Below are 144,179 nucleotides of genomic sequence, written 5' to 3'. Positions count from 1 at the left end.
GCCTTCCATATAATAACTTGAATGGTGACATTTCAAGGGGAGTTTGAATGTTGTGCGGTGGGCCCACAGTGCCTCACGAGCTTCGGTGACTAATCTTTGCACTCAGGTTGACCACATTCTCAAAAATCTATTTGATCTCACGATTGGAGGCCTCATCTTGCCCATCAGTCAATAGTAATATGCCGTGGCAATTCTATGGCGTACCATGTATCTCTTCAATGCCTTGGCAATTATTTATTGTCGAAGTGAGTAACTTCATCACTCATAATTGCTCATGGAGCTCCAATGAATATGTTTTGTACAAGAATTTCAACATGATCTTGGAGTCATTGCTAGTGTGGCCAAAACTTCAACCCATTTGGAAACATAGTCTACTGCCAAGAGTATGTACAGATCACCAAAGGATGATGGGAGGGTTCCACAAAGTCGATCCCCACACATCGAAGAGTTCAACTTCCAAAATGTTTTTCCATGGCATCTTTTTTCTCTTCAATATATTCCCAATGTGCTGGCAATGATCACATGACTTGTAGAAGTTGTGTGCATCTTTGAATAAGGTGGGCCAGTAGAAGCCGGATTGAAGGACCTTTCAACAGTCCTCATCCCACCAAAGTGCCATCCACACTGGGATGTAAAATGGCATGCCTTTCCATATAATAACTTGAATGGTAACATTTCAAGGGGAGTTTTGAATGTTGTGCGGTGGGCCCACAGTGCCTCATCGAGCTTCGGTGACTAATCTTTGCACCTCGGGTTAACCACATTCTCAAAAATCTATTTGATCTCATGATTGGAGGCCTCATCTTGCCCATCAGTCAATTGATAATATGCCGTGGCAATTCTATGGCGTACCATGTATCTCATCAACGCCTTGGCAATTAATTTATTGTCGAAGTGAGTAACTTCATCACTCATAATTGCTCGTGGAGCTCCAATGAATATGTTTTTGTACAAGAATTTCAACATGATCTTGGAGTCATTGCTAGGTGTTGCCACAACTTCAACCCATTTGGAAACATAGTCTACTGCCAAGAGTATGTACAGATCACCAAAGGATGATGGGAAGGGTTCCACAAAGTCGATCCCCCACACATCGAAGAGTTCAACTTCCAAAATGTTTTTCCATGGCATCTCTTTTCTCTTCAATATATTCCCAATGTGCTGGCAATGATCACATGACTTGTAGAAGTTGTGTGCATCTTTGAATAAGGTGGGCCAGTAGAAGCCGGATTGAAGGACCTTTACAACAGTCCTCATCCCACCAAAGTGCCATCCACACTGGGATGTATGGCAATGAAATATGATCTTCTTGTGTTCTTCTTCGGGGACACACCGTCGATAATTTGGTCTCCACACTGCTTGAATAGCAATAGTTCATCCCAGGAATAGTGACGTACACCATGTCTAAATTTTATGCTCTGCCTAGATAAATCTGAAGGCATAATACCACTAACAAGAAAACTAACTATGTCAGCATACCACGCACTACCGACAAATAAATTTTATGGTCAGGGAAATCCTCTTAAATATCCTTCATGTCATGACAAATATTTTTTTCTCTAGCCTAGACAAGTGATCCGCTACTTGGTTTTCAGTACCCTTCATATCCTTCTAAATTGAATTCTTATAGCAATAATATCCATTTAATAAGCCTAGGATTTGTATCTTTTTTATTAACTAAGTACTTAATAGCAGAGTGATCAGTATGTACTATGACCTTAGTCCCTATAAGATATGGCCCAAACTTATCAAAAGTGAACACCACGACAAGCAATTCTTTTTCAGTAGTGGTATAATTGAGTTGAGCATCATTAAGGGTACGACTAGCATAATAGATGACATGAAGATTTTACCTTTTGTTTGCCCTAGCACTACCCCTACCATATAGTCACTGCATCACACATCAACTTATAAGGGGCATACCAGTCAGGTGGAACTACAATTGGTGTCGAGGTAAGCCTTTTCTTTTGATCATTGAATGTACTAAGGCAATCTTCATTGAACACGAACGGTTGATTTTGTTGAAGCAAAAGGCGCAAAGGCTTTGAAATATTTGGAAAATCTTTATTGAACTGTCTGTAGAATATTGAATGCCATAGGAAACTTTTTATGCCTTTCATAGTGGTAGGTGGGGAGCATTTCTTAATCACGTCCACCTTGGCTTTCAACCTCGATGCCTTGGCGAGAAATTTTGTGTCCCGACATAATTCCTTCTGTCACCATAAACTAATATTTCTCCATTTAACACAAGGTTGGACTCCCTACATCGCTTTAATACTTTAGATAAATTGTCGAGACATCGGTGAAAGTCATCGTCCAAGACGAAAAAGTCATCCATAAATATTTCTATGAAGTCCTCCACCATATATGAGAAAATGGCCATCATACACCTCTAAAAAGTTTTCGGAGCATTACATTGTCCGAACGACATTCTTTTAAAGGCATAGGTGTCATATGGGAATGTGAAGGTGGTATTCTCTTGATATTATAGTGCTATGGTGATCTGATTATACCTAGAATATTCGTCAAGGAAGCAGTAAAATGCCTTGTCTGCTAACCGATCAAGCATTTGATCGATGAAAGGAAGGGGGAAGTGGTATTTCTTTGTTGTCTTGTTGAGCTTTCTGTAATCCACGCAAATTCGCCAGCCCGTGACTATTCTTGCAGGCAAAAGCTCATCATTTTCATTTTTTACAATTGCTGCTTCACCTTTCCTCGGTACGCATTGAACTGGACTGACCTAAGAGCTATCAGATATTGGATAGACCACCCCATCATCGAGCCATTTGATGATTTCCTTCATCACCACTTTTTTTATTATTAGATTAAGTCTCATTTGTGGTTCTATTGAGTTGCTATGGAAATTGACTAGATGGATCTTGTTCATGCATATTGCAGTGTTGATTCCCTTTAAGTATGCCATAGTCCAACCTAAAGCTTTTTTGTGTTTGATAAAACATTCAACAAGCTACCTTCTTGTTTGGGGGTTAGACTAGTAGAAATTATAACTGCTAAAGCATTATCACTACCTAGATATGTATATTTCAAATGTGATTACAACAGTTTAAGTTCTAAAGTAGGTACATGCTGTAGCGAAGGTTTTGGAGGAACAAATTCATTGAAATCAAGGGGTTCAATCTCATACCTGGTCTAGCTTGAAGTAAACTAGACTGATCCTCCTCCAATGAATTCTCCTCATATTCCACATTTGCTCTATCTTCAGTATGTCTTTCATCTGCTTCAGTCAAAAACTTTGTCGGGTAAATATCTTTGTATGCCTTGTTCAGATAAGTTTCGCCTGGGCAAAAATTATTGTGGCAAAACTTTTTACACTATTTCTTCTGAAAAATTTTGTCTTGGCACAGATTGTCATACTCATCAATATGTAAAAATTCACCTTGGCCAGACTTTTCCATTCCAACTTCCTCCATTAAATCAACGTCTTCAATGTAATGGCATTCTGCAGAATCATCAACAAATTTGAGAGTGTTGAAGACATTGATCGTGACCCTTTGATCAGACACCCTCATCGTGAACTCTCCCTTCTCACAATCTATTAGAATACACTCAGTAGCTAAGAAGGGGAGTCCAAGAATAATTGGTGCATTCTCATCGGCCTCACGATATAAAATGAGGAAATATGTTGGAAAGACAAGCTTGTCCACTTTAACAATCATATCTTTAATCATGTCATCGAGATGAACGTGTGATCGATCAGCTAATTGTAAAATCACGGTGGTTGGTCGAGCGTTACCCATTCCAAGCTTAAAAAATATGGACTTGGGCATCAGATTTACACTTGACCCCAAGTTATGGAGAGCTCTTCCCACACATTTATCACCGATGGAACATGGTATAACAATGCTGCCAGAATCATTTTGCTTCGGCAGAAGTTTACTCATTGCCGAACAATATTTTGTCACTGTGGCAATAATTTCTACTCTTTCTACCTTTCTCTTTTTTGTGACAATTTCCTTCAACAATTTGGCATAGGAATGCGTTTTCTCAATTGCTTCATTTAATGGAACATTGATATGCAACTGGTCAAGGACATCAACAAACTTTTGAACTGGATCTCCTCATTATGTTTCTTCAACTACTGAGGGAAGGGTGGTGGAGGTCTAGCTTCATCTCCTGCATGTGGTGATGAACCTTTTGCCTTGGTAAATAACTTCTCACCATCAATGTGATGACTTTTTAAAGTCGCGTCCTTTTTCTTCTCCTTAGGCAGTTCTTCTTGTTCAAGAATTTCTCCTTGACCTTCAGATTCTTGATATATAGTGTCTTGGTGAGAAATTTATTGCTTCTCTCCCCCAAACTTATCATCAAAATTACTTAGGGTACCACTCCTAAGTGTAAGCGCACTACATTGCTCCTTCCGATGAGGCTTAGTGACCTGAGTATCACTAGGAAGGGTTCCTTGCGACCGAGAATGTACTGCTATGGCTATTTAGCCCACTTGATTCTCTAACGCTCTTAATGATGAACTATGGCTTTGTAATAGAGTTGTTTTGCTTTGTAATAAAGCACATTGATTCTTGATTGTCAATGAGTATTGGTGTATCAAGTTTTTTCTTAAATCCATTAAATCTTTTGTCGAGGTCATAAATTCCTACAGTGAAGCTTTAAGGGAGTTAGAATTTGATGAAGATGTATTACTTTTATTGTTACCTTGTCTGGGCATCTGTTGATGTTGCGAACTTGAGTGTTCAGAAATATATTTTAATGTGGCCTGTTAAAATTGCATGCATAATTGTTATTGTTGCTCCCTTGATTACCCCACAAAAAATTTGGATGTTGTCACCATCCAGGATTGTATGTATTAGAGTAGGGGTTGTTGTAGCTTCTGTTGAAGTTGCCCACGAAACTTATGCACTCATGGTTTTCTGGGTATTCACTCTCATGATGGTTTCCATGGCAGAAAATGGATGCTAAGTTAGTTGCCTTGACTTCTTTTGCCTCACTGGAACGCTGTAAATTTTTTAGCATGTTAGTTATGGCAGAAAAGGTTGGACATAAACTGAATCCTTACCATCAAGTTCATACGCCCCAGATATTTTCCTGTCAGTTCTAAGCCTTGTATACAGGAATTTATAGTCTATTGGCTATCCAATCGAGGATATCAAAGGCTTCATCGTGCGATTTATTGGGTAAAGTGTCATTTACCGACGCATCCAACATCATGTGAGTAGGTGTAAGTACACCATTATAAAACATGACGACTTGAGTCCAGTCGCGGAATCCATGGTTAGTGAACTTGCGAAACAAACTTTTGTATTTGTCTCATCACTCATAAATAGATTCATCATCGATTTGGCAAAAACTTGCAATGTCATTACGGAGCTGGGTGTTCATATTAGGCGAGTTGTATTTAAGTAGGAAATTTTTGCATAAGTCAGCCTAAGATTCCATTGAGCCGGATTGGACTCCACTCAACCACGCTCTTGCTCGGTCACGTAAAGAGTATGGGAATAATTTTAGTTTCAATACGTCCTCATGCACACCTTGTTGTCTAAACGAGTCACACACTTCAAGGAAAATATGCACATGATGTCTAGCATCTTCATTAGGCAAGCCACCAAACTAACTGATAGAATTGAGCATGTTGAACATCACCAACTTGAGTTCGAGATAATATGTATGTATTTCTGGTACCACGATTCTGGGGTTGAGATCATCGAGAATAGGATTTAAGTGATATCGTATAGCTCGTGGTCTTACAGCATTTTGGGGAATATTATTTATTGCGACATCGGGATCTGCCTAGTATTCCATATTATTATCAGCTTGATATTTCAGTTGATTCATATAGTCTATGGCACACTAAGTACATTGCCTTTTTCTGAATGACTATTCGATCTTAGGGTCGAATGGTATTAATGGTTTGTCAACAGATCTCCTGGTCATGCAACGACAAAAACCTTCAAAAGAAAATAAGAAAAAAAAAACGAGTTAAACTAAATAAAGAAAATGTGACAAGAAAATAAAAAAATTGTTATGGTAGAAATTATCAAAATTCCTCCAGTTGTCAATCCCCGATAACGGCATCAAAAACTTGATTGCTTGTAAATGTATATGCTAAGGCAAGCAATTATGTGCAAGTGTACACAATCGATGCAAGTAATAAAGTAGTAAGTTAAGTATCGTCTTCACAGGGATTGGTGGGAATTTTTTATGTTTTTCTATAGCTAGAACTAGGTGTCACAAGCTAGTCCTACAGTTCTTGTCAAAAAGGAAAGTAAACGGGAACAAATGGTATAAACAGATGGAAAAGTATTGTCGAGGCAAGGAATATTGTAAAGTATGGTGTGCAGAAAAGTTTGGTCGAGACAAGAAAATTATGCAAAAGTAAACAAATAAAAGTTGTCGAAGAAAATAAAAATGTTGAGTTCAATATATTCAAAAAAACCTCACACGATTAGACTTCTTACGAAGCACTTAGGTTGGTTTTGTTATGGCGAGAAGTTATTCCACACTAAGAAAGATTTAGTGTGCTATGATTAGGTTGCTCGACAAGATTACTAGAGTATTCAAGGACGGTTACTACAACAATACTACTCAGAGTGAGTTGTAACCCTTGGTTTGTCAAACTGTTGCTATGGAAATACCCCTCAGCGTAAACTATAGTCTTTGCCTATCTTACTCAAGTATTTACCCCTTTAGTCGAATAAACCCTTTACTTATCTCTAAGGCATATCAGAACCTCACCATCCTATATTAGTTTCTTTGTTCGTAGATATACCCTAACTCTCTCGATATTAGACATCTATTCCTAGAAAATGGCAATCTCTCGAAACCTTTTACAAAGTCTAGGAAAGTTTTTTCAAGGCACCATACAATCTCTCAAAAGCTCTTATAGTTTCAAAGAAAAATATTTAAATAGTAAACAAAACAACACTTAGCATAAACAAATTGCATAATCATTAACAAGCAGATAATGTTCTACAAAGCAATAACCAATACCAAGTAAAATAGTTCATGGTGCGATGAATATCATCCAAAAATTATTCTTTTAAGTATAACCCTTAACAAGTTATGAAGATGAAGAACAAAGGAAGAAACACTCCCAAAATAATAGCTCTGCCGTGACATTCTGACCACTACCACGCCTGTTCCAGCGACCGGCCTCTCTCGAGGGCCTAACCGCTGCTCCGATAAAGCCCGACTATGGATGGTACCAAGGATAGTCGAGTGGGAATGGTGGAAAGTATGGTGTTGCATCCGATTACTCCAAGCCTAGGGTATATTTTCTCTTTGATTGCACCGCCTTTTGAAAAACTATGATGAGGTATTTATAATGGGAATTTCTAGGGTTTAGTGCCCTTAAAAATTCCCTAAATACCCTCGTTGACATACCCATTTTATAAATGACATAGCAGTTTGTAGTTGTTAATTTCCTTAATGAGGGCAAGATTGCACGTGAGGATAAGCTGGGCAAGTGACTTTAGCAGTTTGTTGAGCCACGTCAGACTTGCAAGATAAATCTTTCCTTGACAAGAAAATATGTTCCTCACTGACTTCTTATTGTGTTCCTCTAGCCCTGGAGAATTGCTCTGTCTCGGCAAATAAATTCCGCCTTCTTCATTTCCTGTATCAACACAACCTGCCAACAACCTTCCTCTAAAGCAGCATCAGTTGAACCAAATAAAGTTTGCCTCGACAAAACTTATCCACCACATACAAATGTATACTACATGTAACTTTTTGAGTTAATCGATTGTATGAATCGACCAAGAGGGGGCGAATTGGCAATTAAAATTTCGGTGGAAGCTTTTGCAGAAAATTGAAAATATTTGCACAACGATTCAGAGTTGTTCGACTTTCTCAACCAAAGTCTACGTCTACTACCTTAGCTATCCACACTAAGGGTTTTCCATAAATTCACTAATTTGTCTTTCTTTTGAGGAAAAAGAGTAACCTTACAACTCCCTCAAGAATTATACCCCAAATTTTTTAGAACACTCTCTCCCAAAGAGAAACGTAAAAATTTTGCAAACTTACAGAAAAACTCACAAGGTAGAATGTTTGCACAATTCTAGAACGAAGAAAGAATACTCAAGAATAAATATAATTGAGCACAAAAGTGTGTTCTTGAAAGCAAAATGAATATTGAAAGGAATTTGGCTTGAATTATACAAACTTGATGTTTGATGCTTTCTCTATTGTTTCTTTTTCAATTCTTAATGATCAAAGGATTTAGAACTTGTTTAAATACACCTTGGATCAATTATGAACATTGGGGATCATTGGTGAAGTCAATAGAGTTGTTGTAGTGTGAATTCTACTTCAAAAAGTTGTTGGGAGCGTAGGGGTATCGGTACACCTTCAAAGGATATCAATACATCCTGTGTAAAATTTAAATATTTCAACCGTTATAAGACCAAGGGTATCGGTACCTCTCAGGGGTATCGGTACCCATATGCTATTTTGTTTTTCTCGGAGCCAAAATTAACATAAGGGGTATCGGTATCTTTGGGATACGTATCGGTACCTCTTTGCATAGAGGTATCGGTACCCTATGGGGTATTCGTACCCTTTTTGCATTCGAAGTATGAGGGGTATCGATACCTCTTAAGAGGGTATCAGTACCTCCCTATTTAAAACTCATTTTTGGCTCGATTTTGGTTCGAAATACTTTGTAAAAATTATTTCAAAAATGTTTTAAGATTGAAACACAATTTTTCACTTAAGTAAGGAGTAAAATTGATATTTGAAAACTTGGAGTAATATATGTGATATTCGATTAATTGGATCGAACATTATTTTTGAAATTGAATATAAAATCTTAAAATTCATTAACACTTTACTTGTTATATCGAAACATCAAAATGTTTTCAATAATCTTCCCCTTTTTTATATAACAAGAAATTTTAAGATTTTCTTTTGAAAAAAAAAACATTTTTGAAAAATTTACCCCCACTCCCCTTACTATATTCTCCCCCTTTTTGTTAAATCTAAAAGACTCTATTAAAACATTTAAACAAGTTTTTAAAGAAAATAGCCAATTTATATAGATATAGCTACTAAGATCAAAGTCAAGAAAATATTTGCCATTAGTCCATAATCAATATTCATAAACAATGTGTAATGGTAATTGGTCATAATTGATCTAAGATGTAGATGATGCATAAGCTAACATAAAAAAATCAATTTAAGTTCAAAACTAATAATCATTCAAACAAACCAAACACACAAATATCCAAAATCCAAACAAATATTTAAACAACCATCCAAATCATTCAAAATGTTTTAACAATTAAGAGTTCAAGTTTCAACCTAAGAAAACTAGCAAGTCGAGGTTAATCATCCATCGGAGAATCAATCGTCCATAGCATTAAATCGATTATCCATTTCTTCGCGGTTAGCTCAAATTTCTCGTTGATTCTCCAACTATTGAGTCCCCATAGCAGTAAAGTAGGACTCTAATGATGTAAACCTCAAATCCAATGTCTCCATGAATAAGCTAAAGTATGGAGGCATCAAACTCTCTTGTTGTGCTGGCTCATTGTCGGCTAGGCTGACGGGATCGTCGACATCTCGTAGATGATCGTCAAGCTCTGGATCATCAGCCGGAGCCGGAGCAGCTAGTGAAGAGCTAGCACCCGGAGTTTTCTGAGTTGAACGAACCCATTGATTCTTGTCACCACTCCATCCCAATTTTTACAAAGTTTTGAGATTGATTTGGGTGGTAAGAGGGATGGCTACATCAAGCTTTACCTTAAGTTTGGATTTGATAAACATGTTACTCAGAATACATCCGTAAACTAAAGTTTCTACGCTTTTAGAAAGGACATTGTTTACGGTTTCAACTAGTTCGGCAAAGATAATTTGTGGTAGGTTTATTTTCTTATCTTTCTGGATATAATGTATCCAATATAGGTCGAATGCTCTAAGAGTAGAGTATTTGCCTCCAGATGGTCTATACCACCAAGAGAATATCAGATGAAGAAAACGTTCGTGATGATCTAGAACACTCGCACTCAACTTGGCTATATAAGGAGTGCCCACTATTTCTCGCTCATTATTTAAGCCGCTATTATCTAGACCAAATGCGTTAGTGATGGAGTCTGAGTCAATTTGAATGTATTGGCCTAAGAGATAAGACCTAATACATACAGTGGCGATTTGGGACTCGTTTTGGATGTATACTGCATTGGAGTAGAAAATGTGAACAAGTTGGTGGTAAACAACTAGTTCAAGTTGAAATAATTTATCAAATTTTCATGATTAGAGGGTAGGAAGATATTTAAATTTCATATCTATCATGGCTTGAAGAGATGGGATATGTTCTTTCCGAATTTTATAAGACTCGAAGAGGCGAACAAACCTAGTGTAAAGATTTTCCCGACGACCAGGTTCGTTAAAACACGAGTTTCGAATTATCATCTAGGGTTCATTTGGATTAGGATTAGTAGGTGGGTTTGGAGGTGGGTTTAGAGGTAAGTTTAGAATATGTCCTAGGTCGTTTGGAATGAGACACGGTTTACGAAATCGGAATAAGAGTACATGCAATTTTAAAACACATGTATGCAACAATTATTCCCAAAACTCAATATGAGTCTTCAATATTTCAAGGTTCTCTAAAAATAACCTAATGGGCAATTTTGAAAACTATTTGAAAAACTAAGTTTGAAAAATCATTATATATATATAGTTTTCATTGAAAACAACATAATTAAATCAAAAACAACAATTTAAATTAAAAATAACAAAACCTTTTTTTATTTCGAAAATTTAAAAAAAATGAAAAAATCTTGTGTTTTTTATGAAATTTGTTGTAGATTCTAGTGTAAAATCATAATATAAGCAATGCCCGATCACTAATTCAAACTAGAACTAACTAAAACTAGTCATATGTTCAAAAATCAATAAAATAGTGGTTTCACTACAACAAAACTGGCTTTTTGCGGCGTTTTTTAGCTATAGTGGCGTTTTTAAGCGCCACAAAAAACACATGCGGCGATATGAAAAATGTCGTAAAAAGCGCAGCTGAAAATAGCACCGCTAAAGTTCGTGGCATTTGGTAACAAAAAATGCCGTAATAGGTAACAATATATAACAGCGTTTGTTGAACAAATGTCGTAATAGGTGTTGAGGTTTAGCGGCGTTTATCTTTGAAAACGCCGCGATTGACTCTGTATTTAGCGACGTTTGTCTTTGAAAACTCCGCTATTGACTTTGTATTTGGCGGCATTTATCTTTGAAAATGCCGCTATTAACTATGTATTTAGCGGCGTTTGTCTTTGAAAACGCCGCTATTTACTGTGTATTTAGCGGTGTTTATAAAGATAAATGTCGTTATTAACTGTGTATTTAGTGGCATTTGTTATTAAAAACGTTGTAAATAAGCCCATTATTAGTGGCATTTTCATCTAAAAACGCCGCAAATAACACTATTAGGAGTAGCTGCATGAGTTGCATAAAACACCATTAAAGACATTCTTTACACCAACAGTAATAATCAATTTTATAAATCAAAGAATATATTGCATAAATTAAATAAAAACAAGTAACTTGAAATTAAAAGGGTGGAAAACATTAATATAACAAAAATACATACATATGTGTTGCATATACTAGAAACATAAATAATGGAATTTATTGAGCAGACATTCTACTTATAGTTCTACAAAGTAAAGGAAACTTCTATCAAACTAAACTTTCATAGCTTTAAAGAATATCTTTGCACTCCTTCGAGCCCCCAAAGCTTTAAGCATCCTGAAGTAAGAAATCATCTTACCATTCTGCTTCTCTTAGATTCTTCATCACTGTCATTGGCATCATCTCCGACAGCTTTTCTAGTATAATGATATGGGAAAATATCATTAGTAGCAGCGGCGTTTATCTTTGAAAACGCCGCGATTGACTCTGTATTTAGCGACATTTGTCTTTGAAAACGCCGCTATTGACTTTGTATTTGGCGGCATTTATCTTTGAAAACGCCGCTATTAACTGTGTATTGCGGCATTTGTCTTTGAAAACACCGCTATTGACTGTGTATTTAGCGGTGTTTATAAAGATAAATGTTGTTATTAACTGTGTATTTAGTGGAATTTGTTATTAAAAACGTTGTAAATAAGCCCATTATTAGTGGCATTTTCATCTAAAAACGCCGCAAATGACACTATTAGGAGTAGCTGCATGAGTTGCATAAAACACCATTAAAGACATTCTTTACACCAACAGTAATAATCAATTTTATAAATCAAAGAATATATTGCAGAAATTAAATAAAAACAAGTAACTTGAAATTAAAAGGGTGGAAAACATTAATATAACAAAAATACATACAAATGTATACATATGTGTTGCATATACTAGAAACATAAATAATGGAATTTATTGAGCAGACATTCTACTTATAGTTCTACCAAGTAAAGGAAACTTCTATCAAACTAAACTTTCATAGCTTTAAAGAATATCTTTGCACTCCTTCGAGCCCCCAAAGCTTTAAGCATCCTGAAGTAAGAAATCATCTTACCATTCTGCTTCTATTAGATTCTTCATCACTTTCATTGGCATCATCTCCGATAGCTTTTCTGGCAGAATGATATGGGAAAATATCATTAGTAGCAGCAGCCTCAGAATGGCCATGACCATAATCAGGAACCCGACTAACATTGTCCCACAGAAATTCAAATACATTGTAGATCTATACACAATGTTTTCTGTAATTTGATTGGATGCTTTTGTTAGAACAATACACAATACATAGAAAATACACAACAATAAAGGTAACAAAAAACAAGATCCAAAGACACATAATATGATACTATGATATTCACAAGGCTTGTTAATTTAAAAATGTAGCATGATCCAAGGTTGAAAAGATAGAGCGACACTATAAATTTGAATAACCATCTAAACAGTACTTAAGAAGGCATATATATATATATATATATATGCAGGAAATCTAGGGTTGAAACAATAGTGTGGCAATATAAATTCGTATGACCATCAGACCAAGAGACTAGGCAAACGCTGGCAAGGCAGCAAGGATTGCAAAGTTGATTTCATTTGCTCTGAGAATCTAATCCAATTCAAGCATTGCCCTAGTTCAATGAGCATCATAAGAAATAAAAGGTGGCAATTGCATGATAAAAATAACGTGTATTACCTGGATGAGCAGAGCACAAGCGAGCTCTCTATGGAGAAGATTCTGGATAGGGTTGATAAGTTCCTTTTCATATCTATATTATTAATCCCAATGAATTAGAGTTCCATTCGAAGAATAAATTTTCCACACTAAGAAATAAAAACCACAGCATGGGAGTTCAGTTGAAGCAATATATCATATTAGCAATCAAAGGAACATATTTATTCGGGAATTATGTTGAAGTATGAACTTGAAAAAAAGGAACATATTATTCTGGAATCATGTCAAAGTATGAACAGGCCAACATGAAAATTGAGAATGCAAGACTATTTCAGATGTATTGGCATTTATAAAATTTACTAGTATTACTTCTCATTTAGGTCTAGAGCAATTTTTGAACCTAAAGCTTTTATACATGTAAAATACCAAACAAAAGAACAAGTTCAAATTTCACCCATAAGATGTGCATCATAAGTCATTAAGTGCAAACATGATTAGAATTACATTAATATTAGAAAGAAAGTTGCACTTTGACATAACAATCTCAAGATTTCCTGATCTGATGCATTCTTTGGGAATTTTTTACCTTTTGTTTGCTCACTGAAAGTCAATAACATTCTGCAAACCAGAAAGCAGCTATGTTCAGAAAAAATCATTTTGCAAGGCTTTCAATAATATAGTAAATTAGCATTTGCCTTTGAATGAAAAAACCTTCATTACATCCGATTACCATAAAATAAGAAAATATCAAATGGTAGTGGAAAATAAATTAAAGCCAAACAAAACAAATATCAAGCAACTTAGAATCTAATGTCCTTTGTTTTTATATCTCAAGCAAAGATTAGAGCGGTGAATATAAATCTTTTTTGTACATATGGGAGCCGATTGGAAATTTAAAAATGTAGCATGGTCCATCCATCTATCTACACTATCTTTTCCCCTTCTCACATTTACTTCTTTATATTTTTTTAATTTCCAAATTCATGCCAAATCTATTAATGGGTAACTTTTTATTAAAGCCAAAGAAAGTAAAAGAAATATTGTATTAGAATTTAAACATATTGATGAAATGAATAGAGGGGAAATATATATACTTGGTATGGAATTTAGCTGCCAATTTCTCCAACTTTGGCTTCAAATAGATGCATTTTCGGCACCAAGCAGCTATCCTATCAACAATTAAACAAAACCCATCCTTTTCACTTTGGAAAAAACCAGTCAAGGAAAGAGTTAGAAGAAGATAAAACAAACCAGACAATGAGAACAGGTTGGGAAAGCTGTTAAGCATCTGCCAGGATCTGATCAAGCTGATCACTGTCGTGGATGGGTTTCATTTCAATAGTACTGGGTTTTGACAAATCAAACCATCATGAGATTTTCATAGAATATCGAAAAACAAAGAATCCTCCCTAAAAGAACTTTGAAAAGCACAAATCCAACATCACAGTCCACGAAATTCCATATAATTGAAGCAATCATAAACTAAATAACCAAAAATCCTAAACATTGAACAAATAGTCGACTAATACATAAAAAAATTAACGATGACCCATGTCAGGAAAACTACTTTATAAATTGGAATCACAGCAACAAAAACAAGCACATAATCAAAAACCCAGATTTCATTTTCCATCAAATCAACCAAAAATCAAACACCCAATTCAAACTAACATCTGATTAAAAAGGGGGAAACAAATTCAGAGAAAATTAAAAGGAAAAAAAAGAAAAAGATAGAAGCTTACAGCTGGGAAACGGGTATCGAAGCAAGATCACCTTTGAAGATTTTGAAGCAAACTCATAAAATTTTAAATTTAAAGAGAAATAAAACAAATAAGTGAACATCCAAGACAATGATCTTAAAATTTTAAAATTTTAAGTAGAGAGATTTAAGTAGGGAGATCAGTTCGAAAAAGGGCATTCGGTTCTGGAAATGAATCAGAGAGAAAATAGAGAGAACCTAAAAATGACCTACATTTCGTCGAAGCCACTATCGTTCCTCTTGGACCGAAGCCAAAGCATTGAGATTTGAAGGTATTTTCTTTTTAAAAAAAAAAACCCTTTAGAAGTAAATGTTGCATATGAGCTTCTAGGTTTAGGGGTTATTTTGTGTTAAAATGGGAGAGCTTTGGAGGTTACCTCGTCATCGACGCCGATTTACGGTGGTCGTGGGGTTGCTTAAATCTCCTTTTCGGGCAGAAGAGGAAATAAAAAGAAATGGGATGGTAGGGAATGCACTCTGGTAACATATATGCGACAAGGGAAATAAAAAGAAATGGGAAGGGAATGCACGCTTATGCTTAAATCTCCTTTTCGGGCTGAAGAGGAAATAAAACTTTTAAATTTTACGGCGTTTTAAAACCTAAACGCTACAAACATACCAAACTATTGTTGCATTTGTATAAAAACGTCGTTAAAGTACTATTTTGTTGCTGCGTTTATTGAAAAAAAAATGCCACTATATATGAACTCTATTACGGCGTTTGTATAAAAACACCGCTAAAGATGGAATCTATTACGGCATTTTTATAAAAACGCCGCTAAAGTAATATTCTATTGCGACATTTGTTGAAAAATGCCACTATAGATGAACCCTATTATGACATTTATGTAAAAACCCCGCTAAAGTACTACTCTATTGTGGCGTTTGTTGGAAAAATACCACTATATATTAACCCTATTACGACGTTTATATAAAAACGCTGCTAAAGTTACCATTTTGTGGCGTTTAGAATGTAAACGTCGCTATATGTTCAAAGTTAGTGGTGTTTACTCTCAAAATGCCGCTATATAACAGTGGATTTTGTTGTTGTTTGCACTAATTTGATGATTGTAGCAGGATTAGGAGTTGAAAAATGAGTGAAATCTGACTTGAAAAAGGAAGCAAGGTATTGAATATGTAGAGATGAGAGGTAAACGACGAGCAAGAGATAATTTTGGGGATTTTCGGCCAAATGAAGATTTTAGGGATTTAAAGCCTAAACCCGACAGAGGGTATCGGTACCCATCGAGGGGTATCGATACACATTGAAAGAGGGAATTGATACACGTTGAAGCAGTATCGATACCTAGCAATGGGGTATCAGTACCTGGGTGACAGGTATCGATACTTTGTGCACAAAAATGTCAAAAATATGCTTTTAAACACTTATAATGCTAAATTAATTAGCTATAGTGGTATTGGCAACTCATATTTCAAAAATTAACTATGTTCAATCAATCAAATATATCCTTAAATTTTATTTGAACATATTATTAATTTTCACTAAAGATCATAAACTCACCCTAAGGATTAGCATAGAAGGCACTTAAAAATGTTAATTCTATAAGCATTTTTCATTTTCTAATTAAAAGTGCTAAAATCATTTTAAACACTAAGTCAAGATAAGTCGGTTAAACCTAATTCTCTCCTAAGTGTCCAAAATATTTCTTTATTTAAAGGTTTTGTAAAAATATCAGTTATTTGATGCAAAGTATCAACAAATTCTAGAACTACATCTAACTTTGTGACATGATCTCTAATGAAATGATGTCTAATTTCAATGTGCGTAGTTCTAGAGTGTTGGATGGGATTTTTAGTGAGACAAATAGCACTAGTATTGTCACACTAGATAGGAATGGTACCTACTTCAATTCCATAATCAAAAAGTTGTTGTTTCATCTATAAAACTTGTACGCAACAACTACCGGTTGAAATGTATTCTGCTTCAGTGGTAGATAATGCAACACTATTTTTTTTCTTTGAAAACCAAGAAATCAACATATTTCCTAGGAATTGTCAAGTACAGGGGGTGTTTTTCCTATCTATTTTGCATCCTCCATAATCCGCATATGAAAAGGCATGCAAGCTAAAGCTAGAGTCTCTAGGATACCAAAATCCTAAACTAGGAGTGTCCTTAAAGTATCTAAAGATTCGCTTGTAGATGTGATTCCTTAGGGCATGATTTAAATCTAGCACATAAGCAAACACTAAACATAATGTCCGATCTACTTACAGTTAGATAAAGAAAAGAGCCAATCATAGACCTATAAAGTTTAACATCTACACATTTACCTCCTTCATCTTTGTCAAACTTTGTAGATGAGCTTATTGTAGTGGCTTGGGGTTTGATATTTTCCAATCCAAACTTCTTGACGTATTTTGCGTGATTGATGAAGATGCCATCTTTTCTTTGCTAGATTTGGAGCCCCAAGAAAAATGAAAGCTCCCCCATCATGCTCATCTCAAATTCACTCTACATTAGCTTAGAAAATTCTTGGTAAAGAGCATCATTAGTAAGACCAAATATTTATATCATCAACATAAATTTGAACTACTAATAAATCTTTACCTTTTCACTTTAAAAACAATGTAGTGTCAACCTTCCCTTTTGAAAAACCTTTTTCTATTAAAAAGTTTGACAATATTTCATACCAAACTCTAGGAGCTTGTTTTAAACCATATAATGCTTTTGTCAATTTAAAGACATGATTTGGAAATTTTGAATCTTCAAAACCAGGAGGTTGTTTTATATACACTTCTTCGTTTATAAAACCATTTAAAAATGCACTTTTAACATCCATTTGATACAGTTTAAATTCATTGAAACATGCAAATGCTACCACTAAAGTTCTTTTATTAAATACCTGATAAGCTTTAGAATTTAATGAATAACCCAGAAAAATTCCTTCATCACTTTTAGCATCAAATTTGCCAAGGTTATCTTTACCTTTGTTTGAAACAAAACATTTACATCCAAATGGATGAAAATATCTAATGTTAGGCTTTTTATTTTTGAAAATTTCATATGGAGTTTTCTTCAAAAATAGGCCTAATCATTACTCGATTTATAACATAACAAGCGGTATTTGTGGCTTCCGCCCAAAAATATTTTGGCAAATTATTTTCACAAAGCATGGTTCTAGTCATTTCTACTAAAGTTCGATTTTTCCTCTCAACAACTCCATTTTGTTAAGGGGTTCTAGGTGCTGAAAAATTATGGCTAATTCCATTAGAATTACAAAACTCATAAAATCCAAGATTTTCAAATTCAGTACCATGATCACTCCTAACACTTGAAATTGAGTAACCTTTTTTTCATTTTGGATTACTTTTGAAAAAGTGATAAAATGTTCTAATGCTTCATCTTTAGTACTTAAAAATATAACCCAGGTATATCTAGAATAGTCATCAACTATTACAAAACAATATTGTTTTCCACCCAAGCTAATAGTCCAAATAGGCCCAAAAAGATCTATATGGATCAATTGTAATACTCTACTAGTTGATACATCATTAATGGATTTAAAGAAAACTTTCTTTTGTTTTTCTTTTGAGCATGCATCACAAATTTTATCTTTATCAAATTTTAGCTTTGGCAACCCTCTTACTAAATCACCTTGAATTAGTTTTTGTAATACACTCATGTTTGTGTGACCTAGTTTCCTATGTCATAACCAACTATCATGTTCATCCTTAGTAACTAGGCATAAATTAGTCATATTTATTGAATCTAAATGCACCATGTAAATTTTTCATATTATATGACCAATGAGCATAATCTTATTAGAAGCAATGTCAATAACTTTATAACCATTGGTTTCAAACATGACATTGTATCCCTTATCATACAATTGACTAATACTTAGTAGATTATGCTTTAACCCATTCACATATAATACTTTTTCTATTTGTATGGAAGAGGTATTACCTATAGTACCTATACCTTCAATATAACCTTTTGAGTTATCACCAAAGGTTACCACTCCTCCATTTTTGTCGTTAAGCTCTATAAACTAGCTTTTGTCTCCGGTCATGTTTCTTGAGCATCCACTATCAAGGAACCATGAGTTTGAACTTGTACTTCGTGTCTTGTAGCAATGCTCCTTTTCCTACAAACATAGATTAATTTTTTATTTTTAGTACCCAAATTCTTTTGGGTCCATATTCATTAGTCTCTAAAATCCTAGTCCCCTTTGGTATCCATTTATTTAGGATATCTTTATCTTTAGTAGTATTGAGTCCTTTAGGAACCCATATAATACTAACGATTTTATCATTAAAGGTTCTTTGGGGACATCTATAATTGTAAGATTTAAAATTCTTTCTAATATAGTTGGATTTTGAATTATCTCCTTGTTCAAAACTTTTTGTTCCAACTTTATTGAAATAAGCTTTAAGATCATCAATTTCCTTTTGATGATCATTATAAACTCTAGAAAGTAAGTTTTGCAAATCTAAATTTTTCTTTTCAAAATCATCGATTTTGATTTGCAAATCTTTAAACTTACTTTCAAGTTCAATGTCGGTCTTGGATATGAGATTGTTTCGTTTTTCAATTTTGAAATATCTTTCTTGTATTTTGAAAACAATTTCTTATAATCTGAAGCCAACTCATTATATTCCTCTAATAACTCATCAAAAGAATAATCTTCTAAATCAAATGAGTTAAAGGTTACCTGAGAATCTTCCCCGGTGGCCATCAAGCACAAATTAACTACTTCTTGTTCCTCTGCATTGGATGATTCATCATCGCTCCATGTAGCCACGTGTGTTTTCTGTTTTTTTTTAATGACCCTTCTTCTTTAATTGTGGGCAATCATATTTGACATACCCGGGCTTTTTGCATTCATAGTAAATGATAGGGTTCTTCTCCTTTGGTTCATTTTTGAAGCCTTCATTTCGTTTGAATTTTTTTCCTCTGTTGGGCTTCATTAATTTTCTGAATCGTTTGGCAAATAATGTCATTTCTTCATCATCGTCATCATCATCAGAATCACTCTCATCTTTTGTGTATTTGAGAACAACTCCAACATTCTTCTTTTTCTCCGTCTCCTTCTTTGTCTCGTTCTTCTTCTCGAGGTCTACCTCATCTTGAATCATCATTCCACGCATGAGGATAGAACCAATGAGCTCATCGAGAGTTAAAGACTTTAGGTCTTTAGCTTCAATAATCATTGTATTCTTCGATTGTCAAGCTTTTGGAAGAGAATAAATTATCTTCCTAACAAGCTTCTCATTTAGAATGATTTCTCCATATGCCTTGAGGTCATTGACAATCACAGAAAATATATCTGTCTATCTTTGATGTCTTCATATAGTTTCATCCTGAAATTTTCATAGCTATGAGTAAGAAGACTAATTTTAAATTCTTTTACCTTGTTGGTTCCTTCATGAGTGACTTGAAGTTTGTCCTATATCTCTTTGGCGATTGTACAAGATAATACTCTCTCATATGGTCCAAGTGCACAAAAAATAATATGGAAAGCCTTTGAGTTGAGTTGGAATAATCACGTCTCTTCTTCACTTCATAAATTCATATTTGTGGATGGTTCAGAGTATCCATTCATCATGATTTTTCATGCTCACATGTCACTTGCTTGAATGAAGTACCTCATCCAATTCTTTCAATAAGCATAGTTAGCTCCATTGAAGAAATGAGGCTTGTTGATGGGCTGAGAATCAATAATGAAGTCGAAGTTTGATGTAGAGGTCATTGATGACTTGAATATCGATTGAACTCTTTTCGAATCTACTCAAGTGGTGGTAAAACCTTCAAATGAGTGTAGCTCTGATACCAATTGTTGAGTTAATCAATCAGATGAATCGGCCAAGAGGGGGTGTATTTGCAATTAAAATTTCGGTGGAAGCTTTTGAAGAAAATTGAAAATATTTGCAGAAAATTGAAAATATTTGCACAACGATTTAAAGTGGTTCAACTTTCTCAACCAAAGTCTACGTCCACTACCTTAATTACCCACACTAAGGATTTTCCATAACTTCACTAATTTGTCTTTCTTTTGAGGACAAAGAGTAACCTTACAACTCCCTCAAGAATTATACCCCAAATTCTTGAGAACACTCTCTCCCAAAGAGAAACGTACAAATTTTGCAAACTTATATAAAAACCTCACAAGGTAGAATGTTTGCACAATTCTAGAACGAAGAAAGAACACTCAAGAATAAATACAATTGAGCACAAAGTGTGTTCTTGAAAGCAAAATGAATATTGAAAGGAATTGGGCTTGAATTACACAAACTTGATGTTTGATGCTTTCTCTCTTGTTTCTTTTTCAATTCTTAATGATCAAAGGCTTCAGAACTTGTTTAAATAAAACTTGGATCAATTTTGAACATTGGGGATCATTAGTGAAGTCAAAAGATTCGTTGTAGTGTGAATTCTACTTTAAAAAGTTATTGGGAGTGTAGGGGTATCGGTACACCTTCAAATGGTATCGATACATCCTGTGTAAAATTCAAATATTTCGACTGTTATGAGACCAAGGGTATCGATACCTCTTAGGGGTATTGGTACCCATATGGCAATATGTTTTTCTCAGAGCCAAAATTAACATAAGGGGTATCGGTACCTTTGGGATAGGTATCGATACCTCTTTGTATAGGGGTATCAGTACCCTATGGGGTATTCGTACCCTTTTTGCATTCGAAGTATGAGGGGTATCGATACCTCTTAAGAGGGTATCGGTACCTCCCTATTTAAAACTCATTTTTGGCTCGATTTTGGTTCGAAATACTTTGTAAAATTATTTCAAAAATATTTTAAGTTTGAAACATAATTTTTCACTTAAGTAAGGAGTAAAATTGACATTTGAAAACTTTGAGTAATATATGTGATATTTGATTAATTGGATCGAATATTATTTTTGGAATTGAATATAAAATCTTAAAATTCATTAACATTTTATTTGTTATATTGAAACATCAAAATGTTTTCAACACAACTATATGCAACTAAAATGCTATGACAAATGGCTTCTAGGCAAACAATAACCTAAGTAAAAAGGCCCATAACATGGTCTTTTACGAAGTTATCATAAGGATGCCCAGTAGCTTAGGGAAATAAGGGAGACAAGGGTAAGTGGTTATGATATCACTTGGGGGCCCACAACCCATCACCAAGACTTTCTCATCTAGGGGCTTTGTGGTTAATATGTTAAAGTACCCGGTGGTTGATGGAGATGCAGCTAAAGTCGAGGTTATGATGGAAAAATTGAGCATCAATTCCATCACAAATGAGTCAACTGCAGAATGCTTATGAGCTTCGATTCGTCTTTGTCCTCCTGGAAATACTTTGGACAAATATACTATTAAAGAAATGTCTATATTCTACAAGTTCGCTTCAAAGTAATGCATAATAACAATCATGTTACCTTTTGACCTGAATATAGTAGGATTCCTTTTTGTAAAGACAAAATTGTTATTTGTCATTACTTTAATGAAATGATGTATTCCCCACATTCTCTCCATGGAAAACATTTTATTTATTTCTTTATTACGTTATTATAGCTATTCTTTTGGTAAATAAAATATAATTCTTGTCCATAGTCCAAACATATTCTTTTTCATATACAAGTCTCAAGATATCAATTTCTCGAATAATTATATTTCTGAACCAAATGTTGATTTTGAAAATGATATGTCTAGAGAAATCTGAGGGCTATAAGGATGATGATGAATGTGAAATAAACCCTGAACTAGTCATATTGATTGAAAAAGAAAATAAGCAGATTTTGTATCATCAAGATATGATTGAGATAAGGAATATGAGGACAGAGAGAGATAAAAAAGAGGTCAAGATCAACACCACATAAACCTGGTACATGAGTTAAAAGATGTGTTTGCTTGGTCATATCAGGATATGTCGGGTTTAGATACATATATAATTGTACATAAACTACAAATAAAGCCAAAATGCAAGCCATTACAGAAGAAACTTTAAAGAATGAGGTCATACATGTTAAAAATAAAGGAAAATGTGAACAAGCATTTTGACGCTAGATTCCTATAAGTGTTTAAGTATCCCAAATGGGTAACTAATAGTGTGCTCGTTCCAAAGAAATTTGGGAAGGTCTGAATGTGTGTTGACTACCGAGATCTCAATCGTACGAGTCCTAAAGATAACTTCCCACTTTCTCGTACTGACGCCCTGATTGATAACACAACTAAGCATGCTCTTTTGTCCTTCATGGATGGCTTTTCAAGGTATAATCAAATCAATACGGACCCCAAAGTTATGGAGAAGATGATATTTATGACAATGTGGGGAACATTTAGTTATAAGGTGATGCCCTTCAAATTAAAGAACGCAGGGGAAACATATCAATGAACCATAGTCACATTATTCCATGATATGATGCATAAAAAATAGAAGTATATATGGATGATATGATTGCCAAATCACAAACTAATGAAGAGCATGTTGGAGTTCTGAGAAAGTTATTTTTAAGGTTAAGGAAATACCAATTGAAGCTTAACCTGGCCAAGTGTACCTTTGGAGCCACTTTAGGGAAATTGCTAGGGTTCGTAGTCAGTGAAAATATGATAAAGATAGATCCAGAAAATGTTAAAGCAATCCAAGAATTGTCACCACCAAAAACTCCAGAAGAAGTCTGAGAATTCCTAGGGAGGCTAAATTATATTGCTTGGTTTATCTCTTAATTAACAGAGAAGTGTGATTCAATCTTCCGCTTGTTGATAAGGCAAAACCCAGGGATTTGGGATGACCGTTTTCAGGAAGGTTTTGATAAAGTCAAGAACTACTTGCCAAATGCACCGATTCTAGTACCCTCACTTCCAAAAAACCATTGCTTTTGTACATAACAGTCTTTAAAAATTCAATGGGGTGTTTACTAGCACAACATGATAAAACTGGAAAGAAAAAGCAGGCCATCTATTATTATAGTAAGAAATTCACTAACTGTGAGACTCGATATTCCCCAATTGATAAGTTATGTTGTGCCTTGGTATAGACTACAAAAAGACTGAGGTAATACTTTTTGTATCAAACTAATTGGTTAATATTGAAGTTGGATTCATTAAAATACACGATGGAGCCCTCAAGTTTAATTAGGAGGATGCCCAGGTGGCAGATGTTGTAGTCTAAATTTGACATAGTTTATGTGAGCCAAAAGGAAATAGAAGGTAGTTCCATTGCAAACTTCTTGGCAAGTAGTGCATAAGAGGATTATGAACCAGTGAAATTTGATTTCCTTAATGAGTACTTAATGTGCATCTCCAATGTGGTAGAAGAAGAAGCCCCAAGAGATTAAGTATGGGAAATGAACTTTGATGGTCCCTTAAATATTATGGGGCATGAAATTGGGGCATTGCTGGTTTCACCAGAATAAGATCATTATCCTTTTACTAGTCGATTTGTTTTCAAATGTACGAACAACAATGATGAGTATGAGGCGAGTATAATGGGAATCTGAGCTATAATTGAGCATAAAATTAAGATCCTAGAAGTATTTAGGGACTCAACCTTAGTCATTTATCAGCTTCATAGAGAATGAATTATTAGATATTCCAAGCTGATAGAATGCAAGAATCTGATCATGGATTTGATAAAAGAATTTGAAGAAATCACCTTCACTTATCTCCCACGTAAAGAAAATAAAATGGCAGATGCTCTGGCTACATTAGCCTCAATGTTTAAAGTTAACGATCATGCTCAAATGATGCCCATCCGAATGAGCATAAGAGAAACTCCAACTCACTGATGCAATATTGAGGAAGATGAAGAAGATGGTTTCTCGTGGTATTATGACATCCTTCAATATGTAAAATATTGAGCTTACCCGGCTAAAGCTATAGAGAATGATAAAATAACATTGAGGAGATTAGCTATGGGATAAGTACTCGATGGGGAAGTCCTTTACAAGAAAGGAAAAAAACCAGATACTATTGAGATCTTGGACATAGCTGAGGCCAAAAAGATACTTGAGGAAGTCCAAACAATAATATATGGAATGCCAACAGGTTCACAATGGCTAAAAAATCATGAGGCTTGGGTATCATTGGTCTACAATGGAATAGGATTGTATCAATTATGCTCGCAAATGCCATAAATGTCATATCTATGGTGACAAAATGCATGTTCCTCCTTTACCCTTACATGTGATGACTGCACCTTGGTCGTTTTTAATGTGGGCATGGATGTTATTGGACCTATCACACCAAAGGCTTCTAACGGCCATTTTTCATCTTTTTGGCCATCTATTACTTCACCAAAACGGTTGAAGTTGCATCATATGCTAATGTAACTAAAGGGGTAGTATGTCGATTCTTGAAGAAAGAAATCATTTGCAAATATGGAACACGAGAGATAATTATCTCAAATAATGCCTTAAATTTGAATAATGAATTGATAAGGGAAATCTACACGAAGTTCAAAATCAAGCATCATAACTCGGCTCTTTATCGCCCAAATATGAATGGGGCAATAGAGGTAACAAACAAGAACATCAAAAGGATTATCACAAAGACAACCGAGACATATAAAGATTGACATGAAAAGCTTCCTTTTTTCTTGCTAGTCTATCGTACTTCTATTCGCACCTCAACTGGGGTAACACATTTCTCATTGGTCTATGGGATGGAGGTGGTTTTACTAATTGAAGTGGAAATACTTCGTTAAGGGTACTAATAGAGCTAAAATTATAAGAAGCATATTGGTATAAAATAGGTTCGACCAGTTGAACTTAATTGAGGAAAAGAAGTTGAGAGATATTTTTCATGTCCATATGTATCAGAAGAGAATGATGTAAGCTTATAACAAGAATGTAAGACAGTGAGAATTTCATGAGGGAGACTTGGTGTTGAAAAAGATTCTCCCTATACAAAAAGACTTTCGAGAGAAGTGGATGCCAAATTAGAAGGCCCCTTGCGTCGTTAAAAATGTCTTTTTTGGAGGAGCTCTAATTTTAACTAAAATGGATAGAGATGAGTTGCCTAATCCTATGAATTCTAATTCAGTCAAGCGATATTACACATGAAGAAAAGAAAAGAAATGGAAAAATTAAAAAATGAAAAAGAGAAAAAGAGAAAAGAGAAGAGAATAAAATAAAATAGAGGTTCAAGATGAAATTTCAAAAATAGACGTCTTAATACCAAAAGAGGATTTGAGTTGAAAATCCACATAGGAAAGCTCGAATATTTAGAATTTGGCTAATGAATGGCATATTCCCTTGGAAGCTTGAAAATTAAGGAAGATATTCTCATATTTAGATATCCTTAGTACAATCTAAATCCTCTAGACACGTGTTGATCTTTAAAAAAGATTACTGGTGAGAAAATGAAAGGATTCATTCACTTGATATCAAGAGTACATGGTTTTCGTTCTTGTTGTAATGTTTGACTTCTCCTTGAAAGAGAATTAACTTAAAAGGATTGCATCTTCCTTATTTTGGCTATTAATAAGAATAATTGATTATATTTTATTGCTTCTTTTCATAAGCATCATGCATATAAAATATTGATTAATAATAATTTTTCTATATAAAAGGATTATTACGCTTTACTTTGAGGAAAGTTCAGGGGTATAGGGATTTTAAAATAGGTGTTTGCCATGAAGCATAAATGAGCCCACCCCTCAGTAGTTCATTGTGATTGATCAGGACATGAACCAAAGTAATTTCAATTAATTCATCAAAATGAAAACAGTCAGGATATGAACTCACATTCAAAGTAATTTCCAATTAGGGATATACTTGGTTAGACTTCAATCAATCAAATCATTTCAATAAAAGTTTATTTTTGTAAGGGACCTGGTTCTCCAATCAAATCAGAGAAAACGAATTTAAGATAGCGATAGGTAGAGCGATCACAAATAGTACAGGGACTTAACCGCTGGATTGTACATGGACTAATGTTACTAGAGCACAAGCAATAGAGAAAATTCCACCTACTACGAAAAAACATCTTTCACTTAAAGCGATGAAGTCATAGTTACCAGATTGAATCATGCAAAAGTGTATTAAACATTCATCATTTCAAATTGCATTCGATCATCTTTAGGACATGTTGCATATGACATGTATGGAATCATGGCATGTTACTTGTTTTTAATAGGATCCGAGAAATCCATCTCAGTAATAGATCAATCATCTTTTAATTACAACCAGATCTTCTCAACATGAATGAGCAATATCATCATCAGATTTTAACATCAAGCAAATTACTCAAAGTGACCAGATATCCTCATCATGCAAGAGCATTGTCGTTTCCAAAATCAAGTTATCTCTAGAAAATCAGACTTCCTCAACGTGAAGGAATATTGTTGTCTCCGTATGCTCAATTATCAAAATACGACTAGACATCCTTAACACGAAAGAACCATGTCATTTGTTGACTAAACCTCCTCAACATGAAGGAGCAAGGTCGTCATCAAAGGCAAATTATCTAAAGGCAATTAGACTTCCTCAACATAAATAAACCATGTTGTCTTCATATACACAGTAAGGCAAATACGACTAGACGTATTCATCACAAAGGAACAATGCCGTCAACAAACCTAGAGTCTTCAAATAAAGTAATGTATCATCGAAATGTGACCCGAAATCCTCAAAAAGAATGAACAAATTTGTTTTTTGATTATTTAATTCAGAACGAGAGACTTTAAATTCATAGTGAACATTGAGGTCATACAAAATAGTGTCTTTGGTTTTTGCCCAATTCTCGTCACCCAATAATAGGTGAAGAAGGGCAGTTGTAAACACTATATGTTTTCCGAATTTATTTATTTATTTACTCATTGTTATTATTATTGGATTAAATATATCTAGTTGTCATTATTAGTTAATAATGATCATTAGTTATTGTTAATTAGTGTTAATAGTATAGTTTAAGGCTAATTAATGAAACATGTGTTGCTTATGTTTATATATTACATGTGTGAGTACATTTTATATACTATTAATAATATCAATATATATATATATATATAACATGCTTAAGTTTGAAATGCATTAACATTAGTAATTATGGATTACATGTTCAATTAATTACAAGACCCAATCAAGCCAACATTATAAGAGTCAGCCACTGGCCCAAACAACAAGCCAATCAAATTCAAGTTACAACTCCAACATTTGGAAACCTTAAGCCCACATATGGTAACCCAGTGCAGTTAGGATTTTCACCCTTTCCCCAACCGTCATTTGCTCCCAAGCATTGGATATGTGCTTGATCCAACGACCCAGATAAGAGGAGACTATGGTTTCTAGAACCCTAAACCTATTACATCATCACTGCCATTATCTGCTCTTGCCACCACCTAGGACAAATCACTTTGACGTCGTCGTTTCAACGGACAATCAACATGTGAGTCAAACAAAAAGCCAAAATCAATCAAAAATATATATATCAAAATCTATTCACATAAAATCAGGAAAATCCGAAGAAAAATCTGAGACTATCAAGTGTTGAAAATATGATAATCATGTCATATGATATAGCTTCTCGGTACTACCAAAAACTCCACCAGTGATATAAAGGACGTGTAAGACGAGATGAAGGAGAGAAGTCCATTTTCAAAAAGAAAAGAGAAAAAAAAGTAAAGAACCTGAAGAAAAAAAAGGAGAAACAAAGAGGAAGAACAAGATTTTACCTCAATATTATTATGTCACTGGAGCCAAGAACATTGGAGAGCAACAAAGGTAGTCTATTTTATTTCGGGTTTAGTTTTATTTGTAAATATATGAATGATTGAGTTAGGTTTAGGTGTTAGGTTGTCTAAAGATTCAAAAATGAGTGGTTTTAGGCATAGTCTCGCCGCCATGACCACCGGTTTACGGTGGCCGGAGTGAAGGTCACTTTCTCTCTCAGTTGAGAAAAGCAAAGGAGATGGAGAGAGTAAAAAACGATGTCGGGGGAGAATAAGAATGAAACTAGGATTCTGAAAATGTTATAAAGGGTATATATAACATACCTAAAACGATGTCGTTTTGGGGAGCTAGGGTTTCCTGAAATCAACTAATGGGTTAATCATGTAAGTGGTCATCCACATTTTCTAAAGTTTTGATTTAGTCATTAAATACAAGTTTGCCTTGTTTATGTTACAAGCTTTAAACTTTGCTGCCTTTTCATCTTAGTCATCACTTGTTTAACTAATATTATTTGGGTATATTATTTATTGTGAATGTTAATTTATAACTAATTGTGTGTTAGTCCTCTGTATTTATTACATGTTAGAAGGTTTTATTTATACTTTTGGTCACTGTAACTTCACCATGTATTCATTTCAGACTTAATTTTGGTTGAATCTTCATGAACTAATGTGGATTATTACGTAAACACCCTCCTTTTTGTGTAGTTTCAATTTAGTCCTCACATTATTTTGTTTGTCTTTATTTCATTTTATTTTTATTTTTAATAAATAGAATATAGTAAATATATAGATATATATATAATGTTTTTGCGGTATATTAAATATTTATAAATATAGTATTAAATATGTGACATATTTATATATGTATTTATGTGAGACAATTATGCATATTTTTTTATTAATAAAAAATGGATATTTTAAGCATTGTACAGGGAACTTATATTTAATATAATTTGTTCTTATCAAATGTTAAAAAATTATATAATATTTTTTTAATTATTCGATTAATCTATGGAAGATCTATAAACATCCGGGGTGCCCTTCTGATGATTATTCGAATAAAAATAATATTCATATCAATATTGGTTTGTTTATGTATATTTATGTTATATTAATTCAATTAGATATATTTTATTCACTTTAAATGAATGTACATTTTTTACACTTTCATATTTTTCTAATAATGAAATTATTTTAATAAATAAATATTTATTGCCTATTTTATTTATTTAGTATCTTGTTATTTTTCGTTTTATTTAGTTACTTGTTATATTTAATTCATTTTATGTATGCCATTTATTATTGTTGCATTCGTATGACATGCATTTGTTTTCCCATTTTCTAGAATAATCAAAAGCAATGTTGTCGTGTGTTGTGAGTTAATGAAATTACAGCCAACATAACTGAATTTCAATTTTCGTTAATTCACGTAGTAAGAGGACATCCTTCTTGTTGAAAACATTTTGATATTTCGATATAAAAAATTAAGTTAAATGAATTTTAAGATTTTCCAAAAGATTTTCTAAGTATATTCGATATAATTATTCGAATATCAAAATATTACTCCAAATCTTTCAAATGTCATTTTTAATCCTTACTCAAGTGTAAAATTAAGTTTTAATCTTAAAATAATTTCAAAACAATTTTACAAAATATTGCGAACCATTTGAAAGCCAAAAATTCCAGATTGCTCAGAGGGAACCGATTCCCCCCCAAGGGGGTACCGATTCCCCTGAATGGTTTGGCTCCGAGAAAAACAGAATGCTCGGAGGGAACTGATTCCCCCTAAGGGAGTACCGATTCCCCCTGTTTAACGGTCGAAATATTTAAATTTTACACTTAGGGAACTGATTCCCCATGAGGGGGTACTGATTCCCCCCACGCTCCAAGCTGTTTTATTAATTGATTTCACACTAAAATGGCTTTATTAACTCCACTAATCATCCCCAACATTCAGAATCATTTGAAGGTGTATTTAAACAAGCTTAGAAGCCACTGATCAACAACAAGAAACAACAAGCAACTAGAATCAAGAGAGAATTAAAGAAAAAGTATCAAACTCATTGTTTGAGCAATTCAAGCCTATTTTTCATTCAATATTCATTTTGCTTTCAAGAACACTTCTTGTACTCAATTGTATTCATTTTTTAGTGTTATTTTCTTTGTTCTAGAATTGTGCAAACATATTGCCTTGTGAGGTTTTCCTTGTAAGTTTGCAAATTTGTAATCTTCTCTTTGAGAAAAAGTGTTCTCAAGAATTGGGGTATATTCTTGAGGGAGTTGTAAGGTTATCTCTTTGGCTTCAAAAGAAAGAACAAGTTAGTGAATTTGTTGGAAAATCCTTAGAGTGGATAGCTAAGGTAGTGGACGTAGACTTTGGTTGAGAAAGTCGAACCACTCTAAATCGCTGTGCAAATCTTTTCAATTTTCTACAAAAGCTTCCACCAAAATTTTATTTTCCAATTCACCCCCTCTTGGTCTATTCCATCGATCAATTAACTCAATAATTGGTATCAAAGCCTCACTCATTTGAAGGTTTAATCGACTCTTGAGTCGATCCAGGAAGAGTTACATCGATTTTCAAAGTCATCAATGGTTGGCACTTCAAATTCCTACTTCGGTCTTGATTCATTGCCCGTTAACAAGCCTCCTTTCTTCAATGGAGCTAATTATGCTTATTGGAAGAATAGGATGATGTATTTCATTCAACCAAGTGACATGGGAGCATGGAATATCATAGAAGACGGATACATCAAACCTTCCACTCATCCAAGGTTGTGGAGTGAAGGAGAGACAAGAATGTTCCAGCTCAACTCCAAAGCCATTCATATCATTTTTTGTGCTCTTGGACTAGATGAATACGGGAGAGTTTCATCTTGTACAACCGCCAAGGAGATATGGGACAAACTACAAGTCACTCATGAAGGCACAAACGAGGTAAAAGAATCTAAAATTAGTCTTCTAACTCATAGCTATGAAAATTTCATGATGAAACCGGATGAAGATGTCAAAGCTATGAAAGATAGATTCTCTACAATTATCAATAGTCTCAAATCATATGGAGAAATCATTCCAAATGACAAGCTTGTAAGGAAGTTGGTTTACTCTCTTCCAAGAGCTTGGCAATCAAAGAAGACGGCGATCATCGAGGCTAAGAACTTAAAATCTTTGACCCTCTCCCTCCTCACACACGAAATGTTGCTTAAAGAAGAGGAAGACCTTGAGAAAAGAGACGAGCCAAAGAAGGAGACAGAGAAAAAGAAGAACATGGGAGTTGCTCTTAAATCAACAAGAGATGAGAGTGATTCGGATGAAGATGACGAGTATATGGCATTGTTTGTCAAACGGTTCAGAAAAATGATGAAGCCTAACCGAGGAAGAAAATTCAAATGAAATGAAGGCTTCAAAAATGAACCAAAAGAGAATGACCCGATCATTTTCTATGAATGCAAAAAATCGGGGCATTCAAATATAATTGCCCACAATTGAAGAAGAAGGGTCAATCAAAAATTAAGCACAAGGCTCACGTGGCTACATGGAGCGATGAAGAAGGTTATGAGAAGAGGAACAAGAAGTAGTAAACTTGTGCTTGATGACATTCGGGGAAGGTTGACACTACATTATTTTTAAAGCATAAAGGTAAATATTTATTAGTAGTTCAAATTTATATGGATGATATAATATTTGGTTCTACTAACGATGTTCTTTGCCAAGAATTTTCTAAGCTAACGCAAAGTGAATTCGAAATGAGCATGATGGGGGAGCTCTCATTTTTCTTGGGACTCCAAATCAAGCAAAGAAAATATTGCATCTTCATCAATCAAGCTAAGTACGTCAAAGATATGCTCAAGAAGTTTGGACTGGAAAATAGGAAACCTTATGACACTCCAATGAGCTCATCAACAAAGCTTGACTTAGATGAAGGAGGTAAATATATGGATGTTAAATTATATAGATCAATGATTGGATCTCTACTTTATCTAACTGCAAGTAGATCGGACATTATGTTTAGTGTTTGTTTATGTGCTATATTTCAATCATGCCCTAAGGAATCACATTTACTAACTGTTAAGAGAATCTTTAGATACCTTAAGGACACTCCTAGTTTAAGACTTTGGTATCCTAGAGACTCTAGCTTTAGCTTGCATGCCTTTTCTGATGCGGATTATGGAGGATGCAAATTAGATAGGAAAAGCACCTCTGGTACTTGCCAATTCCTTGGAAATATGCTGATTTCTTTGTTTTCAAAGAAACAAAATTGTGTTGCATTATCTACCACTGAAGTCGAATACATTTCGGCTGGTAGTTGTTGTGCACAAGTTTTATGGATGAAATAACAACTTTTTGATTATGGAATTGAAGTAGGTACCATTCCTATCAAGTGTGACAATACTAGTGCTATTTGTCTCACTAAAAATCCCATCCAATACTCTAGAACTAAGCACATTGAAATAAGACATCACTTTATTAGAGACCATGTCACTAAGGAAGATGTAGTTCTAAAATTTGTTGATACTTTGCATCAATTAGTGGATAACTTTACAAAGCCTTTAGACAAAGAACATTTTTGGACACTTAGGAGAGAATTAGGTTTAACTAACCTATCTTCACTTAATGCTTAAAATAATTTTTAGCACTTTTAAGAATAAATGAAAAATGCTTATAATAGTAATTTTTATTGTATTCATTGCTTTTAGTTAGGGGGAGTTTATGATTCTTGGTGAAAATTAACTTTATGTTCAAATGTAATTTAAAGATTAATTTGATGGATTGAACATGATTCATTTTCAATATATGAGTTGCCAATACCACTAGAGAAAATTAATTTAGCATTTTGAGTGTTTAAAATCAGATTTTATCAATTTTGGTGCAGAGGGAACTGATTCCCCCTTTGAAGGGGAACCGATTTCCCCCTGTAGGGGAATCGATACCCCTTGGAGGTTCTGTTTTTAACATGGGCAGAACCCCTATTTGCTCAAACCCTCTATTCTTCTCTCTTTGCCATTTTCCTCTCTACTCTCACCCTATCTCCATACTTCATCAAAAACAACGTTTTTAATCAGAATTCTCTTCAAATATCATCTCCTAAACCTATTGAAATCATCAAAAACGTGCAAACTTCATCTAATCTCACTCAAATCCGAAATTCTTCAAGGTATTTTTCTAAAACTTCTATTTCATCAATTTTTGAACATAGAACTAGTTTTAATTAGTTCTAGGTTTAACTTTAGATCGGGCATTGATTGTTTAGTGATTAGAAACTAGATTCTACAACTAATTTCATCAAAAACACAAGAATCTTTAAAAATTTTGAAAATTTTTCAAAAAATATATATATATATATATATATATATATATATATATATATATATATATATATATATATATATATATATATATATATATTCAAATTGTTGTGTTTTGATTATGTTGTTATTATGAAAACTATATGTATATTGATTCTCAAAACCTTATTTTTCAATAGTTTTTAAAAACTTTGCCCATTAGGATTGGTATAGAAAACCTTGAAATATTGAGGACTCAATTGAGTTTTGGGATTGATTATTTTGCATACATGTGTTTTAAAATTGCAGGTTATTCTTTCCATTCCGATTATCTTAAATCATATCTCATAAACATTCTAGACCTTTCTCTAGTCGTTATAGCCAACCTCCAAACTCACCTCCAAATCCTCGACCTATCCAATAAATTTCTATTCCAAATTTCGATGATCCAAACATGACTATTCGCAATTCTTGTTTCAATGAACCTGGTCGTAAACAAAATCTCTATTTTATGTTTTGTCAATACTTTGAGTCCTACAAAATCCGGAAAGAGCATATCCCATCTCTTCAAGCCATGTTAGACATCAATTTTCGTCTTCTTCCTACTCTTCAAGAGTGAAAATTTGACAAACTCTTCGAGCTTGAACCAATTGTATACCATCAACTTGTTCGTATCTTCTACTCTAATGTCGTTTGCATTAAAAACCGAGAGAAAACCATAACCATAGGGATCCGATCATATCTTCTAGGATGATTCTTTCATCTTAACTCGGAATGTATTGCCAAAGCATTAGGATTAGATAATGAGGGGTTAGACAATGAAAACCTTACTGTAGGATCTCAGTATAAACGAAGGGATAGTGCAAGTCTTCTAGATCTTCATGATCGTTTTCTTCATCTCATGATCTCTTGGTGGTTTCGACCATCCGGATGCCGTTACTCTACTCTTCGAGCCTTAGATCTATTTTGGCTACATTGTGTCCAAAATAATTTCAAAATCAACCTTCCACAGATTATCTTTGCTGAACTTTTCAAAACCGTAAATCTTGTTCCCAATAAGAAATTATGTTCTTCTCTAGTTTACGGTTGTATTCTTAGTAATCTGTTTAAAAAGGTTGGGCTTAGAGTTGGTTTTGATGCTTCATTTCCCCTCAAAAACCAAATCAATCTATTCTCTTTAACTAAAACGGGATGGGAGATCAATGAAGAAAATGGTATTTGGATTCGTACCGGTAAACAACCTTCGGAAGAAAACAACTCCGACGATGAACCGGAGCAGCACGAGGAACAAGTACAGCAAGAAGATCAAGTGCCTCCATACTTCCGATCAGTTATGGAGAACATTAATTTGAGGCTTGCATCCATCGATTCAAATCTGACCGCTACCACTGAAACGATGAATCGTTGTTTCAATTCGTTGGACGAAATGGTCGATGCACTTTCACGTGATGTGACCAATATTTGGACACATTTATCTCCTCCTGATGCGCCGATGGACGATTAGGTCCTGTTCTTGCTTAGCTTTATTGGATCATAACTTCAAACTTATTGTTTTCAACATTTTGAATGACTTTGGATTGTTTTACTTTAATTGTTGGATGTTTGAATTTGTTTCTGGATGGTTTGAACTTATATTTCTATATATTTGGTGTGGTTAAAATTATTCATTATTGCATCATCTACATCAATTAGATATATGACCAATTTTATCATGTCACAATGTTTATGAATATTTATTATGAAACTAATGGCTAACGTTTCTCTTGAATGTGATCTTAGCAGCTTACGCTATATTTATTTATAATCAATTCGCTAAATGTTTTTCAAACACTTGTTTAAAATCTTTTAATAGTCTTTTTGATTTAACAAAAAGGGGGAGAAATATTAAAGTATTTTTAAGGGGAGAAGTGTTAGAATAAGGGGGAGTAATTTCAAAACTTGATTTCAAAATCTTAAAATTACTAAAATGTTTTGTTATTTCAAAAAGGGGGAGATTGTTGAAAACATTTTGATATTTCGATCTAACAAATTAAGTTAAATGAATTTTAAGATTTTCCAAAAGATTTTCTAAGTATATTTGATATAATTATTCGAATATCAAAATATTACTCCAAATCTTTCAAATGTCATTTTTAATCCTTACACAAGTGTAAAATTAAGTTTTAATCTTAAAATAATTTCAAAACAATTTTACAAAATATTTCGAACCATTTCAAAGCCAAAAATTCCATATTGCTCAGAGGGAACTGATTCCCCCCCAAGGGGGTACCAATTCCCCCTGAATGGTTTGGCTTCGAGAAAAACAGAATGCTCGGAGGGAACTGATTCCCCCCAAGGGGGTACCGATTCCCCCTGTTTAACGATCGAAATATTTGAATTTTACACTTAGGGAACTGATTCCCCATGAGGGGGTACTGATTCCCCCCACGCTCCAAGCTGTTTTATTAATTGATTTCACACTAAAACGGCTTTATTGACTCCACTAATCATCCCCAACGTTCAGAATCATTTGAAGGTGTATTTAAACAAGCTTAGAAGCCATTGATCAACAACAAGAAACAACAAGCAACTAGAATCAAGAAAGAATCAAAGAGAAAGCATCAAACTCATTGTTTGAGCAATTCAAGCCTATTTTTCATCCAATATTCATTTTTCTTTCAAGAACACTCCTTGTACTCAATTGTATTCATTTTTTAGTGTTCTTTTCTTTGTTATAGAATTGTACAAACATATTGCCTTGTGAGGTTTTCCTTATAAGTTTGCAAATTTGTAATCTTCTCTTTGAGAAAGAGTGTTCTCAAGAATTTAGGTATATTCTTGAGGGAGTTGTAAGGTTATCTCTTTGGCCTCAAAAGAAAGAACAAATTAGTGAATTTGTTGGAAAATCCTTAGTGTAGATAGCTAAGGTAGTGGACGTAGACGTTGGTTGAGAAAGTCGAACCACTCTAAATCGTTGTGCAAATCTTTTCAATTTTTTGCAAAAGCTTCCACCAAAATTTTATTTGCCAATTCACCCCCTCTTGGCCTATTTCATCGATCGATTAACTCAACACTTCTTAAATAAAATCGAGATAATTAAATCATTTTCATTGAGTTAAATTTTTAAAAGAGATTCACTCATTTGTTCTAAACTCGTAGAAATAGAATGATCGTAACTTAAATTTTGAGCTCAAATATGTAAAAATTCTATCGTTTTAGACAACTTATAATTAAGAGTAACAATTTTAGGGTGTTATATGGGCGCTCACCCTTTTACATACGTAACCAATTCTCGAATTCTTAAAATTGAATTTATGATAATACGTAGATCGATTGTCTTTTTAATAAGCTTAAATTTTTTAAAATAAAGTCGTAATTGTTTTAAAATTAATTAATTTAATTAAAAAATAATTATGACATAGTATAGTGCTCTAAATTCGCACGCTTTATACGTCAAATTTAAATTCAAAAAGCTCATAAAAAAAATTCAAATTATGGATGTGTTTAGTATTAGTATACAAATCCTTTTTGATAATGGGTACTAAACCATCTACTTCAACACGCGAAAGCCGTGGGCATCCATCGAAACACACACTGCTCCCGTTGTTTTTCTCGTCCTTCCCTTCTAGAGACATGGTAAAGCTCAAATCTCACGGCTCTTTTACATTTTCCTCAGTATCAACGGCTCTCATTGATTTACTCTCCTCTTTATTAACACTTCACTTCCCTGATAAACTCTTTCGTAAATATCAAAGCTTCCAGACTCTCTTTCTCTATTTTCAGATCTCAAAGAAAGCATGGCTGCTACTATAGTCTCCGTCAAAGCTAGGCAGATCTTCGACAGCCGTGGAAATCCAACGGTCGAGGTACGACATCTCGTCGGATCTTCTCCCTTCATTTTCCGTTCCTCTTTTCCATGCTTTGTTATGTTTTCGATCTGTGTATATAGCATCTTCGTCACTTAATTCCTGTTTAATTCTTTATCGTTTTGACTCGTCAATCGAATCGGTTGAGTGGCTTTCTTTTTCTTCTATTCATTTTCCTATCATTTTGTAGAATAAACGCTATTCCGGTAGTTATTCAGTTTTTTTAGTATTCTTATATTTGAAACATTTTAACTCGATTTTAATGAAATTATTTGACTCAAATATGATAGGTTGATGTGGTAACATCGAACGGTATAAAGGCTAGAGCCGCAGTTCCTAGCGGTGCATCCACTGGTAAGTTTGATTTATCCGCTAATAATATCTAAATAATTAAATTTCTATATTTTTAATAATTGTTTTGTTTTAGGAATTTACGAGGCTCTTGAGTTGAGAGATGGAGGCTCTGATTACCTTGGTAAAGGTGTATCAAAGGTCAGTTATCTGATTATCTCTTCTCCTTACTGGCGTTAATTTATTTATTAACAATTTGTTCTTCTTTGTAATATATAGGCTGTTGCTAATGTTAACACAATCATCGGCCCTGCATTGGTTGGAAAGGTGTGTCCCTAACTGTTTTCACCTTTGATTTCATGTTCTTTGAGGTTCATGAACTGATGATATTATTTTAATTAACTTTCAAGTTGTAACTTCCAAGTTTAGATATGTAGATTTTGTTGCATATACAAGTAGATTCATGCATTAGTTAAATGTATTGGGATTTTATTGTGGTTAACATAAGGAAATTATTCATGCTATAGTTTGTTCTGAAGTGATCTTCTTAATTGATTTCTTTAGGACCCAACTGAGCAGACTGATATTGACAATTTCATGGTTCAACAACTAGACGGAACACAAAATGAGTGGGGTTGGTGCAAACAGAAGGTAGTCTATCCGTATGGTTCTTTAATGTCTTTCAAATGATTTTTTTCTTCTGAAGCTCATTATCATTTTCATTTGATGGAATTTTGTTTTGTGTGTGTTTCTCTTTAGCTCGGTGCAAATGCCGTTCTTGCTGTGTCTCTTGCCGTTTGCAAAGCTGGAGCTGAAGTCAAGAACATTCCCCTTTACAAGGTACATTTAGTCATTTTTATTGTGTCTCATTATCTTTTTTCGAGTCATGTAAGTATTTGAATATTGCTATGTAAATGTTAGAATGATTTCTATTGTGGTATTGAAACCACTTAATCCTTTATGGGTGATTTATGTTAATGTTACCTGAACCCACTTTTTGATGCAGCACATTGCAAACCTTGCCGGCAACAAGAAGTTAGTTCTTCCGGTCCCTGCTTTCAATGTCATCAATGGTGGTTCACATGCAGGAAACAAACTTGCCATGCAGGTATGGGTCTTTAGATTCCATTTTGATTTACTTAGTTCATCACTTGATATTGATGGTATCCTCCATCCATGTCTGCAGGAGTTCATGATTCTCCCTGTAGGAGCATCATCCTTTAAGGAGGCCATGAAAATGGGCGTTGAAGTCTATCACCGCTTGAAAGCTGTGATAAAGAAGAAGTATGGTCAAGATGCAACCAATGTCGGTGATGAAGGTGGTTTCGCTCCAAATATCCAGGTCAAATCCTCAGTAGTGAAATTATTGGTTACTTCATTTATACCTATTAAGTGTTAATTTTCTGTTAATCGTCAGTTATTGATATATTTTTTATTGAGCTTGTTCAGGAGAACAAGGAAGGACTTGAGTTGTTAAAGACTGCCATTGGTAAAGCTGGTTACACAGGCAAAGTTAGTGCCCCTTACTAACCCTCGTCGCCTTTTTTCCCCTTTTTGTAATGCTAGGAAATGGCTAATTAAATTTGAATGTTAGGTTGTTATTGGAATGGATGTTGCTGCATCTGAATTTTATGGAACAGATAAAACCTATGACCTGAACTTCAAGGAAGAGGTAGGTGACCTATTCACAAGATGTTCTCAATTATTTTGTCATTATATGTATTACACTAACTTTGTTTTCTCTTTACTTGTATCTGTTGTTTGGTGCATGCAGAACAATGACGGCAAACAAATGATCTCTGGAGATGCTCTGAAAGACTTGTACAAGTCATTCGTATCTGAGTATCCCGTTGTGTCAATCGAAGATCCATTTGACCAAGATGATTGGGAGCACTACTTCAAACTAACCAATGAAATTGGAGAACAGGTTCAGATTGTGGGAGATGATCTCTTGGTCACTAACCCAAAGGTTGGAATTGGCATTTTCTTGTGTTTTTCCTAGTTATAGTGTAAACACATCTCTCAAGTATTTCTTTGAAGAAACATGACATTTACATTCCTTTTAACATGTGCAGAGGGTTGCAAAGGCTATTGCGGAAAAAACTTGCAATGCCCTTCTTCTCAAGGTACCATGCATTCTCTGTTTTAGGTCATCTGTTACTATTATTATTAGTTTGGGGACTGTTCCTTGGTATTGATCTGGGTTCTTTCTGGGGACGGCTGGGAAACAAACAGGTCAATCAAATTGGATCTGTTACCGAAAGTATTGAAGCTGTCAAAATGTCCAAGAAAGCTGGATGGGGTGTGATGGCCAGCCACCGCAGGTTCAAATGTCACCTTTAAATGCTATGCTTTTTGATATGATCTGCAAAAATCTAGACTCGAGTTATTCACGAAATGTTTTAATTATTTCCTTTGCAGTGGGGAGACTGAGGATACTTTTATTGCTGATCTTTCGGTCGGTTTGGCCACGGTAATAATTATGCTTTGAAATCTGAAATTCTTCATTGTTACAAATGTCTTGACATTTTTGTACTTTTTTTTCTTTAAAAAAAAACAGGGCCAAATTAAGACCGGAGCTCCCTGCAGGTCCGAGCGTTTAGCCAAGTACAATCAGCTTTTGCGTATCGAGGAGGAGCTTGGCGCAGAAGCCATCTATGCTGGAGCAAGCTTCCGTGCTCCTGTTGAACCCTATTAAGAGTTTTAGATGATAGGCTTGACGAGGCAGGCTTCGATAGGCAGGCTTCGATGCGAGTGGCGGAGCTTTACTTGAATTTGAATTAATTTATAGCCAACGTTAATCCCAAAACAATATTCAATAATTTTGCTAGTAATTTTGTTCTGCTCATGTTATTTTTCCTTTCTTCTCTGCGTACTGTTTGCTTGTTTTCAGAAAACATGGTGATCCTTTTTCTAATATGAACCGTTTTCCAGCGTATTTCGTAACTCTCATAAATATATGACATAAATATTAAAAAGAAATGACCAAATGAATTGGTGTTTAGTATTTAAATTGTCAATTTTAGTTCATTTTAATATTTAAATTTTTAATATTTTTTTAAAATTATACATAATGTTTAGTTTTTATTTTGTTTTAGTATCTTGTCATTAATTTGAACGGGTGATTTGAATGTGATATTTTTTAATGGGTAAATTATATCATTCATTACTCAATTATTTTTTCACTTTTATTTTGGTTATTAAAATTTATTTTTTTAATTTAATTATTTAACTTTCAAATTATTTCTAATTTAATTACTCTAAATTTTATATTTATTTTATTTTATTTTTAATTATATATTAATAAAATAATGATAAAAATTATCATGTCATAAAAATTATTAAAAAAAATTTAGAGTAATTAAAATAAGAGTAATTAGAAAGTTAAATAGTTAAATTGAAATTTTCTAAACTTTAGTACCAAAGGAGGGAGAAAATAATTGAGTGAAAAGTAGGAGTGAGAAGATAGTTGAGTGATGTATGATTATTTTATCTATAAAAATAAAATGTCATTAAATTTTTAACGACGAGATACTAAAATAAAACAAAAATTAAATATTAAGTATGATTTTGAAAAAATTAAAAGTTTAGGTACTAAAATAAATTAACTTTGATAGTTTAGATACTAAACACGTAATTTATCCAATGATCAATTGCAATAAAAGGAGTAAAAGTTTACCTAAAACTCCATTGAAAGTGGGAGAGAAATGAAGTTAGGGTTTTTCTAAGTATTTTTAAAAGAAAATTTTTAAATGAATAATTACTTTAAAAATGTTTTATGAAAAATAATTTATGTAAAATGAATTATTTGAAAATTATTTTACGTAAAATGAATTATATAAAAATTGTTTTATGTAAAATGAATTATATTTTTTTAAAATAAAAAATTTGAAACTATTTTACGATGTTTTGATGATATTGTGTAAATCATTTTCACTAAATTGTTTGATACACTGTAATTAATTTTATGGGAAATGATTTAAGTAAAATGAACAAAGTTCGGTTTGGTTAATATATTTTTTAAAAAGTTTAGTTTGATTAATGGTTAAAGAAAAAAAATTGATTAATTTGGTTAATGATAATTCAATTCTATCGATGGTCAAATTAATCGTTTAAACATCCCTAATTTTAATAATTAATATTTTATTAACATAATACTAAAATATTATATTAATATTAAATATATAGATTAATATTAATCATTATTAATAATTTAATAATATTATTTTTATAAAAATAATAGATAATATTAATTATTTTAGTAATTTATTATATTTTATTAAATTAAAAATATAACATGATATATTATTATTAATATAACTGAGTATGTATTAATATAATATTAAAAATATAATATTATTAAATTATATTATACATTTAATAATTAATATTTATGATATTAAAATATTATATTAAAATTAAATAAATAAAATAATATTATATTAAATGCTTATATTTTGAAGTGAAAAGTTAGAAAGCTTTTATGGAAAATCAGATAATAAAATATTTTATATAAAATAAAAACAACTAGAAAAATGAAATACAATTAAGAAAATCAATTACAGCTATCAAAAACTGAAAAATGTTTTTTATAAAAATAATTACAACTATCAAATACTGAAAAATATTTATTAAATATATTTTCTAACTACTCGATATAGTAAAATAAAATAATATTTTTCAAAAAATATTTTTCAATTATTAAACACACCCTAAGTTTGATTAAATGACTAGCCCTAAGTTTGATTAAATGACTAACAACGGAGAGAGGTAGAGACTAAGTTTGATTAAACGACTAGCGACGGAGAGAGGTAGAGAATCGGGGATTGGCTGCGTTAAAGATTGGATAAACTACAAAGTTGGTCACTTTTGTTTTAATTTTATCAAGTATGATCACTCGATTCAAAAAGCTTAATTTGTAGTCATTTTCATTTTGTTTTAATTAAGATATGATCATTTTTATTTTGTTTTAATTAAGATATAATCATTGAAACGTTAACCTCCGTTAGTTTGATGATGTAACACGTTAGTAAAAAAGTTTAATTTTTACTTTAACTCCTGAACTTTAGATAAAATAATAATTATGGACCATTTTATAAATTCAAAGTAATTTAGGAAAAATATTCTAATTTACCTTTTTTAATATATTTTTCTTCTTCCCCTAGCTTCCCCACTTACACCGCCGTCGCAGGAAATCGGATCGAATGGGTAACCTTCATATTACCATAATAAAAAACCTTCATGTAACCATCTAAACCAACACTAGAGTCCTATCTTCCTTCGATTCATCCCACAATTTTCCTTCCTAAATCTTCCTACACAAATTGATGTAATAATTTTATTATGACTTTCTATCGAATAAAATCCTCCCGCCACCAACCAAATCTCATATCTTCACAAAATTCCCACCAGCAGTTGCAATTAACCCACCCAAAGGCAAATAAATTTTGAGTTCCACTGGTTCACTTACAAAATCGACTTCGAATGCTCGACTCTAACAATTCAAACCTTAACAGTATAATCATAAGAACTAGTAACATACAAATCGGAACTTACTGAACTACAATCACCGCACCGAATATAATCCTTATAGCCCATCAAATCCAAAATCACGCTTTCCCCAGCAACATCCCAGAATTTAACAACATCATTGCCACATTTAGAGAGCAAATGAAGCTTATCGAGAATCGAATACTTAACGAACCGAACCGGGCGGGTATGAGACCAGAATCTACGAAGTGAGGTCTAGGTTTTGATATTGAAAACTTGGATGAGACCGGAGAGATCAGAAACGGCTAAGAGCAGGTCGTCAGAACGAAAGGAAAGAGCATAAACTACGTTGGAGAATGACGAGATGGTGGATGAAGGTCAAACGTCATCATCTGAGAGGGAGAGAGGAGAAAAGGAAACGGATGCGGAGATGGTGGCAGCGAAACGGTGGGCGGAGAAGGGGAGAAGGAAATGAAAGAGATATAAGAGACAAGGTAGGTTAGGGATTTGAGTGGACTTTAAAGAAGAAAAATATATTTAAAAAAAAGGGTAAATTAGAAAACTTTCCCTAAATTTATGTAATGGTCTTTAATTAGTATTTTATCTAAAGTTTAAGAGTTAAAATAAAAATTAAACCCCTTTCACTAAAGTGTCACATCAACAAACTAATGGAGGTTAATGTTTTAGTTATCATACCTTAATTAAAACAAAATAAATAAAACTAAAGTGATTACAAATTAAGTTTTTTGAATCGCGTAATCATATATTTATAAAACTAAAATAAAATTAATCAACTCTGTAGTTTACCCTTAAAGATTCTACTATGGGCTTGATTAAATTATAATGAAATTTGTTCAATTTGAAATAAAAAGTTACGGGCTAATCAAAGGGGTTATTAAATAAAAGAACCCTAGATTATTATTGTTTTGAATAGTAACACCTCCCTAGATTTTTTTAGAAAAATGACCTTAAACTGCCCATGTAGGACTAACATGTGTCCTAAGAAACGTGTGGTAATGTCTCGCGTTGTACAGAACACAAGGTACATCCGAGGTGGATGCACTTTTTGTAGAATGATATTTAATATTGGTATTAATGACCTCACATTATGCAGAACACGAGGTTTACGAGATATCGAACCGTCGCGACGGAATTTATCACGAGTGGTATTCAACCTACCTCTCATACTGGAAAATGTGAGGTATGTTGTTCGCCAGCCCAAATCGCAAGCTCTTATAGGCATATTTGAGTGGTATTTTCGGGTATTTAATCTCAAAATTTTCGTAATTTATAAGATTAGATGCGTAGTATTGGAATTTATTTTTCAGTTGAGGTCAATATCGAAACATACGAGATATTATAAGGGTTAAAAATTGCGTTGAAAATGGTTCCAAAGTTTGTTTTGTGCATGAAGAAAATGCTAAAATCGTTTGATAGACATATTTAAGGGGGGTTTTTGGATGTTTTATATGAAAATTTTCATAATTTATAAGATTACAAGCTTAGTATCGTAACTTATCTTTCAATTGAGAGTAATATTGGCATATACGAGACATCGTAAGCGGGGTAAAAATCACATTAAAAATGGTTCTAAAGCTTGGTTTTCTACATGAAGAAGAAGCTAACATGGCTTCATAAGCATGTTTGGGGCAAAGTAAAAATCATATTGTTGTAGGATAACTTAAATAAATTAATAATTACAACATAATTAATAATTTAAACAAATTTTAACATTATATTCGATTTGATGATATATAAATTTCATGCACAAGGGAAACCATGGGTTCTTCAATGGAGCACGCCACCAGAAGAGGATGCCCCTTTAGAAACAATAAGTTTCTCGAGAATTTTAGGTTACTTGTGTTGAAGAAGGTTCATGTGAAAGGTGGGTTTGATAGAGAGTGAATTAGGCGTAAAAATGGAATTCAGAAATCATACCTACGATTGCAACATCATCTTTGTCCTTCCAATAACTTGTTGTTTGGATCTACAGCCGGTTTGATAGAAGAAGAGGATGCTTGTTTAGAAACATTAAGTTTCTCAAAAAAGTAGGTTACTCGTGTTGAAGAAGGTTGAAGAGATCGGCTAACATGTTTGATGGATAGAGAGTGAATGAGACACCCTCTAACAATTTTGTTTGTTTAGATTAACGGTCGGTTGAGGATTCCGCCAAAAGAGAATGCATTTTGAGAAATGATAAGTTTCTCGAGAACTGATGACCACGTATGTTGTAGGAGTTCGTGTAACACCCTAATTTAGGGGCTAAATTTTAGAAATTATTAAATATTAGATTTAATTGGTATTTTGGAAGAAAATGAGGATTAAATTGTAAAATTTTAAAGTTAGCAGACCATTTTAGAAAGTGCAGGAAATTCAGTGGCTAAACTCATGATTTAACCATTTTCCTTTTTGAGATAATTATAAGTTCTATCCCCCGTTAGTTTCCAGAGGATTTTTTTTCCAGTTTTTCCTTCCCCTCAACCCTCCTTTGATCTCTGATTTACTCATCGTCCGACGTCTGTTTGACGAACCGAAACCATCATCGTGTTAGATATCGACCGATGAACAAAACCCCTCAAACCTTTCGTCGTGAATCGTCGTCATTCGTCATTAATTTCAGTTCGAAGTATCGTCGGTTTTTAACTCAATTTTCGTTGGTTTTCCGTCGATTCACATCGATCCGGCCATCCGTTTTCGATACCTCCCACACCATCATGTTCCTTGCATCGTTCCGAGTACGCCGATATCCTCCGTTTCTTCATCGTCACCGGCGCATGGATGGGTGAAAAAGTCAAAGTTTTCGATGTTTCGGAATCGAGCTCTCTGCCGTTCAAAATTGTGAACCGAGTTTGGGTGATATTTGTGTAAAACTGTTGACCGTTGACCAGCGTTGACCGACGTTGATTTTTTTCGGGTACGCCTATCCTGATATTTTTTGACGTCCTGAGTTTGATTCCGCAGTCCGTTTTTCAAAATTCAGACCCGAAAGCCTCGAAATTGTCAGTCAAACTCGTTGACTTTGACTGAAAAGTCAAAATTTTTGAAAAAGTCATATTTTATGTTTTTGACGTCCCGAATATGTTTTTGGGGTCCGTTTCTCCAAATTTGAACCCGGTAAGCTGTTTTTGACTGATTTATCACCCGATTCGATCCCTTTTTTGGAATTAAGCTCTATTTTTTTATGTAATTTCTGTTGATATGCATCTGAGGAATTATTGGAAGTTGATTTCAAGATCAAGAGCGTTCAAATGGAATTTACTGGTCAATTAGTATGACACAGAAATCGAGATAATACATTACTATCTCTTTATGCTTTATAGAACATGTTGGAAATGGAAAAATGTATGGATGTATATGATTGGACTATTATGCCTGTTTGTTTATGGATGGAATCGAATCGAATACGGTTAAAGCGATAAATTATGAGAACACTTCAATTAGGTAAAATTACGAAAAGACCCTTATATTGTAAAAAGACAAGAATTGACTCTGGGAGGTGAATAAGAAAACTTTGGTTTTATCTGTATGATTAGGTAATTTTTATATTTTGGTCCAAATACGGTATAAAGTCAGTAATTGAAAGTAATTATGATGGTTTGTACCATAAATTAGAAGTGGTTAAGGAAAAGTTTAAGTTTCAGAGATTATTTGGAAAAGCATTTAACTCTAGGATCTCTAAATTCTATTTATCCTTGTTAAGAGTTTTTATACCGAAGTTACCTGGTTAAGGAATTACAGAAATGCCCTTGAGAGGTAAAAATAATCTGAGTTGACTATGAATGAGAAAGAACCCTGAGAATTCGTTCTTAAATTGATAAATTACTGATTTAATTGTTGAGATCCTATTTTTGTATGGAAAATTCCTGATAATGCGTTAGTAATTTCTGAGGAGGCAATTGACTTGGATATCTCCGAGTTAAGAATAAATTATTGATGGTGCTCTTTTGACAGAATTGTACGAAATGACTGAAATAAATGATAAGTTTGAATTTAATAATAAGATAAGATGGAATGAAATTATTGTAATACAATGGATCTATGAAATGACCAAACTACCCCTGGTATGGAAATGACCAAGAATATCACCAAACTCAGGAATGATTGGATATCCCCAAGCTCTGAAATTAATGGAATAAAACTGAGCACCAGAATAACCAAAATACCCTTATGACCTAGACTAAGTAGAGGTATATGACTAATTAAGAAATTCAAATAAACATAGGTGTTGTACTACCCTTAAAAGTAGTGGAACACAATTTAAGTGAGTAGATCAACCCTAAACTTATATCAATACATGAATGACATAGATATTACTTGAATGCGTGTTTGTCTTCTCAAGTTTGGCTCGATGATAATTTTGAATGTATTCAACTCGGATCAACTCTAGATCGCATTCAGTACTAAGAATTGGATATTTGTTCGACAAATCAACCACGAAGATCGAACTGGATTAAACAGAAGTACAATATGTATCCGAAATTCAGAAACGTCTGAATTACTCTAGAAAACTCCGAAGTAACTAAATTGTGCTTGACTATTAAATGAACTAAGTAATCTCAATGACTGAGGATTAAGTAAGTGATTTGGATAAGTCTGGAAACTCTGATGAGTTTACATAGTGTACCATTACTATGGGTAATGAACCAAAAATCAAGTACGTCAGCATTTCCTGATATCTTTGAAGTGACGAAATGAAATAAAGACCATTGGAAGATTCATTCAGTGATGACTCAAAGATGATTTATGAACAATAATTATTGGTATTAAAGAGTGGATATCAGGAAAGAAAACGAATGGACCGGTCAACATGCATTGGTTATGGGAGTTGTTCAGCTTGAATGATTTCAATAATACGATAGATCGACACAGACTATTAAGGTTCTGAATCTTCGTTTCTCCCTTATCAGCTCAAATCACTCCAGTTATATCTGAACATGTAAGTAACTCAAATGCAAAGGATTCTGAATACCTCTGATTATTGACTAATGTAATCACTCTCCGTAAATCTGAATCTAGAATTTATTTCGTATAAAGGTTCCTGAACACTTTTTTGATACACATGAATCATGATATGATTTTAAAATATCAACATTAAATGTCGGATTAGATCAGTTAGCAATCGATTTCCTTCAATAGGACCTCGTTCATGGAGTCCGATCAAATTTAATTAGGTCATGTTATCCAATCTGATAACTATCAAGTGTCTCTGAGAAAAACTTAGATATCCTAGTGTGTTCCACATGTATTACCTGACGATTTTATATGTTTTTAAATAAGTTTCACCGAAATTATTGATTTACTGGTTTATGAACCACGACAACATGTTATATGTTTTCTGTTTACGGTTTACACCGAAAAATATGAATTATTCATGATTTATGACATCATGGAAACTACTGATTTTATGAACGATAATTACTTGAAATATGTTATCGGGTTTCCTGTTTTCACTGGAAAATATGATCTTAATAAATCACATATTGAATATTTTTATGAGACAATATCCGATGTTCTGAATACAATTTATTTTGATATCTGATTTACCACATATTTCTGATATGGTTTCTGGTTATAGTATTTTTGTACCTGATTTCTAAATATGAAACATTTTCATATTTTAATGGATTCATTACTGTTACAACAGGTTCCTTTACTGTGTGCAAGGGTAAGCCTTACAGTTTCCCCAGGTCCCTTTGCTGTTTGCAATGGTAAGCCTTACAGTTTCCCCAAGTTCCTTTGTTGTGTGCAAGGGTAAGCCTTACAGTTTCCCCAGGTCCCTTTGTTGTGTGCAAGGGTAAGCCTTACAGTTTCCCCAGGTTCTTTTGCTGTGTGCAAGGGTAAGCCTTACAGTTTCCCCAGGTCCCTTTGCTGTGTACAAGGGTAAGCCTTACAGTTTGAAAAGTTGTTTTATTTATGCATACTGATAAATCATTTTATAAGTTACATGTTTTAATAAAAGTTTTAAATTTTTTGAGATTTTTACAATGGGTCGCTTCGGTGGCCCTAATGTGATACTCCAGATCAGATCAGGTTACCCACATCGGTCTGAGGGGGTTACAGTTCACGTTTTGTACAACGCGAGATGCTGACGTGGTGAAAACCTCATGTTTCTTAGAACACAAGTTCACCAGAGATTCCTGACATGGCAGCACCCCTAGCGTACAAATTTGTTTTTACATGTTAATCCCCTCGCGTTCGGGAAGGTGCGTGATTTTATAATAAAAACATCTATAAATATGAACCATAACCATATTGGATATATAGTTTCGTAAAAATATTAATGGCAAGATTTTCTGCAATTGTGTTCCATTCGAGAACTTATTTCTACACTTTATTCAATGTCAAGATCAAGAAAAATGAGTTATATGATTTGATTTCAATAGAGCTTAAAAAATTTACAACGTGATATATGTCTTCGTTGCAAGTGAAACTTCCCGTTATTAAGCCCAACCCTGAAGCACATTACATGTTAACCATATCAAATACAAGCGACCTTCAGAAGATGTTTAGGGATTACACACCTGTTGGTGGTATGAACATCGAGTTGGCTGTAAAATTTGAGGAAGAAACGGCTTCATCAAGTAACGTAGAAGCAATTATGTTGTCACAAGACCAAGAAGACGATGAGGCAATTTTGTAATGTTATGCCCGTAAACGTCGGGAGAAAGAACAAATAATTGAGGAACTTAACTTAACATCAGACATTTCTACATACTACGAAGACACGAAATCAGAATCATCTTCTATTTATTTCAACTAATAGGAACATTGTGTAATTTTTTTTATATTTATAAATTAGTATTTAAATATTTGAGTATTTCAACTAATAAGAACAAAGTATTTATGCATCGAACCAAAAAAAACTAATTAGTATTTAAAAAATAATTGAGTATTAATAATTTAAACTTAATTGATATAATAATACTAGGAGTCAGATTTCTGACATGACAGGGACCTCATGTTGTACAAAAAGCGAGTACCATAGAGATTCCCGATGTGGCAGAGATTCCTGACATGTTAACACCTTTAGCGTACACATCTGATTTGAAAATAGGCCTCACATTTGACAGGACACAAGGTTAATGAAATTTATTTTCCTATAAAACCAATTTGAAAATCATGTTGGACATATATCTTCGTAAAACATATTTAATGGCAAGATTTTAAACTGAAACTGTGTTCCACTCCGGAACTTATTTCTACACTGCCTTCAACACAAAGAACGAGAAAGATGAATTATATGATCTGATTTCAACGAAGCTTAAAAAATCTACAACACGACAAATGTTTTTTTGCAAGTGAAAGTTCATGTTGATGAACCTGGTCTTGAAGCACATTACATGTTAACCTTATCAAATGAAAAGGACCTTCGGAAGATATTTAGGGCTTATAAACGTGTCAGTGATATGAACATTGAGTTGATTGTAAAATTTGAGGGAGAAACATCTTCATCAAGTAACGCATAAGCATCTCGATTGTCACAAGACCAAGAAGACGAAGAGCCAATTCTACTACATTACACCCGTAGACCTTGGGACCAAGAAAGAAAAGCATATTCATCATCATCTTCATCGGACATTTCTACAGAATACGCAAAAGCATCTTCTGACTCCATGTAGTTCTTTTTTTATTATGTTTATCAATTACTATTTAAATAAGTATCATGTTGTTCAAGGATAATTTGATTGATATTTTGAAAATTTGATCTATCAAAACTTAATTAATAATTTAAAAAATTAGAACATTATATTCAAATACTATTTAAAAAAAAGAAACTGGAGTTTGATTAACTAAAAAATTTACAATAAGGTTTTTCAAACATTAAATATTTTTTCATTTTAAGAAAAAAACTAATGATGCTTATGTCCACCTGTGTCGCACCGTAGTAGACGACAAGTCTGACGAGGATTCCTATGAATCAATCTATCACCACCACCATCGTTTTCGTCATTATCGTCATCGCCATCTAAATGTTCAGTACCACCACTGCCAGTAGGACCAAGACCGGTACAAAAAATGCTCTACAGTGGCGTGTGCTCAACACTACCGGAGTCAAAGTCTGTTGTCAATGATTGAACAAATACAGATGGAGGTGACGGATAATACAGTCCAAATGGTGCAGGAAGGCAATGGGAAGGGAGAACGACCATCAGAAATGAATGAAATGCATCGAAGAAATAACCTTCCATTGAAGGCGTCATATGTTGAAATGCTCAATAAATCAAGTGAGTGAATGTATGTGGTGTTAGCAGTATCTGATGCTCTACAGGTTCCTATGTCATTCTTGATGATGAGGTTGGAGTGTGTTTTCTTCTACTCTAACTTGATTCCCCTCTAGCACCACATTGCGTTGGGGGACATTGCATCGGCAGATGGTTTTGGGGAGGCACATAAATTTCTCGTGCTTGTTCCTCCTCTGTCAGTATATACGGCTTCTTATTTTGTTCATACCACAACATATAATCAATTGAAACATTGTAGTTGAAGATGGGTTCAGAAACAAGAACCCTATATAATCTCATCATCCACTACATCACTCAGTCCCCATGATGCATCTCCCAATCAACCTTCGTCTTACCCTGTCACGTTACACAATACAATGCATCCAAGTCTGATGGTGTTAGCGGAATCGTTTGGAAACAATTAAATTGACGTAACACACGATCGATAGGATGCCACTCGACTATCTCATAGACTATCAACAAGACCTTCGACATCCAAACGTTTGAACTGAGACCTATTTCAGCCAGAGTACATGATCTAATCGCATCATCATTTTACAAAACAAATATTTTTAAACTAAGTTAGATAAACTCGAATTAAAAATTAATATTTAAATTACAATAAATTTTATAAAATAATTTACCTTGTTTGTTATCTTATCGATCAACAATCTAAAATCAGCCAGAGTTCTTGTTAGGTGGGCGTGAGTTAGTGTAACAGTCTACCTATCATTCATATAATAAAATATAATTATTTATAAAACACACAAAAACATATAATAATTTAAATATATAAACATAGTTTATTATTAATTACCTCTAAAGTAGTGGAAATTCAAATAGGGTCGAATGTGTAGGAATCGGTTGTAAAAATGACATTCAAAACTGTGCCCACGTTGGGCGTACCTTGCTTTCTGTATAACGCGAGACATTACCATGTGTTTCTTAGAATGCGAGTTAGTCCTACGTTAGAAGTTTGAGGTCATTTTTCTAAAAACTCTGAGGAGGGGTTATTGTTAAAAAATAATTTATGGGGGGGTTTTATTTAATAACCCCCTAATCAAAGCACAAAAATAAAAGATCATGAGTAAAATTGATAGAAGTTATAGGGATTGGAGGTCAATTTTTTTGTTATTTTTTAATGAATTAACAAAAAAATGTTACCAAAGGGGTTGAAAATGAACAATTCAAAAAATATAGTGACCGGTTATAAGCTAATAAAAATAAATGGACTAAGTTCACATAAATTGATAGGTTAGGGACTATCTTTAAATGTAACCAATATAAAATAACATGGGTTAAATTGAAAAACGCTACAAACTATAGGGCTAAATTCATGATTTCACATTTTAAAACAGGTTTAACAGAAAAATTAACCAAAGGACTGAAAATGAGCCATTAAAAAATTGACCAATTATAAGCAAATAAAAATAAAAGAAAATAAATGACACAACAATATAATAGGGAACGAAAGTTGAATTTGGATGGATTGGGAAGATAGGTCATCATTAATTGATTAATTAATTTTAGCCCTCATTTCTACGGCAAGAAGCTTAAACGATAATCAGTTCAAGAATCTAAACGATTAAAGGCCACTTACTATCTTAACTGCCACGATCTCAAAACGCATGGATATAATTAGATTGGGTAAAACTCGACTCAATTTTTTTTATTTTTTTAATTTTGAGTTATTTGAGTCGGATTATTCGAGTCAACTCGAATTATCAATTCAGTTTTCGAGTTCCAGTCGAGTTAAAATTTTAAAATTTTGAGATACTTAAAAACTGAAAATTTGACTAAGTATTTTGACAGTTTTATGATTTAATTCATGATTTCATTATTCTTTCAATTTCTCCTCCATTTTAATTCAATTTTTTTTTATCAAATTTGAACCACATGCTCCTAAACCATCTTAGAATACGCATGTAATTTCAATCCCTTTTTTATAACAAAATTTATTTTTCAATTTAGTTCCTCAATTTTTCATAATTTTCTTATTTCTTCAATTCATCATTTATTTAAGTTTATTTTTTATCAAATATAAACCACATTCTCATATACCACAATGGAATACCTATGTAATTTTAAATCTTATTTTTTTTATTAAAAATGTACTCTCTCTTTTTTACTTAATACCTTAACTTTACATTTTACTCAATTTGATCTTTTAAATACAATTGTTTTCAACTTCTTTATTCTTATCAATTTTTTGACTAATTTATATTATCATCAATATTGCACCCTCAAAATATTTTCTTTAAAATATAATATTATGAATATATTTTTTTAATCTTAAATTGTATTTGATATATTAAATAACATTATAATGTGAAATATATATATATATCTTATATGGTTAGAGAAAGTAAAAAATTATATATAATTATAAAAAACTAGTATAAAAACTTGAATAACTCGACTCAAAAAAGTTTAAAGTTAAGTTCGTATTGTAAAATACGACTCATCAACTTGAATAACTCAAAAAAAAATTATTCGACTTGATCGAATGATCATCTCTAAATATGAGAAGAAATATATAATATAATGATATATTCTAGTTTATTAAAAAATTAAAATTATTACTTAAAAATAATAAATTAATCTTATCCTAACAAATAAGAAATCTAAAAAAATAAAAACAAAATTGACTCATAAATTAAAAATTAGGGTAAAGTTCACAAATAGTTCCCAACGGTACTATTTTGTTGAGTCATTCAATTATTAAAAGTTTTAAAAATAGTCCCCCAACTATAGGGTATTATTTTATTGAGTTCTATAACTATTAAAAGTTATAAAATGGTCATCCAACTATTCATATATTTCAAACTCGTCATTTTTTATTTAAAAATTGATGGCCTTCTAAGCTAGACATTAACATGCCGATTGATATATAATAAAATTATATATTTTAATGATGTTTAGTGATACCACTGTTACTCTCTAACAATGGTTCAACGACATAATATTTTAAGCATTGACTAGACATAATATAAACGAATAGTCGATTCATAAAATACAACTCAAACGGTCCTGAGATCATATTTTATTATCTCGATCAATAGGTTAACATCCAACTCAAATGACCGACCAATTTTTTGACGCAAAAGGACAAATTTAAAATATAAATAGTTAAATGATCATTTTATAATTTTTAATAACTGGAGGACTCAACAAAATAAAACTCTATAATAAAAAATATTTTATAACTTTTAATAATCGAGATACTCAACAAAATATAGTATATAATTAAAAACCATTTCTATACTTTATCCTAAAAATTAAATGATCAAACTATAGATTTAGTCGTAAATTACCAAAATATAAATAAAAAGTTAACTTCTCGAGGGTAAGTGAACTTTTCAACACTCTTTAAACAGAAGCGCAGCTTAGCAAGAGTAGAGAGAAAAAAACTTACAGCAGAGCTCAAAAGTTTTGTAAACCAGATTCAACACTCATCAACAGAAAAATGGATCTGGGTGTTCTTCTACAAGCCTTAATTCCCTCTTGGAACTCTGTAACCAACAATTTCCACCAAGTCTCCTTGTTTCAGTACAATTTAGTTTTTTTGAAAATTATATATAAAAAATTATTCTCTCTTTTTTTCTAGGTTCTTGTATTGGTAATATTCTTTGCTTACTTAGCTGTTGCTGGATCCATATTACCTGGAAAACTTGTTCCTGGAGTCACTTTACAAGATGGGTCTCGTCTCCATTACCGCTGCAATGGTCTGTTTATATGCTGATTACCTTTAGAACAGTTTAATTTTTGATTCAATATGATTTTTTTAATTGATATTTTTTCCCAATTGTTAATAGGATTGCTAGCACTTCTTTTGTTAGTTGGACTTCTTGGGGTTGGGTCTAAGATGAATTTCGTATCACCCACGGTATTTGTATACTTGTCTTTGGTTGAATGATATTTTATTAAGCTTCTATTTGTGTATATTGTTAATATTGGTATGCGGAAAAGTGCTTCAAGTATACTTTTCGGATTGCCCTTTCAGTGAATTTTGGTTTAGATTATAATGCAATATACTGGCCAATTGAGGCCAGAATTTAACTCCCATCACCTTGAATGTTGAAGATATGGACCTTTCTTTTTCCATTCCCCCAGATTTTTTTTATGGATTCACCATTTCTGTATATTTAGAGTGATTTGAAGGGCATGCACCAGAACTGAATGGCTTGGGATTTATATGTCTACGGTCATATATTGTTTCATTTCGCATTGTATATTATTGAACTGCTAACCTGGACATATTGCTTTTAAAGTCTGCAAGCAAGCGATTTGAGATATTCTATTTTTAATTTTAAATGATGCCTTTATTGAGATTTAAAACAGTTCAAAATTTTACATTGGGTGTTTTATGCACACTAATGCGACTGCATTTACGTGTGCTGTTATGAAACGATTGCAGGTAATATCAGACAGAGGACTTGAGCTGTTCTCAACAACTTTCATATTCAGTTTTCTTGTAAGTTGCTGTCAGTTTCCTGATAGGTTGTTCTAGGCATACAGTAATCCTTTATTTGCATGAAGTACTGCAAACTACTGATAGAACTTTAGGAGCATTCATATATGTAAATTGATCAAACATGCGGAGATCATCTCCATGTGTAAATGGATTGTTTATGTTTTTAAATCTTGAGACTTCTCAACCTCTTGGGTTGCTGAGATCCTCCCCATACAGCGACATTATCAAACATGCGGAGATCATCTCCATGTGTAAATGGATCACTTCAAGACTTTGGCACAGTTTATTGTTGCATAGGATGTAAAGTAGCCTCTGAATTGTAACTATAGGCTATTGTTTATACTTTAGACTTCTGTGTTTCCATTTTTTTCCTTGGTTCGGAATTACTATTTTTTCTTCTTCTTTTCTTTAATTTGTCTTTCCACTTACCATTCTGTCCCTGTTTTTCAGACAATGGTAGTACTCTATGCTGCTGGTTGCAGGTCATGCAGTAAAGGTTCTTCATTAGAGCCTCACATCACCGGAAACCTGATACATGACTGGTACACTAGTTAGCAAGTAACATAAATGTTTTGTTGTCCGTTCTTTTAGCTGCTTTTACGACCTGCATGAAAAGAGTTTTTATTTTCCATCCTGCATAATTTCCTTCATTTATGATCTGAAGTCCCTTGAAAAATAAATTACTAGGCTTCTTATAATCATGAGATTTTGAAACCCTTCTTGTTTTGGTACTTGATAGGATAATTTGCATTTATCACCTTCATCTTATACTTATTTACCGTCGTTAAATTACTATGGATCTATGTTTCTGTAATAAATACAATAAATTGATCCTTTCTCATCATCTATCATATCACCCTTCATTTCGTATTTAAGTATTGTGTGACTTTGAAAATGATAGATTCAGGTTTTGTGTTCTTTGATCTATTTCAAGTCTTTCTACTTACTTTTCTTTGCTGCCTTCTGAGAAACAGAAAATGCCAATTGTAATCTTGATATTTATGCCTTTATATTATTTTATAGGTGGTATGGGATACAGCTTAATCCTCAGTTTATGGGTATTGATCTCAAGTATGTGATTTACTTTTCGATTTTGTCCACATGTTTTTTGCTTCATAAGACTAGAGCTGTCATTCCTTTGCAAAATTAGATTGATTATTTGGTATCTTGGCTGTTTGACCTCTTTATACTATCTGTATATCTATTCCATGATGAATATATTCCTTTTTACTGATGAGGTAATCATCTCCGTAGATTCTTCTTTGTTAGAGCTGGAATGATGGGATGGCTACTCATCAACCTATCGATTCTTGCAAAAAGTGTTCAAGACGGCTCTTTGAGTCAATCAATGATCCTCTACCAGTTATTCTGTGCGGTAATCTGGTTGTTCTAATGAAGTTGCTGAGAATATATCTGACATGTTTTATACCAAATCTAAGTAGCTTTTGTTTCATATGTCTTTGTTCCAGATATACATCCTTGATTATTTTGTTCACGAGGAGTACATGACCTCCACGTAAGTTCCATTACCCTTATGTTAAAGTTATTGTAAAATAATCATTCTTTCCTCGGACTCATGCAATAAGAGTTATACTTCTCTGTACATTAGTTCATTGTACAATCTGTTAAGAGTTAGGTGGATAATAGTTAGAAGTCTGTTAATCATCCTATATAGAGGGACATTCTTTGTATTCAAGAGTCAGGCTTTTGTTATAAAATAATAAAGTTCTGTTGATGTTTCTTATTCTTCTTTAAATCTTCTTTTAGTTTATTGTTAAGCAACTGTTACAATGCTTCACATGGCTTCTGGTGAAGATTCTAACACATGCAACTCATTATTCTGATTAAATGTCAGAGATGGAAATCTATTCTTGACCATGTCTCTCAGTAAGGTCATTGTTCTTCATATTAGTTTAGACCTGGCAATCCCTGTATTAATACCATTTTATGTATTTTAACATGTCAACAATTCTGTATTAATATCATTTTATGTATTTTGATAAGTTAACAATTCGTGTTACATAGATTTTGACACATTTTCTGTATTCTTGTTTTATTTGTGTCATTTCTTTGTGCATACTTGTCTCCTGTCCTTTGACCGATTTATTTAAGGTTGTTGATTTGGCCATTTCTATGTGAGAAACTCACTTAATTGACCCATCAATATTTGCTTCTGTTAACAGCTGGGACATAATTGCTGAGAGGTTAGGATTCATGCTGGTGTTCGGTGATCTCGTGTGGATTCCTTTCACTTTTAGCATCCAGGCATGTAATAATGACTTAGAAAAAAAATATCAGCAAGTTGCACTGGTCTCACTGATCTTCATAATGTCATGATCATGAACTATTTTAGAGAAATTTTGAGACCTGTGAAAAATAAATGGAATCACCGTATTCCTTCCAATTTGGGGCATGTGAGAAGCTAATTTGTAGCAGTTTCCCCGTTTATTATTATTGCTGGTGTACTGTGGATCAACAATTGATTTTTAATTTAGAAATGATTTGTGCAAAAGAAACCAGTACTTGCAGTGAAAAGCATGTTATCAATTCAGCTTGAGGATACACTAGGTGCTTTGTATCAAGAAAACGATAGAATTTATATTTAATCTCTCTCTAATTTTTCTACTGATGGTTTTTTCTTCATGGATAAATTTGTAATAAAATTACTTGCATTCTGTATCAAGAAAACATTATCAGTTTCAAGTTCTGGTAAATTTCGCATCTTCACCTTTGCTATAGGGTTGGTGGCTTTTGAATCAGAAAGTGGAGCTGACAATGGCTGCTGCAATAGCAAATTGTTTTGTTTTTCTAATTGGGTAACTTTCTTCCAGCATGTGGGATATATTTTCCCCAACTCGTGGGAATTTTTACCGCATCTTAATCAGTCTCTTTGAATTGGCAGGTATCTTGTATTTAGAGGAGCCAATAAGCAAAAGCATATTTTCAAACAGAATCCAAAAGCACTTATATGGGGTAAGCCTCCAAAGGTTATAGGGGGAAAGCTGCTTGCTTCGGGATATTGGTAAGATTCCAATCATTATTCCCTCTACTCATTTACATGATTGCATCTAAGAATTAGTCTAATTTTTCAAAAACCGGACATGTTTATGATCATTGTTGAATGTGTTGTCTAGTACATTTGTTTCTGCGAGTCTTTGTCAATGAATGTGTTATATATAACATTTGTTGCTGTGAGTCTTCGTTGGGGTATAACTGTATAAGCTTCAAAATACAACCTTTTCACTTACATTATTATACTAATGCTATCGACATTTCCGAACATAACCAAATATAACCCTCCAACTATCTTTTCTCAAGTGATGCTGATGCTTGTATTTCTTCAAAGGGGAATTGCAAGGCACTCCAATTACCTGGGGGATTTGTTGCTGGCTTTGTCCTTCAGTTTACCTTGTGGAATAAGGTAACTTTCCGAGCAACTTGCCTGATAAGCCGATGGAACGTTATGTTTTGTTTGACTGTTTTATAAACCCCTTTCCCATGTTGTTTTTGCAGTTCCCCGATTCCGTACTTTTACCCGATTTATCTGTTCATTCTATTGGTATGGAGGGAAAGGAGAGATGAAGCCCGATGCGCAGAGAAGTACAAAGACATATGGGCTGAATATCGTAGACTTGTTCCATGGAGAATATTTCCATATCTGTACTAGTCACAAATTGGTGCAATATTTGCCTTGCTGGATTTATCTTGTGTCATGAATGTAGCTTGAATATTGGATTAGTTGCCAAACTATGTTACATGTCGAATATCAACTGGTTTGTTTGATCTTTTAAGAAGTTTTTGCGTGCATTTGGAGGGTCAGGGATCTTTTCTGTATACTAGTGATATGAGTAAGATACAAATACTTCAAGATAAAAGATAAAAAAACTTCGACGAATAAGTGTTTAAATTATACTCAAATATTTTTTTTGAATAGTAAAAGAGGCTAGTGCCAATACATGAGGTCTTTATGCGACTTAAGGGGGTCTAGAAACATTTCTAACTAAAATTCCCAGCAAGCCAATAGGGGTGAATCGAAAATCAAGAGACATCTCATTAGGGTCGGTCAACTTTGCCATGAAATCAGTAGCCGCATTTGCCTTGTGACGAATCAGAATGAAATCAATATGATTCGTTCGAAATCACTAGACCATGCAAGCTTTAAACCTTCGTAGACAACCTAGAACTTAACATGAAGTATTGAGGATAAATCAAAATTCTTATTATAAGTCATGGTAAAATCACCTGAATGATCTCGTAATTCTCCACCAGCCGCCTCAATGTTTGATACAAGAGAGACCACCGTCAAGTTCAGACATCCAATTTGGAGGAGGTTTCCACTCAACAGATTCAAAGGGAGCAGACCTGGGGGTTATTTTATTACATTTTAACCGTTTACATTCGTAAAATAATCTGACTTGAATGTTAATTTCCGTAAAAAAAAAAGTCATTTGTTAACATTCATTAAGGATATAGTTTTTTTGAACTTGTGAACATTCAAATAGTAACGGATATAAACAGAACAGATTCAAACTTCAGATCTTTGAATAGTAAATGGACACCATAAATATCGAACAAAATTCTTTCTTTTCCTTGAAAAGTTAAGTTGTAACAATCCAACATTAAAACCTAGAACAAATTTAATAGATTATATAGTTGAAACACCATAGGGCAGCTTCCATTTGTATTCCCTTCAGAAGACTGCTAGTCCCAGCCACGTAAAGAGCATCCCATTTCCACAAGGCTATACCATACATTCACTCAGATTCTTCCTTCTGCTTTTTTGAGGCCCGTTCATTAGCCTCTTTCTTCTTAGCTTCACGTCGCTCTCTCTTCACACCTTTGGCTTTGTTCGGTAGAGCCACATCTCCGACCTATAACCAACAAGTATTGTTCAAATAATGGCCACTACTAGTGGGGAAAAACAAGTACATACAGGTTGACTTCTTATAAGTTTAAAGATCCATTATCGTCTTACCTTCTGATCAGGAATGTAGATCTTGCCAATTGTCCCTTCTATTGCATCCGAGCTAACATTTTTAATCTGAAACAACAAAAATAGGTTAATTAACCAGCAGACATTTTAAAGGATTGATTTATTGTTCAAACTCATCGAACCTTCTTCTTTGGTTGATCTTTAGCTGTTTTCATAGCTTCTTTCCTCAAGCCTTCATTTGGAAGACGATGACGTCGAACCACCAAATCCATGGAAGGGCCTACTTCTACGAGTTCCATCCTCGGAACAACAGAGCCAGACTTTTTCAACCGAAGGGCACAATGTGTAAGGTATACCTTATTTGAAGAAATTGCTGTACATACATAAGCTCGGTCCAACCCAGCAAGGTTTATATTCTCCACAACCTGAATTAATTACAAACATCTTTATAGACGATCTTTCAAAATAAAAAAAGGAAGTGCTAAAAGCCGTGCATACAAACCTCTCCTCGTAAAAGATCAAGCAAAACTTCCTTCAAATGTTTCAGCTCATCTACATTCTCAAATCCTTCTCCAACGAAAGCAACGAAAGGCTTCGATCCCACCCGTGGGGCCATCTTCTTGTCGTAAGTGAATGATTCAATGGATTTAAAATTTTCAACCCCGACCTCAACTAGATCATATACATGGTGATCATACATCCGCCCCAAAACAAGGTTGTTAGGTCGTTTCTTCGAGTGTGAACCATACTGCCAACATAAAAGCATACATCCACAAAAATTATTTAGAAAACAGCTAGCACAAAATGTAAGAACCTCTAGAAAATCCAGGTTTTTAAAACTAATTAAGCAATTTTCAATTAGAGTGCTGTCCTCAAACAGTTAAACCAACAAAAACAAGGGCAATCCTATAATATAATCTCAAATAGCTTAAGTCTTCAAATAGGGGGAATTAAAAGCATTAAACCTTCTTTACTAAACCAAAATTAGCATTCTAGAAGCCAAGACAACGCAATATAAGTTTATAACAATGATAGCCGAGAAAGAGCAAATAAATTTGAAAATCGAAGCTTTAGGGTTTGAACTACTCACGACAAAGATGCTGCAATCAGTTTTAAGAGAAAAGAACTCCAAAGAAGTTTCACCCCCACTTTCAAAAGGCCTTATATTGTCATTCTTCCTCGTAAACCTCACAGCTCCACCCTTTTTTAAATGGTAAATTTCACTCAAAACTTCATTCAATGTGCCGCTCGTCTTTGTACCTTGCAGTATCAGTGTTTTCTTCCCTGTTTCCACCTGCCAAACACAGTTTTAATTAAAAAAAACATTTTTATAGCATAAATCTCCATTAAAAGGATTTCTGAAGAAATTCTTAAATACTTACGAGCTTTGGAGCTCGTTTTTCTAGTGCCCTTCTGACTCTTCCACTCCTGGGGGTCTTAATTTTCATCATGATTGCCTATTAAAACACAAATAAAGATAAACAGATCAATTGGGTCAGAAACAAAATTCTAAACCAATAGAGAGAGGAAGAGCTCGTCACTTACAGAAGAGAAAAGGCGGAGGGTTTGCCGGTTATAGAGATGCTAGGGTTTTTTTCTTTCTTCTTACTACTTGTTGAAATAGGGCTTTATATTTTTAGTGATGAATATGGGTTTCATTGCTGGATATAGGCCCACACTCTAAACCGGGTGATGCCCTACTGAAGTTTTTTATTTTCATGTTTATTACACTTTGATATGTATATCTTCCAAACAATTATTTTTTATTTTTATATATATATATTTTTGGATAAATTGAAATTTCTATTATCTAAGAAGCAGTCAAAATCTGTTTTTTTAAAAAAACAGTTACATCAACAAACCCCCTCAACGTAAGGCAAGCTACAGCCCAAACATCACTTTAATCTCTAATTTATCTTTGACTTTTTTTTATTTTCAATAAATCTATTTATATGACATATTTTTTATTTATCTTTAAGATACGTTTTTATTTATCTTTATGACACATTTTCCTTTATCTTTTGGCATATTTTTCGGTCATTTGGTTTTTTTCTCATTTATCTTTTTTTTAAGAATTGATTTGACATCACAACGACTGATTGATCTCTTATTGATGTTTTATGCTTTGGACTATCGAAGTAGATTTGAATGTCCGTTTTGCTTTTCAAGATAACTTTTCACATCGCTCGAGTTTAATTTGCGATTTTGATATGATATTTCAATAGTTTGATCCTCTTTTGTAGTTCGTTTGCCGATACGATCAAATTTATTTGTATTATATTTGTTCAAGTTTCTTAGTTAGATTTTTAATCTTTTCTCGTATGATCTTTAGTTGCTAGTTTTGTTTGAATTATTATAGGAAAATATCCTAATTATGTACTTAATTTATGATTCTAATTGTATATATTTATTATAATTTGAGATATTATCTATTTTGAATAAAATTAATTTTTTCCGTTATAATTTATATTTTATATTTTTAATTATTCTAAAATACTATTTTTTAATAATTTATACTTAATTAATAATTAAACATAAAAAGTAAGTTAAAACTCTTCCATATTATAACAAATATTATTATTATTATTACTAAAAATTTATTTATCATGACAACTTAGTAAATGATTTGACGAATCAAAAATAATATCTGTTAATAAAAGGGTTTTAATGACTTATTTATTATAATATTACGAGTTTAATTAAACATAAATTAATTTAAAATATTTAATTATATTTTTACTTTTAACTCAAAATATCTTTTTACCCCTTAAACTTTTTAAAATTTATTTTTATGTAAAATTAATAAAAAATAAAACCCGGAAATATTTGTTTAAACTTTTTTGGGTTAATTTTCCTTAGTATTTTCATTGTTTTCATTTCATCTGTAACACTTTTTTATAAAATTTCCCATGATGTGACATTCTCAGAGAAGACTAATATATTATCAAAATATATGTTTTACCCTAGTAAAGTGTAAACAATTCCTCTTTCAGCTCATATTCCGAAATAAATAAATTATTTATTTAATCACTAATTTATTACTTGATTTCTATTTTGTTCATTTAATTATTATTTTCTAAAATCATATTTAATATTATATTTTGAATTCTATTTTGATCATCGTCTTTTAAAAATTAACTGTAATACTGATATGGTATCATAAGATATTGTCATATCAATATTAAAAATAAATAAATAAAATACCACATCCACATTATCGTTAATTAATAGATTTTGGACCAAATAGGTAGTTTAACAAAAAAATAGTATTTATTAGGGGTGAACATTCGATCGAGTCAAGTAAAAAAATTTTGAGTTATTCGAGTTCAGGAGTCGTATTTTACAATTCGAACTTAACTCAAATTTTTTTCGAGTCGAGTTATTCAAGTTTCCATGCTAATTTTATTATAATTATTTATAATATGATGGTAAGAATTGGTTCCAATTTTTTGAACTTCTCTAACCAAATAAGATATATATAAAATATCAAATACTATATTACAATGTTATTTAATATATCAAATACAATCTAAAATTATAAAATATATTCATAATATTATTTTTCTTTATTTTGAGGGTAAAATATTGATGAGAGTACAAAAAAAAGTCAAGGAATTGATGAGAAGAAAGATTTTGTGAATAATTTCAGTCAAAAGATCAAATTGAGTAAAATGCAAAGTTAAAGGTCTAAATAAAAAAGAGAGTATTTTTGGTAAAAAAAAGAATTGAAGTTACATATGTATTTTGTAGTGGTATATCAGCACGTGGTTCAAATTTAATAAAAACAAGCTTAAAATAAATGATGAATCGAAGAAATTAGGAAATTATGAAAAATTAAGGGATTAAATTGAAAAATAGAAAACTTGTTATTGAAAAGAGGAATTGAAAATATATATGTATTCACGATAATTTAGGATCATGTGGTTTAAATTTGGTGAAAAATAGACTTAAAATGAAATAGGAATTGAAGGAATAAATGAAATAGAGACTAAATTGTAAAACTGTTAAAATACATAGTCAAATTTTTTGTTTTTCAAATAACTCGAAAATTTTAAATTTCAAGCCGACTCAAACTTGAAAATCGAATTAATAATTCAAGTTGACTTGAATAACTTAAATAATTAAACTCAGCTCGACTAACTCAAAATGAAAAAAAATAATTTTTCAAGTTGAATCGAATTTTGGTCACCCTTACACTATTTATTGGGCCAGGCATAACCATTGGATCCATTTGGGTGAGGTGGGGAGCAGCCGACCAAATTAGGGCTCCAAAGTCCAATTCATTTTCTATTATTTTCCCTCCATTATTTAATAAATCTCCATACTCTCAAAATTTACAATTAACCCTTAACCTTGCTTCATTTTCTCCGTTCAACGTTCGCTGTTTCACTCTCATGTATATCACCCCTTTCACATCCAAATAAAGGCCTAATTCCCCATTTCTTTTTGTTACCTCTTTATATAGACAATTATTGGTTCTTTACTTTTAGAAAATTAGAGTTTAGTTTTTCTTTCCTCTTTGTTGCTGTATATAATTTAGTCTGAGGATTTTATGTTTTTCCCTCATTGTACATTCCGGCTCTTGAATTTTTGTAATTCTTGGACTTATATTTATTATTGTACTGGTTCAGTTTTTTTGTTTGCTGCTTTCATTGAGATGGAATAACGAGTCCTTATCGATTTAGGGTTTTTGATATATTTGTACTCTGTATGTTAATCATTCAATATGGAGAATCCGCGTAGGTCGTTTGATAGATCATGAGGACCCCGTTTGAAAAACCGCGTTTAACGGAAGACCTCGCTCTGAACTCTAACGCCCGAGCTTTTCCTCAACGGACCTTCCCGACTGGTTCGGCATCTTCTTTAAGATTCCAGCCCAATGGTTCCGACACGGATGGCATGAGTCCTGGCGGTGGAGCTTACGAGCCACAACCAGAGTCACATCACTAACAACAGCAGCAACATCAAGAGTTAGTTAGCCAGTCCAAGACGGCTTTACTGAGCTGACTTTTTAACTCGAAGCTAATTATAACTAACTTGACAATAATAGCCGGCGAGAATGTCCATGCTGTCAAGGCGATTACTGCTACCGTTTGCGCCAACATTCTTGAGGTGAACTCAGTTCTAGCTGTGCCTTACGTGTTAAGCTTTCCTTTTTGTTTGAAATTGAATTGTACAGCGAAATTAATCATATGTACCCTTCTATACCTTGGGAAGAAAACAAAAGAGCAAAATATAAGTTGGATTGTAAGTGTAAATTGGATTAATGGATGGTTATAGTTTCAGTTTTATCAATGCATGTCTCGATGTGGGTTTACTGAAATGCTTGGCAGAGCGCATTCAAGTTCAAAATTTATATTTTCACAACGGATGATTAGATCATTGACGTCTCCAAGGGTGTTCGTTATTAGTAGAGCGGGGTATATGGGATAAGGCCAGTGGGCTACCCGTATAACCCGCGGCCCGTGCAGGCTTCGGACATCAAAAAATAAAATTTGTTTAAATTGCGGGTTTATTAGCTCGTACTGTTAAACTCGCGGGTTTGGGTTTAATGGGTATACCCGCAGGTAGCCTGTTTAATTTAACTATTTTTTTCAATTTATTTTATGTTTTACGGAGGACATTTCACGTTTAGCCCAATTCACGTTTTATGTGCATTTTAGCCATAGCCTAATTCACGTTTTATGTGCACTGGAATCTGAAGCCCAATTCACGTTTTAATTTGATGAGTTCAAATTTTGAAGTTCGAACTTATTAATTATACCTATGGTAACGTAATATGATAACATAAGCAAAAATGTTTCCATCTTTTTATATATGTATTTACCATTTATAATTAATACCATCAATATATATATATAAATAAGCCATAAAACGTATATTATACTCCAATAATTAATCATAAGAAAAATTATATACACATACGTTAAAAACAGAAAAAAAATAAATCAAAGTATTAAACCATGTATAAATATAATAATTAAATTAAAAAGGTAAAGTAACAAAATATGCAAATATGCAAATAATATTATAAAACTTGAGGCAGTGATAAAAAACATACATAAAATTAAAATGCAAAACTAAAATAATAAACTATATTTGAGGAATATATTGCATTAAATCAAAAGTAGGTAAAGCCCTTACACGATTAACACATTAAAACTTGTTATGGTTGTCATAAATCCCTAAAATAAGTTATTTTGTGTGACTTATATTATATATACGCCGTTATAAAATTTTAGGAACCATAGCTTCATTTTTTTGTTTCCCTTCTCCGTCGTTTCTCTCTATCTCCCCAACTTCTCTCTTTTTTCACATAAACAGTAACAGTAAACGGGTAAGCCCGTTTAGCCCGCAGGTTAAATGGACGGGCCACGGGCCTTAGAATTCAAAACTGTTTATGATTGCGGGCTTTTTAAATCGTTCCGTTTAAGCTCGTACCGTCAAAACCCGCGGGCTAAACGGGCGGGTAGCCCGTATACCCATCTCTAGTTATTAGTGACAGGCGTATCATGTGAGATTATAATGATGTTTTTCCATTGCTAGGCTATTTAATTTAAACCTAAGGTTGTTACCTAAAAATTCTCATTTCCTTTATGTCCATGATAATTTCTCATGGATCTGATATTTTTCTAGTGACCCTATAAATGTAGACATTCGACTACTGGGTTTAGAGATGATAAACTTTACAGCCATTTGCTGGAATGGAATATGAAGGGAGCTCGTAGCTGACCAGGGTATGAAATAGTGTTCCGAAAACGTGATAGCATCTATGATATTGCAGTCGCACCACCGTTCGAAATCGATTTTTATGGTTTTTGTGGTGGGTCACGGATTCACACCAATCTCGGTCGATTGTGCCCACAATTTAACGAGAAATAGACGATTGCGCCAATAATGGGACACAACAACTATTATTCAACCGTGATTCCAAAACAAAAACCAACATTCCCTGCACAAACATTGGTGGTGTAGTTTTTTTTCTTTTCTTTTTTCAGAAAATGGTGGGGGGAAGGAGGAAGCAGGAGGTAGAAGGCTAGAACCAGAAAGGTTGGGGTAGGGGAGGCAGAAAGGTCGGGGAAGGGGATGGGGTGATTTATTTATTTTTAATAATTTTAAAATATAATTTTAAAGGATATATTAATTTGAGATCCCTACTCTTAGAATTTATAATTTAATCCCTAGTTTAAAATGTAAACTTTAATTTTTATTTAATTTAATCTTAATTTCAGTAATCTAAATTTATGCAATTTAAAATTTAAATTTTATTTTAATTATATTTAATTTAGTCATTTTAGGGTAAGTTGTGAGACATTTAAAAAATTCACGACCGCGATACTCGCAATGACAATAATGACATCTGTTATGTCCGCAACCGTGATAAACACGACGTGACCAAAAACTTGACCGCGAACGCTATTTAAAACCATGCTTTTGACTATTGATTTCGTGGAGAATAAATTGTATTGGATTTTGAATATGACAAAGCTATTTATAGCCTTGCAGTTGGGTATTTTTCACAGCAATATAGTTGTATGCTCTACTCTTTTTTCACCTCAACTTATTTTCCTTTGTAATCCGGTATACTATTTTACCAATTTACATGTATCATCTCTTAATAGCAATTTTTGTTATGTTACTAGAATGGCACTTGGATGTTGAGATGTGGGAATATAACTAGAAATGCTAAGGCATTGTAAGTGCTTGAGTTTGCTGTTACTTCCTGCCCATGACCGGCAGATGGTAAAGATCAGTTTTCCAAATCTACTTTAAACTGGTGCCTCAGATGTGATTACTTGAACTTCAATGGATTTATATTCTGTGATGGAGCTATTTTTCTGGAAGTTGCAATCAGATAGAAAGACAGAAACAGGGGAAAGAAAGTGAAGCATAAACTCAGATTTCATTGAAATGGAAGTGCACACTTGATGATGTTAAAAGGCCGACTACTTTTGGTAGCAGGGATTCAATTACTTTTGTTACTGTTGCAAAAAATCTTTATTGCTGAGAGTTCTCTCTCTCTCTCTCTCTTACTTTTCTTCGTTACTAGGAAAATGACGCATTTGGTTCATTTTTAGTTATTTATTTTTGCCGCTTGTACTCAATCCTCCCTCATCTCATTTTCTTTTTCATTAAAGCTTTTCTGGTATTATGGATGCGGTTAGTATTTTGATTAATAATTAGTTCAAAGCTTTTGTGGCTTGGAAGCTGATTAAAAATCACTTTGCAGGTTCCCAGTGAGCAAAAGCTGCCACCGCTCTATCTTTTGGACAGTATTGTAAAGAATATTGGGTGAGATTACATTAAACATTTTGCTGCCAGATTGCCAGAGGTTAGGTTTCATTATTTTTCTTTTGATTCCATCATTACTGAATGGGACATCTGTCAAAATTTCTTGTAGTATGCTTATGTATGATTGATTATTGCTTGAAAAACTGCAGAAGACTATGTTCTCAATGAAAACACTATACGCTTTGACAAATATATACATTCAGTTGCCACCTTTATGTGCTTAGGATCTTAAACTCTTCCAAATGCTGAAATCTTCTTTGTATGTTAATTTTGTGTTTGTATAGAATGAAGTTGATACTCATGTATCAAGTGTATGATCCATAACATTTTGACTGCTTGATTTAGGTGTTCTGCAAAGCAAATAGACAAGTTGATCCTCCTGTGCATCAAAGTATGCGATATCTTTTTGGAACATGGAAAGGGGTATTCCCTCCTCCGACCCTCCAGGTGATTGAAAAGGAACTTGGCTCTGCTCCCATGATAAATGGTTCATCTTCAGGAACGACAACATCAAGACCCGATCTACTTTCACAGCGTCCACCACATAGCATTCATGTAAATCCAAAGTATCTAGAAAGGCAGCGACTTCAACAGTCTAGCAGGGTAAATTCTACAATCATCTTGTCCTCTTTTTTGTTAAAGATTCATTCAAGTGCTTTTCAGTATATTTCTGAAGCATTTATTGAAGTTGGAGATTGCTTATATTTATAAAGCTAGCACTTTAAATACTTTTACTCCCGTATTTTCTTCATCTTGTTGGTTAAAGATTCATATCCGAAATTTTGAGATTCCCACTATCATTCCTTTCTAATCCTTTGTGGAATCATATCAATGCCACTGTTGCCAATTCTTTTGGTCCTTGTGACCTTGTCTTGATTTTAACTTCCTTAGTTTCTCTCAGCTCTATGTGATAGATTTAATGCCTTCAATATACGGGATTTTCTATTGATTTGCTTTAGTGTGATGAAGGCAAAAGGTATGGTAAATGATATGACTGGAACTTTGGCCAACTCAAAGGAGGATTATGAGAGGCCGGATAGAGCAGCCATTACAGCTGGATGGCCATATGGAGATCTTTCTGTTAAAATGAATGTATGTGAGGTGTTTTAAAGTTTGTTTTAATCTGTTATTACCTTTTCACTTTCTGCTTCTATTTTGAAGTTGTCAGAAAATCCGGTATTATCATAGAGATGCATTTAACTATGCTATTTGTGATAAGAACATTGGTGTTACATTTGGTACTTATGACTCTGATCTTTCACAGACTAAAGGTGTGGGTGTTGGTAGAACCAGTGTTACTGAGGTTATTTCCAGCCAGAGGAATGGTTTCAATATTAAACATGGATCTCAAAATTACCCGGCATCCAAGTCTGGGAATGCTGATCCTCGTTTATTGGCAAGACAGAACATTTCTGGTAGAAGCAGTAATGCGACGCACAGCAACTGGAAAAATTGTGAGGAAGAAGAATTTATGTGGGAGATGCACTCAAGATTGTCTCAACATGATGCTGTCAATATCTCTAATAACTCGAGGAAAGATCATTGGAATCTTGATCCTTCAGAAAAGTTGGTAAGATTTCAAGATTAGGGCTTTCAGTTGAATTACATAATTTTACTGGTTACATCCTAAGAAATATCTTTACTCAACCTGTAAAGATAAACTTTATGGAATTATCTCTGGTTTAATATTGCTGAAACATTTGCAATATGTATGTTTAACTCTTTTTTTGGGACCATATATACATTGATGCTGCTTATAGTTTGTGTAAGGTATAAGACATGAGATCTACTGCTGTTTTTAATATGCATATGAAGATGTTCATGATGCGTTGTTGAAAATCACAGTTGATAGGCTGTGGAACATTGTGACATATCTATACGTACAGTTATATACATGTCTACATATATATATAGTTTCCTTGCATTTCTTTCCTCTGGGAATTCAGTTTTTTGGAATATTTCTAATTTCCTGTGTTTCACTTTCAATGGTAGGATTTTGAAAGTCCGTTCCGCAAAGCACAAAGTATTCATGATGTTGGGTCCATGTTCGACAGAGAAACATCTTCTGATTCATTATTCGCCGAGCAGAAGGAAAAACTTCATATGGGCGCCAGATCTCATCTGCATGGCCATTGTTGGAGTCACATAAAACAGATGGATTGCCTGCTTTTAGTTCCAGCCATTATGAAAGCTATTCTGCCACTATTGGCGGGTTGCCTTCTGCTACAAGTTCTTCTCTGGCCAGGATTGAAAAGCGAACCCAAACAGGTTCATCTCATTTAGGACAGCTGCGTTTTCAGTCCTTGGGAACTACATCACCACCTGAACAGTCTCCTTTGTCCCAGCATTCCCCTTTACCTTCATTTTCTTCACGCCATACTCATCAACAGTTGCAGAATTTTGTTGAGCCACAAACTCATTCCCTACCTCCCTCTGATCCAAATATATCTAAGTTTTTTGAGGAAGTTGGGTGTTGGATCTCTTAAACACCCTCATCATGTTTCTTCTGCTTTGACCTCTCGATCTAGCTTCCCTTGTTCTCTTTCACAACCACCAAAACCAGACCATGTGCAGGTTTAATCTTCTGGTCAGACTCAGAAGCTGCATCTGTCGCAGACCTCCCAGGTAGGACCAGCCTCAATATTTGGTAATTATCAGAGACCAATCCACTTGCTATTAGAACTTTAGAATCGTCAAGTACAAGTAGTCTATTGGCTGTTGTAATGAAGAGTGGCATCCTCTCCAATATTCCCTTATTGGTAGCCTTCCAAATAAGATTCCTAAAGATTTGAAGCGTCATAACGGCCTTTTCTTCCAAGCGGGTCTCTGCCTGATATTTTCACTTCATCTGGTTTTGCATCCCACGATCTGATAGCAACTACTACAAATAGTTCGCAGGGAAAAGTAGAACAGCTACCACCGTCATCTGTTGTTAATAATGCCCCACTGCGAACTTCAGATCCTGAAAGCAAGGCTTCAATTCCTGTATCCAACCTTTTGAGCTCATTAATAGCAAAAGGTTTAATATCTGCATCAAGGGATGCCTTATTTGTCCCATCTCCTCAAATTCCTACTCAAATACAGAAGAGGCCAGAAAAGGAGAGACCATCTGAATCACTGAACAAGAGCTTGGAAATATATACCAATAGCCCTTCAGCAGCTTCTTCCATTCATTCTTCATCTGATGCTCCTCGCCCTTCCACCATGGACTTGATCTCATTTGTTGAACCTGCTATAAAAAGTTCAGTTGCCTCACATCAGTCTGCCTCAGTAGAAGTAGAAAACCTCACAAGACTGGAATTCAGACCTGATGTAATTAGAGAATTTCATTCATCTGTGATCAGTAGACTGTTGGTAACCTTCCTTATTATTGCAGCTGTTGAAACTATTAGCAGTCGGCTGCTATTATTAAGGGTTGCTAAGGGGGCTGCTAAATATTTTATTATTTTGTAATAGGGATAATTACAAAATTAAGTCATTGAAATTTAGGGTATTTACAAGATTAGTCCTTAAGCTTCAACTATAAATACCCTAATCCATTTAGCTTCAAAATCATCCAAAATCATTTCTTTCTCCCAATACTAGAGAGCTTTCTTGTGAGTGGTGAGTGTTTTGTAAACACCTGTAAATTTTATCTCTTAGTAAAAAATCTACAACAGTCTGGAGACGTAGGCATAATTGGTTGAACTTCGTTATCAATTTCGGGTATTATTTTTCCGTTTTTATTTCGCATTCTCACTAATATGGTTATAAAGAAATTACTTGTTACTCGTTTATTTCCCAACAATTGGTAATCAGAGCTTTTGGTTGTGAATTTTGTCAATTTTTTGTGAGGTTACTATTCATCACTATTCACGTGAATAGTGAATTTCATGAATAGTAAAAATTTTGTCGGCGTTACGAATTTATCGACAGAGGTGTTATAATACACGGTGATCTGCAAGAATTATCAGAAACGATCCAAACGAAGCCAGATTCGAGTGGGAGCGATGGCTGCAGACAAAATGAATGTGAAAATTGAAAAGTTCGATGGTGTAGACTTTGGCTTTTGGAAGATGCAGATCGAAGATTTTCTGTACTAGAAAAATCTATATCAACCCATCTCAGGAAAGCAACCAGAGGGCATGAAGAATGAAGACTGGGCTCTTCTCGACAGACAAGCCCTCGGAGTTATCCGACTGACGTTATCTCGTAATGTTGCTTTCAACATAGAAAAGGAAAAGACCACAACAAGTCTTATGGCGGCTCTCTCCAGTATGTATGAGAAGCCATCAGCCTCAAACAAAGTTCATTTGATGAGACGATTATTCAATTTGAGGATGACGGAAGGAGCATCGGTGGCACAACACCTAAATGAACTCAACACAATCACAACCTAGTTGAGTTAAGTGGAAATTGAATTCGATGATGAAGTTCGAGCTTTAATTCTCTTATCATCTGTACCAGACAGTTGGAATGCTACTGTTACAACAGTCAGCAGCTCGTCGGGAAACAACAAATTAAAATTCAATGATGTTCAGGATCTGGTATTGAGTGAAGAAATTCAACGAAGAAAATCGGGTGAAGCATCAATCTCCTCAGCCATGCACATGGAGTTTAGAGGGAGAACTTCAGAAAGAAATTCAAATCGAGACAGATCGAAATCCAGAACGGGAAAATCAAGAATGGGAAAGAAAGATTTTACCTGTTATAATTGTGGCAAGAATGATCACTTTAAAAGAGATTGTCGAGCACTGAAGAAAGATACCGACGCACAAGAATCTACCAACATGACAGAGGAGACATGTGATGCCATGATTCTAAGCGAAAACAGTCCGACTGAATCATGGATCTTGGATTCAGGGGCATCTTTCCACTCCACCCCATGCCGAGAAATCATGGAGAACTATGTCAGTGGTGATTTTGGGAAGGTTCATCTAGCTGATGATGAAACCTTGAAGATCATCGAAAAATGAGATATCCGATTAAAGTTGCCAAACCAGACCACTTGGACGCTGAAAGGAGTGAGACATATTCCTGGCCTCAAAAGAAATTTAATTTCTGTAGGACAACTTGATGGAGAAGGATATTGTACAACCTTTTCAGACTGTGAATGGAAGATTACCAAAGAAGCACTCATCATTGCTCGTGGTAAGAAGACTGATACTCTCTATGTAACCTCAAATTTAGAGAATATCATTGCAGTAGAAGATGATGATGAAAAATCAAACCTATGGAACCAAAGGCTTGACCATATGAGCGAGAAAGGGATGAAGACACTTTTGTCAAAAGGGAAGCTGCCGGATCTAAAGAATGTAGATGTTGGATTATTCGAGGATTGCATCTTTGGCAAATAAAAGAAAGTCATTTTTGCAAATATTGGTAAGACACCCAAGGCAAAAAAGTTAGAGTTGGTTCATACTGATGTATGGGGACCATCTCCAGTTCCATCTCTTGCAGGCTCACTATATTATGTACCTTCATCGATGATTCAACAAGGAAGGTGTGGGTTTATTTTTTGAAGAAGAAATCAGAAGTCTTTGATACCTTCAGAAAATGGAAGGCCAAGGTGGAAAATGAGACTTGTTTGAAAGTCAAGCGGTTGAGGTCTGACAATGGAGGAGAGTACAAAAATAGTAAATTCAGAGATTTCTGCGCAAACAATGGGATTAAGATGGAGACAAAAATCCCCTTGACACCGCAGCAGAATGGTGTAGCAGAGCGCATGAACATAACTCTAAATGAACGTGCCAGAAGCATGAGGATACATGTCGGCTTGCCCAAATTTCTATGGGCTGAAGCTATCAACACTGCAGCTTACTTGATCAACCGTGGGCCCTCTGTTCCCTTGGATGACAGAATACTAGAGGAAGTTTGGAGCAGAAAATAAATAAACCTTTCAAACTTAAGAGTGTTTGGTTGTATTTCTTATCTACACATAAACTCTGCTGAAAGAAGTAAACTTGATGCCAAGTCCAACAAATGCGTCTTTGTTGGTTATGGTGGTGATGAGTTTGGTTACCGGTTTTGGGACTACGAAAATCGAAAGATCATCAGAAGCAGAGATGTCATTTTTAATGAGAATGTGATGTACAAAGACAGGTCAACCGTAGAATCAAGTAGCTCCAATGCCGAAGCTGAAACAAAGAAATTTACTAAGTTCGAGGAAATATTTGGAAATGATGTTCATATTAGTCCTAAAAAAGTTCAAGAAGAACCATGCACACCAGAACTGAGACGCTCCTCCAGAATTCCTAAACCAACCCAACGTTTTGCACTACTTGTTGTTGACTGACAATGATAATCCAAAGTGCTATGATGAAGTAATGCAGGTGGAGGATTTAGCTAAGTGGGAGTCTTCCATGAAAGATGAGATGGACTCATTTATGTCAAATCAGAAGTGGGAATTAGTTGAATTACCACCAGACAAGAAAGCACTCCATAACAAGTGGATTTACATAATCAAAGAAGAGCACGATAGGAGCAAACACTACAAAGCAAGATTGGTTGTCAAAGGTTTTCAGCAAAAAGAAGGTATTGATTATAATGAAATTTTCTCTCCAATCGTAAAACTATCTACAATCAGACTGGTGTTGAAAATTGTAGCTGCAGAAAATCTACATCTTGAGCAGTTAGATGTGAAGACAGCTTTCCTTCATGGTGATTTGGAGGAAGAAATCTATATGAGGCAACCAGAAGGCTTCATAGAGGCAGACAAGAAAAACCTGGTATGCAAGTAGAAGAAGAGCTTGTATTGTTTAAAACAAGCTCCTAGACAGTGGTACAATAAGTTCAATAGCTTCATGGTAGCAGTGGTTTTACCATATGCCAAGCATATCATTGTTGCTACATCAAGAGGTTCGACAACAGCTTCATTATTTTATTATTGTACGTTGATGAAATGCTCGTTGCAGGTTCAGACATGCAAGAGATTATAAACTTGAAGCAAAAATTATCGAAGCAGTTTGCAATGAAAGATCTGGGCACTGCAAAGTAGATTCTTGGGATGAGGATCAATAGAGACACAAAGTCGGGGACTTTGATGTTATCACAGGCTGAGTAAATCAACAAAGTACTCTCCAGGTTCAACATGCAAGATGCTAAATCAGTAAGTATACCTTTAGGTGTTCATTTTAGAATCTCCAAAGAACAATCACCAAAGATGGAGGAAGAACGTGCACACATGGTGAAGGTGTCGTATGCCTCAGTAATTGGAAGTATGATATATGCCATGGTTTGTACCAGACCAGATATTTCTCATGCAGTGGGAGCTGTTAGCAGGTATATGAATAATCCAGGCAAGGTACACTGGGAAGCAGTCAAATGGATCCTTAGATATCTGCGGGGTACCACAAACAAAGCACTTTTTTTCAAAGGTGGAGATACGATACTGACAGGCTATGTAGATGCTGACTTAGCCGGAAATGTCGACATCAGAAGAAGCACTACAGGGTATGTCTATACTCTAGGAGGAACTGCAGTGAGTTGGGTTTCTCAACTACAGAAGATAGTTGCTCTCTACACAACTGAAGCAGAATATGTCGCTGTTATAGAAGCCAACAAGGAGATGGTTTGGCTACAAAGTTTCTTGGAAGAGTTAGGCAAGAAACAAGAAAACAATATATTGTATTGCGACAGTCAAAGTGCTATCCATCTAGCAAAGAATCCGTCTTTTCATTCCAAGACGAAGCACATACAATTGCGATATCATTTTATCCGGTCTCTTCTAGAAGATGGGATTTTGAAACTGGAAAAGATTAGTGGAGCTCAAAATCCGGCAGACATATTGACAAAGACGGTGACCACAGACAAACTGAAGTTGTGTTCAGTTTCAGTTGGCATGCTAGAATAACAAAACTAGAAATACTGCTGTATTGATCGAGGTGTGAAGACAGATTAAAATCAGTCTTCAAGTGGGAGATTGTTGAAAATATTAGCAGCCAACTACTATTATTAAGGGCTGCTAAATATTTTATTATTTTATAATAGAGATAATTACAAAATTGAGTCATTGAACTTTAGAGTATTTACAAGATTAGTCTTTAAACTTCAACTATAAATACCCTAACCCATTTAGCTTCAAAATCATCCCAAATCATTTCTTTTTCCCAATACTAGAGAGCTTTCTTGTGAGTAGTGAGTGTTTTGTAAACACCTGTAAATTTTCTCTCTTAGTAAAAGATCTGCAGCAGTCCGGAGACATATGCATAATTGGCTTAACTCTGTTATCAATTTCGGGTATTATTTTTTCGCTTTTATTTCACATTCTCACTAATCTAGTTATAGAGAAATTATTTGTTACTCGTTTATTTCCCAACAACAGCTTATGCGGTCTTCGACTTAAGATTCAGGAACAACTCAATAGTTAGAGTGGCACACCATGAAAAAGGCTGAGCCAAAAGGATCTGATATAGCAATGAGGGGATGGTATGCACGGTCAGGTGACTGGATTGCTAGAAAGTTGGGGCAATTAGTCTTTGAATATACTAATTTGGTGAACCAGTATGAAATAACAGCAGATAAGGCAGAGGTTATGGTTCATGCAGATGAAGAGCAATATGCATGCATGTTATGTGGTGAGATATTCGAAGATTTCTTTAGCCAGGACAGGGGTGAATGGATGTTTAGGGGAGCAGTATACTTGACTATCCCATCACAGCAGGATGGTCAGGGTGGATATACTTATAAGAGTGCAGCCAAGGGTCCCATTGTGCATGTAAATTGTATGTCAGAGAGTTCAGTTCATGACTTGGTTCTTAAAATGGTATAACTTTCTCAATGTGTTTAGATCCATCCTTATAAATCTCTGTTTGCATTTATTCTCCAGATGTGCTTGGTCACCTGATATCAGTTGCGCTTGTTAGGAAAAAGGAGAATAACGTGCCGAGGAGAAAATCAAGCTGCAAATCTTCACTTCTTTTTGGGAGAAGTATATAACCTCTTAAGGTGAAAAATAGAGCAACCCCATGCGGTGTTTTTCTTTACAACTTGATGGAGGTTTAATTTTTTATGATAGCTTGAAGGTCTAATGACCCATGCAAATTTTGCTGTGCCCTGTGAAGGTACTGAGATTGTCTACTAATTGTGTTGTTGCTGCCTATAAAAAATATGAAGACTCGATAGTTTTTCCACTTTGCTGGAGCGAAATTTGATAAAAGAGAACTTAGAATTAATTATACATGTCCATAGAATGACATCTTTCTTAAGACTGGGTCACTTAACTAAGCTAAACAAATGTGATTTTTCTCTTATTTTCGTATTTTTATGAACCTTTTACTTTTTAAAGAACTCTATAATATTAAATATATATAAACTTAAGAAAAAAAGCAATTTTTCCAAAAATATTAAACTATTAAATGTAATAACCTTAAATATTAAAAAATTATTCTCATTTCATCCCTCAAATTAATATTTTCCCAAAATTATAATTTGTGTTAAATTAATTTTTTTTAAAAGAAATAAAAATCCATAAATTCATTAAAAAATCATAAAAATTGAAAAGATCTAAAAACTGCAAAATATGGAAATAAAATCAAACGTCATTCAGGCTATTAGATCTATTTGGGTGAGGAGCAGCCGATCAAATTAGGGCTCCAAATTCCAATTTCTTTTCTAAATTTTACTCTATGCTTAAATAAACCTTCGTACTCTCGAAATTTACAATCAAGCCTTAAACTTGCTTCATTTTCTCCTTCAACGTTCGCTCTTTCATGCTCTTATATATTCCCCTTTCCCTTCCAAACAAATCCCTAATTCCCCCTTTCTTTTTGTTGGTTCTTTATATAGATAATTCTCGGCTCTTCCTTTACTTTTAGAAAACTAGAGTTTATTTTTCTTTTCTTTTTGTTGTAGTGTGAGGACTTTATGTTTTTCCTTCATTACACAATTCGGTTCTTACATTTTTGTATTTCTTGGATTTATATTTATTATTGTATTGCCTCAATTTTTTTTATTTTCTGATTGTTGATTTAGGGTTTTCGATTTATTTGTACTTTGTATGTTAATCAATCAATATGGAAAATCCGCGTAGGTCGTTTGATAGATCAAGAGGACCCGGTTTGAAAAAACCGCGTTTAAACGAAGACCTCGCTCTGAACCGTAATGCCCGGCCTTTTCCTCAGCGGACCAATCCGGCTGGTTCGGCATCTGCTTTAAGATTCCAGCCCAATGGTTCCGACACGGATGACATGAGTCCTGGCGGTGGAGCTTACGAGCCACAGCCAGTGTCACATCACCAACAACAGCAGCAACATCAGGAGTTAGTTAGCCAGTACAAGACGGCGTTAGCTGAGCTGACTTTTAACTCGAAGCCAATTATAACTAACTTGACAATAATAGCCGGCGAGAATGTCAACGCTGCCAAGGCGATTACTGCTACCGTTTGCGCCAACATTCTTGAGGTGAACTCAGTTCTAGCTGTGCCTTACGTGTTAAAAGCTTTCCTTTTTGTTTGAAATTGAATTGTACAGAGAAATGAAGCATATATGTGCTTGTATTCCGTGGGAAGAATACGAAAGAGGAAAATATAAGTTGGATTGTAAGTGTAAATTGGATTAATGGATGATTATAGTTTCAGTTTTATCAATGCACGTCTCGATATGGGTTTCCTGAAATGGTTGGCATAGCGTTTTCAAATTCAAAATTTATATTTTCACAACAAATGATTAGATCATTGATGTTTCCAAGGGTGTTCGTTATTAGTGACAGGCGCAGCATGTGAGATTGTAATGATGTGTTTTCATTGCTAGGCTATTTAATTTCAACCTAAGATCTTGTTACCTGAAAATTTCTTATTTCCTTTATGTCCATGATAGTCTCTCATGGATCTGATATTTTTCTAGTGACCCTATAAATGTAGACATCCGGCTATTGGGTTTAGAGATGATAAATTTTACAGCCATGTGCTTGTAAGTGCTTACCAATTTACATGAATCATCTCTTTCTAGCAATTTTTGTTTTATTACTAGAATGTCATTAGGATGCTGAGATGTGAGAATAGAACTAGAATTGCTAAGGGCTTGTAAGTGCTTAAGTTGAGTTTGCTGTTACTTCCTGCCCTCTTGAGCTCATGACTGGCAGATGATAAAGATCAGCTTTCCAAATCTACTTTAAACTGTTGCCTCAGATGTGATTACTTGAACTCCCAACGGATTTATATTCTGTGATGGAGCTATTTTCTGAAAGTTGCAATCAGATAGAAAGTCAAAAAGGGGGGAAGAAAATGAAGTATAAACAGATAAGGCAAAGTCAGATTTCAGTGAAATGGAAGTGCACACTCATGAGTTAAAAGGCCGACTACTTTTGGTTGCTAGGATTCAAATACTTTTAAATCTTTATTGCTGATACTTCCATCTCTATTTTTTTTTTACTTTTCTTCATTACTAGGAAAATGACGCATTTGGTTCATTTTAGTTATTTATTTTTTCCGCTTGTCCTCATTTCTCCCTCATCTCATTTTCTTTTACATTAAAGCTTTGCTGCTATTATGGATGCGGTTAGTATTATGAATAATAATTAGTTCAATAAAGCTTTTGTGGTTCGGGAGCTGATTAAAAAAATGACTTTGCAGGTTCCCAGTGACCAAAAGCTGCCATCACTCTATCTTTTGGATAGTATTGTAAAGAATATTGGGAGAGATTACATTAAACATTTTGCTTCCAGATTGCCAGAGGTTAGGTTTCATTATTTCTTTGACTCCATTACTGAATGGGAAATCTGAAAAAATTTCTTGTTGTATGCTTTTGTTTGATTGATTATTGCTTAATATACTGCAGAAGACTATGTTGTCAATGAAAAAACTATATCCTTTAACAAATGTACACTTCCAGATCCAGTTTCCACCATTATGTGCGCAGGATCTTAAACTCTTCGAAATGCTGAAATCTTCTTTGTATGTAACTTTTGTGTTTGTATAGAATGAAGTTGATACTCATGTTGGGTGTATAATCCTTATCATTTTGACTGTTGGATTTAGGTGTTCTGCAAAGCATATAGACAAGTTGATCCTCCTGTGTGTCAGAGTATGCGGCATCTTTTTGGTACATGGAAAGGGGTATTCCCTCCTCCAACCCTGCAGGTGATTGAGAAGGAACTTGGCTTTGCTCCCATGATAAATGGTTCATCTTCAGGAACGACAACATCAAGATCCGATCCACTTTCACAGCGTCCACCACATAGCATTCATGTAAATCCAAAGTATCTAGATAGGCATCGACTTCAACAGTCTAGCAGGGTAAATTCTACAATCATCTTGTCCTCTATTTTGGCATCTTATTTGTTCAAGTTCTATGTTAAAGTTCCATTCAAGTGCATTTCATTATATTTCTGAAGCTGTGAAGCATTTATTGAGGTTGGAGATTGCTTATGTTTATGAAGCTAGCACTTTAACTGCTTTTACTCCCGTATTTTCTTCACCTTGTTCGTTAAAGATTCATATCCAAAATTTTGAGATTCCCTCTATGTCATTCCTTTCTAGTCCTTTGTGGAATCATATCTATACCACCATGCCAATTCTTTTGGTCCTTGTCTTGATTTCAACTTCCTTAATTTTACTCAGCGCTATGTGATAGATTTAATGCCTGTATTATATGGGATTTTCTATTGATTTGCTTTTGTGATGAAGGTAAAAGGTATGGTCAATGATATGACTGGGACTTTGGCCAACTCAAAGGAGGATTATGAGAGGCCGGATAGAGCAGCCATTACAACTGGACGGCCATATGGAGATCCTTCTGTTAAAATGAATGTATGTGAGGAGTTTTAAAGTTTGTTTCAATCTGTTTATTACTTTTTCACTTTCTGCTTCTGTTTTGAAGTTGTCAGAACATTCGGTGTTCTCATAGATATGCATTTAGCGATACTGTTTGTGATAAGAACATTGGTTTAGCATTTGGTACTTATGACTATGGCTCTAATCTTTCACAGGCTAATGGTGTGGGTGTTGGAAGAGCCAGTGTTACTGAGGCTATTTCCAGCCAGAGGAATGGTTTCAATGTTAAACATGGGTCTCAAAATTACTCGGCATCCAAATCTGGGAATGCTGATCCTCGTTTATTGGCAAGACAGAACATTGCTGGTAGAAGCAGTAAAGCGATGCTCAGCAGCTGGAAAAATTCAGAGGAAGAAGAATTTATGTGGGAGATGCACTCTAGGTTGTCTCAACATGATGCAGCCAACATCTCTAATAACTCGAGGAAAGATCATTGGACTCTTGATGCTTCAGAAAAGTTGGTAAGATTTCAAGATTAGGGCTTTGAATTGAATTACATAATTTTACTATTTATGTTCTAAGAAATATCTTTTCTCAACTTGTAAAGATGAACGTTATGTAATTGTCTCTAATTTAATATGCCGAAATATTTGCTATATGTCTGTTCATATTCTTTTTTTGGGGTACCATAAATGCATTTATACTTATAGGTTGTGTAAGGTACAAGACTTAAGATCTACTGCAGTTATTAATATGCATATGAAGGTGTAAATAATGCATTATTGACAAGCACTGTTGTTTGGCTGAGGAACATTGTTTGATATACATGTATATGTATGAATTTATATACATGTCTACATATATATATATTTCTAGCTTCCTTGTTTTTCTTTCCTCTGGGTTTAATTTTTTGGAATATTTATAATTTCCTGTATTTCACTTTCGATGGTAGGATTTGGAAAGACCGTTCCGCAAAGCACAAAGTATTCATGATGTTGGGTCCAGGATCGACAGAGAAACATCTTCTGATTCATTATTTACCGAGCAGAAGGAAAAAACTTCTTATGGGCGTCAGATCTCATCTGCATGGCCATTGCAGGAGTCACATAAAACAGATGGTTTGCCTGCTTTTAGTTCCAGCCATTCTGAAAGCTATTCTGCCACTATTGGTGGGTTGCCTTCTGCTACAAGTTCTTCTCTGGCCAGGATTGAAAAGCGAACCCAAACAGGTTCATCTCATTTAGGACAGCAGCGTTTTCAGTCTGCATCACCACCTGAACAGTCTCCTTTGTCCCAGCATTCCTCTTTACCTTCATTTTCTTCACGCCATACTCATCAACAGTTGCAGAATTTTGTTGAGCCACAAACTCATTCCCTACCTCCCTCTGATCCAAATATATCTAAGTTTTTAGGGAAGTTGGGTGTTGGATCTCTTAAACACTCTCATCAGGTTTCTTCTGCTTTGACCTCTCGATCTAGCTACCCTTGTTCTCTTTCACAACCACCAAAACCAGACCTTGTGCAGGTTGAATCTTCTGGTCAGACTCCGAAGCCGCTTCTGTCCCAGTTCTCCAAAGTAGGAGCAGCCTCAATATTTGGAAATGCATCAGAGACCAATCCACTTGCTACCGGAACTTCAGAACCGTCAAGTACTAGTAGTCTATTGGATGCTGTAATGAAGAGTGGCATCCTCTCTAATAATTCCCTTATTGGTAGCCTTCCAAATAAAATTCCTCAAGATTTGGAGCAAGTGCCATCACAGCCTGGTATTTTCAATTCGTCAGGTTCTGTGTTCCACAATGCGATAGCAACTACTACAAATAGTTCTCGGGTAAAAGTAGAACAGCTACCACCTTCATCTGTTGTTAATAATGCCCCAGTGCAAACTTCAGATCCTGAAAGCAAGGCTTCAGTTCCTGTATCCAACCTTTTGAGCTCATTAGTAGCGAAAGGTTTAATATCTGCATCAAAGGATGCCATGTCTGTCCCATCTCTTCAAATTCCTACTCAAATGAAGAAGAGCCTGGAAAGGGAGGGGCCATCTGAATCACTGAACAAGAGCTTGGAAATTTCTACCAGTAGCCCTTCACCAGCTTCTTCCATTCCTATTTCATATGATGCTCCTCGCTCCTCCACCATGGACGAGATCTCATTTGCCGAACCTGCTACAAAATGTTCAGTTGCCTCACATCAGTCTGCCTCCGTAGAAGAAGTGGAAAACCTCATAGGTCTGGAATTCAGACCTGATGTAATCAGAGAATTTCATTCATCTGTGATCAGTGGACTGTTGGATAACCTTCCTTACTGTTGCAGCTTATGTGGTCTTCGACTTAAGCTTCAGGAACGGCTCAATAGACACTTAGAGTGGCACACCATGAAAAAGGCTGAGCCAAAAGGCTCTGATATAGCACATAGGGGATGGTATGCACAGTCAGATGACTGGATTGCTGGAAAGCCAGTGCAATTAGTATTTGAATCCACTAAACCAATGAACCAGTATGAAATGACAGCAGATGAGGTTATGGTTCCTGCAGATGAAGATCAATATGCATGCCTGTTATGTGGTGAGATATTCGAAGATTTCTTTAGCCAGGACAGGGGTGAATGGATGTTTAAGGGAGCAGTATACTTGACTATCCTATCACAGGAGGATGGCCAGGGTGGAACTGCATATGAGAGTGGAGCCAAGGGTCCCATTGTGCATGCAAATTGTATGTCAGAGAGTTCAGTCCATGACTTGGTTATTAAAATGGTAAAAGCTTCTAACTCTCAATGTGTTTAGAACCATCTTTATGAACCTCTGTTTGCATCTATTTTCCCAATGTTTTTGGTAACCTGATCATCAGCTGCGCATCTTGTTAGGAAAAAGGAGAATAATGTGTTGAGGTGAAAATCGAGCTACAGATCTCACTTCCTTTTAGGAAAAGAGAAGAACATAACCTGTTAAGGTGAAAAATGGAGCCACCCTCTGCGGTGTTTTTCTCTATAACTTGATGAAGGATGGAGGTTTAGTTTTTTCCTGATAGCTTAAAGGTTTAATGACCCTATGCAAATTTTGGTGTCCCCTGTGAAGGTGCTTAGATTGTCTACTCATTGTGCTGTTGCTGCCTCTTTTTCCGCCTTACTTTTCAAAGTAATATGAATATAGGGGGTAGCTTTTCCACTTTGCTGGAGCAGATTTGAAATTTGATAAACAAGGAAGCTTATTTATCTCATATAAGATTATACGTGCAATTACATTCTTTTATTGTGTTTTCTGGCTGGTACAGGGCCATGGAATGACACCTTTATTAGAGTAGATGACTTAGTTAAATGGATAATACTAATTATACACCTAGTCACCTACAACCTAGTAACTACACAAAACCTCTCTGTTTCAAAAAAAAAAAAAAGAGAGAAAAGCTCATCATTCCACTGAGGTGAAATTTTTGTGTATAGTTGTTTTCTAGTTATACCCCTTTGGTATCATTCTGTTTATTTATACCTATCATTTTGTTCTCAATTATTTATGTGCTATATAATTTTCTTATTTGCTATCTCAATAGTATTTTTTTAAAAAAAATAGTTGAATCAACTAAATCGTGTAACATGTTATAAATAAAAACATCTTTGAAAATTTTTAAAATTCATAAAATTTGAAAGATTTTTTTAAAATGTCTAGTTTTCATAATTTTAAAAATGTATTGTATTTATATTGTTTGAAATTCTAGTTAGTTTAATTTATTATCTAAAAATTAATTTTTTTTTAAAAATCATACAAAATTTAAAATTTCAGAAATTTAGAAAATTCTGCATGTTTTAAAATAAATTTTGGATTTCCCCATATATTTTGCATTTTGTGAACCCTTCTCTTTTTGAAGAATCCAAAAAATTCAATAAAAAATTAAATGTAAAACCCTAAAATTTTAAGAAAAAAGCAAATTATATAATTTTTTGAATTTATATATTAAATTTTATTTCCCCTAAATTATAATTTATGTTTAATTTATTTTTTAAAGAAATTAAATTGAAAAAATATAAAAATGGGAAAGACCTAAAAATGTAAAAAATATTAGTTTTTAAAATAATTTTTTTATAAATTTCATTTTACATCTTTTTGATTTTCTTAGAAATAAATTTCTTTTTATTTTTTCCATGACACGTAGTACATTTTTTTAATGATAAAAAGTAGAAGCCTAGCTACTAGTTTGACTTGCAAAACATTGAACCCATACGGCCCCGATCAAGTAGATGTAGGAGATCAGCTGGTGGCTTTACTAGGACAGTTAAAAATACCAATTTGGGCGTTGGGATGCTTGGCAATAGCATCAGTGGGGTAGTTTCACTCTCTAAGAGTTCATCTAACATTCGTAATCCAAATTTTGTAGCGAAGCCTAGCGGTTGCACGCACCATTGAGAGGGGCGAGGTAGCAGCAGCAGGATCATTGAACAGGCGAGTTGCTTGTTCGCAATCCGACTGAAATTGGATTACTTCAAAACTCTGTTTCCGGGCAATTTGTAAGCCACGCCCAGAGCTCAGCTTGGAGAGCTTCAAGAACTCCCACCGCTTTGTGGAAACCAATGATCCAATTCCCTTCATTATCCCATATGAGCCCTCCAATAGTTCCTTTTCCACTCTATCTCGAAATGAATCCATCAACATTGATGCAGCGACAACCTGAATTCAAAGCCTTCCAATGTTTAATGTCCTGTTGCAATCTAGTGTTAGGAGGGCGAGTATTTAAAACACCATGAAATACCTGGCTCAGTTGAGGCTAGAACGCATGGTTTCCGAGTCTAAGAGGTAGATGCGTTGAAGATAATGTTGTTGTCTCTTCCAAATGTTCTAAGTTAAAGCTGCAAAGAGGAATTTCCAAGGAATCCCCCTACTTGGATGAATAATATTCGTGTGGAGCCAAGTTTCAATGCCAGATTGAAGAAATTATTCGTATTAGCAGGTAAAAAACGGTTCCAAAGAGAAGAGGCACTTGGACAGTTACAGAGTAAATGAATGCAACTTCAATCGCACAAGAACATTGATGGCAGCAAACAAAATGAGAGATACCTCTACTGCACCTCTTGACATTCGTTAGCAGTTTTTCACGATACGCAAACCAGATAAAATAACAGATTCACTGCGGAATTGGAATACTCCAAATGTCTTTCCAGATAGGCTATTTAGGATCCCAACTGGAAGCTCTGAGCTAGTGGTAGGCAGATTTAACATTGAAAATATGATTGGGATTGACCTTCTAGACACATGTATTGTCACACCCCTATTTTTATTTAAATTAATTTTAATTTGGTTAATTATATTTTGGGACCAAATTACGAGAATCCTAAAATTTTGGGTTGGTTTTCAAGTTTTCAAGCAATTTAGGGATCCAACTCTAAATTTACCCATCTCATTTTAGCAAAGTAAATAAAAAAAATAGGAAATGTGAGGCTAGTAAATCTTGAACCCATAACCTAGGGTATGGTCGGCTATGGCTCAACCAACTAGGCTAGGTTGGTTAATAAAATATTAAAAACCATCTTTTATAATTTTATATGGATCATATGTTTGAACCCAATTATTTTCCCCATTCAAACCAAAATCTAGGAAAATTTTATCGTCCCCTTACCGTTGTAACCCTGACCAGCCCTCTCTCGACCGCCGTGAAGTACACCGCTGCCACCGGAGGGTTTGCCGTCACCTCGCGATCAAAACCCTGGTATTCCCTCATCGAGTTTCATCGTCGTTGGTAATAGAAAAGCTCCCGAAAGCTTTGTTGGAAACTTAGACCATCATTGCTGTTTTTCTCCATTTTTGACTGATCCCAACATCCGTTTACTACACCACTATCGCTGATGGGTTTAGCTCATCATCGCGCTTCAACTGGTGGACTCATTTCCAACTTCGTCGCCGGCGTGTAGGAGCTTTAAAAGGGAGAAGTTTTGGTTCCTTTAAAAAGTCAAACTCCGTCTCAATCCAAGTTTGGTAAGTGAGCTAAAATAACATGATTTTTGATTCTGGAGAGTTTGGTGGCCGTTTGACTACTAAAGCATTGCATGTATCCCTATGCGCTGCCTCTGTGCATGGGGCCTCTCTATAGCATAGGGAGATTTCTCGAACTAGTTCAGACCGCCCAAAACTGATCCAATGTTGAGTTAAGCCAAGTCGATTGTCTAAGTTGGGCTGTGAGTCGTTGATTGACATTGATCAATCTTTGACTTTTTTGAGACCATATATCTTAATGTTTTAGATATCCTGAGTCTATTTTAGGGCATGTTTCATTAAATTTAAAGCCGAAAAGATGGTTTTTAGCATTTTATCTTCTAATTCAATTTGATTTTCATGTTTGAGATCCGTTTATGATGGAATTCATTTTGCTATGTTTTCGAGATGTTTTGGGTTGTTGAATTCAAGTTCGAGGGCGATTGAATGGACTTTAAATAGTCGACTGATGTAGTTTGGAACTCGAGGTAATACTTTACTATTCTATGCAAGCTTTATGGTACATGTTGGTGCTCGTTAATGCACGATTGAAATGATTAGTTATGTAAATTTTGATGATTATTCTTAAAATCGTATTAAATATGATAATAGAACAGTAAATTGGCTAAGTCTTGATTGAATCGTATAATAAATTAGAAGACTAGTATGGAATAATTCTAAGGTTAGTGATTAATTGATAAAGGAATTAACTTTGAATCCATAACTTTTGATTATTATTGATAAATGTATTAAGGCCAGAAATACTTGAATAAAATTTATGAAAATTCCCTTGAGATGTAAAAGGGACCTGAATTGACCCCGATAGTGGAATGGGCCTAAGAACTCGCATTCAACTCGATAAACTTATTGATTCACTTGTCTCGTCTTTGACCTGTCCACAAAAATCGTAGTAATCAGTTTCTAGCCTCTGAGAGGGTAAATTACATAGAATTTTTGATTCTATGAGCATGCATCTAAAGAGTGAATTACTGGAACTTATGCATACTACTGAATCGAAGAGAATGATCAAAATACCCTTGAGCTCTGAAATAACCAAAATGACCTTGAGTGTTGAAATGACCTAAATACCCTAAGGACATGTATTAAGGGAATTCTTATGGATGAGTTCTGAAAGTACCAGTGAAGATTTAAATGTTGTAACGCCCCTAAGAGTTTTAGAGTACAACCTTAGTATGTCGACCATCCGTGTTTGATGAGATTTAAAAGCATGATAAATCATTAGAGATTTGGATTGCTACAAATTACCATTTTATCCTTACTAAACTAATTACCAAAATTTCTCTTTGTTCGCGTTTTGTGAGTGCTAAATATGGACGTGGAATATGTGCAAGTATAAACAATCGAACAAGTAATAAAGTGATGAGTGAGTATCGTCTCCTTAGGGATTGGTGGAAATTACAAAGTTTAACCAAAACAAAGAACTACTCTATCTAAGTATAGTTAGTAATGGTATGCACTAAAGACGGATGCCAAGGTAAAAGATATTGGCGAGGATGGAATGATGGTATGATGTGGAAGCAAATGGTAATGTCGAGGCAAAATGGATGTAAATGTAGTGAAAAATATATTGTGTAGTAAAATAAAGTGAAAATATAAAGGCAAAACAAAAGATAAAAAATGGATAGAATGAATTGACTTGATAATCCTCACACAACAAGTTGCAATGAGAATGAATGATAGGAGTCACTAGGATACTTAAGCCTAATTTCTCAAGATAATCGCATTTCTATGTTTTACTTGCCCGACAAAGTTTACTAAAAATTCCCTATGCTATCTCTAGTTAAGGGACTCGACAGGATAACAATGCCATGGCAATACCTATTGGCGTTAGTAGGTGCAGTGATTCCATCAGTGAAATGGAATATGTCATGGAAATACCCTTCAGTATTCTGCACTAACATCTAACCTCTCGACCGAGCACTACTCCTTTTAGTTGATTGAAATCCTAGTTTTAGGATTAGGCTTAGTTACTATATGAAACCCATTGTTTATATAGATCCCCCTTAGTTTCTCTCAAATACTAAAGATAAGCTATTTAGTTTCTTTTAACACTAACTATTTTCCTAAGGAGTGTCTATTCTCATAGCTCCTACAACCTTAAGACATTAGGCTCCATAAACAAAAAAAATAAAATCATAGAAAATAATAATCATTCAATAAAGTAAAAACTTAAACATTCGTAATAAACTCCTATTAAATTAGGTTAGTTCATGGTGGGGTTCGAATCATCCATGAAAAGATTCATAAAAATTATTCGTTCCAACAACCCAAATCAAATGAGAAATAACAGACAAAGGGGAAGGAGGAAGAACCCTTCGACGAGCGCTGCCGGAGCTCTCCTGGACAACCTTAGCTCGATGCCTAGCTCGCCTCTATTTGAATCTCGTTAATGGAGGAACACCACTAAGAAGATGGAGAGAAGAAAACGGTGGTGAAGATGAAGAAAATCAAGCTGCCGAGTGTAAGTGTGTAACCTCTCCCCTCTCTCATGTGAGGTGTATTAAATAATAAAATATCTAAGGGTATTCATGGGATTTAACACTCCAAAATACCCATCATACACCTAGAGTCACTCCTTGGCGTGATGTCTATCCTCACAGGTGGAAGTGGTCCCCAACAAGCGGTTATAACCAATAGAAACGTGCCTAGCCAACTGTCAATTTATAACAATATCTTTTTGTCCTTTTCTGCGCCAAAAATGCCAAGGCATTTCTATCTGCTTCAGCAATATGTGATGCCAAGACTTTCCTTCCTAGCTCACCCTTTTCTTGTTGTTTTCATGCACATCACTAAAAACCACACCTTCCTCCTCATATAACACCTTAACAACATAAAGTAACACAACCACCACAAATGTAATGATATGCAGCTACATGCGTCTAAAATGACCTGAATAAGCCCTTAAAAAAATAACTTAAGTGAAAAGGCCTTGAAAGTAGCCTTTTTAGGGAGTTATCACACCCCCAAACGTAAACTATTGCTTGTCCTCAAGCAATGGATAGCAATTAACACAAACAAAATGTCATGGAATTTTTCAACAGCAAGACAATCAAGGCAAAAATATAATTTCAACCCTTAGAGAAATTAGGCTTCAACATGCTAGGCATATCAAGAATTCAAGTACTTTTCTTTAGTTCAAGATTCTTTGTGGTATTGTGTGTGTGTGGTTGTATCTAATATATACTTAAGAAGTTTAAGCAATTTCTAATTGAGTCCCCTAGTTTTGCTCCTGCATCACTTATTCATTTAGCATATTTATACTCTCTTTTAACTTAATATTTTTTTCATAATGCTGCTACGAGGAGAGTCAACCCATCACATTTACCATCCCACACTCTAAGTGAAAGGGATCATACATTCCACCCCAAGCTAGCAAGTAGAGTCATCATGTGACTGCTTTCATTCACTCATAGAAATAAGGGAGTTCTCATTGATTTATCATTTCAGCACAATACCAATTTCAATGCCAAGACTAAGCAGAGTTCCTTCATAAAAATTTCATAAATTTCTTAAGTATAGAGAACATACAAGTCGTGTACAAATAATTCACAGAGCATCAAGCCCTAAAGTCAGTTATTTCACTTTCAACAGTTATTTAAATTCAATTTCTAACCTAAAAGTTCATCATCATCGGGTATCATCAAAACGTTTCATCTAACAATCCTACCATTTACTGATGCCATGACATATTGTTATGCTAATACTATCATGAAAATGTTCTACAAAGAACACTACCTCCCCTAAACTTAAGAAAAACATTGTTCTCAATGCTTAAAGAGAACTAATTAAGAAATGAAACTAAATGCCATGCTATGAAATGAAAAATGAATACAAAGAGAGGTACCTCACTTTTTCGGTGGTGGTGTTACAGTGGAGGTGCTAACATCTCCTCGTCTTATCCTCTTGCGGAATGAGGCAGGGATAGAATCAAAAGAAGTTGAATAATAATGAGCGATATTAACACATCCGACCGAGGTCTTTGTGCGACAACTGCTTCAGCGAACGGGAGAAGGTTCAGTTGTAGGAATGAGACTGGGGGTTTTTCCAGCTGGTACTACAGGAGAGTCTGGAGTCAGGGACTGATGGGATTCTGGAATCAGCTCATCAACAGAAGGGTTAACATCATCGGGCTCAGGAGATTCCTCGGTATTAAATACTGACAGAATTTCATTAGGGAACCCTGGGAAATTCCGTTCAATATGAGGAAACAATTATTGAAATATGGCTTCCACCATACCACCCCTGTGCTTAACATAACCAAAGAAAATCTTATATCACCATGTAAAGTATGCAAATGAGTATATGTTTGTTGGATAGCTTCTTCGAGAGCAAGCATTCTTGCCTCGACATTAGATAATGTGTCATCCACAGACTTTTCATTAATAGTTGCCTTAGACTTTGGGTTCTTCGAACCCAACAGTAATGGCAATCTAGCCCTAGTTATACCCAAAACACCAAACAAAACTTCATCAAAAGAACTCTCACAAAGCAATAATAAGATTTGGAAACGCCAAAGCACTAGCTTTCTTACCCAATTATTCGTGTACTTGCTCAACAATAATTTTACCCACATCAATAGAATGTGTGGCCATAATAGAGTGTAAAATCATTAACTGGGGGAGATATACCATTGTATTGTGGGCAGTTGGCATGAGCCTATGCTTCATGAAATGGTTCTAAAGCTTTGTGCGTAGTTGGACGCGTTCACGATTGACAGAGTAAAGACTGGTCTGTCAATCGTTCCAAGTCGTGTTCGAAAAGAATAAATCCTCTAAGACTCTATCATATGTGGCACTGTCGGCGTCTTTTTCAAATTTTGCATGTTGATCTTCAACACCCTGCAAATGAAAATACCTATTAATGACAGAAGGTGTAAATCGAATGTATTTACCTCGAATGTAAACTGCATGTTGGTTCGGTTTGGAAATATTCACGTATAACTCTTTCACCAACGATGCATTTACAGAACCGGGGTGCCTCGTAAACTTTTGCCACTTGTGGGATTTGACTATATCCATTACATCTGGTCGAAATCACCATCTTGTTCATCAGTGAAAATAAACCCTAACTCAAAGAAAAGCTTATGGTTTTTGAAGTTTTGAATATTTGCTTTGCCGCGTTGTTAATGAACTGTTGAGAAATATGAGCTTCAGCCTCAGTAGGTCTCGTTCGTACCATTTTTTGTGCCAGTTAGAGAGTGAAATGAAGAAAACTTTAGAGCTTTGTTTGACTTCAATGGCGTCGGATATGGAGGAAAAATGAGAGAAAAAAGAGATAGAGAGAAAAAGTTAAAAGAAATAGTGGGATAAATGGAGTGAGTGGACGGTTAAGGGAAAATAAGTAGATGGGGTAAATTGGTAGGTTAAAAAGTAACTACAAGTAATAAATGAGATGTGAATTGGCAATTAAAAAAATGGATATATAATAAAATAAAGAAATAAAGAAAGAATAAAAGAATATTTCCCTTTCTTCATTGTTTTGTGTTTTTCCCATCCTTAGTAACCTCTCCAACGTACGACTGTAGTACTGGAAATTTGGGGACAATTCGGCGCAATCTGAAAGATCTGTGGCAACCTCTAATAGAAGAAGAGGAAGGGGTAGATCCAGGGGACAATCTGAATCAATGCAGCGATAAGAGACCCAAGGAGTCGCCAGAATTTACAACATTAAGACCAATGAGGATCGGAATGACCCAGAGATCATAACATGTACATTCCATCTTTTGGTGAGCCTGTATTTGTTTTAGTTGACCCTGGTTTTACACACTCATACATTGTACAAAGTTGGTTAGAGCTAGAGGAATTCTTTTAGACCAATTGTTAGTGAGATGATAACGGTAAACCATATGGGTCACAGTGCGAGAGTAACTCAGGTATGTTGGAAATGTACGATAAAGATTCAAGGGATTGTGTTTACGAAAAACCTAATGAAGTTGCATTTCGATGAGTTTGAAATCATTTTGGGCATGGAATGGTTGTCTCCACATCATGGATGGGTCGATTGTCACAAAAAGTGATTACTTCTCAAGGATTCAGAAGCCTAATAAATTGTAGTGATCGGTGAAAAGCGAAATCACCATCCAGTGTGATATCAACCATGACTGTAAGGAAAATAATATCAAAAGGGTGTATAGCTTTTCTAGCTAATGTGATAGACATTCGAGTATCGGAAGTGAGAGTAGATGATATTCTCACGGTTAGGGTGTTTTTGGATGTTTTTCCTGAGGAGTTATCGGGATTACCTCCAGATCGCGAGGTGGAATTCAAGATTGAGGTTTACTCGGGTACCAAACCTGTTTCTATGTCTCTATATCGAATGGATCCAACAGAGTTAAGAGAATTAAAAGCCCAATTGCAAGAGCTACTCGATAAGGGATTTGTGAGACCTAATGTTTCTCCTTGGGGATCACCTGTGCTATTTATGAAAAGGAATGACGGGTCTATGAGTTTATGCATCGACTACCGTCAATTAAATAAAGTAATGATAAAGAACAAGTATCTTCTTCCAAGGATTGATGATATGTTTGATCAATTTAAAGGCGCAACAATGTTCTCTAAAGTAGACCTGAGGTTGGGATACCACCAATTAAAGATAAAAGAGGATGATATTTCAAAGATATCTTTTCGGACTCGGTATGGACACTACGAATTTGTGGTGATTCCATTTGGATTAACTAATGCTACTGCATCATTAATGGACTTGATGAACTGAGTATTCCAACCTTACTTGCATCAATTTATGGTTGTATTTATAGACGATATTTTGGTGTATTCCAAGTCAAGAGAGGAACATGATTCCCATATTCGAGTGGTTTTTCAGACACTTCGAGAGAAGAAGTTGTATGCCAATTTATCCAAGTTTGAATTTTGGTTAGCTGAGATTGCTTTTTTTGGTCATATAGTCTCCGTAGAAGGCATAAAAGTAGATCCTAAAAAGATTCAAGCTATAATGGATTGGCAACCCCCAAAGAATGTTTCTAAAGTTTGGAGTTTCTTGGGGCTTGCTGGTTATTATGGACAGTTCGTGAAGAACTTCTCAATGTTAGCTTTGCCGCTAACTAAGTTATTACGAAAAGATGTTCCTTTTGTTTGGTCGGAGAAATCCCAAGAAAGTTTTGAAATGTTAAAAAGAATCGTAATAGAGGCCCCAATGCTTGTAGAAATTGAGTCAGGTAAAGACTATGTAGTCTTTAGTGATGCATCTCACAATGGGTTGGGATGTGTGCTTATGCAAGATGGAAAGGTTGTGGCTTATACTTCAAGAAAACTAAAGAATCATGAGAGAAACTACCCGAAACATGACTTGGAATTGGTAGCGATTGTATTTGCTTTGAAAATTTGGCATCATTATCTATACGGTGAGCGTTGCCATATTTATACGGATCACAAGAGTCTAAAGTACTTGCTGAATGAAAAAGAACTAAACTTGAAACAGACAAGCTGGATCTAGCTTTTAAAAGATTATGATTTGATCATTGATTATCATCCCGAAAAAGCTAATGTAGTAGCGAATGCACTTAGCCGAAAGACTTTTGCTGCCCTACGGACCTTAGCTGCGCGTATGTCTTTAAAGGAAGATGGTGCCTTGATTGCTGAACTTAAGTTAGATTTGATGCTTTTGGATCAGGTAAAAGAGTTCAAGTTCAAGATGAAAAATACTTGGCGAGAATGGCGTAAGTAGAAAGATAAGAGATTAAAGGCTTCGAAATGAGTGCTGATGGATGTTTATATTATCGTGGAAGACTTTGCATTCCCAATAATGATGAACTGAAGAAAGATATTCTTTCTGAGGCACACTATAGTCCTTTGACGATGCATTCAGGTGGAAGAAAATGTATCAGGATTTAAAGAGTTGTTATTGGTGGCATGGTATGAAAAGAGTTGTATCAGAGTTTGTTGCGAGATGCTTGACATGTCAGCAAGTGAAAGTTGAACATCAAGTGCCTTCCGGATTGCTACAACTGATATCCATTCCATAGTGGAAGTGGGAACGAGTTATAATGGATTTTGTTTCGGGGATACCTTTTGTCACCAAGTAAAAAGGACTCGATATGGGTAATTGTAGACAAATTGACCAAGATAACTCACTTTATTCTAGTTCGGGGATACCTTTTATCACCAAGTAAAAAGGGCATGTGTGATTGAATTTAAAAGATCATAGGAAATGTATTTTCCTTTAAGGGGATTTGCTTATAATAACAATTATCAATCGAGTATTAAGATGGCCCCATATGAAGCTTTGAATGGGAGAAAGTGCAGAACACCATTAAATTGGTTTGAATTAAAAGATTGAGACCTAGTTGGCCCGGATTTGATGAAAGAAATGGAGGAGAAAGTGAAAGTTATCCATGATAATCTAAAGATAGCCTCTGATCGACAAAAGTCTTATGCATATTTGAAAAGAAAAGAAATTGAATTTCAAGTGAGAGACAGGGTATTTCTGAAAGTGTCACCTTGGAAGAAAGTATTACGGTTTGGGCGCAAAGGAAATCTGAGTCCAAGATTCATTGGACCTTATGAGATTTTGAAAAGGGTCATACCAGTAGCTTATCAGCTAGCTTTTCCTCCAGATATGAATAAGATCCACAATGTCTTTCATGCGTTGATGCTCAAAAGGTACCGATCAAATCCATCCCATATTTTCACACCAGAGGAAGTAGAGATCCGACCAAATTTAACTTAAAAGGAAGAATCAGTGCGGATCTTGGCTCGAAAAAACAAAGAACTACATAACAAGAAGATTCCTCTAGTTAAAGTACTTTGACAAAAACATAAGGTACAAGAAGCTACTTCAAAAAATGAGGAGGACATAAGGAAGCAGTTTCCATACCTTTTCTTATCAGGTACTTCTTTAAATTCAAGGATAAATTTTTTTAAGGGTGAGAGTTGTAATACCCCAAATATCAGGTGAGTGACTATATTGAAAGGATTTAAAAAAAATTAGAGGATTAAATTGAATAAATGGTAAAGTATAATAAAATGATTTAGAAATTTTGGTTAAGACCAACTAGTAAGAATAGAAGAATGAAATGACATTTTGGTCCTTTAGAGGGAAATGAATTTAAATTTTATTTTTAATTAGGGTAATAAAGAAAGGGAAAGTTGAAAATACACTAAGCTGTTTTCTCTTCTTCTTCCCTGTGACAGTGCTCTCCTCTATAGTCAAAGGTCAGGCTTCTTCTAGCTAGCTTTTCCTTTCATTTTTGGTTTTTTCTTGAAACCTTGTGTGTTATAGAGGCTTAAGTAGGATTAAAACTAAGAGATATATAATTTATTTGAGATTGAAGAAAACGGGTTTTTGAATGATATGTTGAAATATGAGTTTTTATTGAGGTTTACAAGTATATTTGACTTGTCAAATAAGTAAATAAGAAATTATAAGCTTTGGACGTGATTAAAAACATGTTAGAAAAAGTGGTATGATTCTTGGGTTGGAGTGTTCTTTAGAGAATTTGGGAGTTATAAGAAGCTAAATGGAGGAAAGTTAGTTGAGTTAAGTGATGTTAAGTTTAAGGGTATTGTTTGAGGTAAAAGTAAGGGAATTAAACGAAAATTTGGTGAAAATCGAGCTGAAAAATGGAAAATCTGGGTAGGGGTATCGATACTGGAAGAACAGTAATGGTACTATAGGTTTAAATTTGTAAGTTTAAATTTGAAGAATTACGATGAAGAGTATCGATACTGATGTGGGTATCAATACTAAGAGAAATGTATTGATACCATGGATTCTAGAATGCATAAATGGTGTCGATACTGAAAAAGAGTATCGATACCATAATATAGAAGTATAGATACCATGGTAGGGACACTGATACTACTGAGCCTGGAAAATTTAAGATATGAGGAATTTTAATAGAAATTGAATATAATAGTACTCTTGAGTATTATTAAAAGTATAAATGTTAGAAAGTATACTAACATTGGTATAGTATGTGTACTTAATGGATGCTTATGTAGATCATAACCAAGCTCCCGAGTCAAGCAAGAAAAAGGCAAGGATAAGGTTGCTGAGTAGTTGGACGTCATTACATCATACTAGGGAGGTATATCAGATGAGTGCATTTATTGTAATTATATAGGATGAAGAAGACTCACAATGAGTCAACCTCTAATGTTTTGATTTAATATACATTTTATAGTATTTGATATATTTTATAATGTGTATGGAAATTATATTATGAATAAGTTTAGAGTATGAACTGCTCTATAATGAAAGTTAAATGCATAAAGGTGCCATTAATGCAAGTTAAATGCATAATGGTGCATTTTTGGCAGAAATGTGCTACTAATGCAAGTTAAATGCATAATGATGCATTTTTGGCAAAATGTATCACTAATGCAAGTTAAATGCATAATGATGCATTTTTGGCAGAAATGTGCCAGTAGTGCAATTTAAATTCATAATGGTGCATTTTTGGCAAAAAGGTTCCACTAATGCAAATTAAATGAATAATGGTGCATTTTTGCAGAAAGGTGCCACTAATGCGAGTTAAATGCATAATGATGCATTTTGGCAGAAACGTGCCACTAATACAAGTTAAATGCATAATGGTGCATTTTTGGCTAAAATGTGCCACTAATGCAAGTTAAATGCATAATGATGCATTTTTGGCAGAAAGGTATCACTAATGCAAGTTAAATGCATAATGGTGCATTTTGATATAAATGTGCCACTAATGCAATTTAAATGCATAATGGTGCATTTTTGGTAGAAAGGTGCCACTAATGGAAGTTAAATCCATAATGGTGCATTTTTGGCAGAAAGGTGCCACTAATGCGAGTTAAATGCATAATGATGCATTTTTAGCAGAAAGGTGCCACTAATGTGAATTAAATGCATAACGATGCATTGGCACTGACTGGGGTATCCAACTGACTGTCGTATTCTGCTAAATCGACTCGAGTGTCCTGACTATTTTATGAGTGTCAAACAAGACTATTTTTATGTCATCCTATCTATTACTGTTTCTAGCTGTTCTGAGTTTATATTTGTTCTTACTTGTAGTTTTATCTACTGATATTCTGATGTTATTGGGCCCTTTAAGTCTAATGCCTTAATCATTAGATTATTTATCCAAAACTATCCCCTGGTACCGATACTGGCCCTTTAGTATCGATACGAACCCCAGAGTACTGATACCCACCTCTTGATATCGATATTGAATGACTGAGTTACACTGATAAGGGGAAATAGTATCGATACTCCTGGATGAGTATTGATACTCTAGTGTTGGGGTATTGATACTGGACTGAGTATCGATACCAAAATTAGGTTTGATGTTTTGAAAAATATCTCAGTATCGATACCCCTATTGAGGGATCAGTACCGATATCGATATTCCCATGAGTACCAAAAATTGCCTACTGTAATCTGCTAAGTAAACTCGGTATCGATACCACATTACGAGTATCAATACCCTAACTACAATATTGATACCCATTGAAGGAGTATTCTGCCTCAAAATCTTTTGTTTTTAACATCTAAAGAACAATATTGGTACTATTCTTTTAGTATCGATATTTATACCCAGAAATTCCCTGTTTTAGGCACAAAAATAGTAAATTTCTATCCCAAACATCCTACAGAGTGTCCCAACTGTTATTAAAGTCTTATGATGATTAAAAAGGGTCATAATAGGTCTTTTAACATGTTGAAAACATCAAAAGATGCAATCTACCATGAACATGCTTTATAACTCATGCAACCTACCAAAACACACCTAGTTAACTACATATGGTAGTGTTGAGTTAAAAATGTGTAACCTTTGATTTCTAAGCTGCTAAAAGTGTCCAAAGCTCAACCCAAGGTAAGTTTTTCCTTTCTTTTGCTCTTGAAGCTTTTTCATACTTCTCTCGCTAAACAAGGATTAAACACATGGGTTATTCACGTGTTTTAGAGGTCAGAAAGGTATTAAAAATAATTCTTAAGGCTGAAATCCTTTAAAAATGGATTGAGTAACTAAGCTTTTCTTAAACCCCCCATAAAACCCAATTTTTAGCTACCAAGGTGAAATGAGGAGATTGAAGGCTTGAAATGAAGCTTTGAAGATGGAGGTTATGATTCTTACCTTTAAATAATCAAACTATGACTATAAGACTACCAAATTACCACATTTTCTTAGTTTTCTAAGGAAGCAAAATGAGAGTTTTTGGAGAAGAAGAAGATAAGGAAGAGTTGGGAAAAAGAAGGGGTGCGAGACGTGAGATCACCCAATAATCAAGGTTTTCAGCCTTTGAAATTGAAAATGGTATAATTACTCCCTTGGTCATTTTACTTTTAAATGAAACCTAAAAATACCCCATTTCCATAATAATTGGGCCCCAACCAAGCCCAATCCAATATCTACTTGGGCTAAACTCTTATATAAGGCTAATGGGTTTATTTAATTCTCACCGGGTTGACTCGAAAAACTAATAACCCTAGATTTGGGGTGTTATAATTTTATCCTCATCAGACCAATTACCAAAGTTTCTCTATATAGCAAAATGACTAAAATTCCTCTTATAACATGAGTAATGGAATCACTCATGTTATATCCGAATCTTAAATAATTTTGATTAAAGGTTCCTAAATACCATCCTGATGTGCTCGAATCCTAAATGGTCTTGAAGCATCAATTTGTAGATGTTTGATTAGATCTGTTAATAATCGAACCCTTTTAATAGGGAACTTATTTATGAATTTTGATCAAATTACAGAAGTTCCATATTTTCTCTTTTTGATAAATACTGTAACACCCCAACCCGTATCTGACACGGATCCGAGTCCGAAGTGTCACATTGACTTTTCAAAACCTTTACTTGTATAAAATAGTGAGTAATTTAAAATTTATTATTACATATAACTTATTCAAAACCTTTACCGAACTATTCAGAGCTTATACAATGTATTATTTTGAATACATGCCAACTAGAACTTTATATATTAAAATACATATTATTCACCTTTCTTCTGATCTGACCTTTGGTAAGGAGAACTGATCTGTCTTGCTCCACATTGCTCTTTACTCTTCTCACTTCGGTAACCTACGTGTGAAACAATCACACGCTAAGTCTATGACTTAGTGAGGCATTAAACACATTAAAATAATTCTAACTACTTAATCATGCATGAACATATCATATCATATCATATCATATCATATCATATCATATCATATCATATCATATCATATCATATCATATCATATCATATCATATCATATCATATCATATCATATCATATCATATCATATCATATCATATCATATCATATCATATCATATCATATCATATCATATCATATCATATCATATCATATCATATCATATCATATATATCATATCATATCATATCATATCATATCATATCATATATCATATCATATCATATCATATCATATCATATCATATCATATCATATCATATCATATCATATCATATCATATCATATCATATCATATCATATCATATCATATCATATCATATCATATCATATCATATCATATCATATCATATCATATCATATCATATCATATCATATCATATCATATCATATCATATCATATCATATCATATCATATCATATCATCATATCATATCATATCATATCATATCATATCATATCATATCATATCATATCATATCATATCATATCATATCATATCATATCATATCATATCATATCATATCATATCATATCATATCATATCATATCATATCATATCATATCATATCATATCATATCATATCATATCATGTCATGTCATGCTATCACACAAAATAATATATAATTTCATTTAATCAAATGTACACATCATTCATCATATTAATCATATAATACAATTCATATCACAAAAGCATATACTTTACATGTAATATATTTTTATTGTTATCTCTTTGTTAGCCCATGTACATCTGTGAGAACTGTAGATATGTGAGTTTATTGAGGTTGTGCACTATGCTGTCACCACAACTCGTATGGGGTCCCACTAGGGGCTATAAATTTTATCCCGAAGGACCTATGTATTGTATTTGTCTCGAAGGACCACTCCTTAAGAACCATATACATATTTTAATGGATCACATATGTGTCTCACAAGACCCTGTAAATGTTCCAAAGAATACATATATGTCCCGAAGGACCACGTAGAACCCTCGACTCTTGGCATGCCAACTATACCTCTAGTTCTCTTTACACATAACATGAGCATTTTCACTTATATCATTTCACATATACATTTTCATATCACCTGTTCATATAAGCTCATAGCTTCTTTCACATATACATGTAGACATATAGCTTCTTTTCATATAATTCATATCACTTTTCATATAATTCACATGTTCACATATAACACCTATGACTATATTCATGCATAAATAATAATCATATCACCCATATTAATATTCATAAAATCATGTAAATGTTGGAAGTAGACTCATCGCGAGTCTTTTCCACACACATCATATACTAATGCATATGCACTCACCTTGGCCTCACTAAGTTTTAATCCACTTTTATGCTTTCATCTCTTTCGATCGAATCTTAACTTGATAATCGTTCTGGAACTTGTTCGTGCTCGATATCTATATGATCATACATTGATACATATCAGTATTCAATTGATATATGCTAATCTATCATTTCTTAGACCAAAAGAAAGGTTTATTTCTATTTCCCCTTGAAGTGCATCGATACATCCTACCGTGTATCGATGCATCCCTTAACGTGTGCATCGATGCACTCCTTATGCATCGAAGCATTAATTGCATTCGATGTTTCCATTTTTAAGAGGTGCATCGATGCACTTCCTGTACATCGATACACACTGAACAATTTATGGAGATTTACCCTTGATGCATCGGTGCACGTTGAATGTGCATCGATGCACACAGCCCATAATTCATTTTTAAGCCCAAAAATCTACTCTAATAAACTCAAATGCTTCATTTTTCATCCCCTTTCATTTTCTCAACTCATATACACATGCTTAAACCAATTAATATCCATATAAACCATCTTTAACTTCAAAATTCTATTCCTCATATGTAACTTAAGAATTAAACCAACTTTGCAATATGTTTTAATTCCAATTCTATGGCTTCTAACTTCTTAATTAGACCCTTGACAAGTCAAATTTAACTTCCAACTCTAGTTATGAACTCTATTTTAAGATTTCACCCAAGAACCTCAAATCTTTAATCCCTCATAACTTCATCATACTTTGATTTTAAGATAACTTAAGCTTTCCTTAAGCTTAGTTATCATCTAATAATCAAAACCCAACCTTAAAATCAACAATTAATCCATAAACAAAGAAACTCACCTTTGAGCTTGGAGATACGAGAGGAGGAAGAAGAAGAAAGAAAACTCTGGATAATTTTCTCCTTTCCCACGTGGTTCCTTTTCTTATAAAAGGAATATAAAAATCTTACTTGTAAATTTACCATTTTACCCTTTAATTCATTCAATAATTACTAAATAACCTTCATCATATTTCTAATAAATCATTGAACTATTCAATTATCCTACTTTAATCACCAATTTTTAAAACTTTACAATTTGGTCACTAACCCGGTATTGAGGATGTTACAAATACCAAGTGTCTTTGAAAAATAGCTGGACCCTCTAATGTGTTCCTTATGTGCTATATAATTGTTTTGAATTATCATGTGCACATGACTATTTTATCTGATTCAAAATTTGGCTGCCTTATTTGGTTTGCTTCAAAATGAATTAGCTAATTTAAAGCCTGATTTCTGATTCACTGAATTTTAATCTATGTTACCCGATACATGCTATATGGTTATCAATTTATATTGAAAAAATATAAATATGTCTGATTTATGGAATCTTGATACTATTGTTTACTCTATGAAATTGTTTTATTGGGTGCTCTCTAGGATGTATTTTGTAGTTCTAAGGTTCAACTATAGTCAAGCTGGTAATTCCTTATGGACATAAGGTGTAATACCCCAAAATACGAGTTAGTAGTTCGGTTAAGAATCATATGAGTTTAGGGTATCATGTCATTGAGATAGTGGGTTAAGAATGGCTTGGGTGTGGGCTTGGGTTAACCCAAGAAATGTTAAAAAAATGGTAATTATGAATTATGTGAAATGATGGAGGACCAAAAGAGTGACTTTTCCATTGTTTGAAATTAATGATGAATTGGATTAAATAGGGAGAATGTCGCGTGGAAGGGGAAACATGCTTCCTTATCTCCTTATTCTTACTTTTCTTTTCTCTCTCTTCATATTTCCTTTGTAAGATAACCGAAGGTGTGAACTTTGTTATTCTTTAAATATAGGTTGAACTTGAAGAGGTAAGAACCATCATCTTCCATCTAGAGCTCCATTTTAAGCCATTAATCTTGAAACTTGGTAATAATACCCAAAATAGTGGTTTAAAAGAGGTTTTAGGATTTTAGGACCTTAGGATATTTCAAATCCATCCATCCATAAGGGTTTAGAATTGTGTTTCAACTCATTCAAAGCCTTTAAGTAAGTTAGTAATCTTTTTAAATTATTTTGGCTAATAAGAGAAGTTGGTGAAAGCTCAAAAGGCTAGAACAAATAGAAGTTGGTGCTTGGGTGATCCTGTGAGCACTTTCCATCAACTAGTGCTAAGTAACACACACTTAACTCACCTATATCACTTGTAGGCCTTTAATGTTTTGCTTGCTTGTATATGATTTATGGATCATTTGGGTGCATTTGGGAGTAGACAATTTTAGTACCGATACTCAGGCAAGTATTGATACCATAGAAAACAATATCAATACTCTATGTAAGAGTATTAATAATTGAATATTTTCCCAAACATCAAATGCAATATTGGTATCGATACTAGTGGTAGTATCGATACCATGAGAGGGGAGTATTGATACCCAGGGTGAGAGTGTCAATACTAACATAATTTTTCAAACATCGAATAAAATTTTAGTATCAATACTTGAAGAAGTATCAATACCCTAATATGGAAGTACCGATACCCAAGATTGAGTATTTGTACCCTTGTGAATTTGAGTTATGAGCCTTGATTACTTTAGAAAGACAAGAAAGGGATTTCATGCGAGTAGAGACTTTCTTATAAATTTGCAAGTGAGAAACTAGAGGAAACTTGGGTTACATGTATGACGATTTTCTATATTACATGTTTGTGATTATCCAAATGCGATCTATGCAGTGCTAAGACACTTTGTATTAGTGCGAATGCACTTTCGTATTAGTGTAAGACACTTTCGTACTAATGTTAAAGGACTTTAGCTATTCGAGGCAACACCCTCATACTTGAACCTTGATCATGAGATGATCTTTTGATTATGAATAATGATTAAAGCACCATGTGACTTATGACTATACTTGCTAGTATATACGTTGATGATTGCATGTAGTATCGTTGCGTTATTTGTGTGGCACTAAGCATTGTAGTTCAATGTTCAGAATTGTTTCGTTCGTAGGTCTTTAGGTGTCTTTTTGATGAGCTTATTGTAAGTGTGAAGATTCCAGATTTGATCAAGTCTAGACTACGCCTCAGTTATTTTAGTTACACGTATTTCATAGACCATTTTTATATATTGAGTCACAACTCTTTTGAGAAACTCAATGTATTTTGAGATGCTATTTTTTTTGGAGCTCCCTGTTTGTAAAACTTAACTATTCCATTTTAAATTATAGATGTTTTGTTATAAATTATGAGTAATGATTTTAAATAATAGTTAGCCACTTCAGTGGTTCCGTTTAATATCCAAATCTTTCGAATTTCAAGTCGCATCAGATTTGGGTGTTACATAAGGTGGCCTTCGAGTGGGGCCATAGGCCCCACGATACTCCCTTATGTTGGCTTTTATACCCAATGGGTACAGAGTAAGTCCTTATGAATGTAGTTATGGACGACTGCATTTCGATATACGGGTGGAGGGTAGTTATGTGATTTAAATAAACATAATTATCACTTTTACGATATTTTACTGGCTCACGGTTATGATTTTACAATTTTCTACTTGATATGATTTATATTGGGGTATTAAGTCCTTTGTCAACCATCAAATTTTGGACATTAAGATTATCATTATCATCTAACACAATGATCGTCTGATGAGCTTTGTCAAGAGTGGTTTTGGGGGTAAGTCGAGAGTTGTTGGCTTTGTAAGATTCTTGGAGATTATTGGAAAATCCGCAAGAGAAGTAGTGAAGGGTCTTCTAAGCAGGACCTTCTTGGGTGACTTTGACATCTCGGGACTTTACCCTTTGATTTGGGGATCGTCTTCGAGTTTGCTCGCTCTTTATTCAGCCAGGGTGGAGCTTGATGGGTAGCCTTATTGTCAGTTTGAGTATCAGTTTCCGGATCATCATTAGAAGGTTCAAAGATGAGATTAAATCACGATTCAGAAATTGTAATTTCAGAAGTACTCTTCAGTTGAGCTTGAGGTTTCTTTGATGTTTGACGCTGGCATTTTTTAACGACCATCCAAGAACCAAACATTGGAGAATCTTTGTTTGACTCGTTTTCAGCTAGTGGGATCTCAGGCTCTTCCTGTTCATGACTGATGACAACAACATGGAGGAAGTTTGCAGGTGACTATATTTCCCACAATTAAAACATATGGAAGGGATGGACTAGTATTCCACTATCTGAACTCTTCTTTAACCACAATATTTGAAATCAAAGGTTTATTCAAATCAATATTGATCGTCATCCGCACAAAACGACCATACTTTATACTCTCAGTTTGGTAATCTAGACGGATAACTTTGCCGATACATTCCCTAATTTCTGTAATAATGCTTCATTTATAAAGAGTTATCGGAAGCCCCGACAAGCGGATCCATGCCATGATCTTTTTCAGGTAGGGATTTGAAGATGAGGAATCCTCCGTCCATGGCTCAACAGTAAGGTAGTGTCCAAAATTCATCCAAGGTCTATATGCAAGAGCAATAAGAAATTCGTCACGAGAAAGAACTGAGGTAAGGAAATAATAATTTCGATATCCATTAATTTGATTGTTAATTTTGGTTTTTATAGTTTGCAGATCTTGGACTTTAGAGTATTGTATCCAATACGACGCCCTAACAATTTTGATCACCACCTTTTGATCGAGGGATTTTGCCGCCATCGAAATGATGCGATCGGAGAAATTGATCGAGATCAATCCATCAACCATAATTCGGACAACATCGCCTTCTTGGATTCTGATGTCCTCATCGTCTAGGATCTCATCATCAATTCTATAATCCGATCCATCATTATTCATTAATGAGGCTCTGTATGACATCGGCTTTCCCATTATTTTCGCTTGTGCCATGCTTCATCTATATTATAATCGTCGCTAGGGAATAGTTATGTGGGAACAAGGAGGGAAGGGATCTCCATCGGTGTAGCATCAATGATGGGAATAGGGGATCATCATCTTTCCGTTTGGTTTTTTGGGTCTCGTAGGTTCTTCGGAATTCTCAGAGAAAATAGCCGTTGACATGTCAACCTTGTTCCGGATACTTCAATTTCAAAGAAATTGTTTATGAAGATTACAGAAATATCATGAAAGTAACATTCAAGATAAAATAGTAGAATATGAATAATTTGGAATATAATGATAGGATTAAAGTGACTGAGAAAATATTGTACATGGGTAATGTTACATTAAAGTCTAAAAAAGTATACACCCCTTACTATTTTTTTTAATTATGGATAATTTTTTGTTTTATGTAAATTACATTAATCGATTATTATTATTTTATGTTTTAAAAAATAAATTATGAATATAACGTTATTGATCTTTCATATTATGATTGTTTAATAATTAATTTTTGATAAGACAATTTTAAGAAGAGTAAATATCTAATTTGATCTATTGTCTTGGATTTTTGTGTATGTGAAAATTTTCATTAGAGACTCACTCATCAAAATTAGATGTACAATACGGATCGGTCTGAATTAGTCCGGACAAATCCTTAGAACCGAGAGGACAATATATATATATATCAAGTTTGACCCACATTCAAAATATTAATTTGATACCTATACAATTTTTAATTTCAATTCTAAAAAATAACTAAAATCTAAAATTCTTCATTTCAAATCCTTCGGTTCTTGTTTTACGACTCTGATATTTTTTTTGGGGTTTAAATAATTCATTTTAAGGTTTTGGTTATGGATAGGAGCAGTGAAGAGCATGGTGCAATATATGGAGCAAAATCAAAACCCGAGGTTTCAACCTCTCAATCTCACTCTTTTTTGTCTCCTCTTCATCTTCATCTAATTTTGTTTGTTTTATAATTCCAATTCATTGATATATTATGCTGTTTGACCGAAGAATATCCTCCTCTTTTTAATTCTCTTTCCTTTGCTAATTATCATCCAAAACATGGTTACAAAATTATTTTATAGACACAAGGCAAATCATTCTCTTTAATTATTCAAAACAAAATTACATCCAAACTCTAAATATTATATTATGTTGATAACACCCACAACAACACATTTTTTCTCTTGATATAGCATAAAAAAAATAAAAATAAAACATACTATATTTATCCTTCCATCTGTATATTGATGTTTAATATTATTCTAAGGCTTATGGTTCTGAGTGTATATGTAATCCAAGTGAGCTTCTTGAATCACCCTTCTTTTCACACATTCTTCATCTTTCTCCTCGCACTCTTCTGCTCCCATCAACTTCTTCCCCAATAATAAAAACAAATACTATTTCTATTAGCCCATTTAACATCAATAATATAGCTTCCTCTTCTTCTTTTAAAAAGAAAAAAAAAACACACGTTTAACCCAGAAAGGAAAAAAGAAAAGGAAAGATAAAATTTCTTACATATGAGAGATCTTCCTTTGCATCAGCTTGGGTGATCATCCCGTTTGTGTTGAACTCCTTTTCATCTGTTTGCTTACAATTTAACTCGTCAAAAGAATAAATCAAAGAGAAGATATATAGTAATATTGTAAATTTGGGAAAGGGATTAGTTGAAACAAACCATGGTTGATTTGCAGCAGCAAACGAGCAGATGATGAAAGAAGAAGAAAAGCTAAGACCAAAAAGCTTAAAAACCCAACACTGTTTCCCTTCATTGTTTTAGATTAAAGAAAGGAAGATTGAGAATAATATTAGTAATGAAGAAGAGTGGGAAAGTGTACATAAATAGCAGCAGAAGAAGAGAGAGCCTTTTAAGTCACATGCACAACCTTAACACGACAGTTACAACTCTCAACAGTAACAACTCTAAAAAATTCTTTAAAATGGTACTGTACATATTTAGTGATTAAAAAAAAATTATATGTAATGTTATTTCATTTTGTTCATCAACTGTTAAAAAAATTAACATCGATGTTGACATGTCATTAAGATAATATCATATCATCATTAGAAGAAATAAAAATTACCAAATTAACAATTTTTATTTTTATTTTTTAATAACAAATGATCAAAACATAACAAAAACATAAAATTAAATATGTTTTTAAATAAAAATAAATGAATCATAAAAAATAAAACCATATAAATGAGTGAGTAAGTAAATACATAATTTACCAAAAAAAAATGCAAACGAGTAAACAAATTTGTCTTTTTACACATTTTGAATACTCGGCCAAATAATTAAAATAATTAGATAAATACTAAAATGATATATAGATTTTAATTAATGTGCATTATATTATATGAATTTTAATTTTTATTTAATTAAATATATATTTTAAGTTTAATTATAATTTCATAAATTATTAATATTACTAATAATGTAATAATATTTTTTTAAAATTAAATATTATTAAAAGAAAGAACAACTAGATCAACAATTAAGTAAAGGATTGATTGATACTAAAACTCAAATTAATATATTTATTGTAATATTCTAAGTATCTGTTATGAGATGAATTTAGTGTCACATTGAATCATGGAAATGATCATTACTTAAATTTTTCTATTTTTCAACTTAGGAAAAATCCACAATAAATTCAAACTATAAAAACTAGGGTAAACTACACATTTAGTATCTAAACTATCAATTTTAGTCCATTTTAGTACCTAAACTTTCAAATTTTTCAAAATCATACCTAACGTTTAGTTTTTGTTTCATTTTAGTACTCCCACTGCTAAAAACTTAACTTTTATATTACTTAAACTATCAGTTTTAGTTTGTTTTAGTACTTAAACTTTTAATTCGTTTTCAAAACTTAATGTTAAATTTTGAACATGGATACTAAAATGAAACAAAAACTAAACTTTATGTATGATTTTGAAAAAATTGAAAGTTAAGGTACTAAAATAGACCAAAACTGATAATTTAGGTACTAAACGTGTAATTTACCTTAAAAAATTATAAAAGCATTTAAAACATATTTACGAGCAGGAGCCCCGTTTACAAATATTCTACAAAAACAAAATCTCAAAATATAAAAAGTCTTACTGACCCTTTTATATAAATAACACAAATAAAAAGGGTTAACAGGGGATGCAAAATTGGTGTCATTGCAGGCCAAAGGTAAAATGAAGACTAGAGCTACATAAAATTCGACGACAAAGTCTGGTCATGTCATGTCCACTCTATTTCTTGCTTTAGAGTTTGGAATTTGAAGGCATGACAACCCTTCCCCACTCACGAGAATTTCATGTAAATCTAACTACTACTTTCCATATTTTATTTACAATATTCATTTCTAGAATTTTGTACATGATTGAGAAAATCGAAAATCAATTTTATCAAATTTTGTTTGATTTAAATTCAATTATTTTTTATTGTAAAAAAGCAATTATTGTTTATATATATATATATAATTTTATTAATTTTTTTTATAAATGTCAAACTATAATTATTAAAATTGAATTGAAACTATAATTTTAGGATACAATTTGGAGTTAAACTAGACAATTTGAGAGAGATTTAGAGTGATTATCGAACTTAAAATACAACATTTCTAAGTCGGTGTATAGATATTGAATGAATAATACAATACCAAATGAACTGATGAAAAAATTTGGATAAAATACAATGGTAGTATTGATATTGTTTATAGAGTATCTATACAAATGAACTGATGAAGAAATCTAGATAAAATACAATCGTAGTATCGGTATTGTTTATAGAGTATCGGGACTCCTCTCAGTAGTGTTGATACTATTCACTTCGAAGTATTTTCTGATATTGATACTACTTGTATCTATACTACTAGTATATGTACTCACAATATTAGAGCTATCTAGTTGAGTATTAATATTTTCCGACATCAAAAGATTAGAAATATCTTTCGTTGCACGCGAATGTCTATGGATTGTTATGAAATATATAAATAAACTTGGAAAGGGTCCTAATTTATGAAACAACTAAAATATTCTTAGGTAGTGTAAATTATCAAAATACCCTTGGTGGGTAAGAAACTTCAAAGCGCCCCTAAATGGACATATAACGAACAATTATAAACGAAAATTCATTACGAAGGATATGCATGCAAGGGAGATGATGTACCATACGAATAATATGCTAGAGGAATCACATACCATGTAAATATTGATAAATTGATGTTGTGCAAGCCGTCCCTCTGGTTCAAGGGTGAATTAAGAGAAAATATGGAGAAAGTGACTAGATAGTCACTAACGATTAATCAACCTCGAGTTGTGTGACATCCTAAATTGAAATATTTCAGAATTTGTTAGTCAAAGTAGATAAATTGAAAAGTTTAGGGACTTATATTGTAAATTTTGTATAGGATTAAATATTAAAGAAGGAAGAATGGAAGGGAAAAATAATCATTTAATGAGGAAATAAATTAAAAATTGAGAGATGGAGGATATATATACACGTGTAGTGGAAAGGAAGAGAGAAAAGGAAATATCCAGAACAACCTTTCTCTTCTTCTTCTTCCTTCAAACGTGAGAGCCAAATAAAAGGTGAGTTCCTTGTTAGTTGTTTATTTGTTGAATTTAAGGTTGTTTTATGATCTTTGGATAATACTTAAGCTTAGGGAAAACTTAAGTCATCTAAAAATCAAAGAATGAAAGAGTTAGAAGAGATTAAAGAGTAGAAGTTTTTAGATGAAAGTTTAGAAAAGAGTTAATAAGTGGAATTTGAAACTAAATTTGACTTGTCAAAGGTTGAATTAAGAGATATGAAGTGATAGAATTGAATTTAGAACAAGTAGAAAATTTGGAATGATTCTTGAATTCCATATGGAGGATGAGAATTTGAGGATAAAGATGTGTTAAATGTCTAGGAATTTGTTTGAGTATGTATCCTTGAGTTAAGGGTATTAAAGGAGCTAAGCTATCAAGGATTTTAGTTAGAATGAAGTAATTTTCGGGCTTAAAAAGTGATTTCTAGGCAAGGGGTATCGGTACCCATTCATTAGGTACCGATACCTCAAGAGTGAAAATTATCGAAGGCATTCAAAGGGTATCGATACCTGGAAGGTAGTATCGGTACCATAGGTACCGATACCATAAGAGAGGTATCGATACTAGGGAAATATCAAATGTAATTTTGGCAACAATACTCGTCTTGGTATCGATACCCTCAGCTAGGGTAGTACCGATACCCTATAATGGGTACCGATACCTCTTCAAAGGGAACTTGAAAATAGACTTTTCTTTTAGTTTAAGAAATGAAAGATTAGAGTATGCCATTGGGAATACTGATATGTATAAATGTATGATCATGTAGACATCGAGCGTAAACAAGTTTCGGAACAACCACCGAATTAGGATTTGATCGAAAAAAAGGAAGGCATAGGGGTAATTAATAGCCAGTGAGGCCAAGGTGAGTGCATACTATAGATATAATTCAAAGGAATTATGACTTGTGATAAGTTTATTCCTATGTTAGTATTTATAGCATAGTAATTATGAACATGCATACATGATGATTATTATAAATATATGCATAAACTATATATATGTTTATAGGATTTGATAAATGATATATGATTCATATGAATAGATGCAAATACACATGCTATATGATACGAGATTGATAATTATATGTACATGTGATATGTGATAAAAGAAAAGATATATGTGATTACAAGAGAAATGATATAAATACATGAACATATGAAGAATAACAATATTGCCCATGTTATGTGATATGAGAGCTAGGGGTATAGTTGGCATGCCAAGAGTCGAGGGTTACATAGGTCATTCGGGACAAATACAGAGGTTCGTCGGGACATATACATAGGTCCTTCGAGACAAATTTCATATGCCCCTAGTGGGACCCATAAAGCTGTGGTGATAGCATATGTGCACAACCTCAATGTATTCGCATACCTTAAGTTCTCAGTAATGTACATGGGCCTATAAGAGATAACAAATGTATTTACATGAGTATATGTTACCATATTGATATTGTTTATATTGTATCATATGTGTGACATGATTAATTTATGCTATGATTATAAATGAGTAATTAATTGCATGTTCATATTTATAAGAAATGCATTATTATATTTTATGCCTCACTAAGTCTATGACTTAGCGTTCAAGCGTTTTTACATGTATGTTCAGATGAGCAAGAAGATCAAGTTTAGGAGTTTGCAGAGCGGCATATCTCTACTCAAAGATCAGATTAGAAGTAAATTCACAGTATGTATTTTGTTGGGTGAAAAGTGTTGGCATGTACAAAAGTGTAATTTACGCATGCTCTGATCAATTTGGTAATGTCGAACTCAATTATGTATATATGGATTTTATGTTAAAAAAAGTTTAAAGTTTCGTATAGTTTTTACGAATGTATATGCTTTAAAAAGTCAATGTGACACCTCAGACTCGTATCCGGGTCGGGTACGGGTTGGGGGTGTTACAAGTCGAGTATAGACTAGTAATGATATACCACATGGATAGTGAAAATATTAAATGACTTAATGTCTTAATTACTAGAAGATCCCTTTAGAGGCAAAAAGTAAGGGTGTGCAAAAAGATATGATTTGATCCATTGATATAATCTAAAAATTTGGATATTCGAATCATTTTTTATTTTAATTTGAATCGAATATCTAAAAAAAGCAGATAATTAAATTAGATACGAATCGAATAAATTCAAATTTTGGATTATTCAAAAATCCAAAAAAATAAATAAATTGTGCCTTTAGATTTTAATTAGCCTTTAACCCAATAAATGAGTAACATATTAACCCATTAAAGCTCTAGCCTAATAAAATTAAGATATATATATATTTCAAATAAGTTGCATAAAGTCACAAAATATAAAATTTAAAACTATTCTTTGTGGTATTAAATTTTATATTCAGATCCAAATATCTAGTTATTTGATACGAAAATTCAGGTATTCTATTTCTCTGGATTAGATACAGATCACTATTTTAGTTATTCAATATTTTGGATATATGCATTTTTGGATTAAATCATATCTAATATTTGAATTTGTAGACTTCTAATGAAAATGACTAAAATATCATTGGATGTTAAATGACCATAATAGTGTGGACAAATAGATGAGAAAACTAATTTATCCTTACATAACGTCCTAGATGAGAGAACGAGTTAGATAGTGACGAGTGAGGGGATAACCTCTGTAACACCCTCAAACTGATACAATTGGGAAAATAAATTACATCAGAAACGAAACTTAAAGGTGAAAATTAGATCGAATCGAAAGATAAAACACTGAAAAATAGCTTATCAAGTTTGAATTTGGCAAAACAGACCCCTAAACTAGACTCAGAATGTCAAAAAACTTTAAGATAGGTGGTCTCGAAAAAAGTCAATGGTTAGTCAACACCGATCAATGGTCGTTCAACGGTGATCAACACTCGGTTAATAATGATCAACGGTCGATCAATGATGGTCAACAATGGTTAACAAATGGTCAATGATCAATAACTTAGATCAGATTGTCTTGGGTTGATTAGATAGCTTAACTCTGCTCGGTTCAGGTTGCTCAGATCGACGACTCGTTCAATGACTCAATTGGCTCGGTTAACGGCTTGAGCGGCTCAGTTAACGACTTGGTCGACTTGTCTTAGTACACCTTAGATTGGTCTGACCTAGACTGGTTTGGCCAGTTCAGACTAGTCCAACCTATTCAGACTGGTCTAGCCGGTTCTAGAAGACTCCCCGGCGACAGGTGAAGCCTACGCGTAAGGAGCAGTATATGGGGCATGTGCGGCGGCCTACAGAGATCGGATGGCCACCAAAACTTCCATAATTGTGTTTTATAGGATTTTGAGCCACTTATCAGCATTTTTTTCGATGAGGAGCTGTAGAGAGTTTATTTACAATGAGGCCAAATCTTTTTTTCGCTCACCTCCCTCCATACTGACTATGATGGTGAAAGAACGAACTCCAGTCTACTCCTCACAACTCCAAGAACATAGTGGTGTCAGCGGTGCAACGATCATAGGTTCGGACGACGACAAATCAACTGTGGAAGTTTTCTTGAAGAGAGAGAAAATGAAATTTTAAAGAAAGATGAGAGAGAATAAACTTTCTAATTTGGGAAAGTGAAAAAGGAGAATGGGCGTTTTCAGACATGTGAGAGGCTTTTAAATCCACTTCTCCCAAAAAGGTATAATTACCCATCAAATCTTCTAAATTTTGCTCGCACTCAATTTTGATTCAACATTTTAATAAAATAATAATTTAATCCCATGAAGATAATATAGAAAAATTTTTACCCCGGGATTGGGGTGTGGCAACCTCACACGATTTTGATGAATTTTGATAGTGTGTAGTCAAACTAACTTAACTGTCTTAGTGTGGCATATCAATACCTACGCATGTTGTGATTGCATTGATGATTATTAGATATCCTTGATGCTTGGCTTGACTAACTATAGTGACACTGAGCCAATGCTACATAAAATGAGCGAGAATTATACTAAGGCATTTGTGACATCGAGTTTCCCTCTATGTTCTATACCCGAGGCATTTGTGACACCGAGAGATCATTTGTATTGATTGGTGGGAATTTTATTAAGGCACGTGTGATCATTATGTTTGTGTTGTGTATGCATATGATGATGTATGACTTGTGTGATTTGAAGTTAGAGACCTAATTTATATTTATGGTGAGACTTTTAGTTACAGACTAGGGAAGCATAAGACTATTTTTATATTCATAAAACTGTTGAACCTTAAGCATGTAGCATACGACTATGATCATGCATGTACCTACTGCTTATTATCATATCCACTAGCATGCTTATATTTATGAGATTCATAATGCTGCTTTCGATTAGTTATATACTATTGAGCATTTTAAGTTTAGTGTTCGAATATTTACATTCATAGGTGAGCTAGTAACTTGAGTCATTCGAGGAACACCGTCGTAGCAAGATTTCTAGCATTCCCTCCTAAGTATTGTATTCTTACTTTTATTGAGCATGTGTGTACATAGGACCCTTATTATTTTATTTAGATTTTAAAACTATGAGATTGTATGATATTCATTAAAACTACATGTCACAAAGCTCTGGTTTGTAAAACCATTTTATAACTGTTATGAATATCTATTTGATAAAAATATTATGTTTTAAATAGAAATAAAAAATATTTTAAATTTTAGTAGTTGTCTCGATAGGCTTATGTGACACTTTATACCTATACAAGTTAAAGGTGTTAGACTACAAACATGGTTGACTCTATAACATGCCAATCATATTTGAGACTCAATAAAATAGCAATGAACAAAAGATATTCACAACACACTACCAAGTTAAAGGCCTATACAAGTTTGGTTTGAAAAATTCAATTTCTTAATGAAAAAGGGGGAGCTTAACATTTTCATATATTTTCAAACAATTGTTAACAACTGGTATCTTTTTCATTAAACATTTTATTAAGGGGGAGTTTTGCCAAAAACAATTTTTCAAATGTTTTGTTATATCAAAAAGGGGGAGATTGTTGAATTATGTTTCGATATAAAAAATTTAAGGCAAAATGTTTTTGGACTTGAATTGAATTTATTCAAAGTTTTAAAAAGGTTTCAAAAATAATTCAAAGTCCATTAAATTCGGATTTGAGCAAAAATGCTAAAGGGTGTCAAAGTGCATCCATGCACCCCTACAGTGCATCCATACACCCTTGCAGTGCATCCATGCACCCCTGCAGTGCATCCATGCACCTGCCACTAGTGCATCGATGCACCATGTATTGCATCGATGCACTCCATTTCGAATGCAATTAGTGCATCGATGCATCCTGCTGTGAATCCATGCACTAAGGCTGTAACGACTAGTTTATTTGAATTTAATGAAGGGGTATCGATGCACTTTGATAGTGCACCGATGAACCATGTTATGGGCAGCCTTTTTTAGTAGAAAAATCATCCCCAAATGGCTCCAAAACATCTCCAACGGTTATATACGACATCAAACACATTCCAAGCTATAAATACAAGCTAAGGACACTTGAAGAAGTATGAGAACAACTATCCAAGCAATCAAACACAAGAGAAGAGTTTTTCATTCTTATTTCATCTTTCTCTTGTAAATATTTGGTTCTTGTGAGCTCAATCTTGTAAACACCTACCTTTGAAAGGTTTATTTGTTACTTCTTTTATCCTTTTGTAAAGGGGAAAGGTTCTAGCTAATCCTGTGTAAAAGCTATGGAAAGGTTCTAGTTTAGCCTGGAAAAACTAGGGAGTTTGTAAGGTTACTCTTTGTCCTCAAAAGAAAGAACAAATTAGAGAATTTGTTGGAAAATCCTTGGTGAGGAGCTTACTCCCTAACCCTTCTTTGCTAACCGTTTCGGTTGTCGATTCGAGCTTACAAAAATCCCAACACAATGGACAAAAGATATTCACAACACACTACCATGTTGCCAACTCTAGCGATGTTTTATCACTCACCAATATACCATGTTTAGGCTTGGTATATAGTCTAGTATGCATCTTGGATGATAATGTCAATGAGATCAATGAAATCACAATTCATAGTTTCATACAATACATATCATAAACAATAAATCATAAAAGTTTACCAAAGTTTCCGATAAAAACGACTTATCACTCATTTTCTCTAATTGAGCTAAAAACAATGAATATGATGTCACCTACATAACAATGATAAAAAAAATAAAATAATACAAACGACTCATGCGACTACACTCACCTAATCAATGTTGGTCGATTTTGTCTCAGATTAAGCAATCCTTAGTATTTTAGCATTCCTTTTTAAATTTGATTCTCCATATAATGCACTTGCTCTAACTAAGAGAAACACACATTTACTAACAATTTCATCATTCAAAATCAATTCTACACAAACTTCTACTTAGGATTCCATTTAGGGTTCACCTATATTTGAAGAATGATGAAATTAAATGCACCATTTCATAGGAACTTTCATATTTTTTCCAATGGTATGCTCAATTTAGTGCTTTGCACCCTTAAACAACTTGAATCACTAAATTTAAGTTTATAGTTTTGGATCAACTTTCTCCAAATAAAAATCAAAAACATCAAATAAAAGTTAGGCTTGAGAGCTTACTAAAATGTAATCAAATTTTGTTATATGGATGAGTAAATGTCGTTATCCTTGATTTTAAATTTTAAGGTTTTAAGCTTTTAGGGTGATTTCATTGGTGGTTTTGGTCGGGAAGAAGATGATGAGGCTTACCGCTTTGCTTATTTTACCCCCAAGTTAACATGAGAAAACCCTCTCTAAAGGGTTTGCTCAAATTAGGTTAAATTAAAGAAACAAAGAAAAAGGATTAAATTACATCACTAATTTAATCACATTCTTGAAAGACTAATTCAGATTGTATATATATTTTATTTAACCATCAGATTTCGACTCATTGATCGATTAATTCATATTAAAAATTATGTAAATACTCATTTTAAAGGTGATCCTTTTCAACCTAGTTTTTCTATATCATATTGTCAAGATTCAAACTTCTAACCTTACTTAAGAGATATAATGTCCCATCCTCTAGATCAACTGATAATTAACAATATCTTTAAATAAAGAATTAAAACTCATAATTCTAAGGATCAAAACTTTGTCTAATGGATTTATGTACTAATTCTCCAATTAATATATTAATAATAACTAGTAATAAATTTTTACAAGATATTACTTTTTAAATAAATTTGATACCTTAATATAAAATTAATGTATAAGTAAAAAAAAATATGTCCTACTAAATGTGTGTGTTTTTTTAAATTCTTATTTAAAATGTCCTATTAGAAAAGTCAACAAATAACACTTATATTTTCTTTTTTTACACTTATATGTCTCACTTTTTACATTTATTAAATTTATCAATCAACTTTTAGAATTAATTTTATTATTATTTTGATCAAATATATCTTTTAAAACTATATACATAGTCAATTTAAGACACAAATTATAGGATAAAGATGGTAGATTTTTTTAATTCAATACTTTCCACTTCGATGGTTCCATTTGGACGAATACACATGCAGGGAAACGTAAGGTTGTCATAAGAAAAATCATAAGTTTGGTCCTACTTGTCCTTTAAATTTTCTGAATTTCATTCCAAATCAACCTCGTGCAATACTTTTCAATGTTTGAATTTAATTTCAATAATTGATCTGCTAAAGGTATTGTGTCAGTGTCTGTCTAAACTGTGTGAAAGCTATGATACTTTTACAAAGTCGAAATTCCAAAAGTTTTTCTTTCAAAGAAAAAATAAGCAAAATCGAAAGAAAAAGAAAGAAGAGACAGAGGATAAGACGTTTTGGCGAGAAGTAGGAGTTTCAAATGAAGGGTAAAATGTTTCTCAATTATTATTTATATATATATATATATATATATATATATATATTTGATTAAGGAAATATTTTTTTAGAGGTTTGAGTTTGGGTAATTGTATCCGCGTGATGTTTGATTGTCAATGACTTAAGAAGATTTTAGATAGATATTATCTTTTTTAATCATCATCTCATACTATTATATCTAAATATGTATATATATTCTGAACTCAATTATAGTGAATAAATCACAATTAAACATTAGATTTAGATATCTAAATAATTTTGATATATCCATTTTGATAGAGTGTTGTGATAAGGTGCAAATCAAAAGATAGGAAGTGTCTACAGAGTTTGAACGTTGAACAATAATAATGATATCAATTCTGAGATTGAAAGTGAAACTTCAATAAACTAAAGGAAGACATATATCGGATAAAAGCATTGACTAGTGCATGGGTTTCACGTTGCCTCAGTATATTTCATTTTTCAACATAAACTCGACAAAATTGAAAGAAAAAAAAAACTTGCCTCAGTATAAAAATTGAATTTTTATACCAAAGTACTGCTATTTGATTGCTGGACCCGAATTGGATTTTAGTGATGGGGAGAATGAATTAACTGTATAATTTGTTTTTGTATATTTAGTGTTCATTTTGAAAGTCTAGGATTTTTTTTTTCAATAATATTTTTTTAAAAATTTGAACTTGATTTTCTCTTTTAGGATGTAATATATTTGTATCATTCCATACAATACTTAGTCATGTATAACTTAATTTAATCATTTATGTTTATTATTTCCTTCCTAATCAACTTTTTGAATAGTTGATTATGAATGGGAGAATTTGAACACAATGAAATTATTAAAATTTCACTATAATTATTCCCGCGTTATATATGTTTTGAGTAGAATATTTATGTTTATATAAAATTTATTTTATTCAAATGGATCTAAAGTTTTTAATTTAAATATTTTTATGATTTCAATAATTTTTTTATTCAATTTTTGCGATTTTATGATGTGGTACTTTTAAGGTGTGTTACATGTCATAATTTTACTATTTATTAGAAATGAACGATTAAAATTAATCAACTATTATAGAAGGACTAAAATTGAATGACCTTTCAAGTAAAGAGGACTAAATTAGATTATAAAAATTAACTAATTATTTTATTACTGAGTACTAAATTGACTCTTAAACCCAGGTTTGGATGCATTAAACCCCTATACGGCCGGTGCATTTTGCAAAATTGATTAAATTCAATTTAATATATTAAAGGAAAAAAAGATAAAAATTTTGTATACTCATTTTTTTTTAAAAAAATAAAAATTTGATTTCCATTCTTAAATTTTTGGATCGCTTAAACCTTTAATTAATTTAACTATATATGAAGTGCGATAAATAAGCAACTCTTGATCATGTTTGCTAATAAAGAAATTATGTAATGGGAGACAACTTTTATTTTTATATATATATATATACTGAAAAGAAATGTTTTTGAAATGGAATAGATATGTCAACCTTCTCATATTACTCAATTATTTCATTTATTTTTCTTTGCATGATTGAGAACTTTTCTTTGTGGATGGCTTTGATAAGATTATAAATATAAACAGGCAGCTTTATGTCAAGATGTATCGTTCATACATATTGAATTATATTGTTTATATTCCTAGGCAAAAAGACAATAACCTTACGGGCCGTTTGTCCTTCATTGAGAATGTACTTTAATTGACAATGAACACACCCTGTAGACATATCTGTTTAAACCCGAGATCCGAAGAGAGAACAACATTTTCTTTACCGCTAAAGTCATTTAGGGTGCGTTTGTAAGATTACCAGGGAATAGGATTACTGGGAATGTTGTATTTTGTGTTTGGTTGGTTTAGCAGGAATGTAAGATTATCGTGTTTGGTTAAAAGAATAAAAAATTATTGGAATGTATATTTGACCAAATTATCTTTATTATATATTTCTTTTTCAACAAGTTCGAAAACATTTATATGTTTTCTTTAAAAAATTTAAATTCATAAAATTTATATATATATTTTTTACAAAATTGAAAATATAAAAAGGTTTAATGAAAGGGTAAAATTTTATTTTAACCCTTGCACTTCATATAAAATTTTAATTATAGACTTTATTTGTAAATCTAAAATAGTTTAAGGATAAATTTGTAATTTAACCTTCGTAAAATTTTATTATTCAATTGAAGAAGAATGATATTTTTGAAGAAAAAAAATTAAGGACATTTTATTCCAAAACGTATGTAATCCAACCATACCTAAGGAAATGGAGGTAATTACATTCCCGGTAATATACCCAAAAAAATCTACTATCAGTAATAAAACATTATCGGGAATGAGATTCCCGGCCCATGGGAATCCCACATTCCTTGAACCAAACAGCCCCTTAAGGTTTTATATCTAAATACATATATAGATATGAATATGTAAGTATGACTTGGTTTGATTTGCCTTATATTCATTGAACAACCCAATTGCTTCTCTTGTACCCTTATCATTTTAGCCATATATAGTTCATGATCATTCTATGTGGTTGAGAATTGAGATGAATTTAATGGCATCAAATCTCATCTCCTAACAAAAAATTTAGGCAACAATAATAATCCAATTAGGAATCTGTTGACTGTCATTATCGAAGTTATCTCATCGTTTGCAATTTGAACATTGATAAGGTTTGAAGGTCAAAAAAGCTAAAAGAAACAGCCCATAAATATCGAATCTAAATGGTGTTATATCAATCCAATGTTGCATGTTTTGACATGTAGTAGCCAGAATTTTTAGTGCAATTATGAGTGTTTTTCTTCTCTTCTTTCAACTGTTTAGGTCAAATTGAAGTTTGCGTCGTGTTAATACACAAGACAATGAAAGGAGATTTCCTGCATGCAAGTTGCAGGGCTTAGATTAGTGATTACAACCACTTAATCAGTGAAGCCTTTTACCTACTTAATTAAATAATTAATTTTATAACTATTAATGGTTGTTGGCAATGCTGAAGGTTGGAAGAGCATGTAAATCCTACATTGGGAAGGAAAAACTCTTTGGAAGGATATTTATAATATCCTTCCATCTCTTCCTTGTTGAGTGATAGATGAGAAGGCTCTTTGTTTGTGGTTGTGACAATACATCTTTGCTTGCATTTTACCTTTTTAGAACAAATCTGAGTGAATTTCTTTAAAATAACTTTTTAGAAAACTAAAACAAAATATTTGAATGGTACTTATAGACAAATCACATATAATTTGTTGGTCGTATTTCTTGCAGGCCGAAGCGATTTACGAAATTTATTTGTTGTAATTTATCACCTGTAGCAACTGTTTATTTATGTAAGATTGACTGTTGGTGTCTTATAGAATGTATCTAAACGTTTCAACTTTTCAAATCATTCGAAAAAATAAACATGTTTACAAAACAAAGAAATCTTTTCTCTCATTTCTTTTTCTCAAAAGCTTTCAAGCCTTTTCCGATGCAAGATAAGATCAATACCACCATTTGTCAATTTTGAAATTCGAGTGTACAAATTCTCATAGAACCGTGCTAACCTCGAAGGACGACCGTCTATAGTAGCGGTTACACATATCGGGAAGAATTAATTTCTAAGACAATGATTAATACCATGATATGATTGTTTGTTTTAACTGTTTATTAGTTTATAAATTTCCAATCAGTGCTAACAATTTGACTTTAAAATTTCTATTTTTTCAACAATGACAATAAGTTTATTTTATGACGATTCACTCCTAGTTTAGATGACTTACATTTTTATGGGAGAAAGAGTTTATAGTAAAGAGATGAAGGCTTGGGGTATAAAAATGACCATCCTAAATCATCATTTCAATTGAATTTTCTCATCTTTCTAGTTATATTTCAGAAATATTATTTTAAAATTAAACATATGCATATGAAGTTGGATAAATCGAATTTATCTGTTTTTGGTATCCAATTGCTTCATTTGCTAGAACCTGGAAGTTGTAAATAAAAATCTTTTCAGGATTAAAAACTATAAAACCCTGAAAGTTGGTCCAATTTTCAGTGAAGTAGCAACCCACTACTTGTACTCTCTGGTTGGGCCGAATATCATTTGGTAGCAATTCACCATAGTTTTGTTGGTCCAAATTCCAGTAGATTGCTCGACATACTTTAGCCTAAATTTTTGAAGGAGAATGTAAATGTAATTGAATATAAATTTAGTTCTTCATTTATTGAAATTATTGTATAAATATAAATTTTACAAAACTATGAGTGCATAGTCAACGAGCACAAATGCTCTTAAGTTTATTCGTCAGGTTTCACCCCAAAATTTGATGGGAAACTAGAGAAACCCCCACCCAAAAAAAAAAACCTTATTATGCATACCAGAAGTATATATACTCTTGAAGAGCCCCAAATTATCAGTATTTATAGTCCTTAACGTGAAGGCTCTCGGCAGCGCCCTCACCGAGCTTTGCATCACCCTTGTAGCTGCCAAGAGTAGGCTTGCACCTAACCAGTAAAGCCTCTTAGGCCATGGCTTGAGAGTGATCTGTTGAAGAGTTCGTCCAAATGAGAACGAGAGCGACCATGGTTCTTGGTTTGTAGCTTGTTCATGGCATTAAGGTTAATGGTAGCCTCTTCCTCACTTTATCCACCAGATAAGAACACGATTGCAGGGACCGCAGGAGGGACAGTTCTTTGCAATGCACGGACCGTGTGCTCGGCGATAACCTCAGGTGCGACCTTCGGGGAATCTGAACTGGGCGTCACAATGTTGGGTTTCAACAATGTACCTTCTAGCATCAGGTGGTGATCGTTTAGAGCTTTGTAGCAAGCTGCAAGGACACGCTCGGTTACATAGGCAATTTGTTGATGTCATGTGGTCCATCAACAAGGATTTCAGGTTCAACTATGGGGACTAGGCCACATTGCTGGCAGATGGCCGAATACATGGCTAACCCATTGGCCTTCTCTTGGATTGCTAGCTCGGTTGGCTCGATAGTGCCGATTTTAAGCACAGCACGCCATTTAGCATACCGAGCACCGGCTTCGTGATACTTTTGACAACGCTGGGCAAGGCCATCAAGACCCTGGGTGAAAGTCTAGCCATTGGTTCCATTAAGCTCAACGGTGCCAGTGTCAACCTTGATGCCGGGGAGGACACCATATTATTTCAAGACATCGACAAAGAGCTTGCCTACAACCAGAATTGATTATTAGAAACCAACTATAATTCATTTACATTTATAAGAAAAGAAAATTGTACCAGAAGCAGTTTTTTGGTAGAGTGTTTCTTCAAAGAAAATGATGCCACTGATGTATTGGAGAGCACCGGGAGCAGTGAAGAGGAGCTGTCGGAGTTCTCGCCTGTTTTCTTCAACATTATCTACATTGATGCTTGCGAGTCGCTTGCCACTGGTTCTGGTGGATTCATCGGCCGCGAGGATACCCTTCCCAGGGGTGCCGATGTAGGCAGCGTTTTTAGCTAGCTCATCTGCAACATTAATTTAATTAAACAGTAAGAAACGAGCTTTCTCGCCAAAAATGAATAAGATGAAATGAAAGCGATTATTAAGATTATAAACATATAAGAACTGAAAAAAGTACCGGCCTATTTGCTTTTGAAGCAAGACATGACTGAAAAAGGGAAGGAAGATAGTGATTGTGTGGGAAGAGAAGAAATAATAGAAGTGAAAAAGGAAGGCAAACGGTTTTTAAAAGAGAAAAGAAGCCGGGAAAATTGGAGAGTTATGGAACAGAATAACTCACTTTTCAATCTTTTTTGTTAATAAATATTTATATTAGGTCATTAAAAATCTTTAACTATAAAAATATAAATAATAAATCTTTTTGAATAGATAATAAATATTTAATATTATTAACATGTGCTGTCAAATAATTGGTAAAATACATAAATGATCACTAATGTTTTAGTAAGTTTTCGTTTCCCCTCAATGTTTCAAAAGTAACAAATTGGTCACCATCGTTATCTATTTGTAACAAATTAGTCACTAACTTTATCGATTTATAACAAATTGACCACTCGACGTTAACAACCGTTAATATGGATGATGAAAAACTGAACTAAATCGTTAACCACTTACATTGCCCTTTGACTGGTAACCTTAAAACCTAAAACTCTTTGTCTTCACCCCAAAGAAGCAAATGAATAACAGTATATTTAACTTCATTTCTTTATGGCTGATATAATGAACAAGAAAATGTCAAAGTTTGAAATGATAAAAAAGAGAGCAATGGTTTGGAACCAGTTGAAATGTGCAAAAACACCCACACCAATATATATTGTTCATTGTTTTAGCTATTAAGGTATATTGGTTCATCCTGAGAGTGATCTCCAATAAAAAAATTCAGATCAATTCGACATCAACAGACCCTTCAAAAGCATCGTTCTAATTTTTTTAGTAGATTTAGGGTTCTCAATTAAAAAAAATTCAGAAAATTTTACTAAAGGAATTTTGATATAGAATTTTACATGCCCATTCCCCGTCACAAGATCAATCTCTAGTAAGAAAATCAGATCATTTGGACACCAAAAATCCCTACAAATGTGTTGATCAAGAAAAATTGATAGAATTAAGGTTCATCCATTCAAGAATTTCCAAAAGATATTATTGAAGGTATTTTGGACTGAAATTTTACAAGATGATTAAACAATCAAAGACCGACCTCTATAAAATATTTCAGGTTGTTTGGACCTTCAAACACATTGCTCAAGTTGATCCAACATTTTCTAGGTTTTTTGGGTTTAGTTTTCCAATATTTTCTTGATTCCTAGGGGCTTTAAGTTCATTTGTTTTACCTTTTCTTGTTCGTTGACGTCATCTAACACATTTTTGTCCTTGTTAGTAGAATCAAAGTGTTTGCATATTCATTCTTTCCTTGCATTCTCATTAAATTGGAGTCTTAACCTTTGTTTGACTTCCTAGAGCTATTAAGTTTCTTTCGCCTTTGTTAGAGATTGAACTTCGACACGAACATTGTAGAAATTCTTGATAAGAGAATTTTAAAGAGTATAAGATCGACTTACTTGCCTCATGGCGTATTACTTTATTAGAGTGATTTGTGAGATTTCTTGTTTTCTATGATTTTCTTTACCACTTTATATATTTCGTTGAGTGATGTGATTTTCAGGATGCATGAGCTAAATATAGCACAATCAAGCAACAAGACACTATTTTGGTTTGTATATGAACATTCAATCAATGCTTGAGATGATCTCAAATCCAATATGAGAGAACATTATGTTCCATGTTAGTACTCCCATGAAAACAGATAAAAACTTTGTAGACTACAACAAGATAATAGATCCGTGAAGGATTATTATAAAGAGATGGAGTCCTTAATGCGGCGAGAAGGGATTTGTGACAAATATTACCACTATTACCGATTTGTGAAACGTCTCAATCTAGGCATCCGTGATGAACTTTATCAATGATACTACATAGATCTTCAGGATGCACTACAAAAAGCCATCACAATTGAAAACGAACAACAAATGAGATATTGGTTTAGAGAACAATATCAAGGTACTTTTAACCCTTTCACTTCTTCTACTCACTACAACATAATAGGTCTATAGTGGCGTTTTAAAATGCTGTTAAAAACCTTTCCGGCGCAAAAAAAAACCCACAAGAAATACCACAATTGTTAGCGGCGTTTAGGTTAACAATTGCCGCAAAAGGTGAATTTCTTTAGTGACGTTCCCCCCCAAAAAAACACCGCTAATAATTATGTATATACTGGCTTTTTTTATTTATTGAAAATACCGCTAATCAATACTGATTTTTAAGATATTTTTCACTACTTTGTATTGCCTAAATTTAACCTGTAAATATATCTAATAACCACTTTGAAATTTAATTACGATTCGAATAAAGTAAAAATATTTTAAAACATAAAAAAATCCAAGTTTACAAACTTCCAAGTGAAATATAATGTAGTTCAACATTGTTTACTAGAATAAAAAAATTAACTTAAGAAATAACCTAGGATGATGAATTCTTCTCTTAATTTTTCTACATCATCTCCTTCGTAGCTTCAAGTTGATTTTGAAGTTCTACATATTTTTTCTGATATATTGCTTTTGTCACTTCAGTTTTAACTTTCATTTGAGTAAATTTTTCATTCACTTGAATCAACTATTGTTTTAATCGTTTAACTTCTGATTGAGAAGACTGATCAATACTATAGAGAAAGTAATCAACTAAATATTAATTACTAAAACTATAGAGAACATAATCAACTAAACATAAGCATTACATTTAATTTTATAATTTAAATAATATATCATAGCAGCAGCTAAAAGAAACATTTCGAATATATCATAAGAGCAGCGGCAAATGGTTCTGCAAATAATTATGGTTGCTGCCCGTGACCATAGTTGAAATGTTTGGAACCGAAGAGTAGTTTGCATTCCAATTACTTGATGAATTATCTTGGCGTTAAATTACGACAACTCATTTGATTACATCAACATCTCTGTTTTAAGAATCAAAGACCACACCTTTCTATTAATTTTTAATCACAAATAATAAATTACGACTATCATTTTTCAAATTAATGAAAACCCATGTATATCAAACTCAACTGGTGCCGTAGAGCATTATATGGTCTATTTGGTAGAATTTGATTAATCCTTTTGTAACGCCCTATCCTAGTTTGGAAGTCCTACATAGAGATAAGACATCAAACTCGAAAGTTAAAGCAGAAATGAGAATAAAATAAACTTTTACAACTCATGCAGACGTAACTTACAAACACCTAAGGGGCGTTTGGATGGGGGAATGTGGGATTCCCATGGGAATGAAATCCACATTCCCCCGTTTGGTTAGTCCGGGAATCTCATTCCTGGTAACGTAAGATTACCAATAGTAGATTTTTTGGGGTATATTACCGGGAATGTCATTACCTCCCTTTCCTTAGGTATTGTTGGATTACCGGCGTTTTGGACTAAAATGACCTTAATTTTTTTCTCTCAAAAATATCATTTTTTGTCATTGAATAATAAAAATTCTATGAAGGTTAAATTACAAATTTATCCTTAAACTATTTTAGATTTACAAAAAAGTCTAAATTAAAATTTTATATGAAGCTCAGGGGTTAAAATAAAATTTTACCCTTTCATTAAACCTTTTTATATTATCAATTTTGTAAAAAAAATTATATAAATTTTATGAATTTAATTTTTTTAAAGAAAATATATAAATATTTTCCAACTTGTTAAAAAACAAATATATAATAAGAACAATTTGGTCAAATATATTTTATTCCTTTAACTAAACACGATAATCTTACATTCCTGCTAAACCAACCAAACACAAAATATAACATTCCCAGTAATCCTATTCCCTGATAATCTTACATTCCCACTGGTAATCTTACATTCTGTGAACCAAACGCACCCTAAAGGTATTATCATAATTATCATACATACATGACAATCAAGAATACTCATTTCATAACTAATTGATCACAAACTCAAGAATACTCATTTCGTATAATTATCATACATACATGACAATCAAGAATACTCATTTCATAACTAATTGATCACAAACTCAAGAATACTCATTTCGTAACTAATTGATCACAAACTCAAATCTTACTTGAAGCGTTTCAAATTAAAAAGACTTGGTAATAATGAAAGGTTCACTTTGAACGTTTAAGAGTAGGTAAAGTTTGAATAAAAAAAAAGACAGTGGGAGAGGAGTAAATTATTATACGTGGTAACAATTAAATGTCATCTTCCTCGTTTATCCCCATAACTCAGTATTCCTTTGGAACAGCAGCAAACAACAATAGTAGTAAACAGTAGCAAACAACAACAACATCAGCAAACAATAACACAATATTCATTTCTAAATAGAAAATTTTTATTAAGAAAAAATAATTGAATTGATTAAATTAATAAAATCATAATGTAAATTGATTAAATTTTATCGAAATAGAATCCTAATCCTATTGATTTTTTATGAAGCAAGACTAGGATTCTTCTTAGAAAATGGGTTTTTATTTCATAAAACAAACAAAAAAAGTTTGTTTCAAGGAAGCAGAATCGATGGTGACTGGCGTTCTTAGGAAATGGGATTTTATGAAGTGAGAGTATTGAGACTAAAAGAGAGAGAAGTGACACAGTACCTGAATTTTGAGCCTTAAGGAATGATTGGTGGTGTGACGGTGGTGACTGACATGTCGATTTGGTGTAGATTCTCTATTGGTAAGGATGGAGGATGAAGAGGTTAAAGAATAGATTAAAAAGAAATTAGGGATCGAACATGAGAAAGGTTTGAGATATATGCATCCTATGATGACGTTTTTCTAAAAAAACGTCACTAATGTACACGTCTATTGTGGCATTTTAATACAAACGCCATTAATGTACGATAATATAGCAACATTTATAAAAATGTCATTATTGTATGAGTCTATAGTAATTTTTTAAAACGCCACTGTTTACTGTTCTATAGCGGCATTTTTACTAAAAATGCCATTAACAGTAAATGGCTATTGCGGCGTTTTTTACAAACGCCAATATTTGTGACATTATGACATTGTTTATATAAATGCCACAATATTTACAATGCTAATGGCATTTTTGTTGTAATCGCTGCTAAAAGCGTTGTTATAGACCTGTTCTACTGTATGACTCCACCTTCTGCCACGAATAATAAATCATACAATGATAATAACTAATACTATGATAAAGGCATTGTAATGGATGATACTGATATTCAACAAAACATCTTTCAGTCCCTTACACCATTAGAAACAAAAGATACACTTGAAAGTCAATTGATGACATTTTGTGAGAAGGGTAGGGAAAAAAAAAAAAAAAAAAAAAGAAAAAGAAAAAAAGAGGCAAAAGAGGCAAAAGCCAAAGAGGTCACTAGTCATAAAAAAAAAGAATCATGACACACACATAGTGATTGATCCTATTTGTGACAAAAAAAAGAGTGACTCAAAACATAGATGTGAGCACAAAAGTATTGAGAGCGAACCTACTTCAGAAAAACACTTGCATTCTTGTTCGTCTTAGAAAATCACTTTTTTCGGTTTCTAATAATAACAATAGCTTGCCTAGTATGTTTATTTTTCTCTTATAGAATTTTCGAGAAGTGTTAGGTGACCCACTTGACAGATTAATACCAGAAAAGGGAAAGAACAAAAAAGTAGTCTAATTCAAGGTTCCTTCATACCTCGCCAGACAAACAATCCTAAAGAGACCAAAGAGTTAGATTTGCTGCAAAAAAACTACATCCAAGAAAGACATGGTCATTGTGCCATCTCATTGACGAATCACGATTTGAACCACTCAACAGGTAAGTATGTTGTTATCTATTTTGATGATACTCTTATGTACTTATTTTCTTTTGACAAGGTTCAAACACTTGAAGTTTGGAAACACAACATACTTTCGAAAAATGTTATAATCAATAGTAACCATGAATTCTTTAAGTGGTTAAAAGTCCGGGGTAAGAAAAATATAGTAGAAGATGTATTATCTTGAAGGTATACCCTTACCTCTAAATAACATATTATTATGAGAATTGAATATATCAAAGATTTATATCACGATGATTTTTTATATATATATACATACCATTCTTGTAAAAGTTATTTTTAACAAATTCTATTTTGTAGACGAGTTTCCTTTTCAAATGAACAAGTTATGTATTTCACAAAGCTCATTACAATGAATTACAATTGATTTTTTGAATGGGATTCAAGTGTTATTTTTTGACATGTCTTCTAGATATACGATTAATTGTCTATTATCTTTCAAACATTACTTAAAATGCATCAATCCGATGTCAGAAACTCAAGATACATTTATTTTAATGAAGACAACATGTACAAAAATTCATATACGAGATTAATACGTTATTTTGTAACTATTATGAATTTTTAATTTTTAATTTATTATTCATAATATAATTTAATATAGTAAATTTCATTACAATATAAGACTAAATGTATTATTTTATTAGGAATTAGAATGAAATATTATCTCTAGTTATTATTATTTTATTCATTAGTTACTTTGGACCTTTGAACTCTTCTCTTATATAAATGAGCCTCCAGTCACCATTGTAAATCATATTTCTTTGGATTAATAATACAACGTGAGAACTTTTCGCAAGTGATGATTGCTTTGTGCCTTCGAAGCATTCTTCATTGTTAAGTTCTTCATGATGGAGATCTTCACACTCTAGTTTGCCTTCTCATTACAATTAAGAAGGATGTCTAGCACTATTATCGAGTTTGCTTAGTTAATTCTAACTAGGAGGGTTTCTAGGACAACTATCTATTAATTACCATCATCATCATCGTCAAATCACCACTATTGCCTATCACCACCAAAACCTTAATTTTGGATAAGTATTCCTATCTTTATTCATTCATCATCTTTTTTTATCTTCTTTATATTTTGTTTATCTTCATTGTCTTAATCTTAATCTTGTGTTTTATCTTATTTTTTTTAGTAACTTTCCCATTAAAAGCCCTAAATTACGACAACAATCTAATCCATCTTTAATCTTGTTCTTTGATTGAGTCTAGACCCCTAGGCTTAATTCTTCAACTTTAAGCAACATTCATCATTTCGTTGTCATCCCCTATCCCAATAAAAAATAAGGAAAAAATAAGCAACTCTATCAGTTTCTATTACAATCATATTGTTTTCTTGTTGTTTTATGATTTTTTTATTTCATCTTCTTCTCTTCGGTCCTGGATTTTTTAGGCAGACTGTGTAACACTTAAATTTTTGGGTTAGTAGTTTCGGGTAAACTCAGGCAGATTTTAGTTTTGAGCCAAGAGGCCATTTAAAAGTTTGGGTTAAAACTTAGCTTGCTATGGTTTGGACTTGAGCCTATCAAATCTTAAAAAGGGGTCTTTTAAATTTACCTTGAAAGGTCAGAGACTAAGAGTGCAATTGACCCCTAAATTATTCCAAAGGTTGAATTTTAATTAAGAGTAGTGATGTCACATGGAAGGCTTCTCATAAGTCTTTTTTATATCACCTTGTCTTCTTCCCCAGTTCTTTCAAATTCCATCCTCCATCCCCTCCTTTGTTGTTTGGACAAAAGTGATAGCTTTGTGAAGTTCTTCTTCCTAATCCAATAAGCTAAGGTAAGTAACGTAATCTAAAATTTTCTAGATTCATCCTAAACCCATTCTTATAAGTTTTAAACATGGTAAAAAAATAAATGGGTTTTAAGAGAGGTTTTGGATTCTACAGTTCCTTAGTGTTCTCAATCCATTTTTAGGAGTTAGGATGTAACACTCATTTCCCATATACGTTTCTGTACACAAGTCATTTTTAGGACTTTTAAAAACATTCACGCATTTGTAAAACCCATAAAATTATGTTTGAAATTTAAAACCAAAAACATTTTAATATAACAATAAAATAGTCGTTAAAACCTATTACTAGAGTTATCGCTTTAAATACATTCTAGAGCAATTTTTCTAAATTTTGATTACATGCAGTAATTTTTTTTTCAAAATAACCTGATTGTTCTACTGTTACTGATGATAGTCAACCTTAGATTGATGACAGCTTCTACTGCTCCCAATACCCGACTAGTCTTTACTATTTACCTATGCGTGAAATCAACACACGTTAAGTATATACTTACTGAGACATAATATTGTAAAGAACACTAATGTATAGATAAATATATTTTGGTTATTTGGTTTTGAACTAATTCGTATCATCCATAAGGATTAGATAAGTCCCTGCTATTTAAATCAAATTTCTTTCATACTATCATCGTAAGCATTCTTGGTATTTCCAACATACTTTATTTTCTGTACATTTTTCCCATTATTCTTTAGTAATTATTCATTATTTTTATTAAGGGCATCCTTTCATGCCTTTAATGCACCGATATGCATTTCATTTATGGCATCATTTCAAACCTTTAATTAACCGTTATGCATTACATTTATGGCATCCTTTCATGCCTTTAATGCACCGTTATGCATTTATTTATGACATCCTTTCATGCCTTTAATGCACGGTTATGCATTTCATTTATGGAATCCTTTCATGCCTTTAATGCACCGTTATGCAATTCATTTATGGCATCCTTTCAAGCCTTTAATGCTCCGTTATGCATTTCATTTATGGCATCCTTTCATGCCTTTAATCTTTTATTTCAGAACATTTTCTACTCTAATAATTATTCATAATATCAATTAACTCTTTCAATTCGTTATAAACTCTATAGTTTGTATACGTAGTGCCCATATGGAAATTCATAAATTTATTATAAATTTCTTAGTTTTTGCACACACAGTGCCCATACGAAAAATTCATAAACTTATTATAAATTTCTTAGTTTTTGCACACACAGTTCCCATGCGAAAATTCATAAACTCATTATGAATTTCTTAGTTCTTGCACACAAAGTGTCCATTTGGTAATCACCATACATATATTAAGCAATCATACATCTATGACTATCATAACATATAGGTACATAATAAATGCACTCACCTGACTTGCCTCCTATTATATCAAAACGCAAATCTGTCTACTCAGCTACTTTATCTTTGACTTTCGTTTTGTTTGACTCGGGAGTTTGATTACGATCTACACAAGTATCCATTAAAGACATGTACCATACTAAATATTATTGTATTCCCTAACATTTATACTTTAATAATATTCACAAGTACTATTATTTAAATTTCTATAACAATTTCAGTTTATCTTAAAATTTATGTCTCAATGGTATCAGTACCCTACCATGGTATCGATACTACTATATTGTGGTACCGATACTCCTTTACAGTATCGATACCATTTGTACATTTTGTAATCAATGATATCAATACCTTCTCCATAGTATTGACACTCCCCTATCAGTATTGATACCAATTGCATCGGTATCGATACTGTTCAGTTGATACTTCCAATTTTAAGCCTATAGTATCGGTATTGTTCTATCACTACCGATCCCTTACCCAGATTTTCCATTTTTCAGCCCGATTCTTACCCAAATTTGGTTAAATTTCCTTATGTTTACACCTAACAATACTATTAAACTCTTCTTTACTTATCGTTACTAACTTTCCTTAATTTAGCTTCTTAAAACATTTAAAATCTCCTAAGAACATTTCAATCTAAGAATCACACCTCTTTTTCTAACATGTTTTTAAACCCATCCAATGCTTCCAATATCTCATTTACTTAATTGACAAGTCAAATATACTCATAAACATTAATAAAAACTCATATCTTAACATATCATTTCAAAACTCATTTTCTTAAATCTCCAATATTTCATCCATCTCCTAGTTTTAACCTTATTTAACCCTTCCTTAAGTTTACATATCACTTAAGGTTGTAATAACTAACCATAATCGAAAGAAAAATCTAATTAGATGAGATTTACCTTGGCTGTGGAGGAAGCACAAAGTCACAGGAAGAAGAAGAAGAGAAATAACTTAACCTTTTTCTTCTTAACTTTCCCTTTCTTAAATCCCTATTAAAATTTGAGTTTTAAAATTCATTTTATTCCAAATAACAAAAATGCCCTTTTAATCATCCATTGTTACAATTTTGTCTAAACCACTATTCCAAATCATTTTCTCATATTTTATCATTTATTTAAATAAATCCTCAAATTTTAAAACTTTTCAATAAAGTCACTGACCTAATATTTAGGGTATTACAATTCTCCCCCTTAAGAAAATTCGTCCTCGAATTTAAAGACTTTATGCTTTTACCACAACACTTCAACTAGAGGAATCATTTTGTTACGCGGTTTCTGGATTTCTCGAGTCCAGATCTGTATTAGTTCTTTTTCATAATTCAAAACTGATTGAATCTCTATTTTCCCCAATGGAAGAACATGCAATGAATCTGATCAGTAATTAATAAGCAATGACACATTTCACTAAAATTTTCAGCTTTTCCTCTAATAGTATGTCAGACATTTCACTAAAATTTTCGTGATAACTCTTTTCAACCCAGGCCACCCAATTGACTCTTTAAATCTTGGTACCTCTTGTTTCCACCTGAATGCATAGTCAATGGACTTAATGTCTCAACAAGAATATCTTTCTAAATTCTTAATCATTGGGAATACAAAGTCTCCCACGATAATATGAACATCCGTCGAACCTGACCTCAAAAGTCCTTAATCTCTTCATTTTCTACTTATAACATTCTTATCAATAAAGTTTCATCTTTCCTTTGTAATTCTATTATTAATTCTAATAAAAACATCGGTGTCATCTTTAATTCATCCCACAATGCCATTTTCATTCAACGTTAATTGCACATCCATAGTTCGCAAAACTGAAAAGGTTCTGAGCAAGTACCTCCACAACAACATTGGCCTTTCTTGGAAGATAATCAATGATCACTTCATACACCTTTAAAGATTTTGTCCGCCTTTTTTTTTTCTCGGTTCACTCTCTTCAATTCCACAAGTATTTTAGACTTTTGCAATTAGCACAATTATAACACCACTCACTATACATATAATACGTCAAATCTTTTAAGGCAACTCGACTACTGTCGACTCTAAATCATGCATAGATAATTCCTCTTGTGAGTCTTTAACTTTATCGAGGCATATGCCACAACCTTATCTTTTTGCATAAGCACACTTCCTAAACTGTTGATAAATGCATCAGTAAAAAACACATAATCCTTACCCAACTCAAGCTGTATAAACACTGGTGTCTCTATTACAATACTCTTTAGCATTTCTAAACTCTCTTGACCCTTTTTTTGTTCTACAAAAGACATATCTTTCTTTAAAAACTTGGTTAGCAACAAAGCTAACGTCAAAAAAGTTTTTTTCACTAACCTTCGATAGTAACCAACAAGCCCTCAAAGAAATCCGAACTTCAGGATCATTCTTTGAGAGTTTTCAACTACTACAACATGATTTTTTCTTAGGATCTCTTCTTATATCGTAAGCTAAAACAACCTGGCCAAAGAAAGCCATCTCTGCTAACCAGAATTTAACATTGGTATAGTTTGACATACAAGTTCTTCTCTCGAAGAGTCTTATTTAACTGTCAAAATCTATGCATAACCGCATAAGTTTATATTTCTTTTTCGTGAATAACACAAATACTTTCCAAGATGAAATACTCGAATTGGTAAAATTTTGATCAATCAACTCTTATAATTGAGCCCCTAATTCTCTTGGCTTACTTAAGTAATTTGATATGAAATAAAACAAACATGTTCAATACCTTAATAACCATCAACTTTGAATTCCACCTCTCGATCTGGAGGTAACCCATGAATTTATCTGAAAAAGACATCTATAAATTCCCAATTTGGTGAAATTATCAGACAATTCTACTTTAATTAATTGAGTATCTATCCCATTAACCAGAATATATATATATATATATATATATATATTGACATCATCTTCACAATCATTATCGATATCACCTTGAGCGGTGATTTTACTTTCTTACAAAAAAATTATTTCCATACCACTGCATTTATTTTCTGAATTAATCGTCTTTGGAGACAAATAACCTATACCCAATATGATCTTAACTCATAAAATGATAATTCCATCAGGTTCACTGGGAACATAGCCCCTGGAATCTTTATCAAATGTTTACTACCGGCCCAACTCACACTTGCATTATGACCTACTAAGGTTTACCACTATCATCTCACTCGATATTTAGTTTAATAGAATACTTTTATTTTTAAACTCTTTCATTTCCTTCTTGAGGAAATCCGTGCAACTTTTCCATATCCATTTAAAATATTCTCGAGCAATTGAAACATTTTCTCTTTCAACTAAGAAAGTCTAATTATCGACATCATTTAATAAAAAAACTTGACAACTTTGTAGCAATAACTTCGTAGCAGTTAATGCTAAAATTATACTAGTAAAGAAATTTACTCTTTTTCCTATCATTAGAAACTTGACAATTTTACAAGTTATCGAGAATTAATCTCGATTTTAAATAATAATTTGTTGAAGTATGAAATGGGTAGAAAATCATTTTCACAAATTACCTTCTACAAATAATTCTATTTGGTCCATAAAACTTAACATTTATTCTTAACAAATTTATAATCAGTTGATCCACTAATAACTCCTCTTTCTATAAGCTTTTAACAGTCAATGTATTTACCGCTTAGTCATTTCCTCTTACTTCAACTAACAATACTTTAAAAAATTTAATGCTTCACTTAAATATTCCTCAATTATTTAAGCTTACATGAAGAAACCTCGGAATCATCTCTAGATTCAGAAATCTCCTTTAGATCTTCATCTGATTCTACTTCTCTTGGGTCGATTTTTATCTCGACCTTCTTTTCACTATCATCTACTTTCTTACCTTTGTCCTCAGTTTCTGAGATATATTAGGACATACATAATAATAACACTCAAGTTAATAAGGAGTGACACCAATCACACTCTAATTGACACCATATTAGTAACTTTGACAATTTTAATACCATGTAATCATTTTTCTCAATTCAATTAAACTAGGTTTCGACCGAGAATTGGCTAAACCTGTAGTTCTGAATCCAATAAATGTAACACTCATTTCCCATACGTTTCCATACACAAGTTATAGGTGTCACATAACTTTTAAAAACATTCACACATTTGTAAAACCTATATTTTTTTTTTTTGAAATTTAAAACCAAAAACATTTTAATTCAACAATAAAACAGTCGTTAAAACCTATTACCAGAGTTATCACTTTAAATACATTTTAGAGCAATTTTTCTAAATTTTGATTACATACAGTAATTTTTTTTCAAAATAACCTGATTTTCCTACTGTTACTAATGAGAGTCAACATTAGAATGATGATAACTGCTACTGCTCTAGTACCCGACTAGTCTTTATTGTTACCTACGTGTGAAATCAACACACGTTAAGTATATACTTAGTGAGACATAATATTATGAGAACATTAATGTATACATAAATATAATTTGGTTATTTGGTTTTGAACTAATTCATATCATCCATAAAGATTAGATAAGTCCCTATTATTTAAATCAAATTTCTTTCATACTATCATCGTAAGCATTCTTGGTATTTCTAACATACTCTTCTTTCTGTAAATTTTTCCATTATTCTTTAGTCATTAATTTCATTTAGGGCATCCTTTCATGCCTTTAATGCACCGTTATGCATTTGATTTATGGCATCCTTTCATGCTTTTAATGTACCATTATGCATTTCATTTATGGCATCCTTTTATGCCTTGAATGCACCGTTATTCATTTCATTTATAGCATCTGTCGCAACCGTCTTTCTGTTGGGCCCCGGAATTGGGCTTCGACTTAGGAAAATGGATTAGGAGTCGCCATCGATCATTTATTTTAAAGCAAATGGGTTGACCGGACACCCTATTTCTTACCTGATCTGCGTCTTACCAAAGATGTGTCGGATTCGGGAGTCGGTTACAGTCAAGGAAAGGTTAGCACCCTTGAACTGCCCTTTCGGTACTACGTAATTTCCAGTTGTCTTTGATTAAGAAAATGTAAGTTAAATTAAAAGATAAAATGACGATCCAAATTACTCACCTCTAAGGTTTGGAAAACGAACCCTTAAATAATCAAGAAAAGTGTTATAAAAACAAAAATGATGAAGATAAATTGAAAATAAAGAAAATGAAATAAAGAAGAGATAAGTAAATAAATAATTAAATAAATACTAACAAATATGGACGAAAAGTAAACAACACAGTTGATATGGAGATTATGAAAATAAAAGGAATATATATAAAAAAGACAATGATAAGATAATAAATAAATAAATAGGAAAAATGAATCAATGAATAATAAAATAAAAAAAATAATAAACAAAACGAAGGGAAAAAGGATAAAAAAGGAATAAATACATATGCTTGTAAACTAAAAATATAGAAAGAAAAATATTAAGAAATAACGTAATATATATATATATATAATATAACATATAATTAAAATAAGTAAATAATAAAATAATAAAAATAATGTTTGGGGCTTCTTATGTGGTAACAGCTAACAGCTTCAACATCGTAGTCCTTAGGATATGGGGATTCTTTTCTTAGATCATCATGGTCGGCTTTGTCTACCATCAGCTGACCAGGCTCTTTAATGTTACAATCTTGCTTCCATGTGGTTAAATCCACTTCATCGAGTCCTTCATGACTTAATTTCATGTTTGTGAAAATGCTTAAAAATGTAGATGAAGATGCAAAAATGCAAAATGCAAGAATGCATAAAATGTTCGAGGCATTGATCCAAAAAAATGTCCATTATTATAAATAATCTTTACTTAGACAAAAATGTTTTATCGTGTAAGAGACATAAAAACGATCAAAGGTACATTCGGACTAAATCCTCTAGACCCCGAACAACTTCTAGTAGGTTGATAAGTCTTATGTCTTCATCTGTCACTGGTTGTATGCCTTGTCGGACCATTCCAGCTTCCCTTGCCAGGCCGTGTAGATGACGAGCTGCCTTCTGTACTTGATCCAGGAAGTCTTGGATGACTGCGTCTCTGGCCTTCACCCTTTATTGTGCTTGCTCCCAACGGAAACGCCACTGTAAACCTCCATCGAAGAGCACTATCTGAAGCTTACTCACTTTCTTCTTGAACCCATCTACAATAACTTCTAACTCAGCTATTGTTTTGCCATCTCTCTCATGTTGTTTCTCCAGATCAGTCATCTGGATTCTCAAGCATTGGTTTTGATGCTGACTGTCTGCTAAGCACCTCTGGGCAGTCTTCATCTGTTCCTTCCAAGTTCTCTCATCAGGCCCTCTGAACTTTCTTTTCAGGCTATGAGCTTCATCTTTCCAGTATTCAGAAGCCACTTTCAACTTGGAGTTATCCTTGACTTTATCTTGATACCCATTTCTCAAGTCTTCGAGCTCAAAACAGACTTTTTTCTGTTATTTTTCAAGTTTGTCCGCTCGATCTTTCTGAGAGTCGACATCTAGCTTCCACTGATAGCGCTCAGCTTCAAGCTCCTTTACCCTCTACTTCAGCTCGTTATTCATAGCTTCAAACTCTGTCTTGGCTATCTCAAGTTCAAAAAAGCCGGGCCTGAGATGTTCTTCCAGGGTTGGGTGTTCTCACAGTCTGGCACCGGGATATTGTCATTTTTTCTCAATCTTTGCCACTCCACATAGTCCGGATTAAGCATGTTTTTGGCAGCTACAACATCCATCCGGAATACTTTCTTCCATAAATTGACTGCTTCCATGATCATCTTCTTATAGTTGTCACCGTGATACTCAAACTCTGATCTGGCTAGTCCGCATGTTGCTGGGACAAACTGATGTGCCCTATACTATCTAAGTGCTAACAACGGAGCATACCCAACTGCACCCCAAAGTCCAAGTAAGGTCATAGTGTCGAAGTCCCCACATCGAAAAAGAACGTCACTGAGGAACAACCAAGGGGTTCTCCAGGTAATATCCTGATCTTGGAGATGAGTGAAGACTTTCATCCATTTCTCTTTTGAAGTGCCTTCATGCCATTTCATGGTGATGAACTCTCTCAAAGGTGAATACGTAGGCAACCCCATTAGTCTTATAGAAGTGGCTGTGAATCCAGACTTGAAGGAGCTGAACTTACCCAATGAATCTACCACTGCCAGCTCTTCGGCAATGGTTGAGAGACCGAAAGGTCTCGGCTAAGATGGTCGGTACTGGGTTGACTCGTTTCAAAAGTTGCTCAAACAGTTCCACCACAGCTGTATCAATGTACCCCAAAGTCTTCGAGAATATAATCAGGCCATACAGACCCAGTGCAAACATGTTTATTTCCTTCCACTCATCGGGATGGTCCTTCATCAATTGCTTGATATGAAGTCAGGAAATTCCTTCCCCACTGTCTTTACATCGAGCTCGGTCTGTTACCCATCTTTCGTCAACCCCATCAACCTTGGCTAGTGCACTCTTAAAAGGCTAACTTTTGATGTGTTTAATATAAGCTCACTCCATTCTGATATTTTCACAGTGCAACAGTGTAATGTACTCTTCAATGGTGGGCACCATGTCCTCATGATTAAAAGTGAAGCAACTGTATCCCGGGTTCCAGAACTGAACCAAGGCTCTGATCAAGGGCTCATCAGTCTTGATTTGAAGTAATAATACAATGTCACTGTACCATTGGCTGAACTTCTATTTCTGATCATTCTTCCAACTGCCTCAGATGTCCCGAAGCTCTTGCACGTCGTTCTGCTTTAGGTTGATAGAGGCGTAGCTAACCAGCTCTGACACATAGCTTCCTTGAAGACTATCTCCATTTCCTTCTGAGTCTTCTCGGACCATAGTCGTACCTCTGGGTTTTTTAATCTCTTGTATTACAACACTTTTATCCATTAATTCAGATTATTTTATGTAATAAACACCTTTTTAGGGATCAATGGCCTCTTGTTATAATACAAATGCTTTAAAAACAAACACAAAGGCAAACAGTTAGTAAAATAAAAATAAAAAAATAAAAAAAAATAAAAAAAATAAATGGCAAGAAAAAACATAAGAGAAAAAAACATGGTTAGGAAAGAAATGTCATAGGTTTTGGAATGTGGTTTTGGGGTAGGCTCTATTTCTTCAAATTCTCCCGGTTTAGGTTCTAAAAAATGGTACCCGAGTTCTACTTACTAGTGCACCCTTGGGCTTACCAGACCCTTAGTCCTAAACCCATCACAGACTTGTGTGGACTAAGTTAAACTCGAGAGGACACATTCCCTTATGTCTATGTGGAGAATAAATTCACACGAAGACATAAGGTATATGAATCCCGAAGGCTACTTACTTGGCATATACGGTGAATAAATTCACACGAATGTGTCACTTTTACCCCCACTTAAAACGGGTTCGGAGCTCAGTTTTAGAGCCTTGAATGAAAAAGTTTGGAAAGCTGAAATTACTAGAAAACGGTCAGTTCAACTATTTACTCGAAAAAATATAATCAAAGGTAAGTAATAAGGATTGAAATGTTACCTTAAAATTTAAACTTACCCTTTTTGTTAAAAAGACAACTGGAAATTACCCTAGCCTGACTCACTTACCTGTGTCCCCAGCGGAGTCGCCAAGCTGTCGCAACCGTCTTTCGGTTGGGCCCCGGAATTGGGCTTCGACTTAGGAAAATGGATTAGGAGTCGCCACCGATCATTTATTTTAAAGCAAATGGGTTGATCGGACACCCTATTTCTTACCTAATCTGCGTCTTACCAAAGATGTGTCGGATTCGGGAGTCGGTTACAGTCAAGGACGGGTTAGCACCCTTGAACTGCCCTTTCGGTACTACATAATTTCCAGTTGTCTTTGATTAAGAAAATTGTAAGTTAAATTAAAAGATAAAATGACGATCCAAATTACTCACCTCTAAGGTTTGGAAAACGAACCTTTAAATAATCAAGAAAAGTGTTAGAAAAAAAAAACGATGAAGATAAATTGAAAATAAAGAAAATGAAATAAAGAAGAGATAAACAAAAAAATAAATAAATACTAACAAATATGGACGAAAAGTAAACAACACAGTTGATATGGAGATTATGAAAATAAAAGGAATATATAAAAAAAAAAGACAATGGAATAAGATAAATAAATAAATAAAATAGGAAAAATGAATCAGTGAATAAAGAAAATAAAAATAAAATAAATAAACAAAACGAAGGGAAAAAGGGTAAAAAAGGAAATAAATACATATTAGCTTGTAAACTAAAAAATATAGAAAGAAAAATATTAAGAAATAACGTAATATATATATATATATATATAATATAACATATAATAAATAAGTAAATAATAAAATAGTAATGATACATGTATATACATAACAACAAAGGAAATAAATAATAATAATATACAGGAGTAATATCAAATATATACTATAATGTAATATTAAATAAAATAAGAAGAAAATTGAAATTCAAATCTAGAAAACGGACTAGAATGTAAAAATAGAAAATCGAATGACAAATTTTGGAGCACTTTGAGGATGAATTGGGATTTCAGGGTGGAAATTAAATCCTTTATAAACGAGGGGATCAAGAGTGAGATTACCCCTTTTTCACACCCATTCCGAAAATCAAAGTATTTTCTCAAGAAAAGAAGCCTCGGGGACTAGATCTATAAAAATAGATCCCGAAAAATGCCCATGTTCATCGGAAAAAATTGTTTTCTTTGGTGTTATTCGAATACAAAATGTAACGAGACACAAGCATGCAAGCGTAAACTCGAAAAAGGTATTATATTTACCTTGTATTTCTCTTCGAAAACTTGCAGGAAAAAAAAAACTCTGATTTCACTCTAAGATTGCTCGTAATTTCTGCTTGTATTTCGTATCTCCATTTGTGTGTTACAAATGATATGGATTACATGTATTTATAATGGAAAAAGTAGACTATTTTTAGAATCCTATACAAAATAGACTTCTAACGCTCTTTGGTTACTGTGAAAATTGGCTGCAGGAGGAGTCTTCGGGGAGGAGACATGTGGCGCTGGAAAATTATTGTCTACAACATCCTTTCATGCCTTTAATGCATCATTATGCATTTCATTT

The 144,179-nt window shown here is 33.4% G+C and overlaps 5 protein-coding genes, 1 long non-coding RNA gene and 2 pseudogenes across 9 annotated transcripts in view; 4 read left to right on the top strand and 4 right to left on the bottom strand.

Moving 5' to 3' along the window:
• LOC120192874 overlaps window positions 1-14,266 on the bottom strand; it is a 17,004-nt gene extending 2,738 nt beyond the window's left edge. The window contains exons 1-2 of the long non-coding RNA XR_005522809.1: window positions 14,191-14,266; window positions 7,615-7,620 (exon numbers count right to left, since the gene is read on the bottom strand). This is a non-coding gene — a long non-coding RNA (uncharacterized LOC120192874). The remainder of the gene's footprint in view (window positions 1-7,614; window positions 7,621-14,190) is intronic.
• Window positions 14,267-37,451: 23,185 nt separating this feature from the next.
• LOC120192832 (enolase-like) lies at window positions 37,452-40,760 on the top strand. The gene is made up of 16 exons (XM_039195545.1): window positions 37,452-37,609; window positions 37,900-37,963; window positions 38,037-38,101; window positions 38,180-38,227; window positions 38,465-38,551; window positions 38,660-38,740; window positions 38,907-39,008; window positions 39,087-39,242; window positions 39,350-39,412; window positions 39,495-39,572; window positions 39,675-39,869; window positions 39,976-40,026; window positions 40,136-40,224; window positions 40,322-40,373; window positions 40,461-40,609; window positions 40,645-40,760. Exons 1-15 carry the CDS (start codon window positions 37,541-37,543, stop codon window positions 40,596-40,598), a joined length of 1,338 nt encoding a protein of 445 aa, XP_039051476.1. The 5' UTR covers window positions 37,452-37,540; the 3' UTR covers window positions 40,599-40,609; window positions 40,645-40,760.
• Window positions 40,761-54,989: 14,229 nt separating this feature from the next.
• On the top strand, window positions 54,990-59,905 carry LOC120192840 (delta(14)-sterol reductase-like). Its single transcript, XM_039195554.1, has 13 exons — window positions 54,990-55,126; window positions 55,220-55,337; window positions 55,428-55,498; window positions 56,030-56,086; window positions 56,537-56,628; window positions 57,110-57,157; window positions 57,341-57,461; window positions 57,556-57,602; window positions 58,270-58,351; window positions 58,826-58,902; window positions 58,989-59,108; window positions 59,433-59,507; window positions 59,600-59,905. Exons 1-13 carry the CDS (start codon window positions 55,079-55,081, stop codon window positions 59,751-59,753), a joined length of 1,110 nt encoding a protein of 369 aa, XP_039051485.1. The 5' UTR covers window positions 54,990-55,078; the 3' UTR covers window positions 59,754-59,905.
• Window positions 59,906-60,653: 748 nt separating this feature from the next.
• On the bottom strand, window positions 60,654-66,248 carry LOC120192870 (ribosome production factor 2 homolog). 2 transcript variants are annotated; one of them, XM_039195573.1, is made up of 7 exons: window positions 66,242-66,248; window positions 62,402-62,476; window positions 62,110-62,313; window positions 61,522-61,767; window positions 61,202-61,444; window positions 61,062-61,127; window positions 60,654-60,957 (listed from the first exon to the last, which is right to left on the bottom strand). In XM_039195573.1, the coding sequence occupies exons 2-7, from the start codon at window positions 62,468-62,470 to the stop codon at window positions 60,841-60,843; spliced, it is 945 nt and encodes a 314-aa protein (XP_039051504.1). In that variant the 5' UTR covers window positions 62,471-62,476; window positions 66,242-66,248; the 3' UTR covers window positions 60,654-60,840. The 2 variants fall into 2 exon arrangements, with proteins under 2 accessions (XP_039051504.1, XP_039051503.1); XM_039195572.1 differs by lacking the exon at window positions 66,242-66,248 and adding an exon at window positions 62,565-62,643.
• On the top strand, window positions 65,480-85,162 carry LOC120192869 (polyadenylation and cleavage factor homolog 4-like). 3 transcript variants are annotated; one of them, XM_039195570.1, is made up of 8 exons: window positions 65,480-65,720; window positions 79,271-79,690; window positions 80,860-80,961; window positions 81,265-81,522; window positions 81,913-82,035; window positions 82,215-82,520; window positions 82,952-84,751; window positions 84,862-85,162. In XM_039195570.1, exons 2-8 carry the CDS (start codon window positions 79,304-79,306, stop codon window positions 84,874-84,876), a joined length of 2,991 nt encoding a protein of 996 aa, XP_039051501.1. In that variant the 5' UTR covers window positions 65,480-65,720; window positions 79,271-79,303; the 3' UTR covers window positions 84,877-85,162. The 3 variants fall into 3 exon arrangements, with proteins under 3 accessions (XP_039051501.1, XP_039051500.1, XP_039051502.1); XM_039195569.1 differs by having other exon boundaries at window positions 82,952-85,162; XM_039195571.1 differs by lacking the exon at window positions 80,860-80,961 and having other exon boundaries at window positions 82,952-85,162.
• On the top strand, window positions 65,746-78,060 carry LOC120192858 (annotated as a pseudogene).
• A 23,250-nt stretch (window positions 85,163-108,412) lies between the features above and the next one.
• LOC120192839 (putative phytosulfokines 6) lies at window positions 108,413-109,079 on the bottom strand. The gene is made up of 3 exons (XM_039195553.1): window positions 108,942-109,079; window positions 108,782-108,846; window positions 108,413-108,633 (listed from the first exon to the last, which is right to left on the bottom strand). The coding sequence occupies exons 1-3, from the start codon at window positions 109,033-109,035 to the stop codon at window positions 108,526-108,528; spliced, it is 267 nt and encodes an 88-aa protein (XP_039051484.1). The 5' UTR covers window positions 109,036-109,079; the 3' UTR covers window positions 108,413-108,525.
• Window positions 109,080-124,020: 14,941 nt separating this feature from the next.
• LOC120192843 lies at window positions 124,021-125,266 on the bottom strand (annotated as a pseudogene).
• Window positions 125,267-144,179: the final 18,913 nt, after the last annotated feature.

The sequence above is a fragment of the Hibiscus syriacus genome, unplaced genomic scaffold (assembly GCF_006381635.1).
Source record: "Hibiscus syriacus cultivar Baekdansim isolate YM2019G1 unplaced genomic scaffold, ASM638163v2 tig00116982_pilon, whole genome shotgun sequence".
Classification (NCBI taxonomy): domain Eukaryota; kingdom Viridiplantae; phylum Streptophyta; class Magnoliopsida; order Malvales; family Malvaceae; genus Hibiscus; species Hibiscus syriacus.
Note: the sequence above shows the minus strand (reverse complement) of the source record. Positions and strands in the feature narration are given on the sequence as shown.

What these genes read in the sequence shown, in the direction of transcription:
- LOC120192839 (XM_039195553.1), bottom strand. Translation starts at nt 109,035, where the DNA reads ATGAAGGGAAACAGTGTTGGGTTTTTAAGCTTTTTGGTCTTAGCTTTT. An exon ending in GCTGCTGCAAATCAACCATG is followed by an intron (nt 108,847 to 108,941) that starts GTTTGTTTCAAC and finishes GTAAGCAAACAG; the next exon opens with ATGAAAAGGAGTTCAACACA. An exon ending in CAAAGGAAGATCTCTCATAT is followed by an intron (nt 108,634 to 108,781) that starts GTAAGAAATTTT and finishes TTGGGGAAGAAG; the next exon opens with TTGATGGGAGCAGAAGAGTG.
- LOC120192869 (XM_039195569.1), top strand. Translation starts at nt 79,304, where the DNA reads ATGGAAAATCCGCGTAGGTCGTTTGATAGATCAAGAGGACCCGGTTTG. An exon ending in TTTGCGCCAACATTCTTGAG is followed by an intron (nt 79,691 to 80,859) that starts GTGAACTCAGTT and finishes ATGACTTTGCAG; the next exon opens with GTTCCCAGTGACCAAAAGCT. An exon ending in ATCCTTCTGTTAAAATGAAT is followed by an intron (nt 82,036 to 82,214) that starts GTATGTGAGGAG and finishes AATCTTTCACAG; the next exon opens with GCTAATGGTGTGGGTGTTGG.
- LOC120192832 (XM_039195545.1), top strand. Translation starts at nt 37,541, where the DNA reads ATGGCTGCTACTATAGTCTCCGTCAAAGCTAGGCAGATCTTCGACAGC. An exon ending in AGAACATTCCCCTTTACAAG is followed by an intron (nt 38,741 to 38,906) that starts GTACATTTAGTC and finishes TTTTTGATGCAG; the next exon opens with CACATTGCAAACCTTGCCGG. An exon ending in AAGCTGGTTACACAGGCAAA is followed by an intron (nt 39,413 to 39,494) that starts GTTAGTGCCCCT and finishes TTTGAATGTTAG; the next exon opens with GTTGTTATTGGAATGGATGT.
- LOC120192870 (XM_039195573.1), bottom strand. Translation starts at nt 62,470, where the DNA reads ATGATGAAAATTAAGACCCCCAGGAGTGGAAGAGTCAGAAGGGCACTA. An exon ending in AAAAACGAGCTCCAAAGCTC is followed by an intron (nt 62,314 to 62,401) that starts GTAAGTATTTAA and finishes TGTGTTTGGCAG; the next exon opens with GTGGAAACAGGGAAGAAAAC. An exon ending in AAGATCAACCAAAGAAGAAG is followed by an intron (nt 61,128 to 61,201) that starts GTTCGATGAGTT and finishes TTGTTGTTTCAG; the next exon opens with ATTAAAAATGTTAGCTCGGA.
- LOC120192840 (XM_039195554.1), top strand. Translation starts at nt 55,079, where the DNA reads ATGGATCTGGGTGTTCTTCTACAAGCCTTAATTCCCTCTTGGAACTCT. An exon ending in TCTCCATTACCGCTGCAATG is followed by an intron (nt 55,338 to 55,427) that starts GTCTGTTTATAT and finishes AATTGTTAATAG; the next exon opens with GATTGCTAGCACTTCTTTTG. An exon ending in TGTTTTGTTTTTCTAATTGG is followed by an intron (nt 58,903 to 58,988) that starts GTAACTTTCTTC and finishes TTGAATTGGCAG; the next exon opens with GTATCTTGTATTTAGAGGAG.